At 51.3% G+C, this 136,107-nt stretch overlaps 13 protein-coding genes, 2 long non-coding RNA genes, 1 other non-coding gene and 2 pseudogenes across 22 annotated transcripts in view; 11 read left to right on the top strand and 7 right to left on the bottom strand.

Moving 5' to 3' along the window:
- The window catches only part of c2h16orf89 (chromosome 2 C16orf89 homolog), a 4,873-nt gene extending 3,776 nt beyond the window's left edge, over positions 1 to 1,097 (top strand). The window contains exons 7-8 of the mRNA XM_030340995.1: positions 1 to 20; positions 551 to 1,097. The exon at positions 1 to 20 is cut by the window's left edge and continues 82 nt beyond it. Of these exons, the coding sequence (XP_030196855.1) occupies positions 1 to 20; positions 551 to 666 (136 nt within the window). The 3' untranslated portion in view covers positions 667 to 1,097. The remainder of the gene's footprint in view (positions 21 to 550) is intronic.
- On the bottom strand, positions 1,038 to 12,426 carry ift70 (intraflagellar transport 70). Its single transcript, XM_030341430.1, has 19 exons — positions 12,092 to 12,426; positions 11,129 to 11,194; positions 10,087 to 10,296; positions 9,575 to 9,631; positions 9,125 to 9,260; positions 6,903 to 7,007; positions 6,596 to 6,724; positions 6,339 to 6,395; positions 5,762 to 5,916; positions 4,858 to 4,923; positions 4,731 to 4,784; positions 4,315 to 4,380; positions 4,066 to 4,142; positions 3,596 to 3,806; positions 3,360 to 3,431; positions 2,682 to 2,785; positions 2,495 to 2,573; positions 2,110 to 2,239; positions 1,038 to 1,528 (listed from the first exon to the last, which is right to left on the bottom strand). Exons 1-19 carry the CDS (start codon positions 12,143 to 12,145, stop codon positions 1,374 to 1,376), a joined length of 1,983 nt encoding a protein of 660 aa, XP_030197290.1. The 5' UTR covers positions 12,146 to 12,426; the 3' UTR covers positions 1,038 to 1,373.
- Positions 12,427 to 20,604: 8,178 nt separating this feature from the next.
- hoatz (HOATZ cilia and flagella associated protein) lies at positions 20,605 to 21,511 on the bottom strand. Its single transcript, XM_030341231.1, has one exon. It carries the CDS (start codon positions 21,350 to 21,352, stop codon positions 20,882 to 20,884), a length of 471 nt encoding a protein of 156 aa, XP_030197091.1. The 5' UTR covers positions 21,353 to 21,511; the 3' UTR covers positions 20,605 to 20,881.
- A 1,002-nt stretch (positions 21,512 to 22,513) lies between these two features.
- Positions 22,514 to 42,737, top strand: LOC115532003 (myosin-11-like; annotated as a pseudogene).
- Positions 42,738 to 44,171: 1,434 nt separating this feature from the next.
- On the bottom strand, positions 44,172 to 47,823 carry LOC115531785 (mpv17-like protein). Its single transcript, XM_030341132.1, has 4 exons — positions 47,159 to 47,823; positions 46,696 to 46,766; positions 46,430 to 46,459; positions 44,172 to 45,896 (listed from the first exon to the last, which is right to left on the bottom strand). Exons 1-4 carry the CDS (start codon positions 47,463 to 47,465, stop codon positions 45,612 to 45,614), a joined length of 693 nt encoding a protein of 230 aa, XP_030196992.1. The 5' UTR covers positions 47,466 to 47,823; the 3' UTR covers positions 44,172 to 45,611.
- An 839-nt stretch (positions 47,824 to 48,662) lies between these two features.
- crlf3 (cytokine receptor-like factor 3) lies at positions 48,663 to 54,770 on the top strand. Of its 2 annotated transcripts, XM_030340904.1 has the most exons (10): positions 48,764 to 48,805; positions 49,093 to 49,154; positions 49,846 to 49,977; positions 50,249 to 50,456; positions 50,570 to 50,651; positions 50,957 to 51,134; positions 52,764 to 52,989; positions 53,319 to 53,457; positions 53,776 to 53,888; positions 54,071 to 54,770. In XM_030340904.1, exons 3-10 carry the CDS (start codon positions 49,867 to 49,869, stop codon positions 54,340 to 54,342), a joined length of 1,329 nt encoding a protein of 442 aa, XP_030196764.1. In that variant the 5' UTR covers positions 48,764 to 48,805; positions 49,093 to 49,154; positions 49,846 to 49,866; the 3' UTR covers positions 54,343 to 54,770. The 2 variants fall into 2 exon arrangements, with proteins under 2 accessions (XP_030196757.1, XP_030196764.1); XM_030340897.1 differs by lacking the exon at positions 49,093 to 49,154 and having other exon boundaries at positions 48,663 to 48,805.
- A 54-nt stretch (positions 54,771 to 54,824) lies between these two features.
- Positions 54,825 to 57,783, bottom strand: LOC115532036 (uncharacterized). Its single transcript, XR_003973977.1, has 2 exons — positions 57,430 to 57,783; positions 54,825 to 56,061 (listed from the first exon to the last, which is right to left on the bottom strand). It is a non-coding gene; the product is annotated as an uncharacterized LOC115532036 (long non-coding RNA).
- Positions 57,784 to 57,974: 191 nt separating this feature from the next.
- trnat-cgu (transfer RNA threonine (anticodon CGU)) lies at positions 57,975 to 58,046 on the top strand. Its single transcript has one exon. It is a non-coding gene; the product is annotated as a tRNA-Thr (tRNA).
- Positions 58,047 to 58,734: 688 nt separating this feature from the next.
- Positions 58,735 to 66,904, top strand: amdhd2 (amidohydrolase domain containing 2). 2 transcript variants are annotated; one of them, XM_030340963.1, is made up of 12 exons: positions 58,735 to 59,203; positions 59,870 to 60,006; positions 61,983 to 62,122; positions 62,392 to 62,446; positions 62,555 to 62,770; positions 63,008 to 63,096; positions 63,615 to 63,759; positions 64,292 to 64,399; positions 64,717 to 64,785; positions 65,521 to 65,622; positions 66,104 to 66,218; positions 66,615 to 66,904. In XM_030340963.1, exons 1-11 carry the CDS (start codon positions 59,121 to 59,123, stop codon positions 66,175 to 66,177), a joined length of 1,218 nt encoding a protein of 405 aa, XP_030196823.1. In that variant the 5' UTR covers positions 58,735 to 59,120; the 3' UTR covers positions 66,178 to 66,218; positions 66,615 to 66,904. The 2 variants fall into 2 exon arrangements, with proteins under 2 accessions (XP_030196823.1, XP_030196815.1); XM_030340955.1 differs by having other exon boundaries at positions 58,736 to 59,203; positions 66,104 to 66,206.
- Position 66,905: 1 nt separating this feature from the next.
- On the bottom strand, positions 66,906 to 73,003 carry jmjd8 (jumonji domain containing 8). Of its 2 annotated transcripts, none has more exons than XM_030341005.1 (9): positions 72,789 to 73,003; positions 72,059 to 72,154; positions 71,885 to 71,933; positions 71,173 to 71,269; positions 70,259 to 70,327; positions 69,940 to 70,059; positions 68,490 to 68,557; positions 67,896 to 68,113; positions 66,906 to 67,542 (listed from the first exon to the last, which is right to left on the bottom strand). In XM_030341005.1, the coding sequence occupies exons 1-9, from the start codon at positions 72,878 to 72,880 to the stop codon at positions 67,266 to 67,268; spliced, it is 1,086 nt and encodes a 361-aa protein (XP_030196865.1). In that variant the 5' UTR covers positions 72,881 to 73,003; the 3' UTR covers positions 66,906 to 67,265. The 2 variants fall into 2 exon arrangements, with proteins under 2 accessions (XP_030196865.1, XP_030196874.1); XM_030341014.1 differs by having other exon boundaries at positions 67,979 to 68,113.
- A 119-nt stretch (positions 73,004 to 73,122) lies between these two features.
- LOC115531711 (serine protease 27) lies at positions 73,123 to 81,197 on the bottom strand. 2 transcript variants are annotated; one of them, XM_030341114.1, is made up of 7 exons: positions 81,074 to 81,197; positions 78,219 to 78,306; positions 77,232 to 77,252; positions 76,456 to 76,618; positions 75,016 to 75,290; positions 74,504 to 74,643; positions 73,123 to 74,125 (listed from the first exon to the last, which is right to left on the bottom strand). In XM_030341114.1, the coding sequence occupies exons 2-7, from the start codon at positions 78,271 to 78,273 to the stop codon at positions 73,823 to 73,825; spliced, it is 957 nt and encodes a 318-aa protein (XP_030196974.1). In that variant the 5' UTR covers positions 78,274 to 78,306; positions 81,074 to 81,197; the 3' UTR covers positions 73,123 to 73,822. The 2 variants fall into 2 exon arrangements, with proteins under 2 accessions (XP_030196974.1, XP_030196980.1); XM_030341120.1 differs by lacking the exon at positions 81,074 to 81,197 and having other exon boundaries at positions 78,219 to 78,312.
- A 1,477-nt stretch (positions 81,198 to 82,674) lies between these two features.
- On the top strand, positions 82,675 to 99,180 carry taok2a (TAO kinase 2a). Of its 2 annotated transcripts, none has more exons than XM_030340659.1 (21): positions 82,675 to 83,091; positions 85,817 to 85,957; positions 86,090 to 86,161; positions 86,302 to 86,403; positions 86,547 to 86,592; positions 87,834 to 87,930; positions 88,112 to 88,225; positions 88,314 to 88,405; positions 88,686 to 88,779; positions 89,636 to 89,717; positions 90,065 to 90,235; positions 91,257 to 91,463; positions 91,544 to 91,672; positions 92,352 to 92,410; positions 92,492 to 92,669; positions 93,351 to 93,479; positions 93,602 to 93,805; positions 94,280 to 94,519; positions 94,652 to 94,873; positions 96,932 to 97,114; positions 98,172 to 99,180. In XM_030340659.1, exons 2-21 carry the CDS (start codon positions 85,826 to 85,828, stop codon positions 99,153 to 99,155), a joined length of 3,537 nt encoding a protein of 1,178 aa, XP_030196519.1. In that variant the 5' UTR covers positions 82,675 to 83,091; positions 85,817 to 85,825; the 3' UTR covers positions 99,156 to 99,180. The 2 variants fall into 2 exon arrangements, with proteins under 2 accessions (XP_030196519.1, XP_030196528.1); XM_030340668.1 differs by having other exon boundaries at positions 94,652 to 94,864; positions 98,172 to 99,155.
- A 3,076-nt stretch (positions 99,181 to 102,256) lies between these two features.
- Positions 102,257 to 106,458, top strand: cdipt (CDP-diacylglycerol--inositol 3-phosphatidyltransferase (phosphatidylinositol synthase)). Its single transcript, XM_030341145.1, has 6 exons — positions 102,257 to 102,474; positions 102,782 to 102,916; positions 103,219 to 103,372; positions 104,700 to 104,781; positions 105,288 to 105,369; positions 105,539 to 106,458. The coding sequence occupies exons 1-6, from the start codon at positions 102,432 to 102,434 to the stop codon at positions 105,676 to 105,678; spliced, it is 636 nt and encodes a 211-aa protein (XP_030197005.1). The 5' UTR covers positions 102,257 to 102,431; the 3' UTR covers positions 105,679 to 106,458.
- Positions 106,459 to 106,505: 47 nt separating this feature from the next.
- Positions 106,506 to 111,586, top strand: LOC115531540 (myc-associated zinc finger protein-like; annotated as a pseudogene).
- A 756-nt stretch (positions 111,587 to 112,342) lies between these two features.
- On the top strand, positions 112,343 to 120,485 carry nlk1 (nemo-like kinase, type 1). Its single transcript, XM_030340881.1, has 11 exons — positions 112,343 to 113,552; positions 113,707 to 113,836; positions 114,575 to 114,630; positions 114,964 to 115,070; positions 115,986 to 116,071; positions 116,259 to 116,468; positions 116,808 to 116,909; positions 117,076 to 117,162; positions 117,691 to 117,889; positions 118,471 to 118,564; positions 118,749 to 120,485. The coding sequence occupies exons 1-11, from the start codon at positions 113,245 to 113,247 to the stop codon at positions 118,795 to 118,797; spliced, it is 1,428 nt and encodes a 475-aa protein (XP_030196741.1). The 5' UTR covers positions 112,343 to 113,244; the 3' UTR covers positions 118,798 to 120,485.
- A 312-nt stretch (positions 120,486 to 120,797) lies between these two features.
- LOC115531743 (ceramide synthase-like) lies at positions 120,798 to 125,766 on the top strand. The gene is made up of 6 exons (XM_030341128.1): positions 120,798 to 121,421; positions 121,772 to 121,855; positions 122,140 to 122,341; positions 122,765 to 122,860; positions 123,609 to 123,718; positions 124,319 to 125,766. The coding sequence occupies exons 1-6, from the start codon at positions 121,288 to 121,290 to the stop codon at positions 124,467 to 124,469; spliced, it is 777 nt and encodes a 258-aa protein (XP_030196988.1). The 5' UTR covers positions 120,798 to 121,287; the 3' UTR covers positions 124,470 to 125,766.
- Positions 125,767 to 125,912: 146 nt separating this feature from the next.
- Positions 125,913 to 136,107, top strand: part of mvp (major vault protein) — a 12,064-nt gene continuing 1,869 nt past the window's right edge. Inside the window, exons 1-13 of the mRNA XM_030340797.1 lie at positions 125,913 to 126,125; positions 128,606 to 128,766; positions 130,042 to 130,237; positions 130,340 to 130,466; positions 130,651 to 130,782; positions 130,990 to 131,084; positions 131,397 to 131,633; positions 131,888 to 132,013; positions 132,900 to 133,091; positions 133,224 to 133,459; positions 134,139 to 134,336; positions 134,813 to 134,957; positions 135,191 to 135,402. Coding sequence (XP_030196657.1) covers positions 128,606 to 128,766; positions 130,042 to 130,237; positions 130,340 to 130,466; positions 130,651 to 130,782; positions 130,990 to 131,084; positions 131,397 to 131,633; positions 131,888 to 132,013; positions 132,900 to 133,091; positions 133,224 to 133,459; positions 134,139 to 134,336; positions 134,813 to 134,957; positions 135,191 to 135,402 — 2,057 coding nt within the window. The 5' untranslated portion in view covers positions 125,913 to 126,125. The remainder of the gene's footprint in view (positions 126,126 to 128,605; positions 128,767 to 130,041; positions 130,238 to 130,339; positions 130,467 to 130,650; positions 130,783 to 130,989; positions 131,085 to 131,396; positions 131,634 to 131,887; positions 132,014 to 132,899; positions 133,092 to 133,223; positions 133,460 to 134,138; positions 134,337 to 134,812; positions 134,958 to 135,190; positions 135,403 to 136,107) is intronic.
- LOC115532046 (uncharacterized) overlaps positions 135,834 to 136,107 on the bottom strand; it is a 427-nt gene continuing 153 nt past the window's right edge. The window contains exons 2-3 of one of the 2 annotated variants that reach the window (XR_003973981.1): positions 135,972 to 136,103; positions 135,834 to 135,917 (exon numbers count right to left, since the gene is read on the bottom strand). This is a non-coding gene — a long non-coding RNA (uncharacterized LOC115532046). Of the gene's footprint in view, positions 135,945 to 135,971; positions 136,104 to 136,107 lie in introns of both variants that reach the window. The other variant, XR_003973982.1, reaches the window with a different exon arrangement.

Here is a 136,107-nt window from a genome sequence, read left to right as displayed (position 1 = left end):
GAGGGAGAAGACCCTGAGAGGTGAGGCCAATAGGATCACAGAGTTCAGGCTGAGAGGTAGGTCCCAGCGGCTCTGAACCAATAGGATCACAGAGTTCAGGCTGAGAGGTGACGCTCTGAACCAATAGGACCACAGAGTTCAGACTGAGAGGTGACGCTCTGAACCAATAGGATCACAGAGTTCAGGCTGAGAGGTGGGTCCCGGAGGCTCTGAACCAATAGGGTCACAGGCTTCAGGCTGAGAGGTGGGTCCCGGAGGCTCTGAACCAATAGGATCACAGAGTTCAGGCTGAGAGGTGGGTCCCGGAGGCTCTGAACCAATAGGACCACTGATTCATCAGGGGCATCGAGAACATTGACATAATGGAGATGTACGAGTTGTTGAGGGCGCTAGGAAGCACTGGTACTACCCACTGTAACCAATCAGAACAGTGTTCTCCTCAGCCTCTTGTGTAAACCAATCAGAACAGAGTGTTCCCCTCAGCCTCTCTTTGAGGCCCGTCCTACTCCATGTGATCAGGGTGTCTGACCATATGTCATGTGACCTGCAGACGGGTGCTCCAGTCATGTGACCGGGGTGGCGGTGAGTGCGCTGGGCGGCTACCTCAACTACCAGCTGACGGAGCAGGACATCACCAAGAGACCGCTGGCCCCGCCCTCCTCATAATGGCCCCGCCCTCCTCATAATGGCCCCGCCCCCCTCCTGACGGACCCGCCCCCTCCTGATGGCCCCGCCCACCTCCTGATGGAACCCCCCTCCTGATGGCCCGCCCACCTCCTGATTAGCCAGCCCCGCCCACCTCCTGATGGACCCCCCCTCCTGATGGCCCGCCCAGCTCCTGATTAGCCAGCCCCGCCCACCTCCTGATGGCCCCGCCCCCTCCTGATGGCCCGCCCCCTCCTGATGGCCCCGACCCCCTCCTGGTGGCCCCGCCCCCTCCTGATGCCCCGCCCCCCCCCTTACCGTTAGTCTACAGAGGATCTATCTAGAGGATGAAGAGGGCAGGATGTGAGAAACGGGAGCAGACTGGACGGACGTATCACAGACCACGATTTATTATCTACACAGCTGTTCAATAAAAATGATGTTACCATGGAGACGTGGTCTTGTCCTAAATGAACCACTAGCAGGACGAACTGGTCTATACATATAAATATAAAGATATAAATATAAAGATGTAAAGATATACAGGGCTGTGGGGTTCAGCAGTCTGATGACATCACATCCCTGAACAACCAGCAGGGTTCCTGGTCCCTGTGATGACATCACGGTCTCGGTGAGGTGAAGTCATCACGGTCCAGCTATGGTTGATGACATCACGGCAGGGTGATGACCTCACGGCAGGGCGACGACATCACGGCAGGGCGGTGACCTCACTCGTTCCAGCCGATGACCTGGTAGAAGAGGGCCTTGAGGAGGCGCGCCTCGTAGGTGACGCTGTTCCTCCCCAGGGAGGAGGAGGAGGAGGAGGAGGAGCGCTCGTCCTGCAGGGGGGCCTGGATCACCGCCGGCTCCTCCCGGCCGTACACTGGGGGGGGGGGGGAGGGGGTTATAGATATACATAGACATAAGACATCAATATAGTAATTTAGATATAAAGATCTATAGTGCAAAGTGTGTGTAGTATTTAGTACACAGTGTAGTGCAGTGTGTCCAACACAGTGAATAGAGTAGTGTATAGTGTGTGTAGTGCAGTGTGTGTATACTGTATCATTTGTAGTGTACAGTGTGTGTGTGTGTCGGCACAGTGTGTAGTGCACAGTGTGTGTGTGTCAGTAGTGTGTAGTGTACAGTGTGTACAGTGTGAAGTGCACAGTGTGTACAGTGTATTACACAGTGCGGAATGTAAAGTGTGTACAGTGTGTGTGTATGTGTGTGTATGTGTGTGTGTGTGTGTGTGTGTGTGTGTGTGTGTGTACAGTGTGTGTGTGTGTGTGTGTGTGTACAGTGTGTAGTGCATAGTGTGTACAGTGTGTGTTTGTGTGTGTGTGTGTGTGTGTGTGTGTGTGTGTGTGTGTGTGTGTGTGTGTGTGTGTGTGTGTGTGTGTGTGTGTGTGTGTGTGTGTGTGTGTGTGCAGTGTGTAGTGCACAGTGTGTAGAGTGTGGTACCTTCGCAGCGCTCCAGGAACAGCAGGCAGTCCTGCACCACGGCGTCCCTCAGCAGGATCATGTGTTTGGACATGTTCTCCAGCAGGGAGAGGACGCAGCGCTTAGCGTAGAACCAGGTGTCTGTCCCCAGCTACACACACACACACACACACACACACACACACACACACACACACACACACACACACACACACACACACACACACACACACACACACACACACACACACACACACAAATTAGTACACACACACAAACACACATTAGTACACAGCCCACCGCCCTACATCATGTCTGGGGGAGCCCAGTAACGGTCACCAAGGGGGGGGGGACCAGTGTCCATATGCTATATGTTTGTGTGTCTTGAGGCGTGTGATGTTCATACCTTCTTGTTGTAGGGCTCTAGACTCTTGATGACTCTAGATATGCCGAAGTCGTAGTTCCCTTTAGCGCAGTACAGCGTGCTGCAGAAACACATACTCAGTACTCACTATACACATTATTACACAGTATCTGTCTGTACTGCAGGACAGCCGCTGGTCATTGTCTCGAGTCTCTCTGGGCTCTCTCACCCGATTACCAGGTTGACGATGCAGAGGTGGAACACCTTCTTGTCCGGGGCGTCGTAGGAGATCTGCTCTTCCTCCTTCTCTATCTTCCTCATCAGCTCCTCCGCCTGCAGACAGGAAGCAGGAAACACAAACCCTCATATGTAAACAGGAAGAAATATGTCTAGGAGATAAACCCTGAAATAATTCAATCCATTGATAAATATATAGGGGTCGGTGAGGTAGTGAGGTGGTGGTGGTGGTGGTGGTGGTGGAGGTGGTGGTGGTGGTGGTGGAGGTGGTGGGGGTGGGGGTGGTGGAGGTGGAGGTGGTGGTGGTGGGGGTGGTGGTGGTGGAGGTGGTGGTGGTGGTGGTGGTGGTGGAGGTGGTGGTGGTGGTGGTGGGGGTGGTGGAGGTGGTGGTGGTGGTGGGGGTGGTGGTGGGGTGGGGGTGGGGGTGGTGGTGGGGGTGGTGGAGGTGGTGGTGGGGGTGGTGGAGGTGGGGGTGGTGGGGGTGGTGGTGGTGGTGGTGGTGGTGGGGGTGGTGGAGGTGGGGGTGGTGGTGGTGGAGGTGGTGGTGGTGGTGGAGGTGGTGCTGGTGGTGGTGGTGGTGATAGTGGTGGTGGTGGTGGAGGTAGGTGGTGGAGGTGGGGGTGGTGGAGGTGGTGGTGGTGGGGGTTGTGGAGGTGGTGAGGGGGCTGACCTCCTCGTTCTGGCTGGTCATGATGTAGGAGACACACAGGTTGGCCAGAACCACCGCACTGACGTTCAGGATCTAGAACACACAAAGAGTACTCCATTATATAATAGAGTATTAAATGGTACCATAACACCAGAGTATTATAATATATAATAGAGTATTAAATACTATCATAACACCAGAGCTTCAGGCCCTACTGGCTGTGTGTGGTGTGTGTTCAGGCTCCGGTGTGGACCCACGTTGTCGTAGTGCTTCTTGACGATGGGCTCGTAGAACCCGATGGCCTCCTTGTACTTGTTCTCCTGCATGAAGAGGACGTGCGCCACGTTCAGCTTCCAGGTGTCGTGCTCGTTGCAGATCTCCACCGACTTGCGGAAGATCTTCTCCACCATCTGGAAGTTGTCCCGGCTCCAGTAGATCTTGGCCTGGGCCATCAGCACCGGGATGTACCTTTCAGAACCAATCAGACACCAGACGGACCTGTCAGAACCAATCAGAGACCAGACGGACCTGCACCAACCAATCAGAGATCAGACGGACCTGCACCAACCAATCAGAGATCAGACGGACCTGCACCAACCAATCAGAGATCAGACGGACCTGCACCAACCAATCAGAGATCAGATGGACCTGCACCAACCAATCAGAGGTCAGATGGACCTCAACATCACCAATCAGAGATCAGGTGGAGATCAGAGAGGAGTCCTACCTCTCCAGCAGCTGGTCGTACTCCTGCACCCCCTTCTTCAGCCCCTGGTCGTCCCGGGCCAGCCTGAAGTCCTGCACCTTAGACACACAGAGCCTCCTTAAGACCTTTGTGTGTGTGTGTGTGTGTGTGTGTGTGTGTGTGTGTGTGTGTGTGTGTGTGTGTGTGTGTGTGTGTGTGTGTGTGTGTGTGTGTGTGTGTGTGAGTGTGTGTGTGTGTGTGTGTGTATTTGTGTGTGTGGGGGTGGATGACCTGTTTGGCCAGCTTGCGGAGTTGTTCCGTCAGTTTGCCGTTCATGTCGTCAAACTTCCTGAAGGCCTGTAGAGAAACACACAGCAGAACCGGATCAGACCGGAACCAGAACCGGATCAGACCGGAACCGGAACCGGATCATACATGAACCTGAACCAGAACCGGATCAGACCGGAACCAGATCAGAAAGGAGCCAGAACCAAAACCTGATCAGACCGGAACCAGATCAGACAGGAACCAGAACCAGAACCAGATCAGACAGGAACCAGAACCAGAACCAGATCAGACAGGAACCAGAACCAGAACCAGATCAGATAGGAACCAGAACCAGATCAGACCGGAACCAGACCAGAGCCGGTGCCTGCCGCCCTAGAGCGCCAGGCGGTGGGTGGGGCTCAGTGGGCTGTAAGGCCTACCTCCTCGGGGGCGGTCTGGCAGGTCAGCATGGCGTCCAGGAACTCGTACAGGTACTGAGGACAGAGAGGCTGCAGTCAGGACTCTGAGCCACGGTGAGGTACCAACCGTCAGGAGACAGGAACTCACCGGGGACAGGAAGCGGTAGGTGAGGTGGGCGTTCTCCGCAAGGACGTCTGCAGCCAGGTCAAAGTACTGGGACAGGGGAGAGAGAGGACCAGGTGAGGATACCAGGTGAGAGGGAGAGGGAGGGAGGGAACGAGAGAGAGAGAGAGAGAGAGAGAGAGAGAGGACCGGGTAAGGAGAGGGGAGAGAGAGAACCAGGTGAGGATACCAGGTGAGAGGGAGGGAGGGAGGGAGAGAGAGAGAGAGAGGGAGGACCGGGTGAGGATACCAGGTGAGGCCAGGTGAGAGGGAGAGGGAGGGAGGGAAGGAGAGAGAGAGAGAGAGAGAGAGAGAGAGAGAACCAAGTGAGGAGAGGGGAGAGAGAGAACCAGGTGAGGATACCAGGTGGGTGGGAGAGAGAGAGAGAGAGAGTCAGAGAGAGAGTCAGAGAGAGAGAGAGAGAGAGAGAGAGAGGAGAGAGAGAGTCAGAGAGAGAGAGAGAGAGAGAGAGAGAGAGAGAGAGAGAGAGAGAGAGAGAGAGAGAGAGACCAGGTGAGGGGGGGGGGGGGAGAGGGAGAACCAAGTGAGGGGGGGGGGGGGGGGGGGGGGGAGAGAGAGAGGACCAGGTGAGGGGACAGTCTACCAGGTGGTGTATCAGGAGGTGTACCGATTGGTGTACCGGGTGGTGTACCAGGTGAGTCTACCAGGTGAGAATACCAGGTGGTGTACCGGGTGGTGTATCAGGTGGTGTACCAGGTGGTGTACCAGGTGAGTCTACCAGGTGGTGTACCAGGTGGTGTACCAGGTGGTGTACTGTAGGTGGGGTACTAGGTGGTGTACCAGGTGGTGTACCAGGTGGTGTACCAGGTAGTGTACCAGGTGGTGTACCAGGTGGTGTACCAGGTGGTGTACCAGGTGAGAGCAGTACCTCATACTTGCAGTAGAGCAGCAGCAGGTTCCCGAAGGTGACCGGGGGGAAGGGGTCCTGCTGCAGGAGGAAGGCCAGCTTCTCGAAGCCCTCCGAGGGACGGCGCTCCATGTTCAGCAGGGCCTGGTTGTGGAGGGTCACGGGGTCCAGCTCCTACACACACACACACACACACACACACACACACACACAGGGGGGGAAGGGGTGCGATGGGGGTTATGCTATGTAGGTCAGTGGGTCAGTGGGTTAGTGGGTGGTGGTAGGTCAGTGTGCTCGGGTCGTATCAACAGTGGGTTCAAACAGTGGACGGTGGTATGTGTTGATGTGTGTACGACACGTTGGAGAGAGTGTGAAGGCGTGTCCTTCACACTCTTAACTGTGTAGCAACTGCAGTTTCATCTATCATGGCTGTAACACGGGAATTGGTTAGCCTAGCGATTGTGGTACTTGCACTTGGTTCTATGAACATCCTTTCTGTACCGACAGCGATATATTGATGCACTTCTTATGACAAATGTACATATTGTAAGTCGCTTTGGATAAAAGCGTCTGCTAAATGCCCTAAATGTAAATGTGTCCTCACCTCGTCTGTCCGGGGGGGGCATGTCTGTCAGCGCGTCCTGAGCCCCCTCCACTGTGGGATCACATGAGAGGAGGACCACATGACCTACTGTACCTCTACTGCAGCACAACTTGGATATGCAAACGAGATCTCTAGATCTATATGTAGATGGATATGGCTATAGATCTATAGATCTATATGTAGATGGATATGGCTATACTGTAGATCTATAGATCTATGTGTAGATGGATACTGATCTGTGTGCGTCTCACGGTTCCTGAGCTGGAACTGGACGGCGGCCTTGAGGTTGAAGGCCTCGATCAGCGCCGTCTGCTGGAGGGTCAGGGTGTTGCCCACGCTGCGCACCTCCACGCCCTCCGTCGTCATGCCGACGCTCAGCTCTGCAGGGGGAGGCGACCCAGGGGTCAGGGTTAGGGGTGTGTGTGTGTGTGTGTGTGTGTGTGTGTGTGTGTGTGTGTGTGTGTGTGTGTGTGTGTGTGTGTGTGTGTGTGTGTGTGTGTGTGTGTGTGTGTGTGTGTGTGTGTGTGTGTGTGCGTGCGTGCGTGCGTGCGTGTGTACCAGGGTGCTCCCGGATCCCTCTCTCGATGATCTCTGCGATGTGCTTCAGAGCCGCGCTGTAGTTCTTCATGCTGTAGTAACACAGAGCCATGTTGTAGGACAGGTCTGAGGGAGGGAGGAGAGGGGGAGAGGGGAAGAGGGGGAGAAGAGGGGAGAGGAGGAGAGGGGGGGAGAGGAGAGAGAGGGAGAGGAGGGGAGAGGAGAGAGAGGGAGAGGGGGAGAGAGTTAATGTCAGACCTGAATGTATGAATATAGAATGTATACAGTGCTCAGTATAAATGTATGCAGGGTGAAGTATAAATGTATACATTGTGCAGTATAAATCCAGTGCATTTTGCAGTATAAATGTACACAGAGTGCAGTATAATGTACACATTGTGCAGTATAACGTACTCAGTGTGCAGTATAATGTACTCAGCGCTCAGTATAATGTACTCGGTGTGCAGTATAATGCAGTGTGCAGTCTAATGTACTCGGTGTGCAGTATAATGCAGTGTGCAGTCTAATGTACTCGGTGTGCAGTATAATGCAGTGTGCAGTCTAATGTACTCGGTGTGCAGTATAATGCAGTGTGCAGTCTAATGTACTCGGTGTGCAGTATAATGTACTCGGTGTGCAGTGTAATGCAGTGTGCAGTCTAATGTACTCGGTGTGCAGTATAATGCAGTGTGCAGTCTAATGTACTCGGTGTGCAGTATAATGCAGTGTGCAGTCTAATGTACTCGGTGTGCAGTCTAATGTACTCGGTGTGCAGTATAATGCAGTGTGCAGTCTAATGTACTCGGTGTGCAGTATAATGTACTCGGTGTGCAGTGTAATGCAGTGTGCAGTATAATGTACTTGGTGTGCAGTGTAATGCAGTGTGCAGTATAATGTACTCGGTGTGCAGTGTAATGCAGTGTGCAGTCTAATGTACTCGGTGTGCAGTATAATGTACTCGGTGTGCAGTCTAATGTACTCGGTGTGCAGTGTAATGCAGTGTGCAGTATAATGTACTCGGTGTGCAGTGTAATGCAGTGTGCAGTATAATGTACTCGGTGTGCAGTGTAATGCAGTGTGCAGTCTAATGTACTCGGTGTGCAGTATAATGTACTCGGTGTGCAGTGTAATGCAGTGTGCAGTCTAATGTACTCGGTGTGCAGTGTAATGCAGTGTGCAGTCTAATGTACTCGGTGTGCAGTATAATGCAGTGTGCAGTCTAATGTACTCGGTGTGCAGTATAATGTACTCGGTGTGCAGTGTAATGCAGTGTGCAGTCTAATGTACTCGGTGTGCAGTATAATGCAGTGTGCAGTCTAATGTACTCGGTGTGCAGTATAATGCAGTGTGCAGTCTAATGTACTCGGTGTGCAGTCTAATGTACTCGGTGTGCAGTATAATGTACTCGGTGTGCAGTGTAATGCAGTGTGCAGTATAATGTACTTGGTGTGCAGTGTAATGCAGTGTGCAGTATAATGTACTCGGTGTGCAGTGTAATGCAGTGTGCAGTCTAATGTACTCGGTGTGCAGTATAATGTACTCGGTGTGCAGTCTAATGTACTCGGTGTGCAGTGTAATGCAGTGTGCAGTATAATGTACTCGGTGTGCAGTGTAATGCAGTGTGCAGTATAATGTACTCGGTGTGCAGTGTAATGCAGTGTGCAGTCTAATGTACTCGGTGTGCAGTATAATGTACTCGGTGTGCAGTGTAATGCAGTGTGCAGTCTAATGTACTCGGTGTGCAGTGTAATGCAGTGTGCAGTCTAATGTACTCGGTGTGCAGTGTAATGCAGTGTGCAGTATAATGTACTCGGTGTGCAGTGTAATGCAGTGTGCAGTCTAATGTACTCGGTGTGCAGTCTAATGTACTCGGTGTGCAGTGTAATGCAGTGTGCAGTCTAATGTACTCGGTGTGCAGTATAATGCAGTGTGCAGTCTAATGTACTCGGTGTGCAGTATAATGCAGTGTGCAGTCTAATGTACTCGGTGTGCAGTGTAATGCAGTGTGCAGTCTAATGTACTCGGTGTACAGTGTAATGCAGTGTGCAGTCTAATGTACTCGGTGTGCAGTGTAATGCAGTGTGCAGTCTAATGTACTCGGTGTGCAGTATAATGTACTCGGTGTGCAGTGTAATGCAGTGTGCAGTATAATGTACTTGGTGTGCAGTGTAATGCAGTGTGCAGTCTAATGTACTCGGTGTGCAGTATAATGCAGTGTGCAGTCTAATGTACTCGGTGTGTACCTGGCTGGTAGCCCAGGGCCTGCTGGGCCGAGGTGAACCTCCTGCGGGCCTCCTCGTACTGCTCCTCGCGGTAGAGGAGGCAGGCCATCTTCACCTCGTAGTCCGGCTCCTCCTGGGGCAGCTGCTCCACCAGGGCCTGTCCTCACAGCACACATTACACACACATTAGATACACACATTACATAGACATAACACATACATTAGATATACACATTACATATACATATGACAGATACAATACACATACATTAAATACACATTCACTATACATTAAACACAAATTAAATACACATTCTGGGGCGGCTGAGGCTGACCATTGAGGGATCAGACACTCAGGAGGTCTCCATGGAGCCCCAGACCATGAATCATTAGATACTAAACCTACAATAAACCGGCTCCAGCATCACCGCCTAGTGTTGACGATGACGAAGAGGAGGAAGAGGACGTTACCTTAGCAGCGGAATACTCTTCCTCTCCGTATTTGATAGCAGCCTGTAGCTTGATCATCTAATACAAAGAGAGGAGAGGATTGATCATCTGACACAGAGTGGTTGTTACTGTATGTGTAGTGTAGTGTAGTGTAGTGTGTGTAGTGTAGTGTAGTGTAGTGTAGTGTAGTGTAGTGTGTGTAGTGTAGTTTGTGTGTGTGTGTATCTGTATGTGTATGTGTATATGTGCATATGTGTGTGTGTGTGTGTGTGTGTGTGTCCGTGTGATTCCGTGTGTGTGTGTATCTGTGTGCGTGTGCATGTGTGTTTCCGTGTGTCTGTGTGCGTCCGTGTGCGTGTGTTTATGTGTGCTTGTGTGTGCGTGTGTCTGTGTGCGTCCGTGTGCATGTGTGTGTCCATGTGTCCGTGTGCATGTGTCCGTGTGTGTGTCCGTGTGCGTGTGCGTGTGTGCGTGTCCGTGTCCGTGTGTCTGTGTGCGTGCGTGAGCGTGTGTCCGTGTCCATGTGCGTGTACCCTGGTATAGGTGCTGGGGTTGTCCAGCAGGAAGCTGGCCTTCATGGCCTCCGGGTAGCAGCAGGCGCGGGCCAGGGCCTGGGCGTGGTACAGCCGGTACTCCTCCACCTCGGGGTGCAGCAGGCTGAGCTGCTCGTAGCAGTCGGCCGCCGTGCTGAAGTCCTGCGTGTGGAAGCAGCAGTAGCCCAGCAGGGACAGGGCCGCCCGGGACTACAGGGGGACAACACGCTGAGTCAGGACAGCATCATACAGCAGCCTGTAGACTCAGGGCCGTCCACAGAGTGTTACACAGGAGGTAATACTCTGAGAGGACAACCACTACAAGTTAAAAGACTGAGAATACCAGAGGAAGGCAACGCATCTCACAGCTGGTATTACTAGAAGGGCCAAGCTGCCAAGACCCTCCCCCTAGTCACGCTATGCTAGATATCATCGCTCTGTAAACAGGAAGGGGCTGGCTCTGTAAACAGGAAGGGGCTGGCTCTGTAAACAGGAAGGGGTTGGCTCTGTAAACAGGAAGGGGTTGGCTCTGTCAACAGGAAGGAGATGGCTCTGTAAAACGAAAGAGCTGGCTCTGTAAACAGGAAGGGGTTGGCTCTGTAAACAGGAAGGGGTTGGCTCTGTAAACAGGAAGGGGTTGGCTCTGTAAACAGAGCCAACAGAGCCAACCAATGCATACCCCACTTTTTATGCATTGGTTGTGCCTCTACAAAATTTAAGATGCTTTCTGAATCCCTGCCAAAGGAGTTTAGTGTGAAAGAAGTCAGAGCTTTTATTTGTATTTACATTATTTTCAATAGGTTACAAGGCAAGCTACCTTATATTGTTCTGTTGGGGGCAGATAAAACATGTTTGTGAAGTTAAATGTTTATATTTATGTGATACGGTAATAAACAAAAGTGTATGGTTTAACTAATGAACACTCTGGTTTCTTCAGGCTGTAGCAGTACCAAATGATATATCGTGATTAATATCGAAAAAATAATCCTGATAATAATTTTTGCAGTATCGCCCGGGCCTAGCGTGCAGCTGTGGGTCCGACCTTCATGTGTTTCTCCAGCTGGTGGTTGAGGATCACGATAGCGTCTCCATAGCGACACTCTTTGATCTGGAGTAAAGGAGAAAAGGAGCTTGATGAGATGGATATCTATCTACATAGCTATAGATGTATCAATAGATATCTATCTATATAGCTCTAGATGTATCAATAGATATCTATCTATATAGCTATAGATGTATCAATAGATATCTATCTATATAGCTATAGATGTATCAATAGATATCTATCTATATAGCTCTAGATGTATCAATAGATATCGATCTATATAGCTATAGATGTATCAATAGATATCTATCTAGATAGCTATAGATGCATCAATAGATATCTATCTAGATAGTTATAGATGTATCAATATATGAATATAAATAGCTATAGAAGTATACAATAAAGTTATAGATTATTTTTTTCATCTTAATGGCTAAATAGCTAAAGACAATATATGCACACACATATAGCTATCGATGTGCACAATATATACTAACACAAATAGCTTTAGATGTATACAATATAAACACACACATATATAGCTATAGAAATACAGTATACACACACATAGCTTCAGATGTATACAATATATAAACACATAAGAGCTATAGATATACAGTATACACACACATAGCTTCAGATGTATACAATATATAAACACATAAGAGCTATAGATATACAGTATACACACACATAGCTTCAGATGTATACAATATATAAACACATAAGAGCTATAGATATACAGTATACACAATACACACACATATAACTATCGATATATACACTATAGATGTATACAGTATACACACATAACGCTATAGATATATACAACATACATATTCATAGATAAGGGAAGATAAGTAGTTGGTCGTTCCTTAGCAGACCGAACAGATGTTGTTATATCCCAGCTCCTCCGAGGCTAACGGGCTAACATGCTAACAGGCTAATAGGTAGCCCTACCAGGCGGTAGATGGTCGCAGTGTATTCTCCGTCCTTGATGACCGTGGGGGTCATGATGTCTACGGAGGGTCGGCGGTCGGTGGGACACCGGGTTGTGGGTCAGAACGGGAACCGATCCCTCAGCTCGGAGCTACCGATGGCTACGAGTCGAACGCCTGTGAACGGTTACTAGGCAACAGCAGCAAACCCGGAAACGGACATCCCGACGGAACGTACAAGGGCCAATCAACTCTCCGGAGAAAGATTCTCTCCATTAAACAGCCAATCAACTCTCCGGATACAAATGCAACTCCTAACCAACGTTCTTTTCATGGAAGTTTGTTGTTCATTCATTTTAGTTATTAAGCGCATTACTATTGTTTCATTATTAAACGTTTTGCGTTGTAGTGACTCATACTATGGACTCGACAAATACTCATACAATTCTATCTTTCTTTCTTTCTTTCTTTCTTTCTTTCTTTCTTTCTTTCTTTCTTTCTTTCTTTCTTTCTTTCTTTCTTTCTTTCTTTCTTTCTTTCTTTCTTTCTTTCTTTCTTTCTTTCTTTCTTTCTTTCTTTCTTTCTTTCTCGATCAACTTACCATATAAAAAATAACTAGTTTGAGGCTGGTAAACCAATGATGAGCTCATTCTTTAACTCTGTCCCAAGCGCGCATGTTGGCACGCCGCAAGCGCGAAAACACGTCTTAACACACACACACACACACACACACACACACACACACACACACACACACACACACACACACACACACACACACACACACACACACACACACACACACACACACACACACACACACACACATAAAATAAACATAAAAGGACAGTGTGGAGAGACAGGACGGAGAGACTGTCGGGGCGCATGCGCTCCCTCATTATTAGATAAGAAATTGACAACAAGAGGGAAAAAAGGTAATTCCCAAACTAGGCACCTCATCACAAGTAACATATTAAAAACATCACCAACACATGTGGGAGGGGGGAAGGGTTTTCGGGGAGGGGAGGTGTCCCAGCTCAGACACCGGGGGGAGGACGCAGCCAGCGGGCGCGTCGCATCACTGGTGGCGTACTGTACTGTGACGAGGGACGGAGAGGGGGAGGGAGTCCAGAAGGCGTTGAGTCCAGGGGGTGTGTGTGTGTTATGTGTCTTGTGTGTGTGTGTGTGTGTGTGTGTGTGTGTGTGTGTGTGTGTGTGTGGTGTGTGTGTGTGTGTGTGTGTGTGTGTGTGTGTGTGTGTGTGTGTGTGTGTGTGTGTGTGTGTGTGTGTGTGTGTGAGCCCAAGGACTCCATCGCCACCCAGACTCAACAGTGTCTCTCCCGTCTGATGCTGGTGACGAGGACACGACCATTGCCGTGGAGCGACCACAAAGAGTTCTGATCCAGAGATAAAGTTCACGGGAGGAGGAGGGTTGGGGCAGGATGGGGGGGGGGGAGATATCAGCCTTCCAAGGCCGATGTGGGGGAGCCGAATAAAGATAACGATTGCTTTGGGTCAGGCCGACTCTGCAATTTTTGCCCGTCTTAAGTCTCTCTGGTACTCTCTGCAATGTTCCAAATTACAGATTCCAAATAGCCGAATTAGCCAAATTCTGGAATCCTGTTATCATAATCCCAAGTATGTAGACGTCTTCAACATCCTCGACGGAAAGTATGGCGAGACATAAAGGCCTCCACTCTGTCCAGGAGTCCATCACGTATCCCACTGAAAGCGTTCCGTCAGGGCAGGCGGGCTCTCCTTTGTCCAGTTTTCTCGTCGAGAAAATCTGATCAATAGCGTTGAGAGACCAGCCAATCAGATCCATGATTTAGGTTTCGGATAGAAATGCAGAGAGAGGCTCTGACAGATTTAGAAAGAGACGGCACAGGACAGAGACAAAGAGCAGAGGCAGGGGCGGTAAGGGCCGGGAGGGGGCAGAGGGAGCAGAGAGCAGAGGGAGGAGAGACCGCCTTCGTTGGAGAGCAGCAGAGAAGGTTAGGGTGGTGGAGGTTAGGGTGGAGGTTAGTGTAGGTTAGGGTGGAGGTTAGGGTGGTGGAGGTTAGGGTAGAGGTTAGGGTGGTGGAGGTAAGGGGGGAGGTGAGGGTGGAGGTTAAGGGGGAGGTTCGGTGGGCAGCCTGGGGTGGAGGAGGTTGGGCTGGGCAGGCGGGGAGAGGGGAGTGTGTTCCAGGCTGCCTCCATCCTCCCTTCACTCTCCTTCAGGACCTCCAGGCTGCCCTCGTCTCTGCAGGTCAGTCCAGTCGGTCCGTGATTAGCTGCTTGGTTAGAAGGCTCAGAAGAAACTGGCTTTAAGTATGTTCCACGGTTATGAAACTGGCTGTTAAAGTGTCTTTCAAGGTTAAGAAACTGTCTTTTTAAGTCTGTTTCAAGGTTAAAACTGGCTTTTCAAGTGTCTTTCAGGGTTAAGAAACTGGCTGTTTAAGTGTGTTTCAAGGTTAAGAAACTGGCTGTTTAAGTGTCTTTCAAGGTTAAGAAATTGGCTGTTTAAGGGTGTTTCAAGGTTAAAAAACTGGCTGTTCAAGTGTCTTTCAGGGTTAAGTAACTGAATATTTAAGTGGGTTTGGTCATTAAGAAACCGTCTGTTTAAGTGTTTTTTTTCGTAATTAAGAAACTGTCAATTTAAGTGTTTTAGTCATTAAGAAACTGGCTGTTAAAGTGTCTTTCAAGGTTAAGAAACTCTCTGTTTAAGTGTATTTGGTCATGAATGAACAGTCTGTCTTTGTAAGTGTTGACTTTGTATGGTCTCTCTACACAAACGTTTCATTCCATCTGTTTGTCCTCTTGAACACCTCACTTCTCCACAGGAGCTGGCATCGTCATGGCGATCAAACTGACCATGCTGCTGTTATTGGCCATTGCCATGGTTACGGTGTTGGCTCAGAAACGACGGCCGAAGGCCAAAGCGGCCGACGAGTGGAACTACAGGGATGGCTGTGAGCTCCAGAACCCCTTAATGCCCGACCCTTAACCTCTGACCCTAACTCTGACCCTTAACCCCTGATCCTAACCTTGACCCTTAACCTCTGATCCTAACCCTGACCCCTAATCCCTGACCTTTAGCCCCTATTGCCTATTCCCAATCTGTCAGAAAGATACCCTCTGTGTCTGTTTGTCTGTCTGTCTGATCACCTGTCGGTCTATCTGATTCCCTACCTGTCTGTCCCCCAGCTCAGAATGTGAACACGCGAGGCGTGTCCAACCTGACAGAGGTTCTGGACAACTGGAGGTATGACATCATCACCCAGATCAAAGGAGCGCTGCGGAACGACCACCAGTCCCTCCTCCCCGACTACCACAGGTGAGTGGGCGGAGACTGTATGACTACCACAGGTGAGTGGGCGGAGACTGTATGACTAACACAGGTGAGGGGGTTGAGACTGTATGACTACCACAGGTGAGGGGGTGGAGACTGTATGACTAACACAGGTGAGGGGGTGGAGTCTTTCTGACCACCACAGGTGAGGGGGCGGAGACTGTATGACTAACACAGGTGAGGGGGTTGAGACTGTATGACTACCACAGGTGAGGGGGTGGAGACTGTATGACAACCACAGGTGAGTGGGCGGAGACTGTATGACTAACACAGGTGAGGGGTGGAGACTGTATGACTACCACAGGTGAGTGGGCGGAGACTGTATGACTAACACAGGTGAGGGGGTGGAGTCTTTCTGACCACCACAGGTGAGGGGGTGGAGTCTGTATGACTACCACAGGTGAGGGGGTGGAGTCTTTATGACAACCACAGCTGAGTGGGCGGAGTCTTTATGACCACCAAAGTTGAGGGGCAGGGTATGTAAGACTACCACAAGTGAGTGGGCGGAGTCTTTATGACTAACACAGGTGAGGGGGCAGAGACTTTATGACCACCACAGGTGAGGGGCGGAGTCTTTATGACGAAGGGGCGGAGTCATAAAAATCTCTTAAATACTCCGCCCCCTCATCTGTGGTAGACAACCATCAAAATGTGACTCCATCCGTACCTCGAGTCAGGCGTCCTACCCGCACGTCACTTAAACAACAACTCTGAGCTCATCTCTACAGTGTCTGTTGACCTCACTGTTCGAGGCAGGTGTGGTCAGACCAGGTCCGGTCTCCAATCCTCTGCAGATGTACTTAACAGTGGAGCGTGGCAGGGCCTGGTCGACACATTACAGCGTTTCATTATCCTGCGTTAGTGAGTACGGACGGCCGGTGAGGCTGAAGCCCTGTCTGCTGTGCTGACTGTGTGATGGGGCTGGCTGGTGCAGTCTGATTGTTCAGTCTGGGTTCTCCAGTCCTGGGAAGGTTCCCACTTCCCACAGCAATGCAGTGTTTGCTGCCCACTGTGGTGGACGAGGTTATAAAGACTCTGTTGGACCACACCCTGCCATTATGGCTGTGAGGGCCAGGGCCGGGGTGTGGGGAGGAAACGGAACAGCTCCTGACCGAACTGAGGTCTGGACTCGTCCGGGCTGGATATAGATCTCTTACATTGAAGTCCTCTGTTAACACTTCTACTCAAGTGACTTCATATAGTATAGGCCAATATCAAAGTCATATCATCAGTATCATAAGTATCTTAAATGATTCATTGGGGGTAACTCTCTTCCTTGCTGGAATATATGTAGTCTTACTCTTGTTGGTGTTGGGCATCCGTGGCTTACTGGTAAAGGAGTTGCACTGGTAACCGGAGGGTAACCTGTTCGAGTCTCAACCATTATACAAAAAATATGGACGGGGGGAGTATTTGTGCAGCACTCTCCTACGTACTCATCCACAGATGAGGTGTCCTCAAGCAAAGGCAGGCGAAACCCCCAACTGCTGCACTGGGGCCGCCCACCGCGAGCGCTGGACCATATGTTCAGACACGAGCACCCCAAGGCCGCTAGTGTGCCAAGAGGGAAAAAGTGATGATGATGATGATGATGATGATGATGATGTATGCCTGGTAGTCTGGATTTATTTGTTCTATTTGACATTGTTTTTTTACTTTCTTATTTGATCCCATAATAGTCTGTTGTCCTGGCAACATAATAATATTATTCCACTGTTCCCCGTCGTGGCTTCATCCTCCTCTTCATCTTGCTCTGGTTCAGAGCGTCAACACTGCCTCTGTTTCTCTGAGCTCTCATTGTGTTACGCTTGCCTCTGCCCCCCCTTGCTGCCCCCTGGTGGTCGGTTTTGTGGTGGTTTCTGTGGTCTGTTGGGGTTCACCCTCCGCAGCACTAACCAGGTCATGTGACCTCTCCCGCTCCAGGATCCAGCCCCTCTCCGAAGCCCTGGATGACCTCTACAAAGAGTTCAACGCCCTCAAGTCCCACCTCGGCGAACTCACCGAAAAGTTCACCGCCATAGAAACGTTCATCGATGAGGTCAAAGCAGGACGCTCCAGTAGCCCCGCCCCCGGCCCCGCCCCTGCCCCTGCCCCCGCCCCCATTCCGGGTCCGACCAGAAGGAAGGTGATCAGGAAGAAAGTCATAAGCCCCTGAGCAGCCAATTCCATCGCTTCTTTTATCGTTGTAATCCCACCCATATAATCCCATCCCACCAGCAGCTCCTCCCTCCGTTACCTCCTGAATATCCTTAAGGCAGTTAGGCTAATGATAATGTAGCTAATGCTTTTTCGGCATCGTTACCCTCTAGTTACTGCTCCTGAACATCCAATAGTCATGACTAAATACACAAGGACACCCTCAAACTATAGCCAGGTGTATGAAGCTAAGCAAAGTTTATAACTAGAACCCACTCTAGCTAAGTTCATAACTATAGCTTACTTTAGCTAGGTTTAAGCCTAGAACCAACTCTATCTAGGTTTATAACAAAAAAAACCTCTAGCTGAGTTTAGAACTAGAACTAAATAAAAAGCAACTTTCTCCTCCTTTCTATTGGATATGCACAATGTTTTTACTGCTACCTTTAATAAATACAATTTATTGCAATAAAATGTTGTTGCTGTTTGACTAAAGCACACAATCATTTTTAGGAGTTGATCCCCGCCCCTCTCCTCTCCACTCCACCCCTCTCCTCCCCTCTCCTCCTCTTGTCTCGTCTCGTCTCGTCTCCTCCTCCTCCATCCTCTCCTCTCCTGTCCTCTCCTCCTCCTGTCCTCTCCTCCCCCTTTCCTGTCCTCTCCTCTCCCCTCCTCTCCTCCACTCCTCTCCCCTCCTCTCCTCCCCCTCTCCTCCTTTATTTTCCTCCCCTCTCCTCCCCCTCTCCTATCCTCTCCTCCTGTCCTCTCCTCTCCCTCTCCTCTCCTCTCCTCTCCTCTCCTCTCCTCTCCTCTCCTCTCCTCTCCTCCTCTCCTCTCCTCTCCTCTCCTCTCCTCCTCTCCCCTCCTCTCCTCTCCCCTCCTCTCCCCTCCTCTCCTCTCCTCTCCTCTCCTCTCCTCTCCTCTCCTCCTGAAGTGATGGTCTGAGTTGCAGTAGCACATCGGATCCTCTAAAAGGCAGCATTGCTGCATCAGAACCAGGTCTGTTTCACGAAGGAAAGAGAAAAAAAGAAATAGAGAAACCATATTTGGGTGGGTTCTGATAGCCTCTGTGTTAAAATGAGCATTTCACAGATAATATATAGTTTTTGGCTGGAGATCAACTATACCTTCTAAATGATACAGGAGGTGTTTCTACAACCGTGAAAACATGCCTTGTTTGGTATAGAGATGTGAGCAAGTCAAACAACATTAACAACAGTCTCTCTCCCTCTCCCTCTCTCTTTCTCTCTCCCTCTCTCTCTGACCTAGAAAGATAGAGAGACAACCGATTAGAGAGACAGAGAGAGAGAGATGAACTGACCGCCGTGGAATTGTATCTGAATGTTAGCAAGACCTTAGCAGAACATTGACGGAACATTCAAATGTTGCCAAAACCTTAGCAGAAAGTTAGCAAAACATTATCATAATGTTATCAGAAAATGTGCATTTTCTCAGAATGCTACTAAAACGTTAAGGGAGAGTGAGCAACACTGTCCTGGATCAATAAAGCATTATTGTATCTCATCGGCATAATGCTATAAAAACCTTACGTTAGCAGAACATTAGAATGATGTTACTAACTTTCGGATTTTAAGTAACAAACAGGGGTAAACTGTGCAATAAGAACCTCTTAACGACACAGAGCTGAGTTAATGAACTAAATAAACAACTCAACCAACATGTTAACGCGTTGAATTAACAAGGGGACAAACATGTTAACGAGGTCAAACAAGGGAACCAACCAGCATGCCCTCAGATCTTCATACAACCTGTCTCACACACAGGGCTCCCGTCTGTCACAACCTGTCTCACACACAGGGTTCCCGTCTGTCACAACCTGTCTCACACACAGGGTTCCCGTGTGTCACAACCTGTCTCACACACAGGGCTCCCGTCTGTCACAACCTGTCTCACACACAGGGTTCCCGTCTGTCACAACCTGTCTCACACACAGGGTTCCCGTCCGTCACAACCTGTCTCACACACAGGGCTCCCGTCTGTCTGCTCAATGAGCAGCCGGCGTCGGGAGGACAGTGAGGAACGACTCATTCATATGAAATCCTTCTGGTTCAGAGTTGACTGCTTGAAGTTCTTATAGTGTTTTCCGAATGCTTCCACACTTAAAGCGAAAGCTTAGACAGAAACATCAGAACCTTAACTTGTGTAACCATGCGTAAACACGCGTGAACACTTGGGTTTTTATCCTGTAATCCAATTGTAAAACATTAGACATTGTTTCTTACATTAGACACTTCACCATGCTTTCTCTTAGTGTGTAATAGTCTTTTCTCTTTAGGAAGGTTCCTCTCTCTCTCTCTCTCTCTCTCTCTCTCTCTCTCTCTCTCTCTCTCTCTCTCTCTCTCTCTCGCTCCCTGTGTGTTGGTGGAGCCTGTAGTGGGAGTGCTGATGGTCTTATATGTAGATATGAGGACATTATGGTGCAGATACTCACTCATCCACATCACCTCCAGCTGAACCCTGTGCTCTCATACCAGGAAACAGGGGGACACTAGCATGCTAACTGACGATCCTTTATCTTCCAAACTATGAGGTCAAATCTAAACTGAGGTTTACTAATCGATGATTACATTTAAGTAGTGCAACACATCTCAGATGAGTTTTAAAGTTTAGATAAACTCATTTTTAAACTTTCCTTTTGCCATCTACCAAACTCTGAGGATCCCTGATCCATCTTAGCAGTATAGTGAAGTATACTGAGGTGTCTTTGGAAAACACACAGTCATGATGTCTTGGGGATGTCTGAACGTTGCTTCCTCCACAATGTTACAAACTTAATTTCATTAGCCTATACTTCCACCTGGCGGTACAGCAGGAAACTGAAAACCAAGCGGAAGGCTCTTTCCCCGGGACCGTTCTTTATGTATCATTATCGTTATATAATATACATTGTATATAATGTGTATCTGTATTATATATATATAGTATTAATATATACACATAGAAATTACGTATAATATCAAAACATCCCCTGCCTACACCATCAACAGGAAAGCCAATCACATCCAAAAAAAACAATTATTGCTCACAGAACTCACGAAGAACACGGATCATGTTGAAGATTAGTTGTTTATTAGCTCCGGCTGACAAGCATAGCTTGTTAGGGACGGTGCTCTAAAGGCTTGTTAAAGACAGTGCTCATCATTTCCATACAGCCGCTGATAACCTGAACGATACAGAGCTGTAAATACAGGCTTCTGTATTATAAAGTCTGAAGGGTCTGAATGCAGGCCGACCCTGACAGTAAACACAGGCTACATTAGGCCGAACAAATACGATGCAATGAACCCAAGCTGTGCAGTGTGTGTTTGTGTGTGTCTGGAGCGGTCACTCGAGGAGCTGAACCGCCTCTCTGTCCGCCGCCGCCCCGCGGGTCCCGGGAGGGGTCAGGGCCTCCTGGTTCCTGAGCCCGGGCCTCCCCACCTCCTCTCTCCTCAGCCTCCGCTCCCTCTGGCTCCACAGCAGTCCCAGGATCTCCTCTTTCCGCACGGCCATGGCCTCGGACCTTCTCCTCCGCTCCTCCACCTCCTCCTCGTCCTCCCCCCGCCCTCCTCCTCCTCTCATCTGCGACCCGGGACCGGTCGAACCGGCACCGGCGGAGGTTTTGCTCCCGCAGCTCCGGGCCACCGGGAGCCGCTGGCTGATGTCTGCGGAGATGAGGCGCGACTCGAGCGGCGGGAGGAGCGCCACGGAGCCCCACAGCTGGCAGGCGTGGGACACGTCGGCGGGCGAGGAGCCGTGGAACACGGTGAGGTGCACCTCGTAGCCCCGCGGCTCCTCCGACCCCCGCTGGGACATCGGTTTGAGGAGGCGCTTTGTAAATATGTGTAAAGATATTGAAAAAATAAGTACAATTACGAATAAACAAATCAAACGACTCCGAACAAAAACATTATACTCTACGAATAAACTCTGACACGGAGTTAACTGGCGCACATCCTCCTATGTTGTCTGATCTGGTTACCATGGAGACGTGGCTCCGCCCCCTGCCGCGCGGGGCCGTTTAAATAGAGAGGAGCCGAGCTGTCAGCATCCTTCCTGCCTCTACCTGCTCAACTCAGACCACTCATACTAGCACCACTGCTACTACTAATACTGCTACTTTTACCACTACTACTACTAATCCCACTGCTACTAATACTGCTGCTGACCAGGTGAGTGGGGAGTTTTTTTTGTCCAATAGGAATAAAGAATCTTACTGATGTTTTCTAGAACTGATGTTTGATGAGACATCGTATCGGATTGATGTCGTATTGGACATCGTATGTTAGATTGATCTGGGATTCTGACAGCTAGCTCAAATATGTCTGGGGTCAACCCAGTAGCGTCGTCATACTGAAGACCGAGGTGTAGTTGGGTGTAGTTGGGTGTAGTTGAGTCTAGTTGGGTGTAGTTGGGTGTAGTTGGGGGGTGTCGGCGTGTGACTGGAGGGTTTTGGTGTAAACGTAAAGGTTGACTGCCCTGCTGCCCTTATAAGGCAGGGCCGGTGGTTAGCATGCTATCAGGCGCGGGGCAGCCTAACATGGGCATGGCACTGGGCCTTCTGCTGGCCGCCGCTCTTATCAACGTCTTGCTTTACATGTTTAATGTCCTCCGCCGCCAGAAGAACCAACATCTGAGCAGCATCCATCAGTGAGTCGACATGCAAAACACACACACCTGGGGTGAGGGAGGGAGGGAGGAAGGGAGGGGGGGGAGGGGGGAGAGAGGGAGAGAGGGAGAGAGGGAGAGAGGGAGAGAGGGAGAGAGAGTGGGAGATGGGAGATGGACTGAGATATAGAGAGAGAGAGAGAGAGAGAGAGAGAGAGAGAGAGAGAGAGAGAGAGAGAGAGAGAGAGAGAGAGAGCGAGGGAGAGAGAGAGAGAGAGGGAGAGGGAGAGGGAGAGGGAGAGAGAGAGGGAGAGGGAGAGGGAGAGGGAGAGGGAGAGAGAGAGTGTGATGGATGGACAGAGGGAGAGAATGAGCTGGTAGAAAATTGTAGAAATTTTAAGTGTATATTACATATGATTATGACCTTAAAAGGTGTGGTGTGTGTGTGTGTGTGTGTGTGTGTGTGTGTGTGTGTGTGTGTGTGTGTGTGTGCGTGTGTTTGTTACAGGTCCGAGGTCACAGTGAGCGGTGAAGCCGGCCTCTCTAACCCAGCAGTGCTGTACGTAGAGAAGGGCTCCTCTGATGTCATCACGACCCCACTAGACCACGCCCACTCAGACCACGCCCACTCAGACCACACCCACCCGGATCAAGCCCATCCCGGCCACGCCCACTCTGCTGACATGGCAGACCCCAGCGTTGACGACGCCAAGTTCCTCTTCCTGGAGAACGACTTCAGCAGCAGCGTTGCGCAAGCTGATTGGTCGGCCAAGAAGATGGTGTGGATCCCTTCGGAGAGGGAGGGCTTTGAGGCTGCGAGCGTTACCAAGGAGACGGGAGATGAGGTACCACTTCCTGTCTGGACCGCATGCTAATAAACAAGCGGACAATGCTATCAAAAGTGCTATCTTGATGGCGCTATATTAGGGATACCTGGACGGGGCTGACATAATTGCTACTTTGGTTACACTAGCTTTAGTGTTACCCGGAAAATGATAGCATCAGTTGTTCCCAGATGACGCTAAAATGAGTTTACCCCCAAGAGGTCGAGCGCTGTGGGACTACTGGATCCTCTGTGAGGCGAGAGAGGGTCAGAGGGATGGGGGGTGGGGTCTGATGCTGCCCTCCTCCTGCAGGTGCTGGTCGAGCTGTCCAACGGGCAGAAGCTGGAGGTGAACAAGGAGGACGTCCAGAAGATGAACCCGCCCAAGTTCAACAAGGTGGAGGACATGGCGGCGCTCACCTTCCTGAACGAAGCCTCGGTGCTGCACAACCTGAAGGAGCGCTACTACTCCAGCCTGATCTACGTCAGTCCCACTCACACCCCCCTAAACCACCCTACACCACCCTACACCACCTTACACCGTCCTTAACCATCCTACACCACCCTACACAGTACACAACCTTACAGAATCCTACACCACCCTACGTTACCCTACACCCCCATACACCCCCCTACATCACCCTACACCACCCTACACCAGCATACACCACCCTGCGACCCCATACACCACCCATACACATCCAATCCCCACCCTACACCCCCACCCTGATAGTATTGAGTAGTATCACTTGGTTCTGCATACAGGGGTATAATATGGTAGTACAGTACTACTAACCAGTGGCACTAACTAGTAGCACTTACTAGTAGCACTAACAAGTACTGTGCGTGCAGACGTACTCGGGGCTGTTCTGTGTGGTGGTGAACCCCTACAAGATGCTGCCCATCTACTCAGAGAAGGTTGTGGAGATGTACAAGGGGAAGAAACGCCATGAAGTCCCACCACACATCTACTCCATCACAGACAACGCCTACAGGAACATGATGCAAGGTCTGTCTGTCTGTCTGTCTGTCTGTCTGTCTGGTCTGTCTGTCTGTCTGTCTGTCTGTCTGTCTGTCTGTCTGTTTGTTTGTTTGTTAATATATTTGGGCAGGTTATCTATTTACATCTCTGTAAGATCTCCAAAAAAGGATTCCTGGAGAGCTGCCTAGCATAGTTTGACGTAGCCTAGCATAGCCTAGCATCCATATACGCTATAGCCAGCCATTATTAGGAGGGACATACCTAGCTGCTTCATTCTTCAGTAGGAGAATGTTTTTACCTGATAGCAGATTGGTCCTCACCTTCAGTTACTGGTAACTGGCTAATATCACTTAATATAGTCTCTCTCTCTCTCTCTCTCTCTCTCTCTCTCTCTCTCTCTCTCTCTCTCATCGCTCTCTCTCTCTCTCTCTCTCTCTCTCTACTCTCTCTCCTCCTCTCTCTCTCTCTCTCTCTCCCCCATCTTGTGTTTCTCGGCAGACCGTGAGGATCAGTCCATTCTTTGCACGTGAGTACACACATCCTGCTACAACTCACATCGTTTTAAGCCCACCAACAACATCTGTTTTAATATTGAGTTAAATGAATAGCAGACACCGAGCCCCAACCCCCGATCATAGTGTGTGTGTGTGGTGTGTGTGTGTGTGTGTGTGTGTGTGTGTGTGTGTGTGGGTGTGTGTGTGTGTGTGTGTGTGTGTGTGTGTGTGTGTGTGTGTGTGTGTTGTTTGTGTGTGTGTGTGTGTGTGTGTGTGGGCCCAGAGGGGAGTCAGGAGCTGGGAAGACGGAGAACACTAAGAAGGTGATCCAGTACCTGGCCGTGGTCGCCTCCTCCCACAAGGTCAAGAAGGACAGCAGCCCTGTGAGTACTAGGCCACAAAACCCTTACCTGTCCTAGGCCACGCCCACAACTCTCACCTGTCCTAGACCACGCCCACAACCCTTACCTGTACTAGGCCACGCCCTACAACTCATACCTGTCCTAGACCACGCCCACAAACCATTACCTTGTACAAGGCCACGCCACAACCATACCTGTACTGGGCCCCGTCCACAATACCTACAGCTGCAGTGGGCCACGCCCATACATATGCAAGTTAAAGGTGTAACTTGTAGTTGATAATGTTGTGCTACGATGAGGTCATCTTTGTGTTCATAAAGAACCTGTAATCTCTCCTCTGCAGCAGCAGCCGGCCGGATCCCTGGCATACGTGAGTCCTGGTTGAGTTAACCCTCATAACAAGTCTGTTTTTAACCAGTTGAACCAGTCTGTGGTTAACCAGCATACCCAGTGTTCACCCTTCCCTGTGTGTCCACCAGGGGGAGCTGGAGAAGCAGCTGCTGCAGGCCAACCCCATCCTGGAGGCCTTCGGGAACGCCAAGACCAGCAAGAACGACAACTCCTCCCGCTTCGTGAGTGATGTCGGATGTTGGTGTTGTGGGCGTGGCCTACCAGAGCGTGATGTCAGCATGTGATGTAACAGTATGGTGTCACGTTGTGATGTCAGACAGTGATGTCACAGTGTGATTTCAGTGTGGTGAACTTTGACCTGCCTAAGGCCGATTTCTCTCCGTCTCGCAGGGCAAGTTCATCAAGCTGAACTTCGACGTGACGGGTTACATCGTGGGAGCCAATATCGACACCTGTATCCTTCAGGCTCTGGTCTGGAGCCCCGGGCGGGTGCTCTAGTCCTCTTTACCGCGGCCAGGAGCTGCTTCAGCATCACTCACTATTATTCGCTTAGGATAAAAAGTCATTGAGGTAATGTCTGCGAATACACGTCACCATGGTGACATTGCGGCGCTGCCTGAGGACCAGGACACGGCTAATGGGCTTAACCGGTTTATGCAATTTGGTTTGAAATGATTCACAGAGCAGCTTTCCATAGCCTCCATGTCCGAGACCCTCCGAGTTTGTGTGGTTATGGCGGGTCAACCTGTCCAAATTGATGAACAACAGGTGTGCCGCCTCCCCCAGTCCCAGACTCCCATCAGTCTGGTCCGGCCCGCTGAGGCTGCTGAAACCAGCCATCATCCATATCACCATGCGTCATTGAAATCACCATACTCATACATAATGATTATGATGCAACTTTCTATGATTTAGACTGTGGCAGTGTAGTTGGTTGGTTGGTTATGTTTAGAGACTGGTGGTGTAGTTGGTTATGTTTAGAGGCGGGCGGCCTGGTTAGTGCGGGTTAGAGACTGGTGGTCAGGTTAGTTAGAGTTAGAGACTGGTGGTCAGGTTAGTTAGAGTTAGAGACTGGTGGTCAGGTTAGTTAGAGTTAGAGACTGGTGGTCAGGTTAGTTAGAGTTAGAGACTGGTGGTCAGGTTAGTTAGAGTTAGAGACTGGTGGTCAGGTTAGTTAGGGTTAGAGACTGGTCTAGTTAGGGTTGTACCAGAGGTTGCTCTCCCTGACTGCGGCCCAGACCTGCTGGAGAAGTCCCGCTGTATCCGGCAGGCGGCGGTGGAGAGAGCCTTCCACATCTTTTACTACATGGTGGCCGGCGCCAAGGACAGCCTGCGAGGTTCAGCACTGCACAGATAACAGCTAGAACCATCTAGAACCATCTAGAACCATCTAGAACCACCTAGATACAGATAACATCTAGAACCATCTAGAACCATCTAGAACCACCTAGATACAGATAACATCTAGAACCATCTAGAACCACCTAGATACAGATAATATCTAGAACCATCTAGAACCATCTAGATACAGATAACATCTAGAACCATCTAGAACCACCTAGATACAGATAACATCTAGAACCATCTAGAACCATCTAGATACAGATAACATCTAGAACCATCTAGAACCATCTAGATACAGATAACATCTAGAACCATCTAACAGATCATACCATATAGAACCATCTAGATACAGCTTACATCTATGTGTGTGTGTGTGTGTGTGTGTGTGTGTGTGTGTGTGTGTGTGTGTGTGTGTGTGTGTGTGTGTGTGTGTGTGTGTGTGTGTGTGTGTGTGTGTGTGTGTGTGTGTGTGTGTGTGTGTGTGTGTGTAGAGGAGCTCCTGCTGGAGGACTTCAGCTGCTACCGGTTCCTGATGTCCGGTCACGTGGAGATCCCGGGGCAGGAGGACGACCAGATGTTTGAGGAGACGCTGGAGGCCATGGAGATCATGGGCTTCACCCAGGAGGAGAGGACAGGTACCCTTAACACACCCTCTCAGCCCTTACCTCATCCTTAAACACTTAATGGACACAAAGAGACACATCAGATGGGATGAAGACATGTCCGAATGTGTCTTCTGTGCCTCTGCAGGAATGCTGAAGGTGGTGTCGACTGTTCTCCAGCTGGGGAACGTCAAGTTTGAGAAGGAGAGGAACAGCGAGCAGGCTTCCATGCCGGATGACACGGGTAACTCCTCATCCCCACTCAGCTAACTAGGGTCCTACAACACAAGCTAGCCAGACTTCTATACAAACAAGATGTCCTACAAAACAACGTTGCTAACCTCCTTCAGTACAACCTGGCTGAAGCCAAACCCCTGGGGAAGAGAGGGAGAGCTGGCCAGACATCTGTTACAGCCGTTCCACTCCGATCAGACAGCAGAATGGTTCCCTCAGAACCCTGACCCCCCCACCTCTCCCCCCCCCCCCCCCCCAGCTGCCCAGAAGCTGTGCCACCTGCAGGGCATCAACGTGACAGACTTCAGCCGCGCCGTCCTCACCCCCCGCATCAAGGTGGGCCGCGAGGTGGTGCAGAAGGCCCAGACCAAGCAGCAGGTGGGTTCTCTTCTGGGGTCGGGACCCAGTGTCAGGTGGGCTGTGGGGGGTAGACCTCTAGACCGAGTACCAGGTCGATTCTGGTGTCTGGACCCAGGTTCATGTGCTGGTTACTGGGTGTAGACCCAGTATTATGTCCTAGATACTGGGACCCAGTAACAGGGGAATCCAATACCAGGTCAGGGAGGAAAATGCATTAGCCAATTCCTCTCCCCCCTCATCAATGCATTGTAACATAAGGTACCCCCTGTTTACCCCTCCCCCCCCCCCCCCAGGCTGACTTTGCCATCGAGGCGCTGGCCAAGGCGATGTACGAGCGTCTGTTCCGGTGGATCCTGGCTCGGGTCAACAAGACGCTGGATAAGAGCAAGAGGCAGTCCTCTTCCTTCCTGGGCATCCTGGACATCGCCGGCTTCGAGATCTTTGAGGTGAGGACCAGAGGCGCTCCACCGTTAGGTCTGTGGTCCCACAGCTTCAACTCCCCCTGGTTAACAGGGGACATAGCTTTGGTCCAGTCCTGCCATATTAACCACTGAGTATGTTCAGGAGTGAGCGGTCAGCTGGCCGGTCTTCATCATGACATTGATGTTTGCGAGCGGAACACGTCTGATGATAAGAGTGGAAAATGGAAACCGCTCTCCAAGCTAACAACACCAGAACATGAGAGAGAGAAGAGCACTTCACCAGTCTGGTCTCCTGGTTAGGACAGCTAGTCTGGTCTCCTGGTTAGGACGGCTGGTCTGGTCTTCCTGGTCTCTTGCTGGTCTCCTGAGTATCTTCTCCCTGGTGTCTCCCTGCTCTCCTCAGGACAACTCCTTTGAGCAGCTGTGCATCAACTACACCAACGAGCGGCTGCAGCAGCTGTTCAACCACACCATGTTCACCCTGGAGCAGGAGGAGTACCAGCGCGAGGGCATCGAGTGGACCTTCATCGACTTCGGCCTGGACCTTCAGCCCTGCATCGAGCTCATCGAGAGGCCGGTGGGACGAACGGACACACACACACACATACACACACACACACACACACACACACACACACACACACACACACACACACACACACACACACACACACACACACACACACACACGCGCAATGCTGTGGTTCTAGTGGGTTCTGTGTGTGTAGAACAACCCTCCAGGCATCCTGGCCCTTCTGGACGAGGAGTGCTTGTTCCCCAAGGCCACGGACGTGTCCTTCGTGGAGAAGCTGCTCAGCACCCACACCACCCACGTCAAGTTCTCCAAACCAAAGCACCAGGACAAGCTGATCTTCACCGTGCTACACTACGCCGGCAAGGTCAGGGCCCGGGAGTCCCCTCGGCAGCTCAGTGCAGGCCTGGGGACGGAGCCCTCACCCTCTCTCCTCTGGCCTCCAGGTGGACTACAATTCTGACAGCTGGCTGACCAAGAACATGGACCCCCTGAACGACAACGTGACCGGCCTGCTGAGCAACTCCTCCAGCCCCTTCATCCAGGACCTCTGGAGAGAACGCAAGAGCCCTCCTCCTCTAACACACGCCAGGACTTAATGCCACGGTTGGTTTCTTGTGTCCGCCGCTAATCCTGCTGACGCTGTTTCTGTCTGGTGTGGGTAGTGGGCCGCGTGGTCGGCCTGGAGACCATCAACAAGTCCAAGAAGGGGATGTTCCGGACGGTGGGGCAGCTGCACAAGGAGTCCCTGGGGAGGCTGATGACCACGCTGAACAACACGCAGCCCAACTTTATCCGCTGCATCATCCCCAACCACGAGAAACGGGTACCAGCCCTTCACTCAGAGTGTCTGTGATCGGTTGAAGCAGCAGCTTACATGAATCATGACCTGGGAGCCCTGCCTCCCATGGGTCTTGCTGTTGTTGACTGGCTACTTCCTGTAGTTGACCGGATACTTCCTGTTGTTGACTGGGTACTTCCTGCTGTTGACTGGGTACTTCCTGGTTTACTGGGTACTTCCTGCTGTTGACTGGGTAGTTCCTGATGTTGACCGGGTACTTCCTGTGGTAGACTTGGTACTTCCTGTTGTTAACTGGGTACTTCCTGTGGGGTGCAGCCGGGGAAGATGGAACGCCCAGCTGGTGCTGGAGCAGCTGCGGTGCACGGAGTCCTGGAGGGCATCAGGATCTGCAGGCAGGGCTTCCCCAACCGCATCCTCTTCCAGGAGTTCAGACAGAGGTGTGTGTGTGTGTTGTGTGTGTGTGTGTGTTTCCTGTGTTTCTGTGTGTCTCTTCTGTGAGTCTATCTCTAGGTGAGGTCTCTTCTGTGTGTCTATCTCTAGGTGAGATCTCTTCTGTGAGTCTATCTCTAGGTGAGGTCTCTTCTGTGAGTCTATCTCTAGGTGAGGTCTCTTCTGTGAGTCTATCTCTAGGTGAGGTCTCTTCTGTGAGTCTATCTCGAGGTGAGGTCTCTTCTGTGAGTCTATCTCTAGGTGAGGTCTCTTCTGTGAGTCTATCTCGAGGTGAGGTCTCTTCTGTGTGTCTATCTCTAGGTATGAGCTGCTGGCTGCTAAGGCGATCCCCAAAGGCTTCATGGATGGGAAGCAGGCCTGTGCTCTGATGGTGAGCTAGTGCTGCCTCCATCTAGGAAGCTGTTTATCAATCCAACCGCATGTTCAAATTATGTGAAATATATTTTATTCTTCTGCAATCTGAAAGTCCCTTTTCCCCCCTTCCAATAACCCTCTTCTGGACTCATATTTATTTTCCCCCTCCGCCTCACTCCTCCTCCCCCCTCCTCACCCCCCCCCCCCCCCCCCTCCCCTCAGGTGACCCACCTGGACCTGGACCCTAACCTGTTCCGGATCGGTCAGAGTAAGATGTTCTTCCGGACAGGGGTCCTGGCTCAGCTAGAGGAGGAGAGGGACCTCAAGATCACCGTGGTAACCATCGCCTTCCAGGCCCACAGCCGTGGCCACCTGGCACGCAGGTGAGGCCACACCTGTACACACACCTGTACACAACTGTACACACAACTCTACACACCTGTACACACACCCCTACACACAAACACACCTGTACACACACCTCTACACACCCGTACACACACCTCTACTCTACTGTACACACATCTCTACACAACTGTACACTGTGTGTATTCCAGGGCGTTCGCTAAGAAGCAGCAGCAGTTAGGAGCCATGAAGATTCTGCAGAGGAACTGTTCCTGTTACCTGAAGCTGAGAACCTGGCAGTGGTGGAGACTGTTCACCAAGGTGACACACACACACACACCACACACAACACACCACACACACACACACACACACACACACACACACACACACACACACACACACACACACACACACACACACAACCACACACACACACACACACACACACACACACACACACAACCACACACACACACACACACACACACACCACACACACACACACACACACACACACACACACACACACACACACATACACACACACACACACACATATCAGTGTGTCATCTCCTGCTTTCTGATTGGCTGTCTCTTCCAGGTGAAGCCGCTGCTACAGGTGACCCGACAGGATGAGGAAATGGGTCAGCGGGAGGAGGAGCTTAAAGCAGCCAATGACATTGCAGTCAAGAGCCAGGAAGAGCTGAGGGAGGTGTCACTCAAACACACAAAGGTACACACACACACACACACACACACACACACACACACCACACACACACACACACACACACACACAGGAAGTTGAGGAAGCCCGTACAGTGTGTGTGTGTGCGTGTGTGTGTGTGTAGCTCCTGGAGGACCGGGCCCAGCTGGAGGCGCGCCTCCTTGCGGAGACGGAGCTCTGCGCGGAGGCGGAGGAGGAGCGGAGCCGCCTGGAGGCCAAGAGGCAGGAGCTGGAGGAGGTGCTGCACGAGATGGAGGCGCGGCTCGAGGAGGAGGAGGAGCACAGCAACGCAGTGCAGCAGGAGAAGAGGAGCATGGAGGAGCAGCTGCAGGTGAGGAGGGGCAGGAGGAGGGGCATGTGAGGGGGTGTGGGAGGAGGGGCAGGAGGAGGGGCATGTGAGGGGGTGTGGGAGGAGGGGCAGGAGGAGGGGCATGTGAGGGGGTGTGGGAGGAAGGGCAGGAAGAGGGGCAGGAGGAGGGGCAGGAGGAGGGGCAGGAGGAGGGGCAGGAGGAGGGGCATGTGAGGGGGTGTGGGAGGAGGGGCAGGAGGAGGGGCATGTGAGGGGGTGTGGGAGGAGGGGCAGGAGGAGGGGCAGGAGGAGGGGGTGTGGGAGGAGGGGCAGGAGGAGGGGCAGGAGGAGGGGAAGGAGGAGGGGCATGTGAGGGGGTGTGGGAGGAGGGGCAGGAGGAGGGGCAGGAGGAGGAGCAGGAGGCTTGATGAGGTGAACGAGGATGAGGAGGAAGGTGCTCCTGATGATGATGATGATGATAGAGATGAGAGAAGTGCTCCTGATGATATTGAGGATGATCAAGATGAGGGAGGTGCTCCTTATGAGGATGATGATGAAGATGAGGGAGGTGCTCCTGATGATGAGGATGATGAAGATGAGGGAGGTGCTCCTGATGAGGATGAAGATGAGGGAGGTGCTCCTGATGAGGATGATGATAAAGAAGAGGGATGTGTTTCCAGGCCCTGGAGGCTCAGCTGTCCGAGGAGGAGGCCGGACGGCAGCTCCTCCTGCAGGAGAAGGAGGCGGTGGAGGGGCGGGCGAGGAGGCTGGAGGAGGAGGTGCACCTGATGGAGGACAGCACACCAAGCTGCACAAGGTTGTGTGTGTGTTGGTGTGTGTGTGTTTGTGTGTGTGTGTGTGTGCTGTGTGTGTGTGTGTTTGTGGTGTGTGTGTGTGTGTGTGTGTGTTGTGTGTGTGTGTGTGTGTGTGTGTGGTAATGTTGTGTGTGCTTGGTTTGATTGTTATGGTTAGTGCGTGTGTCTGACTGATGGGTGTGTGTGTGTGTGTGTGTGTCTGACTGATGGGTGTGCATGTGTGATGGTTGTGTGTGTGCGTGTGTGTGTCTGACTGATGGGTGTGTATGTGTCTGACTGATGGGTGTGTGTGTGTGTGTGTGTGTGTGTGTGTGTGTGTGTGTGTGTGTGTGTGTGTGTGTGTCCGACTGATTGGTGTGTGTGTGTGTGTGTGTGTGTCTGACTGATGGGTGTGTGTGTGTGTGTGCGTCAGTCCCTAGAGGAGCGTCTCTCTGACCTGACCTCCAGCCTGGCGGAGGAGGAGGAGAAGTCCCTGAACCTCAGCAAGCTGAAGAGCAAACAGGAGAGCATGATCTCCCAGCTGGAGGGTGAGGCTCCTCCCCTCCTCCTCCTCCTCTCTCTCCTCCCTCCTCTCCTCCCCCCTCCTCCTCCCCTCTCCTCTCCTCTCCTCTACTCTCCTCTCCTCCCCTCTCCTCTCCTCCTCCTCCTCCTCTCCTCCCTCCTCTCCTCTTCTCCTCTCCTCCTCTCCTCCTACTCCCTCTCCTCTCCTCCACTCATACCGTGTGTGTGTGTGTGTGTGTGTGTGTGTGTGTGTGTGTGGTGTGTGTCGTGTGTGTGTGTGTGTGTGTGTGTGTGTGTGTGTGTGTGTGTGTGCAGTTGGCGTCTGAACAAGGAGGAGAAAAGCCCGTCAGGATGGAGATAAGTGTCGGAGGGAAGCTGGAGGCGGAGCTTGCGGAGCTGCAGGAGCGATTGGTCGATCTGCAGACCCAGCTAGACGACCTCCGAGCTCAGCTCACGCTCAAGGAGAACGAGCTGCTGGCCAGCCAGACGCAGTGAGCTTACCCTAACTAACCCTCAACTAACTCTGACTAACCCTAACTAACCCTCAACTAACCCTGATTAACCCTAACTAACCCTCAACTAACTCTGACTAACCCTAACTAACCCTAAACTAACCCTAACTAACCCTAACTTACCCTCACCTAACCCTGATTAACGCTAACTACCCCTAAATAACCCTTATCTAACCCCAACTAACCCTCAACTAACCCTGACTTACCTTAACTAACCCTGAATAAACCCTCAACTAACCCTGACTTAACCCTCAACTAACCCTCAACTAAACCTAACTTTCCCCTTAACTGATCCTAACTAACTTTCAAATAACCCTAACCAACCCTCAACTAATCCCAACACTAGGACGGTGAACTAAACCTAAACCTAATTCCACCGTTTTACACCCTCTCCCCTCCTCCCCCTCCTTCCTCCCTTCCCCCTCCCACCTCCTCCTCCCCCTCCCCCCCCCCCTCCCCTCTCCCTCCTCCTCCTCCTCCCCCCTCCTCCCCCCTCCTCCCCCTCCCCTCCTCCCCCTCCCCTCCTCCCCCTCCTCCTCCCCCTCCCCTCCCCCTCCCTCCTCCCCCCTCCTCCCCCTCCCCCCCTCCTCCCCCTCTCCACCCTCCCTCACCCCCCCCCCCCCCACCCTCCTCCTCTCCCCCCCCTCCAGGCTGGAGCAGGAGAGCAGAGGGCGGCAGGCGGCGGTGAGGCGTCTGGCGGAGCTGGAGGAGGTGCTGGCGGAGCAGCAGGAGGACTGGAGGGGGGAGAAGGAGGTGCTGCGGGCGGGTGGAGAAGGCCAACAGGGAGCTGGGGGAGGAGCTGAACTCCCTGCGCAGCGAGCTGGAGGACAGCCTGGACTCCACCGCCGCCCAGCAGGAGCTACGGTAGCTAGTTAGCGTGCTACATGTTGAACGTTTTTTGTGTGTTTTGCTTTTAATATGTTAGTGTTCTTTTTTAACAAGTGGAGAGAGCTTAAGTTATGGTTTTAAGACATGTATGTATGTGTCTTAGCTGCTGCTAGCGTGTATCTTAGGGTGCTACTTGTGTGTATCTTAACGTGCTGCTAGCGTGTATCTTAGCGTGCTGCTAGCGTGTATCTTAGCGTGCTGCTAGCATGTATCCTAGTGTGCTGCTAGCATGTGTCCAAGCCTGCTGCTAGCATGTATCTTAGCGTGCTGCTAGCGTGTATCTTAGCGTGCTACTGGTATGTATCTCAACGTGCTGCTAGGGTGTATCCTAGCGTGCTGCTAGCATGTATCCTAGCGTGCTCCTGGTGTCCCGCAGGGCGCGGCGGGAGCAGGAGGTGGCGGCCCTGAAGCGCTCCCTGGAGCAGGAGGTGCAGGCCTCCCAGGCGCGGCTCCAGGAGCTCCGCAGCAAACACAGCCAGACGCTGGAGGAGGTCAAGGAGCAGCTGGAGCAGACCAAGAGGGTCAGAGGGTTCACCTGTCTGTATACCTCTCTGTCTACCTGTTTCTCTACCTTTCTGTTTACCTCTCTAACTAACTGTCTGTCTGCCTGTCTCTCTTCCTGTCTGTCTATCTGTCTGTTAACCTCTCTGTCTACCTGTCTGTCTACCTGTCTGTCTACCTGTCTGTTAACCTCTCTGTCTACCTGTCGGTCTACCTGTCCGTCTACCTGTCTGTCTTCCTGTCTGTCTACCTGTCTGTCTTCCTGTCTGTCTCCAGGTGAAGGCGGGGCTCGAGAAGTCTAAGCAGGTTCTGGAGAAGGAAGTGATGTCGCTCGAAGCCCAGGTGAGCTCTCTGTCCGCCGCCAAACAGGAAGTGGACCACAGGAAGAAGAAGGTGGAAGGTCAGCTGGCCGACGCCCAGAGGCACCTGGAGGCCAGCGAGACTCAGAGGGCGGAGCTAGGGGATCAGCTGGCCCGGATGAGCGTGAGTACACCTGTCTGTCTGCCCGCCTGTCTATCACTACACCTGTCTGTCTGCACACCTGTCTGTCTGCACACCTGTCTATCAGTACACCTGTCTGTCTGCAAACCTGTCTGTCTGCATACCCGTCTATCAGTACACCTGTCTGTCTGCACACCTGTCTCTGCACACCTTTCTGTCTGCACAGCTTATTGACTGTAAACCTGTCTGTCTGTCTGTCTGTCTGTCTGTCTGTCTGTCTGTCTGTCTGTCTGTCTGTCACTGGTCTGACTGTACACCTGTCTGTCAGTACAGCTGTCAGTACACCTGTCTGTCTGTCACTGGTCTGTCTATACACCTGGCTGGCTGCACACTTGTCTGTCTGGACACCTGTCTCTCTGCACACCTGTCTGTCTCTCTTAGTGTTCCCCTCTGACCCTGCCCTCTGTCTGTCCTGCCGTCCTCCAGGCTGAGCTGGACGGGGTGTCGTCGCTCCTCAGCGAGGCCGAGGGGAAGAGCCTCAAACTGGGGAGAGAGGTCTCCAGCCTTGGCACCCAGCTCCACGACACCCAGGTGGGCATCCAGGTTCACACCCACACTAACCCTGTTCACCACTAGATTAACCCGGTTCATCACTAGATTAACCCGGTTCACCACTAGATTAACCCAGTTCACAACTAGATTAACCCGGTTCACCACTAGATTAACCCGGTTCACAACTAGATTAACCCTGTTTACACACCTGGATTAACCCTGTTTAAATCCGGATTAACCCTGTTTACATCCGGATTAACCCGGTTTAGACCTGGATTAACCCTGTTTATACACAGATTAACCTGTTTACACCTGGATTAACCCTGTTTACACCTGGATTAACCCTGTTTACACCTGGATTAACCTTGTTTACACCTGGATCAACCCAGTGTACATCCAGATGAACCCAGATTAAGCTGTGGTGCTCCTCCTGCAGGAGGTGCTGGCGGAGGAGGCGCGGCAGAAGCAGAGCTTGGCGGCCCGGCTCCGTCAGACGGAGGAGGACCGGAACCACCTGGCGGAGAACCTGGAGGAGGAGAGCGAGGCCAAGCGGGCGGTCGAGAGGCAGGCCTCCAGCCTCAACATGCAGGTAGGGCCGTAGGACCCCTTAAAGCTAGAGTAGGACCTCCTACACCTAGAGTAGGACCCCCTACACCTAGAGTAGGACTAGGACCCCCTACACCTAGAGTACGACCCCTTAAACCTAGGGTAGGAACCCCTACACCTAGAGTAGGACCCCCTACCCCTAGAGTAGGACCCACTGCACCTAGAGTAGGACCCCCTACACCTAGAGTAGGACCCCCTAGACCTAGAGTAGGACTAGGACCCCCTACACCTAGAGTAGGACCCCCTACACCTAGAGTAGGACCAAAACCCCCTACACCTAGAGTAGGACTAGGACCCCTTACACCTAGAGTAGGACCCCCTACACCTAGAGTAGAACTAGGACCCCCTGAACCTAGAGTAGGACCCCCTACACCTAGAGTAGGACCAGGACCCCCTAAACCTAGAGTAGGACTAGGACCCCCTACACCTAGAGTAGGACCCCCTACACCTAGAGTAGGACCAGAACCCCCTACACCTAGAGTAGGACCCCCTACACCTAGAGTAGGACCCCCTACACCTAGAGTAGGACCAGGACCCCCTACACCTAGAGTAGGACCCCCTACACCTAGAGTAGGACCCCCTACACCTAGAGTAGGACCAGAACCCCCTACACCTAGAGTAGGACCCCCTACACCTAGAGTAGGACCCCCTACACCTAGAGTAGGACCAGGACCCCCTACACCCAGAGTAGGACCCTCTACTGACCCCCAGCTGACCCCTCCCCCAGCTGGTGGAGGTGAGGAAGAGGCTGGAGGAGGCGTCGGAGGCGGGGGAGGCGCTGGAGGAGGGGAGGCGCCGGCTGCAGCGGGACCTGGAGGAGGCGCGGGGGGAGTACGAGGAGAAGGCGTCTGCGTGTGAGAAGCTGGAGAGGAGCAGGAGCCGGCTGCAGCAGGAGCACGAGGACCTCCTGGGGGAGCTGGACGGACGCCGCCAGCTGCTCGCCACCCTGGAGAAGAAGCAGAAGAAGTTTGACCAGGTGGGGGGGGGGGGGGGTGTGTGTGTGTGTGTGTGTGTGTGTGTGTGTGTGTGTGTGTGTGTGTGTGTGTGTGTGTGTGTGTGTTGGTCGGGATGACATAATAAAAACAGATATTTTTTTATTTATATATTTATACAAAACATTGTAGAAATTAAATTTAATGCAATATCAAAAAAAATACTGTGAAAAAGTTCTGACCGTGTGTCTGTTTGTCTGTGTGACTGTCTCCTGGGGGGGTTCCGGGTGGTTCTGGGTGGTTCTGGGTGGTGCTGGGTGGTTCTGGGTGGTTCTGGGTGGTGCTGGGTGGGTGGGGTTAGATGCTGGGGGAGGAGCGATTGGCGTCCAGCCGGCAGGTGGAGCAGCGGGAGCGGGCGGAGGCGGAGCTGAGGGAGAAGGAGACGAAGATGCTGGCATTGGGGAGGACCCTGAAGGAGAAGGAGGAGGTGCTGGAGGAGATGGAGAAGAGCATGAAGAGCATGAGGACCGAGATGGAGGAGCTGCTCAGCTCCCAGGACGATGTGGGCAGGAACGTAAGACCTCCCTGAAGCTAACCCAGACCTCCTCCCTGACGCTAACCCAGACCTCCTCCCTGACACTAACCTAGACCTCCTCCCTGACACTAACCCAGACCTCCTCCCTGAAGCTAACCCAGACCTCCTCCCTGAAGCTAACCCAGACCTCCTCCCTGAAGCTAACCCAGACCTCCTCCTTGACGCTAACCAAGACCTCCTCCCTGAAGCTAACCTAGACCTCCTCCCTGAAGCTAACCAAGACCTCCTCCCTGACGCTAACCTAGACCTCCTCCCTGACGCTAACCCAAACCTCCTCCCTGACACTAACCTAGACCTCCTCCCTGAAGCTAACCCAGACCTCCTCCCTGAAGCTAACCCAGACCTCCTCCCTGACGCTAACCCAGACCTCCTCCCTGAAGCTAACCTAGACCTCCTCCCTGAAGCTAACCCAGACCTCCTCCCTGAAGCTAACCCAGACCTCCTCCCTGACGCTAACCCAGACCTCCTCCCTGACGCTTACCCAGACCTCCTCCCTGAAGCTAACCTAGACCTCCTCCCTGAAGCTAACCTAGACCTCCTCCCTGAAGCTAACCCAGACCTCCTCCCTGAAGTTAACCCAGACCTCCTCCCTGAAGCTAACCTAGACCTCCTCCCTGACACTAACCTAGACCTCCTCCCTGAAGCTAACCTAGACCTCCTCCCTGACACTAACCTAGACCTCCTCCCTGAAGCTAACCCAGACCTCCTCCCTGAAGCTAACCTAGACCTCCTCCCTGACACTAACCCAGACCTCCTCCCTGAAGCTAACCTAGACCTCCTCCCTGAAGCTAACGCAGACCTCCTCCCTGACTCTAACCCAGACCTCCTCCTTGACGCTAACCCAGACCTCCTCCCTGAAGCTAACCTAGACCTCCTCCCTGAAGCTAACCCAGACCTCCTCCCTGAAGCTAACCCAGACCTCCTCCCTGACTCAAACCCAGACCTCCTCCCTGAAGCTAACCCAGACCTCCTCCCTGAAGCTAACCTAGACCTCCTCCCAGAAGCTAACCTAGACCTCCTCCCTGACACTAACCTAGACCTCCTCCCTGAAGCTAACCTAGACCTCCTCCCAGACGCTAACCTAGACCTCCTCCCTGAAGCTAACCTAGACCTCCTCCCAGACGCTAACCTAGACCTCCTCCCTGAAGCTAACCTAGACCTCCTCCCTGAAGCTAACTGACATAGCCCTCGCCCTCCCACCTGAGGACATGTAGCTAGTCTAAGAGTTCTGAGGGTATTTGTGAGCAGAAGCTCAGCCTCCTGTTGGCCTCTGGTCCCTCTCAGGTGCACCACCTGGAGAAGGAGCGGCGTGCGCAGGAGGCCATGCTGGAGGAGGCGCGGCTGCAGATGGACGAGCTGGAGGACGAGCTGCAGGCGGCGGAGGACGGGCGGCTGCGCCTGGAGGTCGGGGGTCAGGCGCTCCGGGCCCAACACGAGAGGGAGCTCCAGGCCGCCGAGCAGGCCGCCGAGGAGCAGCGCCGACAGATGCTCAGACAGGTGGCCACCACGGGGCAGAGGCCGCATTAGAGCTGGATTAAGGACCAGATTAAGAACTAGACTGTAGACCAGATAAAGAACTAGATTATGGACCGGATTCAGAAATAGATTATGGACCAGATTAGGAACTAGATTATGGACCGGATTGAGAACTAGATTATGGACCGGATTCAGAACTAGATTATGGACCAGATTAAGAACTAGATTATGGACCAGATTAGGAACTAGATTATGGACCAGATTAAGAACTAGATTATGGACCAGATTAGGAACTAGATTTTGGACCACATTAAGAACTAGATTAAGGACCACATTAAGAACTAGATTAAGGACCACATGAAGAACTACATTAATAACTAGATTATCAACCAGATTAAAAACTAGATTATGGACCCGTTAATGAACCAGTTCATAAACCAGATTATGAACCTGATTTTGAGAACGGGTGACCATAGCGATGGTAAATGCTCGCCTTGGGTGAAAGCGTTTATTAGAATTAGTGTTTAATGTCCCCCTCCTGCTCCTCCTACGCCAGGTGACCGAGCTGGAGTCGGTCCTGGAGGAGGAGAAGAGGCAGAGGAGCCAGGCGCTGGCTGCCCGCAGGAGGCTGGAAGGAGAGCTGAAGGAGCAGGAGGACCTGACGGAGGCCACCAGCCGAGGCCGCGAGGAGGCCCTCAAACAGCTCCGCAAGGCCCAGGTCAGCCTGGTTATTCCCCACAGACACACGGTTTATAGAAAAACTACACATATAAATACTATATATATATATATACTATACATATTAAATGCATACTATACATATCTAAATCGTAGACTATATCTTCTACTATACTGTATACTATATATTTGCTATATATATATATACTATATATCTGTACTCCTTCAGGCCCAGCAGAAGGAGCTCCAGAGGGAGGTGGAGGAGTCTCGCCTGGCCCAGAGGGAGGTGCTGTCCTCCGCCCGGGAGGCTGAGAGGAGGCTGAGGGCAACGGAGGCCCAGACGCTGCAGCTGCAGGAGGTACGGCCCCCCTGACCTCCTCCTGGGGACCCCCGCTCCTCCTCCGGCTGGTATGAGCCTCCCTGACTCCTGGTCTGTCTTCTGTCTGCAGGAGGTGTCGTCGGCGGAGCGCGGACGGAGGCAGGCGGAGGCGGAGCGGGACGAGCTGACGGAGGAGCTGGCCAGCTCCTCCTCAGGGAGGTACGGTCCAGCGCCCTGCTCCGTCCCCTACAGGACTCTCATCTGCTCCCTCTGCTCCTCTCCTCTCCTTTCCCCTTCTCCTTCCCACCTCCTCCTCCTCCTCTGATATGTCCTGCCTCTTAACTGCCCCTTCTCACCTCCGTCTCCTCCTCCTCCTCCTCCTCCTCCTCCTCCCCCTCCTCCAGGTCTTTGGGTTCTGAGGAGAAGCGTAATCTGGATGCAAAGATCTATCAGCTGGAGGCAGAGCTGGAGGAGGAGCAATCCAACGTGGAGAGCCTCTCTGATAGGCTGAGGCAGAGCCAGCAGCAGGTAGGAGGCGGAGCTAGTAGTCTTGTAGTAGTACTGTGTTAGTACTGTAGTAGTACTGTAAGTCCTGTGGTAGTCCTGTAGTAGTACTGTGATGGTTCAGTAGTTGTACTGTAGTAGTACTGTGTTGTGTTTCTCTGGGTCTTTAGTAGTATTCACTATTGTGTAGTGCAGTACTGTAGTACTCTGGGTCCATAACACTACTATAATGGTAGTACTATAGTAGTATTTAGTACTGTGTAATGCAGTACCACGCTGTTTCCACCAGGGGGAGCTGCAAGCTGGGGAGCTGGCCTCCGAGCGCTACTCCTCCCAGACCAGAGAGGCGTCCCTCCAGTTGCTGGAGCGGCAGGTCCACCAGCTCACTGCCAAGATGGCCGACATGGAGGCCCAGGGCAGGGCCAAGCTCCGCTCCGCCGTCGTCGCCCTGGAAACCAAACTCAGAGAGGCTGAGGAGCAGCTGGAGGCAGAGAACAGGTACAGGTGCATGCTGGGAGGTTTAACAGGTGCATGTTAGGAGGTAGAACAGGTACAGGTGCATGCTGGGAGATGATGAGATGATGATGATGATCGTGTGGTAATGATGATGATTATGTGATGATGATGATGATGATGATGATGATGATGATGATGATGATGATGATGATGATGATGATGAAGTGATGATGTGTTGATGATGATGATGATGATTATGTGATGATGATGGTGTGATGATGACGATGTGATGATGATGATGATGATGATGATGATGATGATGATGGTGAGATGATGATGATGTGATGATGATGATGGTGTGATGAAGATGTGATGAAGATGTGATGATGGTGTGGTGGGTGGTGCAGGGAGCGACAGGCCGGTGCCCGGGTGGTGCGGCAGAAGGATAAGAAGGTGAAGGATCTCACGGTGCAGATGGAGGAGGAGAGGAAGCAGAGCCAGCAGCACAAGGAACAGGTGAGACCGACTGGTGTACAAGGACCAGGGAGGACTGGTTTTCTTCCACCTACTGAGCCTTATAGACCAGGACTTACTGGTTTCGAAGGACATACTGGTCGGTAGAGGTGTGTGGGAGTGTAGGAGGGTAGGTGTGGGGTGTATGTTGGAGTGGAGGTCAACTCTGAGGGACCCTGCAGGTGCAGAAGGCCGGCGTCCGCGTGAAGCAGCTGAAGAGGCAGCTGGAGGAGGCGCTGGAGGAGGCGCAGCGCTCCACCGCCGCCCGCAGGAGGCTGCAGAGAGAGGTGGAGGAGGCCCAGGAGAACAACGAGGCCCTCAACCAGGAGGTGTCCTCCCTCAGGAGCAAGATCAGGTAACACACACACACACACACACACACACACACACACACACACACACACACACACACACACACACACACACACACACACACACACACACACACACACACTTCAGCTGACCGATGTGATGACCAGGTTTTTGTCTCTTCCTCCTCCTTTGCAGAAATTTTGATCAGCCTTCCTCTACTCTATTCTAGCTCTATCATAGATATACCTGTGCAACTTCTCTACTCTATTCTGGCTCTATACTATATATTCCTGCTGTGAACCTTCTCCACTCTATTCTGGCTCTATCCTAGATATGCCTTACTTGATCTAGTATACTAATATCTATACTAGACGATCTAGTATAGAAACAGATACACTAGATCCTAGGATCTGGTTCCTTCCTCCGTCTGCTAGAACCAGAACATCTCACCCTGCATTCCTCTGCTCCCCCCTCTCTCTCTCTCTCTCTCTCTCTCTCTCTCTCTCTCTCTCTCTCTCTCCCTCTCCCTCTCCCTCTCCCTCCCTCTCTCTCTCTCTCTCTCTCTCTCTCTCTCCTCTCTCTCTCCCCTCTCTCCTCCCTCTGCTCCTCTCTCTCCTCCCTCTGCTCCTCTCTCTCCTCCCCTCTGCTCCTCCCTCTCTCTCCTCCCTCTCGTCTCCCAGGAGAGGGGGGGAGGGGGTGTGGTGTGGAGGGTCCGGTCCTCGGGGTGATGGAGCGACGGAGGGGCCAGACCCCCAGCTGAGGGCCAGGGACCCCCAGCTGAGGGCCGGCGCCCGGGGGTCCTCCGCCGTGCGCCGGGCCTCACAGACCTCTGAGGAGGAGCTGATGGAGGGGTCCTCTCACTCCTCCTACGGCTCCCCCTCCCCCCCGCTCTGCTCCTCCCCAGCACTGCAGGGTCCTGACCAGTAGAGCACACACACACACACACACACACACACACACACACACACACACACACACACACACACACACACACACACACACACACACAGCTACACCTACACACACACACACAAACACACACACACAGAGCTACACTTACACCTTCACACACACACACACACACACACACACACACACACACACACACACACACACACACACACACACACACACACACACACACACAGAGCTACACCTACACTTACACTTACACTTACACACACACACACACACACAGAGCTACACCTACAAACACACACACAAACACACAGAGCTACACCTACAACTACACACACACACACACACGCAGATACACACTTACACACAAACACACACACACACACACACACACACACACACACACACATACACACACACACACACACATACACACACACCTCCACCTACAACTACACAAACCTACACCTACACACCCACACTATCACACACACAAACACTCATACACACATTGAGTTTTGATTGATAAGTTTAAATGTTTTCCTCACTTTTTTGGAGTTCTTTTTTCTCATTGTTTGGCGAATATATTCTTTATTGCAAATGCGAGGGAAGTTGGTCGGAGGTCATCAGAGGAGTCTGGAGCGTCATCCTCCACCCACCAGGGGGGACCTCCATCACATGACCTAAGTCACATGACCTCCATCACATGACCTTGGGCACATGACCTCCGTCACATGACCTCCATCATCCTCTTTATTTATCAATTCATATCGATCACCTGCCTGGTAACTAGACCGGCAAATTGTGGACCTCAGTCTATAATCAACACTATTTATTCAATCAATTTTCCAATAATCTATGAAATAATCCTAAACATAATTATTTCCTAATTTAAAATATTTAAATCGGATTGGAATCATCCAGAGATCATGTTGTTTGTGGTGTGATGTAATAGATGATATTTATAACATAAATGTTATTCACTGCTGTTCTGTGTGCCTCTGAAGTTCTATAATAATAATAATAAACATATTCAATTCTAAAGAGTCGGAGCTCACTTTATTGAGTTGAGGAACATGTTTCTGACAGCACACAGCAAGACGTGAAACAACGTCAGCAGTTTTCAGTAACGACATTCAAACATTAAACCCAATACATTGTATAGATATGTATATTATATAATAAATAATACAGAAAAAGAGTGAAACCCGTCGTAGAAGAGTAAACTGCAGTGCTTTCAATGGTCACAAAACGCTGAATGGACCAATCAGAGGACAGGGTAATCTACCGCTGGGGCAACACTGGGAGACATCCATTCTGAGGTAAGGATTCAGGAGGACATTTCAAGTAAGAGAACTGACCCGTCTACACATGAGCTGGGGCATCCAGCATCCATTTATCCAGCATCCATTCATCTGTTATCATCCATTCCCTCATTCATCCGTCCATGATTCCAGTGAGGTTCATCTTTAGCCTCTATGTTCAGGCTAGTTAGCACAAAAGCTAGTTAGCAGTTTATCAAGCAGAGAGGCTAGCATGTTAGCATGTTAGCCAGTGAAAGGCACCACCAGTGAGCTAGTTGCCACCGCTGCGTCTTACCGCGCCCCACAGTCCACTGGGTTGACCGGCCCCCGTGGGTTCTTCACCGCCGCGTGAACCCAGACGCCTGGATCAGTTACCAGGGTACCGCCCCTCGGTAACCTAGGCAACCCCATCCTCATCCTGGGAGTGCTGTCACGTAAACCCTCCAACAGGGGAATCCGTTTGAAGCCTTCTCCGAACGGCAGCCGCCATGCTGGGTGCTCTCCCTTAGGTCCTCTGAACCAGAGCATGCTGGGTGCTCTCTCTCAGGTCCTCTGAACCAGAGCATGCTGGGTGCTCTCTCTCAGGTCCTCTGAACCAGAGCATGCTGGTTGCTCTCCCTCAGGTCCTCCTCGGTCCTCCCCCGAGGAGGACGGGGCCTCCTGCTGGCCCGGAGGTCTCAGGACACCGGCGGGGAGGTGAGGGAGGAACATCTGGACGAGCTGCGCCTGTAACCCAAACTGATCCCTGATCTAAAAGGTTCTGTCTGGATTTAGCACTCTGTCCGCCGTTCAGCTGAGTTAAGCCGGTTACCGCAGAGCAGACTGCAACCAGCCTAACCAGCGTAGGTAATCCCCCGCTGGTTAACCACCGGAACCTGGTTACCCGGACGCAGGCTCACAACCAAACAGCAACATCATAAATAAATGTTATATAAATGTAATAATATAAATATATGTGTCATATAATAAATAGATGTAATAAATATGTCATATTGAATTACATACAATCTCCTGTTTCAGAAGGTTTGCCATAACCTTGGTGAATATTTTTAACCCTTCAACACCCTCATTCACTCTCTCTTCTCCTCTCTCCTCTCTCCTCCTCTCCTCTCCCCTCTCTCCTCTCTCCTCTCTCCTCTCTCCTCTCTCCTATCCTCTCCCCTCCTCTTCACTCCTCCTCTCGGTCGGTGTGTTGCGTGTCTGCTGGTGGTGTTGTAGGTTGGTGCGGCTGTATGGCTGGTGGTGTTGTGGCTGGTGTTTCGGGTGTGGGTGGGGGTGTTATGGGTGGGGGTGTGGCGGTGGTGAGGCGCGGGTGCAGCAGGAAGGCGAGGGCCAGCCCGGCGGTGCCGTCTCCGTCCTGGCGGGAGAAGCAGAGAAAGCAGGCCCACAGGAAGGCACATCCACCCATGAAGACGGTCCGCAGGTGGAGCGGCACCAGCAGGAAGTTCAGGAACTGGAGGAGGAAGGGCACCATCACACCCTGGTTACTACGGTAACCAGCCTGCCTCACCATCACACCCTGGTTACTATGGTAACCAGCCTGCCTCACCATCACACCCTGGTTACTACGCTAACTGGCCTACGGTAACTAGCCTAATGGTAACACTGAAACTAGTAGCATGATGGTAACACTGAAACTAGTCTACCTCACAGTAGCATGTTGGTTACTATGGTAACTAGCCTACCTCACCATCGCACTCTGGTTACTACGGTAACTAGCCTACCTCACCGTAGCATGTTGGCTAACACTGTGACTAGCCTACCTAACCGTACCTACTGGGCTACAAAGAGGTCTGGTAGATGTGTATATGTATTTGCAGAACGTTGGAGAAAGTTATAAATTAGTTTTTTACACACACAAACAGACACACACACAAACACACACACGCACACACACAAATACACACGCACACAGACACACACACACACACACACACACACACACACACACACACACACACACACACACACACACACGTGTCCTACCTGCATGAAGGGCCAGTACAGGAGTCCTGTCTGGGGGGGAGGGGTCAGGAGGGATATTATATTATTACACATTATGATATTATAATATTATAGATTATAGTGTGTGTGAAGGATATGATCCTATATATAGCATGTGTGTGTGTGTGTGTGTGTGTGTGTGTGTGTGTGTGTGTGTGTGTGTGTGTGTGTGTGTGTGTGTGTGTGTGTGTGTGTGTGTGTGTGTGTTATAACGTGTGTGTTTGATATATACACAGATGTATAATTACCTTCCACGTGTTGAAGAACTTATCCCTCCAGTCCTCAAACACGTCCTCTTTGCCCTCCAGAAAGCTCACCCCTAAAGGGGGCGGGGGGGGGGGGGGGGTCACAGGTCAGGAGTCAGAGGTCAGACAGACAGGTGCTGCTCTGTCAAACACTCGGGTTACAGTCTAAATCTGGCCCAGGACCAAAGTCCAACAGAAGATGGCAAAAGGCTTGATAAATATATATATATATACAGTATATTATAATGTCCTTCCAGTGACGATGATATGAGGCCTATCTATTTTCATTCTCATTCGTCCAGTGGGCTCACAGTAAAGTTACAGCAGGCTTACAGTAGGGTTACAGTAGGGTTTTGTGTAACAGAATGACAGTCTCGGGGTCCCCCTCACCGCGGCTCCGTGAAACGGTCCGGAGCCCCCCTCACCACGTCATTTAAACGTGTAACGTGTAACGGTCTTTCCTTACCGGTGTAGAAGACACTGGTTGCCAACGGCGACGCGAAGCTCTGGTCCAGCAGCAGTTTGCGCACGAGCATACCGGTGGACCTCCCGGGGAAGCGTCGCTCCAGCGCGCGCAGCCAGCAGTAGTTAAAGTTCCCGTGGAAAGTGAGCGCGACGATTGCCACGTTGCGCGTGTGCTTCCAGTCCATATGCTCCTTCTGCGCGATAAACTGGTGCGCGAGGTCCCCGCCCGCGAACAGCGCTCCGTAGAGAGTGACGTTGGCCAGCCAAGGGAACCGCTTGGCCGCCTCCTTCAGCAGCGCGCGCCTCATGGTAACCGGCTCACCTCTCCTCTCCTCTCCTCTCCTTCCGCTTGAGGACTCTCGGTAGTGACCTTGATCAACACCTCGGCATGACGTCACAGAAACCACCGGGGGAAACTCGCGCTCATCACCGGCCCTGGGGCGCGGATCCCGGAGAGATTATAGGAGCGCGAGGCCTCAATTCTCCGTTAATCGAGAATAATCCAGACGTTGATCATGACCTCTGACCCCTGGAACCGGCTCGCGCTCTGAGTTCCTCCAGGCGTCCCGCGGAGTCCTCCTCTTCAAGCGCTCTGAGGAGGCGTTATGAGAGGAAGGTGACACCGGCAAGTCCACCGAGGCGTCGGAGTCACGTGACACCGAGCGCTAATCTGCGCCCCTGTCTCGCGCGGGCCAGATTGGCACCGTGTCCCGAGCTGCTCTACTAATCTCAGCAGTTGATTGGCTCCCAGGCCGCCCCGCGTGCCATGTTGTCCATTCCGTGACGCTCTAGCCAAGGGTGAAACTATGAGGACTCATCCGTTCATTTATTTTTCATTCGTTTATGAATTCACAAGTTAGATCACGCGCCTGAAAACTCCCCGAACTCCAAGTAGAAGAAGTCGATATAACCTCACAGTTTAAAATCAAATTAAAAATAACCCTTAATTAATCCTAGACGTGGACCGGACGGCAGGCAGAATGTTCACGACAGTTGTATAAATAAATAGTTATTTAGCTATATATATATAGTTATATATATATTGTTATATATTTATAGATATAGTTATATATCTATAGTTGTATATATAGTTATATAATGTGTAGTAGTGTGTTCTTGGTGTTGTTAATGTTAGTTTATAGGAGGCCTAATCCAAAGTCACCTTCGCGCCACTAAAGAGAGTCGGGCAGTTCGGCTAGCGGCCACAGGGGGGCGCCACATCCCAACGGATGAGCTCAGCTCTGTGGCGGTGGCATTACGCATGCGCTTGAGGGCGGAAGTTATTGTTTGTGGACCATATATTATTTCTGGACTATCTTTCTATCCTATTTCCATTTTATCGTATTTTTTTTATCCTAATGTGTGTCTACCTACCTATTATGGTTCAACTCTATAATAACTAACTGTAACTGAATATTTTGGATGACTAAACCGGGGATTGAGGGCGGGTTCCTAAGGCACATCCCTTAATGCCATTGGCTGGTGAAGCATTCGATCAAACATGGTGCTCATCTCGCATGCCTGATTGGTCACTTTTCACTGAACGTCTCTGAAATGTAATTTTTGGAATTGTGCAAAAAAGAAAAGTCTAGCTGCAGGTCTGGGTGGTGGCCGTGTTGGTATGGTCCTCAGCGAGCCGTCCTAGAAGGTATGGACTATTACACATATATTAACTATTATCTAATCCCTGCCCGTCAGAGTGAACAGTGTTTAGTGTGTATGTTATTGTGTGTGTATGTGTGTGTCTTGTGTGTGTGACTGTGTGTGCCTCGTTTTAAGCCCAGATGGCGGAGTTTCGAAACCGAGATAATAAATAAACAGTAGACGATACAGTATAGATTATAGACTGTAATATACATGTATAGTGACCCTTTCGATCCCACATGAGTTGTCCTAGATGGTATAATAGAGTTTGTATAACTGTATTTTATTCAGTAGCTGTTGAGTGGATGTGGGGACAATTCATGAACTATTCCAAAACACGGAAGTTAGTTTCCGTGAGTATCAACATGTCTGTCTGTCTGTCTGTCTGTCTGTCTGTGGCTTTGTGCTATTGTGTTGCAGAATAATGGTGTAATGACAGCTCTGTTTAGTGGATACCTTTCATGATTTTGTCTCCTTGCATCAGTGCCCAGCCCAGTTCTGAAACACAGCCCCCCCCCCCCAAAAAAAAATCCTTAAAAAAAAAACAGTTGCAGCAGATGTCCTGTTAGGGTTGAAATTAAAGGCTTCAGCACAACAGCACATGTGGACGGTCCTGTTAACTATGCTTCCAGGGCCGTAGTTATGTTAACTAAGGTCTGAACACTAGCCTCTAACAGTAACTCACCAGCCACTAACCTCTAACAGTAACTCACCCACCGCTAACCTCTAACAGTAACTCACCCACCACTAACCTCTAACAGTAACTCACCCACCACTAACCTCTAACAGTAACTCACCCACCACTAACCTCTAACAGTAACTCACCCACCACTAACCTCTAACAGTAACTCACCCACCACTAACCTACAGTTAGAAAAACCTCTTCATTTATTTTGGCACATCCTGACCTGATGGTTACGTTAAATTACTCCTTGCATGATGATGATATCATGCAGATGGTCTAGTGGAGGCTAAGTGTGTGTGTGTGTGTGTGTGTGTGTGTGTGTGTGTGTGTGTGTGTGTGTGTGTGTGTGTGTGTGTTAGTGTGCGTCTGTGTGAGTCAGGATGGAGGGCGATGCGATGCGCCAGGAGGCGAAGGAGAGCATCGAGGCGGCTCAGAACTACCGCAGAGAACTGCAGCTGAGACTCACCGGCCTCAAACAGGCCTGCACACAGGTGACCTCTGACCCTCGCCCTGACCTCTGACCCTAGCCCTGCACACAGGTGACCTTTGACCCTGACCTCTGACCCTCAACCTGACCTCTGACCCTAACCCTGCACACAGGTGACCTCCGACCCTAACCCTGCACATATGTGACGGATAGATACTAACCTGATGATAATGATGATAACTCACCGTATGATAAGGACAACTCAAAGTATGATAATGATGATAACTCATGTATGGTAATGATAACTCACCGTATGATAATGACGTTGCCAACAGGTGCGCGGCAGCTCCAGCCAGGCGCGCGACGCCCTCCGCAGGCACTTCTCTGAGCTGCAGGCGGCGGCGGCGCGCCTCCTAGCCGCCCGATTGGCCCAGCTGGTGGCCCAGGTCGACGCCCTAGAGGAGCAGAGTCTCCGCCCCCTCACCGCCTGTCAGACACTCATCCTTCAGGGGGTGGGGCAGGCCGACCAGTTGCTCCGAGAGGGTGGGGCCAATAGCCTCTCAAACAAACAAACAACAATCACAACAAACAAGCACTGTCTCATACCATCAAACAACAAATCAAACAGCACCCCCCCCCCCCCTCCCTGTGTTTAGGGGAGGCTGCTCTACGATGTGATGTAGAGGAAGATGGACTGGGGAGCTTCAACCAGAAGGCTCTGAACATACACCTGGACAGGTAACATAGTGCTGTACACCTGGACAGGTAACATAGTGCTGTACACCTGGACAGGTAACATAGTGCTGTACACCTGGACAGGTAACATAGTGCTGTACACCTGGACAGGTAACATAGTAATTATTGCATAGTAACATCTGTCTGTCTGTGTATCAGGTACAGTGTATATAATGTACAGTGTCTCTAAGGTGTTCTCCTGTGTCTCTTCTGTGTCTCTAACGCGGTCTCCTGTCTCTCTAACGCGGTCTCCTGTCTCTCTAACGCGGTCTCCTGTCTCTCTAACGCGGTCTCCTGTCTCCCTGAAGCCTCCTGGAGGTCCCGGCCCTGGTGGACGTGGCCTGTGTCTCGGCCCAGCTGGACGACTCGGTCCTGGAGGTCCTGAAGGAGATGGTGGTCCGCCACGGGTCGGTCTCCTCCCATCCCCCCGTCCAGATCATGGAGCTCCAGGAGAGACCGGGGGCCATGCTGGTCCGCTGGGCCAAGGTGGGGCTAGACATAGGAGAGACCAGAGGTCTCTGGGCCAAGGTGGGGCTAGACATAGGAGAGACCAGAGGTCTCTGGGCCAAGGTGGAGCTAGACATAGGGGAGAGACCAGAGGTCTCTGGGCCAAGGTGGAGCTAGACATAGGGGAGAGACCAGAGGTCTCTGGGCCAAGGTGGAGCTAGACATAGGAGAGACCAGAGGTCTCTGGGCCAAGGTGGAGCTAGACTTAGGAGAGACCAGAGGAGAGACCAGGGGAGAGACCAGGGGAGGGACCAGGGACTAACACTGACACTAACAAGACTCAGGACATGTAGTTCCACCCTGACCCGGTTTACCGGGAGCAGGGTGGATTAAGAGGAGCAGGGTGGATTAAGGGGAGCAGGGTGGATTAAGAGGAGCAGGGTGGATTAAGGGGAGCAGGGTGGTTTAAGAGGAGCAGGGTGGATTAAGGGGAGCAGGGTGGATTAAGAGGAGCAGGGTGGATTAAGAGGAGCAGGGTGGATTAAGGGGAGCAGGCTTTAAGGGGAGCAGGCTTTAAGGGGAGCTGGTTTAAGGGGAGCAGGGTGGATTAAGGGGAGCAGGCTTTAAGGGGAGCAGGCTTTAAGGGGAGCAGGCTTTAAGGGGAGCAGGCTTTAAGGGGAGCAGGTTTAAGGGGAACAGGCTTTAAGGGGAGCTGGTTTAAGGGGAGCTGGTTTAAGGGGAGCTGGTTTTAAGGGGAGCTGGTGTGAGGGGAGCTGGTTTAAGGGGAGCTGGTGTGAGGGGAGCTGGTTTAAGGGGAGCTGGTGTGAGGGGAGCTGGTTTAAGGGGAGCTGGTTTAAGGGGAGCTGGTTTAAGGGGAGCTGGTTTTAAGGGGAGCTGGTGTGAGGGGAGCTGGTTTAAGGGGAGCTGGTGTGAGGGGAGCTGGTTTAAGGGGAGCTGGTGTGAGGGGAGCTGGTTTAAGGGGAGCTGCTTTGAGGGGAGCTGGTGTGAGGGGAGCTGGTTTAAGGGGAGCTGGTTTAAGGGGAGCTGCTTTGAGGGGAGCTGGTGTGAGGGGAGCTGGTTTAAGGGGAGCTGGTTTAAGGGGAGCTGGTGTGAGGGGAGCTGGTTTAAGGGGAGCTGGTTTAAGGGGAGCTGGTTTAAGGGGAGCTGGTTTAAGGGGAGCTGGTTTAAGGGGAGCTGGTGTGAGGGGAGCTGGTTTAAGGGGAGCTGGTTTAAGGGGAGCTGGTGTGAGGGGAGCTGGTGTGAGGGGAGCTGGTTTAAGGGGAGCTGGTGTGAGGGGAGCTGGTGTGAGGGGAGCTGGTTTAAGGGGAGCTGGTGTGAGGGGAGCTGGTGTGAGGGGAGCTGGTTTAAGGGGAGCTGGTTTAAGGGGAGCTGGTGTGAGGGGAGCTGGTGTGAGGGGAGCTGGTTTAAGGGGAGCTGGTGTGAGGGGAGCTGGTTTAAGGGGAGCTGGTGTGAGGGGAGCTGGTGTGAGGGGAGCTGGTGTGAGGGGAGCTGGTGTGAGGGGAGGTGGTGTGAGGGGAGCTGGTGTGAGGGGAGGTGGTGTGAGGGGAGGTGGTGTGAGGGGAGGTGGTGTGAGGGGAGCTGCTTTGAGGGGAGCTGGTGTGAGGGGAGCTGGTCTAACAGCAGGGGGGCGTCTGTCCGTGTGTCCAGGTGGACGAGGACTTCTCGGCGGTGGACTACCGTCTGCAGTACCGGCGGGCCGCGGGGGGCGGAGCTTACGAGGACGCGTACGTGGGCGGGGACTGTGAGGTGGTGGTGGTGCACCTGGACCCCCAGACGGAGCACCTGTTCCGGGTCAGCGCCCGCGGGGACGGGGGGTCCTCCTGGAGCCCCTGGAGCGTCCCCGTGGCCGGCTCCACCTCCCTGGCCCCCCACGGTGCGGAAAACCAGCGCACCTCAGCACAGCTGGAGCACATTAGACACATGTTCACTAATTGACATACACATTCACCTGCCCTCATTTACATACATGTTGACCTGCACTCATTTACATGTGGTTATTCACATACATGATTTCATACACGTCACATTAGCATGTACGTTGATAACATGTCTGTTCATTGCATTAACATGTAGCCAATAACATGTATTCGTTAACATGTATTTGCATCATAGTAACATTGATGTTCATACCATGTATGTCTGTCTCATTAACATGCGTGTTCATTAGCGTGTATGTTGATGTTAACATGTGGCTCCATGCAGAGTGGAGTCCCGGGACGGACGGCTTCATCCTGAGCAGCCGGAGGAACATCGCCATGCGCTGTGACTCCGCCCCCTCAGGCTCCCCTGTGCTCTACTCCAACGGCGCCACCTACTGCCCCGGGCAGACCCTCACCTTCAAGTGAGCACACACGCACATACACACATACGCACACAAACACACACGCACGCACGCGAACACACACGCACGCACGCAAACACACACGCACGCACGCACGCCACACGCAGACGCATAAACACGCACACATACACACACACGCACACACTCGCACATGTATACACGCACGCACACAAACACACACGCACGCACACCACACGCAGACGTACACGCACCCACGCACGCATGCCCGCGCACTTACAAATGCACGCACAAACACACTTTATTTGTGTGTGTTTTGCGACATTAATTGTGTGTGTGTGTGTGTGTGTGTATGTGTAGGGTTTCTGCAGTTGGTCAGGCTGACAACAGGGACGGTCTAGGAGTGTGTGTGGAGAGAGAGAGCGGGCAAGAGACTCTCCAGAGAGACCAGGCAGTCTGCATCTCCACCAAAGGTACAAAACTACCAGTTAACCATACCTGTAAAACTACCAGTCAAACTACCAGTAAAACTACCAGTTAACCATACCAGTAATACTACCAGTCAAAGACCCGTGAAGATCCCAGTGCCCTCCTCCTCCTCCTCCTCCCCCTCCTCCCCCTCATCCTCCTCCTCCTCCCCCTCCTCCTCCTCCAGGAGCTGTGTTCGTCAACGGGAAGGAGATGACCAATCGGCTGCCAGCGTTGGCCCTGGGTTCAGCCGTGACCTTCGACATGGAAGTGGTCGCTCTGTTTTCTGTCGGCAGCAGCAACAACCCGAGCGAGGGCGGGGCCAACGTCAAACTCAGGGTGACGATTGGCTGCGGCAGCCGGGAGGTGGTGTTTGATTGGCTGCTGGAGACGGCGGTGGATGGCCTGCTGTTCGGCTGCTGCTTCGCTCACACAGGCTGGAAGGTCCTGGTGTTCTGACCCCTGGCTGTTACGATGCTCTGGTTTCTGTTACTCTCCCCGGCTCCATCGTTTTAGGGGCTCCTTGTTTACATCCGGTTCTCTCTGGCCAAACTCCCCCCGCTCACTGTGAAAGACCCCCCAGTATTAGCCCCTCCCCTCCCCTCTTAGTGTCATCCTGTCAGTATTCACTTACTGTAGTCGTCTCGGTGTTCAGAAGTCGGTTTTACACTTTTATATCGTAACTGTCGTTTGGTTGAAACATACGAACCGTTTTGACTATTCATGTCTCCCACAGTAGGGTGACAGGAAGTGAGTGACCACAAACAGGAAGTACGTACTAACGGTGGTTTAGCTTCCTATGTGTTATGTGTTGCTGGTTGGTATGTGTATGTAGATGGTACTACAGTCTGAACCAGCATCACCTCCAATAAAACTCACCAACCTTTGCTTTTTTCCTTTTTTATTTATTAACAGTTCATCATTAAGCAACATTCATTTCAATGAATTGTATTTTAGTTTGAAGATAAAAAGCCAGTCATTTGAATGCAGTTTTCACACTATTGAAGCTCCATCACTGAGCTGATCACGCCATAATAATAATCACTGTTTGTTAAACCATCATATCTCCCTCAAGGACCTCCTCCATACATGTACACACGCTGACAGAACGGCAATAAAGTAATGAGTTCTAAAGACTAGCCAACATAAAAGTCCCTTTATCCCCAGAACCCTCTAGAGACCCAGCAGGAACAAAGAAATACAAAAATACAATCAAATCAGGAGACCAGGGTTCAACAAAGACAGGTGTTGATGAATGAGGATGAGGAGGGTACCACAGGGTTAGGTGTTGATAGTTGATGATAATCGAGGATGAGGAGGGTACCACAGGGTTAGGTGTTGATAGTTGATGATAATCGAGGATGAGGAGGGTACCACAGGGTTAGGTGTTGATAGTTGATGATAATCGAGGATGAGGAGGGTACCACAGGGTTCAGCTTCAGCTACGACCTCAGCTACGACAGGTTAGCATGATTTCCAACCATCCCTGGTTGGTCCATTCAGACCATGTGACTAGGCATGATTTGGCAGTTTGGAGGTCTCAGGTTCCCCCACCACAGCCGGTGACGTCATCGTCTTCTCCTGTTCCACGGAGGTCCTCCCAGGTCACCGAGAGGAGACGTCTCCTGTAATGTCACAGCTGGTCCCCATCTGTCCTAATCCCACAAGTCTCCTTGATCCCACTGTTGCTGGAAGCCCTCCTACACCTCTGGAGCCGCACTGAGCCCGAGGACCCATCTGGAGGTGGAGCAGGACCCCCTGAGGGGGACCTCCGGGCCGCGGGTCAGAGGTTCCCGACCAGGACCAGCGCTCCTGGTCCCTGGGGGTCAGCGTTTCCTGAGCAGCACGTAGCCCAGCAGCAGCACCAGGCCGGTGGACAGCCCGGCGATGAGCAGCTGGTGGAGCGAGAGGAGGTCCTCCAGCGCGTGGATCCTCTCCTCCATGGCGCTGGTCTTGAAGTAGTCGTACACGCCGGCGGTGATGCTCCACACGGCCCACACCGCGTCCACCACCAGGGGCATGGCGCAGCTGGAGAGACCAGGAGAGACCAGACTAAGACCACCAGGGGCCTGGCGCTGCTGGAGAGACCGGGAGGGACCAGGAGTAGACCAGCAGGAGCCTGGCGCTGCTGGAGAGACCGGGAGAGACCAGACTCAGACCAGCAGGGGCCTGGCACTGCTGGAGAGACCGGGAGAGACCAGACCAGACTTAGACCCCCAGGATCAGAAGATAAGGCGACACACAAAGACGTTGGGTGTGTTTTGGTGCAGTAATACAGGAAACCACAATCCTAAGAACCAGTGCAGTGACATTGGGTGCAGTCTGCTTCCTTCAGTGAATATAGCCTCCAGGTATTAAGTAACTTCTCCAAAATGGATTCTCTGTTGGTCCTCAGCCCAACTGCTTTTGTATGTAGGTGACTAGGTGTGTGCTTCTAAATTAAGAATGTAACGTCAGGTTATTATTCTAAAGGAGCAGCGACTAGTGGTAGGACGTTTAACCGGACTAGACAAACCGGTCTGACCCGGGCCAATATAAATCAGAATACACCTCCCTGATTTAATTATGTGGTTGTCCTCTTCAAACTTAAAAATTATGACAAAACCATCTGCTTGGAAAAAAATACATTGTTGCATTACTTACTGTGGGTCAATAGGGCGCCGCCCCTCCGTGAAATATTTACCTGAATATATCTGCCAACTATTAATCAACTATTATCAATACGAAATAAATCAACAATTATCCTCGTTTATTTTTGTGATATACTTGTCACTGCCAGCAACCATTTAAATTAGTCAATGATTTGGGCTAGGCTAGTTATTGGTCATTCGAAATTTGTTGACACCAGATGATGGACAATTCAGCGAATCAATCAAATAGGCTGCCTCCCTCAGCAGCATTTGCGCAACACAACTACATGTAGAGAGAGAGATAGATCGCTAACTAGCAGAGATTTGTAAGTACTTTCCACCCATTACAGTAGCGGAACTGAACTCCCCAAGTAATGTTATCCTTAAAATTATCAAGTAAGTTACATATTAATTTAGTCTTTCGGCCTATAGCATAAAAACAAAATTAAGCAACTGTCCCATATTTCTAACTGAATTTGAAGTAGACATTGAGACTCACAAAAAATGGACGCTATAGGACAGTGATCACGATTTGTCTCAATATCAGAATAACAACAATGGGTCAAATAGCAATAGCTGGTGGAATGGCCATAATGTAGGTCTGTATATGCAGTGTAAACTTGTCCAGGTCCTGCAAGTCAGGTTGTAGGCTATGAATCTGAATGAAGAGTAGGTAATAGGTCGTGGCCATCCCCAAAATGCACCAGAATGCAGGAAATCAAATATATTATATTATTTTTAAATTTTAGTAATTTAATTAATCATATATATATATATAAATCCGGTGGTGCTGATACATTCACTATAAGCAGCAGGCTCACGTTTTGGCTCAGATTTAGGAGGAAAACGGGATAAAATCGGTATTGAATTCTCTTAATACTGTGTTGGTCCTTCGCCGACGCTTCCGCAGACTTACCAGTTACCACATAGAAAACCTGGGTCCCGTCAGAACTCAGACCTCCACCACATCAGACCCCAACACCAGTAGGCCTACTAGATCTCCCTACATGGGGGGAGGACTGGGAGAGACGGACGGCAGCAGCAGGATGTCGTGGGGAGGAGGAGAGAGACTCTTCTTCCGGGTTACAGTCCGTATCAGTGGGACGTTTTCTGCTCCTCAGAGCCCCACTGTTAATCCTCTCCTCCCTGTCACTGGACACATGACGTCACTTTAAATCTCATGTCACTGGATACATGACGTCACTATAAATCCCCTCCTCCGTGTCACTCGATTACATGATGTCACTTTAAATCCTTTCCTCCCTGGCACTGGATACATGACCTCACTTGAAATCCCCTACCTCCTTTCCCTGGATTACCTGACGTCACTTTAAATCCTCTGCCCGTTGTCATTGGATAAATTACATCAACACGAAGAACACTTTACGTTGTTTCCCCCGATATAACCGACATGAAGGTCCCATGGTTGACTACAGGTCTGTTCGACATTTTTCGGAGCCTGGCGCGGTGGCCAAGTGGTAAGGCGTCGGTCTCGTAAACCGAAGATCGCGGGTTCGAACCCCGTCCGTGCCTTGCTGTGGAAAAAATGGTTTAATTTTTACACACACAGTGGATGAAGAGGACGATCACCAGTGTGGATGATCTTAACCTCTCAGATTACAGGTCTGCAGTCAAACGGTCGCTGCGGCGGATGGTCGTGTCCCTGTCTGGGTTCGTTCTGAATTGAGCCACCTCGCCTATCTGGACCATCCAGGAACTATGTTTCAGATTAACCTCAGTATGTACATGTTGTCGAATATATTGTACACACATACTTTACAATCTGAAGTGGACACAACGATTAGTAGGGTTGAATTATTGGTTTGCAAGCACTGAGATTTTTTTTAATCTCAGTGTTTCACTACATCTGAACGGTGGAGTCACTGGCTCTTTAAGTGTAGAATCGTGTGTGTGTGTGTGTGTGTGTGTGTGTGTGTGTGTGTGTGTGTGTGTGTGTGTGTGTGTGTGTGTGTGTGTGTGTGTGTGTGTGTGTGTGTGCGTGTGCGTGTGCGTGTGTTTGTTGGACTAATGGTTTTGAACTTTCTTGACTTGCTTTTTTCTTTTTTGATTTCCTGAGAGATTGCGTAGGCAGGCCGGGCCCGGGAGAGTAGGAGGTGGTTTAATTATGGTTTATTATGGTTTTATTATGGTTTCCTTATGGTTTTATTATGTTTGTATTGGCTGCGTGAGTGGGGGCGTGTCCGGATCAGCTGACTCACGTCACATGATCCTCGCTTCCTCCGGTTCTGGAGCGGCTGACACACTGCAGGGCAAGTATCACCACGACATAACTTTAACTACTTCATCCACTACAAGTACATAATAAGACCACCAACCACCGTGCAGCGGTTCAACGTGCGTTCGTCAGGGTTCTGCTGTAGTCTGACAGGAGTTCTTCGGTTGCTGGTCCAAAACCTCAGAAGGCTGCTCTTGTATTGCTCTACTTATTAATCCAGTCCGATCAAGACGTCAGACAGCGGGTCAAAGTCACCCAGCTGCGCCCCGCGGAGATAAGAGATGCACTTCGGATATGAATAGTGTTTGAGACGACCCGAGGCTGTCGTTTGAAGTGCTATTCCGCTGTGTTCTGTAAGTCCGAAGGAGAAGATGCCTTCTAACGGGAGCGTGTCCGACGCCCCGATCACCCAGTTCATCAATTGCCGAATACTCAAAGAGCACACGCTGCAAAGGTAGGAGAAAGTCGGTCTGAAGGTACGGTACGCTTGCTGAAGTTTGTAAAGTTAGCATGGCGAGTAGCTTCAAGGGTTGGGATCCACTGCCGTTATAAACTGTGTTGGGATCAACTGCCGTTATAAACTGTGTTGGGATCAACAGCCGTTATAAAGAGTGTCGGGATCCAATGCCGTTATAAACAGTGTTGGGATCCATTGCCGTTATAAACAGTGTTGGGATCCACTGCCTCTGTAAACCTCTGTGGCCTCTGTAAACTGTGTTGGGATCCACCGCCGTTATAAACTGTTGGGATCCACTGCCGTTATGAACAGTGTCGGGAAGTCTGTACTAATTGTAGTTTTGGATATGTTTAGTTCGAGGTTGTGTTCTGTGCATCAGTTAACCAGGGCCCCCATCAGGTTACCCAGGTGGTCTCCCCCTGTAGAGCGACCTCATTGGCTGCTCCTGTAGAGCGACCTCATTGGCTGCTCCTGTAGAGCGACCTCATTGGCTGCACCTGTGGAGCGACCTCATTGGCTGCACCTGTGGAGCGATCTCATTGGCTGCACCTGTAGAGCGACCTCATTGGCTGCCCTTATGGAGCGACCTCATTGGCTGCCCTTATGGAGCGACCTCATTGGCTGCCCTTATGGAGCGACCTCATTGGCTGCCCCTGTCTCCAGGGAGGACCTGTGGGTTCGGGACGGCCGCATCCTGGACCCGGAGAAGCTGTTCTTTGACGAGCAGGGCTACGCCGACCGCCAGCTGGACTGCGGGGGCGCCATCCTGGCCCCCGGCTTCATCGATGTGCAGCTCAACGGTAGGACCCGGAGCGCCACAACCTACCCTGGATCTCCTCTCTGAAGGATCCAAGGCGACTTACGGTTAATACACACATTGACGACGGCAGAGTCGACCATGTAAGGCGGCAGCCAGCTCGTCAGGAGCAGTTAGGGGTGAAGTGTCTTGCTCAGGGACACATCAACACTCAGCTAGGAGGAGCTGGGGATCGAACAAGACAACTGCTCTACCTCCTGAGCTAAGCCCGACCCCTATTTGATTTGATGAAGGCATTTACCTGTGCAAGCACGTTTGATAACCCTGATATCAACCTCAACTCCATCAGAGCAGCGTGGACTCGCCTGTGATGAGCAGACATTCAAATAGAAGTGTGTTTGACCTGTTTTCTGATTAGGTGTATGAATATTCAATAAAATGGAAAGAGTAAAAATGTACAGATTTGTGTTTAGTCTAAAGACCCCGCTCTTGGGGGATCGCCTAGCCTTCCTCCACCCGTCAGCGGGTGGTGGGGGTGGAGGAGGAGGTCAGGTGATGAGGTGGTGGAGGAGGTCAGGTGATGAGGTGGTGGAGGAGGTCAGGTGATGAGGTGGTGGAGGAGGTCAGGTGATGAGGTGGTGGAGGAGGTCAGGTGATGAGGTGGTGGTGGAGGAGGTCAGGTGATGAGGTGGAGGAGGAGGAGGTCAGGTGATGAGGTGGAGGAGGAGGTCAGGTGATGAGGTGGTGGAGGAGGTCGGGTGATGAGGTGGTGGTGGAGGTCAGGTGATGAGGTGGTGGAGGAGGAGGTCAGGTGATGAGGTGGTGGAGGAGGTCAGGTGATGAGGTGGTGGTGGAGGTCAGGTGATGAGGTGGTGGAGGAGGAGGTCAGGTGATGAGGTGGTGGAGGAGGAGGTCAGGTGATGAGGTGGTGGAGGAGGTCAGGTGATGAGGTGGTGGAGGAGGAGGTCAGGTGATGAGGTGGTGGAGGAGGAGGTCGGGTGATGAGGTGGTGGAGGAGGTCAGGTGATGAGGTGGTGGAGGAGGAGGTCAGGTGATGAGGTGGTGGAGGAGGTCAGGTGATGAGGTGGAGGAGGAGGTCAGGTGATGAGGTGGTGGAGGAGGAGGTCAGGTGATGAGGTGGTGGAGGAGGTCAGGTGATGAGGTGGTGGTGGAGGTCAGGTGATGAGGTGGTGGAGGAGGAGGTCAGGTGATGAGGTGGTGGAGGAGGTCAGGTGATGAGGTGGTGGTGGAGGTCAGGTGATGAGGTGGTGGAGGAGGAGGTCAGGTGATGAGGTGGTGGAGGAGGTCAGGTGATGAGGTGGTGGAGGAGGAGGTCAGGTGATGAGGTGGTGGAGGAGGTCAGGTGATGAGGTGGTGGAGGAGGTCAGGTGATGAGGTGGTGGAGGAGGAGGTCAGGTGATGAGGTGGTGGAGGAGGAGGTCAGGTGATGAGGTGGTGGAGGAGGTCAGGTGATGAGGTGGTGGAGGAGGTCAGGTGATGAGGTGGTGGAGGAGGAGGTCAGGTGATGAGGTGGTGGAGGAGGAGGTCAGGTGATGAGGTGGTGGAGGAGGTCAGGTGATGAGGTGGTGGAGGAGGTCAGGTGATGAGGTGGTGGAGGAGGAGGTCAGGTGATGAGGTGGTGGAGGAGGTCAGGTGATGAGGTGGTGGAGGAGGAGGTCAGGTGATGAGGTGGTGGAGGAGGAGGTCAGGTGATGAGGTGGTGGAGGAGGTCAGGTGATGAGGTGGTGGTGGAGGTCAGGTGATGAGGTGGTGGAGGTGGAGGTCAGGTGATGAGGTGGTGGAGGAGGTCAGGTGATGAGGTGGTGGAGGAGGAGGTCAGGTGATGAGGTGGTGGAGGAGGAGGTCAGGTGATGAGGTGGTGGAGGAGGTCAGGTGATGAGGTGGTGGAGGTGGAGGTCAGGTGATGAGGTGGTGGAGGTGGAGGTCAGGTGATGAGGTGGTGGAGGAGGTCAGGTGATGTGGAGGTGGAGGTCAGGTGATGAGGTGCTGGTGTTTCAGGGGGCTACGGCGTCGACTTCTCCACGCCGTCGGAGGACCCCGGCGCCGGTGTGGCCTTCGTGGCCAAGAAGATCCTGGAGCACGGAGTCACGTCCTTCTGCCCGACGCTAGTTACGTCGCCCCCTAGCGTCTACCACAAGGTACTGCAACGGTTCTCATTCTTTACCGGTTGGAGTAGAGAGTCTAGAGACTAGCCTGTAGTTCCTCTGACGACCTCTAGGGGGTGCACTAGAGACTAGCATGTAGTTCCTCTAGCGGCCTCTAGGGGGTTCACTGTGTGGATGCAATAGCTGATTAAAGGTGACATATAATACCACCAGCCAGGTGTGAGTGTGATTAGCCCCACCTGGTGGTATAATATGTCACCTTTAAGGACTTGTGATCAATTATAATCCGTTTGGTGTTTCAGGTCCTCCCTGAGGTCAAAGTTCAGAGTGGAGGGGTGCATGGTGCCGGCGTTCTGGGTAACATGATCAAATATACAACTTTATAGTTTGTTTTATCATAATGATATAGCTGGATTATTATTGATTATAGATTGATGTGTCTTCTGATTGTCTCGTGGTCCCCAGGGGTCCACCTGGAGGGGCCGTTCATCAGCCTGGAGAAGAAGGGCGCCCACCCCGAGCAGTTCCTTCGGACCTTCGGGGGGTCTGGGGGGGTGAACCCCCTGCTGGAGGTCTACGGTGGCCTGGACAACGTTTCCATGGTGACGCTGGCGCCAGAGCTGGCCGGCAGCCAATCAGTGGTGGAGGAGCTGAGTCAGAGAGGCGTCACTGTGTCCCTAGGTGGGTCAGGGGCGGGGTCAACCGGAACAAGGGTCAGGGGTCAACCTGACCGGGGGTCAGGGGCGCACAGCCTAGAATAAAACACTAGTTCCCTCTCTTTAAAATACTTCATTTAGTCTCTAGTGGTCTGCGCTAGGCTAGGCGTTAGCCTCTCTTTTGGGTTATTACGAAGCAAGCGATGGGTTTCTTATATTTACACATGACAGGAAGTGAGTGAGGAGTACTTCCTGTCTGCAGGGCACTCGGTGGCTAACCTGTCTCAGGCGGAGGAGGCGGTTCAGCAGGGAGCGTCCTTCATCACACACCTCTTCAACGCCATGCTACCAGTGAGTCCACAAGTACAGCTCAACCCTACAAGTGCAGCTCACCCCCACAAGTACAACTCACCCCTACAAGTAGAACTCATCCCTACATCTATAACTCACCCCTACAAGTAGAAGTACAACTCACCTCTACAAGTAGAGGTACAACTCACCCATACAAGTACAGCTCTGCGTGCGTGCGTGCGTGTGTGCGTGCGTGCGTGCGTGTGTAGCCGTTATCCGATAGCCTGGTAATGTGTATAGGCCTACGTACGGTAGGAATATTCATACTGGTTTAAATAATAAATGTTATAGTATTTCCCATCTTTGCTGAGCAAGAGTTTTGTTCGAAAGTTCAAGGGATATTTAGATAGAAAAAAATGTGTGATTAATCGCGAGTTAACTATGGCATTAATGCGATTAATCGCAATTAAATATTTGAATCGCTTGACAGCACTAGTTGATAAATTTTACGTTTTGTGGCGTTACAGTGGGTTGATAGGTTGTGTAATGTCGTCGTGTTGTGTTAATCCGTTGTGTAGTTCCACCACCGGGACCCGGGCATCGTGGGGTTATTGACGAGCAACCGGATCCCCGCCGGCCGCTCGGTGTTCTACGGGATGATCGCCGACGGGATCCACACCAACCCGGCGGCGCTGCGCATCGCCCACCGGGCGCACCCCGCAGGTGGGCTACCGGACCCCCCCCCCCGGGCAGGGGGGTTAGGGGGTGACCCTGCAGGGAGGGTTAGGGGGTCACCCTGCAGGGAGGGTTAGGGGGTCACCCTACAGGGAGGGTTAGGGGGTCACCCTACAGGGAGGGTTAGGGGGTCACCCTGCAGGGGGGTTAGGGGGTCACCCTGGGCCTGCGACCCCAGGGTAACCCCCGGGTGGGCCGGGACCCAGGGCAGGGCTGGTAGTGACGACGGTGACTAGCTGGGCAGGGTGTTGATCAGCTGATGAATTAGGATGTTGACTAGTTGGTTGGTGTGAGGCAGGGTCAATTGAGGTAAGGGTGTTCCCATCTGGTTAGTTAGGATGGTGACTAGCTTGTTAGGGTGTTGACTAGTTTGGATGTTAGTTAGGGTTAGTTAACGTTAGGGTGTTATCACTTTCGTCTTGGTCCAGTTCCGATAAACCTTCTGGTTAGATTAGTTAGTTAGGGTAGTTAAGGTTAGTTGGGGTTGTTAGTGTTGGTTGTAACTGCGGTCCTGCTGCAGGTCTGGTCCTGGTGACCGATGCCATCATGGCCATGGGCCTCCCCCCCGGGCGCCACACCCTGGGCCAGCAGGTCATCGAGATCCAGGGGCTCCACGCCTACGTAGCAGGTAACACCTTAACCAGCTCACCTGTCCCTAACCAGCTCACCTGTCCTTAACCTAGTTCACCTGTCCCTAACCTAGCTCACCGTTCACCCTTAACCTAGTTCACCTGTCCCTAACCTAGTTCACCTTTCAACCTTAACCTAGTTCACCTGTCCCTAACCTAGTTCACCTGGACTTTTTACTGTACTATTGTAGTATAATGCAGTGTACTATGTAGTATTCTAGTTTATATTTAGTCATAGCTATAGTTTTCTAAGCGTAGAATGTAGTTATACTGTTTCTAGTTGATAGTCGTATTCTAAACGTGTTTTGGGGTCTAGGAACCACGACTCTGAGCGGCAGCATCGCCACCATGGACATGTGTGTCCGCCACTTCCAACAAGCCTCAGGTCAGTGCTGTTTGGTTTTCCAGGCTGCAGTGTACTGAGTGCTCCAGGTCGCAGTGTACTTAGTGTTCCAGGTCGCAGTGTACTGAGTGCTCCAGGTCGCAGTGTACTGAGTGCTCCAGGTCGCAGTGTACTGAGTGCTCCAGGTCGCAGTGTACTGAGTGCTCCAGGTCGCAGTGTACTTAGTGTTCCAGGTCGCAGTGTACTGAGTGTGACTGTGTTCCAGGTTGCAGTGTACTGAGTGTGACTGTGTTCCAGGTTGCAGTGTACTGAGTGTGACTGTGTTCCAGGTTGCAGTGTACTGAGTGTGGCAGTGTTCCAGGTTGCAGTGTACTGAGTGTGACAGTGTTCCAGGTTGCAGTGTACTGAGTGTGGCAGTGTTCCAGGTTGCAGTGTACTGAGTGTGACAGTGTTCCAGGTTGCAGTGTACTGAGTGTGGCAGTGTTCCAGGTTGCAGTGTACTGAGTGTGACAGTGTTCCAGGTTGCAGTGTACTGAGTGTGGCAGTGTTCCAGGTTGCAGTGTACTGAGTGTGGCAGTGTTCCAGGTTGCAGTGTACTGAGTGTGACAGTGTTCCAGGTTGCAGTGTACTGAGTGTGACAGTGTTCCAGGTTGCAGTGTACTGAGTGTGGCAGTGTTCCAGGTTGCAGTGTACTGAGTGTGACAGTGTTCCAGGTTGCAGTGTACTGAGTGTGGCAGTGTTCCAGGTTGCAGTGTACTGAGTGTGACAGTGTTCCAGGTTGCAGCGTTCCTGAGGCTCTGGAAGCAGCTTCCCTCCATCCCGCTCAGCTCCTTGGGATCAGCCACCAGAAAGGAAGCCTGGAGTACGGCTGTGATGCGGGTAAAATAGAATATAGACATCAAATCATATAATATACTGACATATCATAATCAGAACCTCACACATCCTGCAGGCGGGCTGCAGTCAGGTCAATGCTGAATCACCATCAGAACCCCAATGATGTTGGTTTCACTCTTTAAAGAGGACTTGTAGCAACTGACCCACATACTGATGTCATGGTGACATGACGGAGCCGATGTCACGGTAACGGAGATGATGTCATGGTAACGGAGGTGATGTCATGGTGACATAACGGAGCTGATGTCATGGTAACGGAGGTGATGTCATGGGGACATAACGGAGCTGATGTCATGGTAACGGAGGTGATGTCATTGTCACGGTGGTGATGTCATGGTAACGGAGGTGATGTCATTGTCACGGTGGTGATGTCATGGTAACGGAGGTGATGTCATGGTAACGGAGGTGATGAAATGGTAACGGAGGTGAGGTCATGGTAACGGAGGTGATGTCATGGGTCCAGACCTGGTGCTGATGGATGACCAGATGGTCCTGGAGGCCACCTATATCTCGGGGGTGGAGGTGTGGAGGAAGTGACATCAGCCATGGAAGACCTCAACATGCAGGTACTAGAGATGGTTAGTTTAGTTACCAGGATAGAGATGGTTTAATGTAGTTAACCAGGTTAGAGATGGTTAGTTTAGTTACCAGGTTAGAGTTGGCTTAATGTAGTTAACCAGGTTAGAGATGGTTAGTTTAGTTACCAGGTTAGAGATGGTAAAAGTAAGTTACAAGGTAAGAGATGGTCAGGTCTAGCTACTAAGTCAGAGGGAGTAAGGGGAAGTACTGGTTGCTGGGTTGCCTAGTTTTAGCGTTAGTGGCTAGGTTACGTAGCGTTAGTTGCTAGGTAACGTAGGGTTCAGGTTGGTTGCTAGGTAACGTAGGATTCAGGTTAGTTGCTATGTAATGTAGGGTCCAGGTTAGTTGCTAGGTTACGTTGGGTTAGTGGTGGCCAACGGTGTCTTCTCCTCCAGTCCACCAGAGGGCGCCAGTGTCCCGGTGACGACCCTTCCTGTGATGAGGGGGAGGGTGCAGCCCCCCAGGTGACGACAGAGAGACCGCTACAGGACGTGATGCAGACCGCTGGTGCCTTCAGGATGCAGTCATAGTGGTGGTGATGAGGGTGAACATGTACTCTTTATATACATTACAGATGACAGTTTTGTCTGAGATATTATATGGCTTCCGATTTCATGTCACATTCAACACAACGAGAGAAAACTACTTTTGTAATTTGAAATAAATATTTACACAATGCCCGAGACTTAATGTATCAGTGGTGTTTTTATGAATTATTGTTAGGGTTAGGTCATGTTGGGGTTAAGTCATGTTTGTTTGGGTTAGGTCATGCTTGGGTTAAGTCTTCCTGGGGTTCAGTCTTAGTTCTGGGATTTCTTCCTTCCCAGTGAGCAGGAAAGCCAAATGTGGAAGGATGGATTTAATTGATTTGAACCCTTCACAGACATAGTACCCGTGTATCATCACATTACAACATCAGCCGTACTTCTGCTAGAACCATGAACCCTGAATCACCAGTATGAGTCAGTGCCTCCTGGGAGATGAACCCAGCTGCACTCACTGAGTCTCCTCACAGTTCAGGAGCATGGAACAGTTGGTTCATTAGATCATTTGGTCACAAGAGGTTTGTCTTTATTGGTCCAGAAAAGCAGCAGAACCACAGACGGGATGGTTCTGCTCTGGTGGTATGTCTTTAAGGTTCCAGTCGGTGTGTTGTCTTTGGTCGGTCCCAGAAAACAACTCGTGGGAAGACGTCTTGTTCTCCTGAGCAGCGGGTTCACACTGGTTCTGCAGCGCTGGAAGTCACCCCAGGAACGTGGACATGAAGACACTGGTGTCCAGGTTGAGGGTGGCGTGCCACCAGCGGTCGGGGAAGAACAGAACCTGGGAACGGAGCCAAGCATCACATTTTAAATATCACGATAAACAAGTTCTTAATGACCGACCACCCGGAGGTGAAGGTTGAGGCCCTGGTTCAAAAACTAGACGAGGCTCAGGAAGAAGAGCGGTGGACTCTTATGTGGAACAGTGGACACATTTCACACTGACACTGTTGGCCTGAGATCCAGAGCCTGACCGATACAAGGGAGTAAAAGATTACCCATACCGACATATATCGGCCGATACTCCAAATATATATCTATATCTATACATGTTTATCTATAGATATATATCTATATCAATCTATATCTATACATGTATATCTATATCTATATATCTATATATATCATGGTAACCTGGGGGTCGAGCAGCAGAGGAGGGGGTGATGGTGGGGGTGAGGGGGTGATGGTGGGGGGGGGGGGGGGGGGTCCGCCCTCACCTCTCCGGGGCGGATGGTGCACTCCAGGGGCGCCTCCTCCGGGGGCAGGACGGGGTAGGTCTCCTGCAGCCAGGAGAGGGTGGTCCGGTTGGGGTGGAAGTGGGGCTCCTGGTCCGGGGGGTACAGGAACCAGCGCTGGAGGAACAGAGACACGGTGACCCCCAGAGCTAAAGGGACCCCCACGGTGACCCCCAGACAGCGCCCCCCCCCCCCCCCCCCTCCCAGGTAGCAGGACACTGGATGCTGGTGTGAGGGTCGCCCCGCGTGGAGAGGGTCTGGAGATGCTCACTCTACCCCCCCCTCGAGGTGGGGCATTAGTGACCTTGTGATGAGGCTGTGCCTAAGAGGCTCAACTCTACTTCATAGTCTCCAAAGAGGTATTTATTGTTCAAGGTATTTTCTACAGACATGTCATTGATTTAGCTCGGTACTCGTTAGCTGGGGAGGAGGACCGGCCACTTCCTGGTTGGAAGGAACCATCTCAGAGATCAGGGGTCAGAACCGGACTGACCTTTCTCCCGTAGAGGACCTCTGAGAAGCCAGGCCCGTGCCAGTGGAATGGAACGCCGGAACCAGGTCCTGGAACAGAGAGAGACCGGCTTTAGACCACAACTACACCCTCAGAGAGAGAGACCGTCTAGACCACAACTACACCCTCACAGAGAGACCGGCTCTAGACCATAACTACACCCTCACAGAGAGACCGGCTCTAGACCATAACTACACCCTCAGAGAGAGAGACCGGCTCTAGACCACACCCTCACAGAGAGAGAGACCGGCTCTAGACCTCACCCTCACAGAGAGACCGGCTCTAGACCACAACTACACCCTCAGAGAGAGAGACCGGCTCTAGACCACACCCTCACAGAGAGAGAGACCGGCTCTAGACCTCACCCTCACAGAGAGACCGGCTCTAGACCACAACTACACCCTCAGAGAGAGAGACCGGCTCTAGACCTCACCCTCACAGAGAGACCGGCTCTAGACCACAACTACACCCTCAGAGAGAGAGACCGGCTCTAGACCTCACCCTCACAGAGAGACCGGCTCTAGACCACAACTACACCCTCAGAGAGAGAGACCGGCTCTAGACCACACCCTCACAGAGAGACCGGCTCTAGACCTCACCCTCACAGAGAGACCGGCTCTAGACCACAACTACACCCTCACAGAGAGACCGGAGGTGCGTTCAGAATCGCAAACATAGGCGAACGTTCGAACGATTTTAAACATTTTCCGTTAAACGAACATAAGCAAGCAAACATTTACGAACATAGGCAAACTGTCTGAAGAGGTAGTTCTCCACAAACACTTCGGCTACGTGACATTCGTTGCCATGGCAGTAAACTAAACTATATTGAAATCATTTACTCCTTTCCTACACAGAAAGCAATAGGCTAGATAAAACGTTTCATATAGCCTATCTACACCCTTACTTCAACTGTTGTCTTTTGTATCCTAAAATGCGATTTGAACGTTATATCGCAATAAGTGGGTACAACTTCGGTGACGTAGCCCTCTATTCTTGAATTTTCCGTACTGGTTGTCTGCAGTAGGCTTTCAACGAGGTCGACCACTTGCAAACCCTCTTCTGTAAACTCTTCCATTAACATGGAGGCTGCCGCTAATACCATGGCCTTCGTATCCATTTTTTTCGTTGACAGTTTGTTTAGAACGGTGTTCAAAAATCGTTCAAAATTAATTGTTTAATGTCAACGCGTTCGTTGCGAACGTTCGCCTATGTTCGCTGAACTTGAACGCACCTCGGCTCTAGACTACACCCTCACAGAAAGACCGGCTCTAGACCACAACTACACCCTCACACCCCCACCCTCCCTACTACTACACCCTCCTGTCCCCATTCCTAACTCAAGTCAACAATAGAATCCAAGTGCCCTCTGAACTCTAACGTCCTCCGGGGTCTCTTCCCCTCTAGTGCGGCTCATCGTGGGCCGACCGACCTGCGACCCCGAAGCTGTAGGCGGCCGTGGTCCCGGGGAGCCCGTAGGGGGGGGGCTGGTACTGGTCAAACAGGGGACTCCACTCCGTGAAGTTGTTGTCTCCGAAGAAATACAGAGTGTCTGTAGGAGAACCAGGAAGTCAGGAGAGGAACAGGTACACAAACATCCTGCCTCGGGTTTTACTTTGCGCTTGTACAGTGTGCGTTTAAGTGTGCGTGCGTTTCAGAGTGTTTTAATGTGTGTTGGCGTGTGTTTTAGCATGTGTGTTAGCATGTGTTGGCGTGTGTTGTAGCATGTGTGCTAGCATGTGTTAGCTCACCGCTGCCCAGGGCGTCGGCGGACTGAGGCTTCAGCAGGACGTCAACGTACTCCCGGAACGGCACGTCCACTGCAACAATAGATCCGTCAGTATGAGTATTATAGTAATACTACTGCTACACTCTTGGTAGTACAACTACACTATTGGAAGTACTAGTCTACTCTTAGAACTATAGTGTGTCGTTCAAATGGTTTAGACCAAATGTAGTCTGTGGTATAGTGCAGGGATTCACATCTGGGGGTACAACCTCAAAAAAGCTAGTCCAAAGTACCTTGTCTACTCCGTGATGACCTGTCTCTGTACTGTCTAACCCCTGCCTGCTCCTTAATGACCTGTCTCTCTACAGTCTAACCCCTACCTGCTCCTTAATGACCTGTCTCTGTACTGTCTAACCCCTACCTGCTCCTTAATGACCTGTCTCCACTGTCTAACCCCTACCTGCTCCTTAATGACCTGTCTCTGTACTGTCTAACCCCTACCTGTTCCTTAATGACCTGTCTCTGTACTGTCTAACCCCTACCTGCTCCTTAATGACCTGTCTCTGTACTGTCTAACCCCTACCTGTTCATTAATGACCCGTCTCTGTACTGTCTAACCCCTACCTGCTCCTTAATGACCTGTCTCTGTACTGTCTAACCCCTACCTGTTCCTTAATGATCTGTCTCTGTACTGTCTAACCCCTACCTGCTCCTTAATGACCTGTCTCTGTACTGTCTAACCCCTACCTGTTCCTTAATGACCTGTCTCTACTGTCTAACCCCTACCTGATCCTTAATGACCAGTGTCTGTACTGTCTAACTCCTCCATGTTTCTTAATGACGTGTCTTACTGTATAACCCCTACCCTCTAATGGCCTGTCTCTGTATCTAGTGTAAGCTTTGTGTAGCATCGTTGTAGTAAGTTGGCCTTCATACCTTTCTTGTAAGAGTGTGTGTTGGCCGTACTCAGCCTTATGCTCCGATCTCCAAACGACCCCAGGAGATTGGTCTTGGAACACAATAACCTGAACTTCTACAAAATAAGTTAACAAAATCTGTTATATTCAATAAAACTACCTATTGTACCACTAACGTCAGTAACATTCAATAATACTACCTATAGTACTACTAACATCAATTACATTCAGTAATACGACCGATAGTACAAGTAACATCAGTTAGATTCAATAATACTACCTTGTACTAGTAACATCAGTTACATTCAATAATACAACTTGTAGTTCTAGTTACATCAGTTACATTCAATAATACTACTTGTAGTACCACTAACATCTGTTATATTCAATAATACTAACTATAGTACTAATAACATCATTTATATTCAATAATAATACCTATAAAGCTACTAACATCAGTTACATTTCAATAATACTACCTATAGTACAACTAACATAAATTATATTGATAATACTACCTATAGTACCACTAACATCAGTTATATTCAATAATAATACCTATAGTACCACTAACACCAGTTACATTCAATAATACTATCTATAGTACCGCTAACATCAGTTGTATTCAATAATACTACCTATAGTACTAGTAAGACCACTGACTGGTTCTGGTGATGTTTAGACCCCATTGGGTCTGGTTTTAGTGATGAAGATGATGATGAAGGGCTCACCGTGTTGTCCGTGATCCCGGTGAGGATGACCGGCCGTGTGTAGGCGTAACTGGGAGGACGGAACACAGAGGATCAACACACACACACACACACACACACACACACACACACACACACACACACACACACACACACACACACACACACACACACACACACACACACGGGTCTCACCGCTCGATGAACTGGCGGTGCGTCAGGGAAGCGGCGTCGAGCACGTCGATGGAGCACGGCCCCTCGTCCTGCAGCCCGACCTCTGACCCCGATGCCCTGGGGTTAGGAGGTCAGATCCAGGGGTCACACGTGGTGCGCCACTAGGGCCACATTGTGCGCATTGTTAAATTGTAATTGTTATCAAGTATTTGGACCACTATTAAGACCAGGTGCAGAGGTGAATGTGAGGGTTATAATATAGTACATCTCATGTTTAATTAATCTGAAAACGTCCGGTTTCAGGAAACCATCTGCTTTAACCTCCGTTGATATCGGTCAATCTCTCCGTTATTAGAATGACGTGTATAACCGGACAGCTGTTAGGACGCCGTCATGCGTGTTACATGTGAACTGCAGATGATTGTACTGTCACAGTGTACGGAGTGATGAAGAGTCAGTAACATGATTGTACTGTTACAGTGTACAGAGTGATGAAGAGTCAGTAACATGATTGTACTGTTACAGTGGACAGAGTGATGAAGAGTCAGTAACATGATTGTACTGTTACAGTGGACAGAGTGATGAAGAGTCAGTAACATGATTGTACTGTTACAGTGGACAGAGTGATGAAGAGTCAGTAACACGAATGTACTGTTAGTGTTCAGATAGATGATAGTCAGTAAATTGAATGCACTGTTAGTGTACAGAGTGACGATAGAGTCAGTAACATGACGACGCGCTGTGAGCTCACCAGCCCCCTCCGTCCCGCTCCGGGGTCCCGCCGCAGGGGGGCAGCCACACCGCCGCTAAGAGGAGGAGAGACAGCACCTGCTTATGGTCCATTCCCACCCTCCACACAAGAACCTCACGAAGGAAACTATCACGCTTCAACACATTCTGGGTTCATGGTTCATCTGCGATATGAACCATCCTACGGTGTGCTGAGGTGTTTCCGGTAAACTGTCCAATCAGAAAGGTACACAATGATTCCCCCCGCCCTCTTGCGATGACGTCACCGCCCAAACCCTTCAGCCCTACAATCCAGTCCCCTGGCGGCTGGATTGTTTATAGCAGGTGCTAATACAATTGATCAAATATATTTAATTAAAAATAACCTTTTGACACATTTTCAAAGTTCAACCAGGCATATAAAGTAGATTTAGGTCATATATCAAGCATACGTGCAAAATTTTTAAAATCGGTTAACATTTTTGTGGAAAGATGATTTCCTTTGAAACATATACAACTTTGCTATTTGATAAGATTTTGGCTTTCTTATTTTGTGATATTTCAATATTTTGTGTATTTCATCCATATTAAATATAAAGGAAAAGAGTGGACAGACTTAGAATGAATCAGTGATCTATACATAGGCAGCATTTTGGGTAGAATTTATGATCTTTTCACAAACTTTAAACACCATAACTTGTTCCTTCACTTTATTTATTTTTTGCAAGTATAATAATAATCTGTTGCAAATATAATTAAAAGATAAATACAAATTTCATTTTTATCAAGGAAAATATCAAGCACATTATTCATTCATTCACTGAGCCGGAGTTTTTACAGTCTAAATCATACTTTGAATGTCCTTCATTAAACCACAGCCACACAGATCTTGTCTAAAGCATCAATAGTGTTGGATCTTCACAGCTTCCGCCCACCACCCTTTGTCCGTCCTGAGAAAACAAACTGATTCACGCTGGTTTACCAAATTAATCAACGTGTCTTAGTTTGAAGTAAGAGTCTTCAAACTAAGACGGAGTTTGTGTGTAGAGTCTGTGTCTACGAGAAGAGGAAGAGAGAGAACAGCACAGGCAGGAGGAGGAAGAGGAGCGGGATGGAGCAGGAGACGGAGCAGGAGAAGACGCTGGACCCCCCAATGGACGCAGCGGTGGGGTTCACTGTGGCCATGATGAAGCCGGGCGGGCTGGTGGAGATCTGCCTGCTGATCCAGTCCTGGTACTCGGACACACGGGCGTACACCCCCGGCGTGTCGGCCAACGCGCAGCCTATGCCGAAGCTCACCACCCCGGCCTCCACCCAGCGGGAGCCGTTCTTGTAAACCATGGGGCCACCAGAGTCCCCCTGCAGGAGGACAGAGGGCCTCTGTTAGCCTAGCGCACGCTGCTAAGGTACACACAGGTCTGACCTCTGACCCTGAGTGGCACGGCAGGTGAGGCCAAGGTATTCTGAGCTTATCATAAATAGCATAGCACTACTAATATGGTATAAATAGCAAAGCAAACTTAGCATAGCATAACCACCCTATCAAAGATAGCATAGAATGCTGCTAAGGATAACATGACTAGCATAGCATTATTAGCATCGGACACTAACCATGGCATAGATGGTGTGGTACACTTTTATGAATTGTATGCCCTCAAGTTATTCTTGCACTTTCTGGGCGGTATCTCCATGGTTGAATGCACTCATTGTGATGTAAGGTAAAGCCGGAGGACGGACCTGACAGGAGTCCTTCCCTCCGTCGGTGAGGCCGGCACAGATCATGTTGCTCGTGAGAATGCTGTAGGTGGTTCTGCAGTCCTGGTTGGAGACCACTGGAACCATCACCTCCTGAAGCCTCTGTGGCGCCGGCAGAGGCTCTAAACAAACAGTTACCAGTAAGGACACGTCCAGGCTAAACCAGTAAGAACACTACCAGTAAGAACACTACCTTTACCAGTAAGCACACTACCAGTAAGAACACTTCCAGTAAGAACACTACCAGTAAGAACACTTCCAGTAAGAACACTACCTTAACGAGTCAAACACTAACTTTGCCAGTAGAACACAAAATGCACCAGTAGAACTCTAACAGCAGAAGTCCACCAGTCGAGGTCTACCAGTAGAGCTCTACTGGCTCCACCACTAGAACTCGACCAGTAGAACTCGACCAGTAGAACTCTTTGAGTGCAGCTCCAACAGTAGACCTTCACCACCAGTAGTGGTCTCCCACCCCCAATAGAGCGTCTCACCCCCCGAGCCGATGGTCCCCCAGCCCGTCACCCAGGTCCCCGTCCCCGCGGGGAAGCTGGAGGCCGCCGCGGCCAGGCAGACGGGCCGGATGTAGTCGGTGAAGGTCACGGCGGCGGACAGCTGCAGCAGGCACACGTCGTTGTTGTTGGGAGTGTCGTCGTAGTCGGGGTGGTTGACGATGCGGGCCACGTTGCGGACCTCCTCGTTGGGGTTGAGGCTCTGCTGGGTGTCCCGGCCCAGGTACACCACCAGGCCTATAGTGGAGTCTCCAGCCCTGGAGGAGAGGGTGGCGTTAGAGGCGGTGGGGGGGGTTAGAGGTCAGAAGGCCTTCCCTCAGCTATGAGTGTTCTGGTTGACTGCGCCCGCCTCGATAGGAGACACTAGGAGACACTAACGAGACCCAAACAATGATAAACAACCACCAACAAACAATAATACACAAAACAATAAGGGGGAGATGATGCCTACGGCCACAAGATAGACGAGAGGAGGGGGAGAATAATGCACAATATACGTTTTATTACTTATAATAATGTATAACCATTGAATGACTTGCTTGTTGGTGGTTGGGGACATGGTGGATGTTGTTTACACCAGTCAGCTGGCTACTGTTTATACCAGTTAGTCTACTAGCCACCTGAAATCTGGTAATGCCAGTCAGGCAGCCAGCCCTGCCCGCTGTATATACATGCTGGGGAATGTGGGCATGGCCACGTGGACAAGCCCTTAATGTAAGGTGAGGCCTTTATCAAGCATGAAGGTCTTTACTCCAGAACTAACCCTAACCCTCTAGGGCAGGGGTCTTCAACGTTTTCCAGGCCAAGGACCCCCAAACTGATGGGGAGATGGAGCGGGGACCCCCTACTTATATATTGTATAAAATTGTGTTTTATATTAAACTGTCCTTCTTCTTAATTGAAGGAGCAGGCAGAGAAAAGCTCTCTCCTGCTGGGCTTTCATTAAAATCAAATACATAAAATTGTCGCGGCCGGTCCAGGTGTGTCAGGTGTACGCCCTCCTTTTTTCTTATATTCAATACTATTGTCTAGCACCTGTGGTTTACCTTTGGATGTGCGCACCACCCCTCTTTTTAGGTGTGCGCGAGAGACATACGAACGTACGCCATATATATATTACATTCTGATCGCAATATAGGAATAGATCTATTCCGATTAGAAATCAGATCAAAAGTGTCCATGTAAACGCGGCAAGTGTGTTGTATTCATGTTAATGTGTATTTAAAGACATTTCAATTCATTGAGACAATTGCGGGGGGAATAGAAAAAAATGTCTAAACAACCAAAACTTTCGTGACCCCCCTGCAGTACCTCCGCGGACCCCCTAGGGGTCGCGGACCCCCTGCTGAACACCTCTGCTCTAGGGGGTCTCCCGAGGCTGACGTCAGTCGCAGGTGTCGGTGCAGTTCTCTGCAGACTCACCCCTGGAAGCAGTGGGCCGCGGTGAGGACCCACTCCCTGTTGATCAGAGACCCTCCACAGAAATGTCTCCCCCCGCGATGAAGGCTGACCTGCCACGGCCATGTCCCGGCCGCGGCGTCCTCTCCCCCCACGATCCTGTTGTTGAGGGGGGCCATCCCACATACTAGGGAGCCAATAGAGTTAGTTACACGTCCACTCTCTAACCCCTCCCTGATGATAACTCACCTTCTGTCTAACCCCTACCTGCTCCTTAATGACCTGTCTCTGTACTGTCTAACCCCTACCTGCTCCTTAATGACCTGTCTCTGTACTGTCTAACCCCTACCTGCTCCTTAATGACCTGTCTCTGTACTGTCTAACCCCTACCTGCTCCTTAATGACCTGTCTCTGTACTGTCTAACCCCTACCTGCTCCTTAATGACCTGTCTCTGTACTGTCTAACCCCTACCTGCTCCTTAATGACCTGTCTCTGTACTGTCTAACCCCTTCCTGCTCCTTAATGACCTGTCTCTGTACTGTCTAACCCCTACCTGATCCTAAATGACCTGTCTTCCTACTGTCTAACCCTTACCTGCTCCTTAATGACCTGTCTCTGTACTGTCTAACCCCTTCCTGCTCCTTAATGACCTGTCTCTGTACTGTCTAACCCCTTCCTGCTCCTTAATGACCTGTCTCTGTACTGTCTAACCCCTTCCTGCTCAGGGTTAGGGGGTGTGGCCCTATCCATCTACATTGTGGTCACATGTTCTTCAGTCTGTGTGGGATTGTTGACGTACCGTCCAGCTGGGCGCGGGTTCCTGCAGACACAGAATGGCATTCAGATGACCAATCACAAGACGCCTCCCCCTATGAAGGAATGCCCCATGTCCTCCTGTCAGATGGTCCTTCCACCCTAACCTGACCAACCTGAACCTCTGCCCTTTGTTTTTTTGTGATCGACTTTAAGACGTATAACGAACACACTTTAGGTTTCTACCGGCGCTGCATTGGCCGTTGGGACTTGGTGGGACACTTGTTTGGAAAGGTTTTACAGGCGTGGCACTTGAAGTTCACACTCAGACTTTGGGTTTCAAGGCGCTGCGTAGAAAACGAAGGTGTTTCTAAGACGGGATCAGTGCGGAGAAGAAGGGTTCTCTCAACGAGCCCTGGAGAACTCTGGTAGAACATGCTTCTCTCTGACTTCTACGTTTGGCTTTGTCTTTCTTAAAATTATTTTCTTCATTTCTTCTGCTATGGTCCATTTAATTTACACTGGATGGATTTTATTTTTAATAATTGTTAGATAAGATCATTCTTCTTATCCTACAAATATTTGTTTGGGAAAAGGTTTCCTCTCCGCTATTGCCCTGCTATACTGTATTAGATATTTAAAGTTATATGTTTCTAATGTTTTTACTATTTAAAGACATATCTGCAGAGGATTACCTGTTTAAAGACATTTCTCTAATGTATCAGATATTTAAGATATATTTCCAATGTATTTACTATTTAAAGAGATATCCGTAGAGTATTACCTATTTAAATACATTCCTCTTCTGTTTCAGATATTTCAAGCTAATTTCAAACGTATGAACTATTTAAAGACATATCTGTAGAGTATTACCGATTTAAATACCTGTCTCATATTTTTCAGATATTTAAAGCTGTATTTCTAAAATATTAACTACCTAAAGACCTATAGAGTATTACCTACATTTCTCTGCTGATTCATATATTTAAAGACATATCTTTACTGTATGGTTATTTCAAGGAGTCTCTCTTACCTTTGAGCGTCAGGGCCAAGAGCACCAAGGCAGTGCTGATCACTCGGTTGGCCATCTTGTGTCTGTGGTGTCCACAGGAGCCTGCTCTCTGTATAGGAACGAAACTATCACCTGTCTCTAGCGCGCAGACACACCCACATACCCACACCCACCCACACACCCACATACACCCCCCCCCCCCCCCCCCCACACACACACACACACACACACACACACACACACACACACACACACGATAGTTGTCCTCCCTATTTATAGAGCAAAGTGACATGCTAATTTGTCGAATTTAACGTGTAATTTATAACATGTAACATTAATCAGGATTAGAACAATACAATACCTGTCATATATATCACACTTTTGCTTTGTTTAGTTTTATTTTGTTTGCACGCTAAGGCAATTTGTATAATACAAAAACACTATTTTACATTTACAGAAGTAAGTTCAGCTTCAAGGTAGATTGACTGCCCTTTCTCCTCCCTTGATCTCCTGATAACAGCCCTCTCTCGCCGTGGCGGGTATAGCAAATCGGGGGACCAAGGCGAAGATATGTATGGGTCCATCTCATCCGAACTTTAAATGAGAACAGAGGATTTTTTTCAAGACTGAATGGTGGATAGGCATGTAAAGCTAATCTACTTAGTACAGTGTCCTCAGAATTCTCAGAGTAAGGGTAAGCAGGTTTGTACTGTTGTGTGATTCTCTAATAGACAGGGTTATTTTCTTCCTTCATTTCTCGTCAATAGGTCATCTTGTTGGGTTGGATTCCTCGTGTATTTCTTCCATCTTATCTTGTAACACCCTTCACACGCAGGTATTTAGATTAAAACGATATAAGGGGTGGGTTTTAGAAACACGCAGTAGTCAGACAAAAGGATACAATTTAACAGTAAATATAAAGGCTGTTGCAATGATACAAGTAAAATGATACAAACAATACATAACAGTACAAATATCATCATTTAAATAGGGAATTTGGTAAACTGAATTCTTAATTGTTGTTGTAATTGAGTTTTATACACAACAGCATACTGTGTTGGCTTGTTGACTTGGATTCTTCGTTTTTTCCTTCTTATCTTGTTAAACCCTTTACAGGCAGCTATTCAGAAAGGAGCCAAGGCAAGGTGTCACACACATACATGCACACACACACACACACGCACGCACGCATGCACACACACACACACACACACACACACACACACACACACACACACACACACACACACACACACACACACACACACACACACACACACACACACACACACACACACCTGCTGCACGTGTGCTGACTTCTTGGTAACTGTAATGTCTTGCGTGCTGGTCTCCTATGTGCTCCAGTCCCATCTTGTGCTCCCGTCTTGTGCTCCTGTCTTGTGTTGTGCATGCTAGTGTCTACATTAATGCGTTGGTGCTGCATGCTTGTGCTTTATGCTGCTGTAAATGTTTATGCTGCATGTTTGTGCTTTATGCTGATGTATATCTGCTTTTATTGAATGTGTTCTGCTCTAATCTACTGCAGTTTGCACTTTTTATGATGTTTTATGTACGCAGTGTTTTATTGTCTGCATATTTTATTGTCTGTTTTCAATTGTCTGTCGATTCGTTCTTACTATGTGTTACTATATCTTCTGAGTCGACTATGTTTTTTTTTTAATCTATGTTTATACATGCATTTTATTTCTCACACACACACACACACATTATATATGCAATGTCAGAGACATTAATTTTAAAGCCTACAAATGTACCATGACTCTTGTGATGGGATTTAAAAATAATCATTTCGTTTTAAAATCCTTGTTTCATTTTGTGCTGAAAATGAACGAGCAGTCTAAGTGAACAGGACTACACATCTAGGCCTACATCAGTATTTTGTTTGATACTTGTTTTCTGTATTGTTTCCTGTTTCTTATTATTGTTCTGATGAATCTGACCTCAACGGAACATTTTTTCAGCATGACTTGAAATAATAAACACTGTCTTACTTCCTCACCTGCCTGTAAAGGGTGCAGTGGCTGCACCCTTTACAGGCAGGTATTCACAGTGGCGGATTCAGGATTTAGACTGAATGGTTGATAGGCAAATTATGGGGAAGTTTGCGGATGAGAAAAAAACATTCCCCTTTAAACCCTGCATACACTTCTTTGCTCCAAAAAAAAAGCAGAGAACACACAAAGTGTAGCACTACACAAATAGTCACGATGGCACCCAAAGGGGAATAAGGTTTCAGATAACACCTGTCTTTACCACAATGCCAGGAAAACCAACACTGTTTATATATTGATATGATATTTTTTAAGATCATAACAATATAACCAGGAAGACAAGTAGTTAGGGTAAACCCCCACAAACAGTCATATACTTAGCAAAACATCAAAAACAGCAATTTACTTAGCAAATATTGCCAAGATGAATAATTGACTTAGTATGAGTGAGGATGCAATTGGCATTGCACTTAAGATTGACATTTCAATCATTTAACAAACGAACCCATGAAGAAGATACAGGATATTGTAAGTGAATCGACATTACAGTTTAGATTGAACATTTCAAACATTCTACAAACAAACCTATGTACGAGAGAGCGAGAACGCGCGCATGCGCGCGCGAGAGAGAGTCTATGAGAGTGAAAAGATAAGATTGTTCTCCACATCACACACTTCTAGCATAGAGTCCTACTTATTGACGTCTTCTCACAGGTCTTCACCTAGTGCCACTTCACAGCTAGCTGGTTGCTGCTGCTGCTGTAGTGGCATGTTCAACGCTCTGGACGTTGTTGTTCCTGTCTGTAATCCCAACAGTAGCCGTGACAAAGTGTGTAATCTTTGGCAGCGTTGCCAAATACTTACCGGCGTCTTTTCGCCTTTTTCTTTTATTTGAGCTGCTTTGGTAAGTTTATTTCCTGACCGTTCACTTTATTTTCTCGCCTAGACTTGTCTTGCGTCGTCTCTGTTTGTGCACAGTTTTTTTGGGGCTGGTTGGGGCCCCCCTACTATGCCTCTATGTTGAAACTGCCACTGCTCTCACACACTTATTGTATGTTGTACGTCATTGCACTTTGAAATAGTACTGAAAATGTCAAACTGGTGAGACTGGTTTTGGATGATAAACAATATGGAATTTTTTCTTTCTCGTTCTTCATTGATGAAGTTGATCATATTATTCTGCTCAATAAGTTACGTGCCATGGGTCTTTTAACTGGTTTAATTAATATCTTGCTGGTAGAACTCAAACTGTTATCACTTTTTTTGGTTTTTAATGCACTCCTCGAAACAAATACAAAGGAGTACCACAGTGCTGTTCACCATCTACATAAAAAGTCAACTAACAACATTGTAATATTCATCTTTGCACAGATAATGCCATCTGGTGTTTTAATCTATAATGTTCCATCCTACAAATATGATACCAATGTATGGACATCAGGCTGACTTATCAAAGCCATGTTCTTATAAATTAAAACTCATATTGGCATGTTTCCTTGAAACCTTTGGATGCTGCCTTCCTGACAAGCATCACATATTACACAACACTGATACCCCACTACCCTCTGATACCCAAGAACTCTGATACCCCAGACTGATACCCCGCTACCCTCTGATACCCCAGAACTCTGATACCCCAGACTGATACCCCACTACCCTCTGATACCCCAGAACTCTGATACCCCAGACTGATACCCCACTACCCTCCAATACCCCAGACTGATACCCCACTACCCTCTGATACCCCAGAACTCTGATACCCCAGACTGATACCCCACTACCCTCTGATACCCCAGAACTCTGATACCCCAGACTGATACCCCACTACCCTCTGATACCCCAGAACTCTGATACCCCAGACTGATACCCCACTACCCTCCAATACCCCAGACTGATACCCCACTACCCTCTGATACCCCACTACCCTCTGATACCCCAGAATGATTCTCCACCCCCCCCTCTGATACCCCTCCCCCCTCTGATACCCCCCTCTGATACCCCACCCCCCTCTGATACCCCATTATCCTCCGATACCCCACCCCCTCTGATACCCCAGACTGATACCCCAACGCCCTCTGATACCCCACCCCGTCTGATACCCCACTCCCCTCTGATACCCCACCCCCCTCTGATACCCCCCCCCCTTGATACCCCCCCCTCTGATACCCCTCCCCCCTATGATAACCCCCCCCCTCTGATACCCCCCCCCCCTCTGATACCCCTCCCCCCTCTGATGCCCCTCCACTGATACCCCACCCCAATGATATCCCAAGTTACAAGATAAAACAGAAACATTGTTGTTATCCGAGTCTTTTTCCAAATAAATACAGCTTCATAACGAATGTGGAATAATCACACATCTACTATTATAATTGTTATTACTTTGACGTCCATTTTTTTTTTGTTATGATTATTTTTTATTATTATGATGCGACGGCTCACAGAAACCTCCATCCGGTCTCTTTCCGCCCATGCGCGTAGCCCCGCCCTGCCGCTACGTTCCATTTTGTGTCCAGCAGGACGAGCCGGGAATCGTACTGGGAACTCTATGGACCCAGGGCGTGCGGGTGATGCCTAAAACGTAAAGCGCACCACATTGATAATAAGAATAATGCACAGAAGAGTGGAGCTGCAGAACCCAGCCGCCAACAGCCTCCCCACCCCGCAGAGAGACAGCTAATGCTACCTAGCGAGCTAAGCTAGCCACCGGAGCTCCGCTGCTAGCCTTTCAGCCAGTGACCAGCCTCGGTGGAGCTAGAGGAGAAAGTCCGGGACAGAGGGCCACGACGCCGGTGTTGAGCAGCGGGCTATGAGGAGGACAGCGGACTGCTGAGTGCTAACGGCTCTTTTTACCTACCGGAGCGCAGGCACAAAACGCCGCGGTAAGGCTAGCTGCTGACAGGCTAGTTGCTATCACGCTAGCTGCTAACATGCTAGCTTTTGACAGGATGGCTGCTAACAGGCTAGTTGAACTAGCTGACAGTAGATACTGGTTCTCTTTGGATGTTGTGTCGCCCACCCTACAATAACAATAGTGAATGAAGAACATGTATAGCCCTATACATAGATACATGCATGCAAACATACACACACATAAGTATATATACATACACTGTGTCTGTATATGTATAAGTATGAATACTGCTGTTTAGTGGCCGCAGTAATTACTGAATGTATTACTATTGTAGGAATAGAATGACAGAATATTAAAGTATAGTATATTTCACTAAATGGTACAATAAAATGTAACTAAATGCAAGAGTATAGGATATGCTGAACGCTACCATAGGAGGATGATAAATACTATGGTGGTATTAACATGACTGAATACTGCAGTACAGTTGTAGGATATGACTGAGTGGTACAGTTGGTAGTAATATTTTAATATCTGAAGTCTGATAGCAGCAGGCTCAGGGTAAAGGGGGTGTTCCCCTTGTTTTAGACTAATCATGTTGCTGGAGATGGATCTGTAAGCAGGTCATTGGTGGATATACACGCGGCCAGCACTAGTTCACTAAGATGGTGTCTGTAGAGGTTTGGCTCCATGTAGACCGCTGAAGAACACACTCATCAACTCCTCCTGACAGTTTCTCCCACTAAGCGTGAACAGGTTTTCTTCACTACAAAACAGGAAACAAGGCATAGCTCCGCCCCTTGGAGTCCTGGCTCCGCCCAGAAGTTCTGCTAGAACAAGATGTGCTGAATCCTAGATTAGAAATACCATGACTGAGTACTACAGTACCTTTAGGAGGTAATACTACAGGCCAGTAGTAGTAGTAGTAGTATGAAATGATACTGCAGCAGTATGGCTGAGTGATACCGTTGTCGTAGTAGTACAAGAAGCAGCAGTATGAATAATGCAGGAGAAGTAGTAGTACTAGTAACAGCAATATTGACTGGATACAGTCCAGTAGTAAACGATGCTGCCGTTGTATTATTATGCTCCATCTCCAACGGGGACATCCTCTAGATTCTGAATATCTTTTTTAACCTTGACCTTATTTTAAAATCTTTTTCTAGCGTGCCAGTCAACTAGGCCGCGGTCCTGTGCCCAACACCCTCCATCAATATAGAACCAACACCCTCCATCAATATAGAACCAACACCCTCCATCAATATAGAACCAACACCCTCCATCAATATAGAACCAACACCCTCCATCAATATAGAACCAACACCCTCCATCAATATAGAACCAACACCCTCCATCAATATAGAACCAACACCCTCCATCAATATAGAACCAACACCCTCCATCAATATAGAACCAACACCCTCCATCAATATAGAACCAACACCCTCATCAATATAGAACCAAAACCCTCCATCAATATAGAACCAACACCCTCCATCAATATAGAACCAACACCCTCTTTATCAATGTAGAACCAACACCCTCCATCAATATAGAACCAACACCCTCCATCAATATAGAACCAACACCCTCCATCAATATAGAACCAACACCCTCCATCAATATAGAACCAACACCCTCCATCAATATAGAACCAACACCCTCCATCAATATAGAACCAACACCCTCCATCAATATAGAACCAACACCCTCCATCAATATAGAACCAACACCCTCCATCAATATAGAACCAACACCCTCCATCAATATAGAACCAACACCCTCCATCAATATAGAACCAACACCCTCCATCAATATAGAACCAACACCCTCCATCAATATAGAACCAACACCCTCCATCAATATAGAACCAACACCCTCCATCAATATAGAACCAACACCCTCCATCAATATAGAACCAACACCCTCCATCAATATAGAACCAACACCCTCTTTATCAATGTAGAACCAAAACCCTCCATCAATATAGAACCAAAACCCTCCATCAATATAGAACCAACACCCTCCATCAATATAGAACCAACACCCTCCATCAATATAGAACCAACACCCTCCATCAATATAGAACCAACACCCTCCATCAATATAGAACCAACACCCTCCATCAATATAGAACCAACACCCTCCATCAATATAGAACCAACACCCTCCATCAATATAGAACCAACACCCTCCATCAATATAGAACCAACACCCTCCATCAATATAGAACCAACACCCTCCATCAATATAGAACCAACACCCTCTTTATCAATGTAGAACCAACACCCTCCATCAATATAGAACCAACACCCTCCATCAATATAGAACCAACACCCTCCATCAATATAGAACCAACACCCTCCATCAATATAGAACCAACACCCTCCATCAATATAGAACCAACACCCTCTTTATCAATGTAGAACCAACACCCTCCATCAATATAGAACCAACACCCTCCATCAATATAGAACCAACACCCTCCATCAATATAGAACCAACACCCTCCATCAATATAGAACCAACACCCTCTCTATAAATATAGAACCAACACCCTATTTTTAAACATAGAACCAATACCCTCTATCAACATATATAAACTAACACTCTGGTCCCTGTGTCTCTCTCTCCCTCCCTCCCTGTCACCTCCTATGTCTCTCGTCCCTGTGTCTCTCTCCCTCTCTCCGTCTCTCGCCCCCGTGTGGTCTCTCTCCCCGACCCTGTGGCTCTCCCTTTTGTCTCTCGCCCAGGCCCTGGCCATGCCCTCGAGTGTCCGGGCCGGCAGTCTGAAGGACCCTGATGTGGCGGAGCTCTTCTACCGAGAGGACCCTGAGAAGCTGTTCGCCGACCTGCGGGAGATCGGCCATGGCAGCTTCGGAGCCGTCTACTTTGTGAGTTCATCTTATACCACAGGACTGACGGTGCAGACGCCCAGTGATAGGCCGAGGGCCCTGGAGGGGGTCTGGTCCGGAGGGGTTCTGGTCCTAACGTTCTGTGGGTCTCACGTCGTCTTGTCTCCTCAGGCCCGCGACATCCGCAACAATGAGGTGGTGGCCATCAAGAAGATGTCCTACAGCGGCAAGCAGACCAACGAGGTACCGCCTGGGGGGACAAGGGGTGGAGGTGGAGAGGGTGGGGGTGGTCAGGATGGGGGGGGACAGGGTAGAGGGGATGGTGTGAGGGTTGGGGTGGAGTTGGGAAGGGTGGAGGTGTGACTGTGTTGCTGTGCCTCCAGAAATGGCAGGACATCATCAAGGAGGTCAAGTTCCTTCAGAAGCTGAGACACCCCAACACCATCGAGTACCGAGGATGTTACCTCCGGGAGCACACCGCATGGGTGAGTCCGTCCGTCTGTCGGTCGGTCCGTTTGTCCGTCCGTCCGTCCGTCTGTCCGTCTGTCTGTCGGTCGGTCTGTGGGTTGACTAGAAAGGAGGCAGGGTTGAGGAACTATTCACTCATCAACGTTTCTTCCGTCTCCAGCTGGTGATGGAGTATTGCTTAGGATCGGCCTCGGACCTCCTGGAAGGTACGGACTCCATTATCACTCTTCTGTCTCAATACTGTCTCTAGTGTTGGCTTCTACTGTCTCCATACTGCCTCTAGTGTCTCTAGGGTCGGTCTCTAGTAGAGCCCGACCGATATAGGATTTTTAAGGCCGATACCGATATGAATATTTTGTGATTTAAAAATCCGATATGCCGATATATCGGCCAATATATATATATAAAAAAAAAAAAACAGAAACACGCGACAAAACAAACAGATTTCCCTAACATTGGTTATTTGTAGTTATCCTTTAAATCCTTTTCACTCTCATCTAACACCTAACAACAGCAAAACTGGACATGGTATTCATGAATTAAGTCATGCTTATCGACTTTAGAGCATTGATGGGGATGTTCTTTTAATTGCTATCAAGCAATGTATGTCTCGTGACAGTTGCCAACTTACCATGAACACACTTGCATACATGAACAACACCGATGATCTCTGTCGATCTCCGTCGTTCACTCTTCCTAACTCTGGCTGAATCAGCGGGTTTGGGGCGTTAGAGCGCCCTCTGATGGACAAACATTTTTTTTTTATTATTCATTTATTGGCCATTATAAATGCCGATACCGAATAGTTTGAAAAATGCCTAATATTGGCAGATAATATCAGCCTGCCGATATATCGGTCGGTCTCTAGTGTCTCTAGTGTCGGTCTCTAGTGTCTCTAGTGTCGGTCTCTAGTGTCGGTCTCTAGTGTCGGTCTCTAGTGTCGGTCTCTAGTGTCGGTCTCTAGTGTCGGTCTCTAGTTTCGGTCTCTAGTGTTGGTCTCTAGTGTTGGTCTCTAGTTTTGGTCTCTAGTGTCGGTCTCTAGTGTCTCTAGTGTCGGTCTCTAGTGTCGGTCTCTAGTGTCGGTCTCTAGTTTCGGTCTCTAGTGTCTCCAGTGTCGGTCTCTAGTGTCTCTAGTGTCGGTCTCTAGTGTCGGTCTCTAGTGTCGTCTCTAGTGTTGGTCTCTAGTGTCGGTCTCTAGTGTCGGTCTCTAGTTTCGGTCTCTAGTGTCTCTAGTGTCGGTCTCTAGTGTTGGTCTCTAGTGTCTCTAGTGTCGGTCTCTAGTGTCGGTCTCTAGTGTCGGTCTCTAGTTTCGGTCTCTAGTTTCGGTCTGTAGTGTCTCTAGTGTCGGTCTCTAGTGTCTCTAGTGTCGGTCTCTAGTTTCGGTCTCTAGTGTTGGTAAAGTGTTCGCCGGGTCTGGTGTTTCTATTAACGCGTTGTTTTCTCTCAGTCCACAAGAAGCCTCTGCAGGAGATGGAGATAGCAGCCATTACCCATGGTGCACTGCAGGGGCTGGCATACCTCCACTCACACAACATGATCCACAGGTGAGACTTCGAACATTAGAATAATGTTTAATCAATCGATGAGGCTGGTTTAACCCTTTAAACCGGCTGGTTTAACCCTTTACACCGCCTGGTTTAAACCGGCTGGTTTAACCCTGCTGACCCAGCAAGGTGGGGCGTATATTTCCTGATCCGTGGTGGTTGTGGGTTCCTTTCCCTGCAGGGACGTTAAGGCGGGAAACATTCTGCTGACGGAGCCGGGGCTGGTGAAGCTGGGAGACTTTGGCTCCGCCTCCATCGTGGCTCCAGCCAACTCCTTCGTTGGCACCCCCTACTGGTGAGACCTCGAACTACACAGGAGACGTTATTAATGAGGACGCTGTGATACATAGTTCTCACTGTGTGTGTGTGTGTGTGTGTGTCAGGATGGCTCCCGAGGTGATTCTGGCGATGGACGAAGGGCAGTACGACGGGAAGGTGGACGTGTGGTCGCTGGGCATCACCTGCATAGAGCTAGGTAAGCTAATGCTAGCTACTTAGAGCTGGGAAAGCTAATGCTAGCTACATAGAGCTGGGTAAGCTAATGCTAGCTGCATGGAGCTGGGTACGCTAATGCTAGCTGCAGAGAGCTGGGTAAGCTAATGCTAGCTGTGGGTAAGCTAACGCTAGCTACTTAGAGCTGGGAAAGCTAATGCTAGCTACATAGAGTTAGGTAAGCTAATGCTAGCTGCATAACGCTAGGTGTGCTAAGACTAATGGTATAGATCTCAGTAAGCTGATGCTATGTGTGTGTGTAGCGGAGAGGAAGCCTCCGCTGTTCAACATGAACGCCATGAGCGCGTTGTACCACATCGCCCAGAACGAGAGCCCGGTCCTGAGCTCCAACCACTGGTGAGGAGACCTGTCTCTCTGTCTTTCTGTCCCTCTCAGTTTTGTCAGTTTCTCTTTTGGTATGTCTGTCTGTTTCTCTCTGTCTGTCTCTTTTGTTATCTGTCTGTCTGTCTGTCTCTCGGTCCGTCTATAATGTATGACAACATGTTGTAACCGTAGACCCTAAAGTCCTAAAGACAGAGCATCTGTGACATAAGTTTACTAGGGCTGGGTAAAAATATCCATTAATCAATGCACTGCAATTTATTTGTTCTCGATTCAATTTCGATTTTTTGAAATAGATTATTTCCATAGAAAAATAAAAAAGAAGCATATTCAGTCATTGTAATCTAGAAAAAAGTATGCCTAAATGTACATGCCCTTTACATTTGTCCATGCTATGATTATTGCTTTCATGCTGCAAGTTTAGCTCAGGAACAATACTATGCAATGGTGTATTCCCTTTTTGCTAGTTAAAGCACAATGTAATCGTTAATTCATTTTGAAATGGTTAATTCCAAATAATATTTAGGTATTTTTGTCATCTGCACGTATTATTGAATCGATATCGAAGCAATTGGATCAATATCGAATCGATATCGAATCAAGACATAAAGAATCAAATTTAATTGATTGTGAGGTACCTGGCAATACCCAGCCCTAAAGTTTACACGCTGCTTACAGGTTGTAGATTTCCATTTGTGCAACAATTTCTTTAACCAGCAGTGGACGCGACCATATTTCACCCATTCTGGGCGGGACTTGAATGTTGGCCTGGCAGCAGTCTCACCCAGAGCCTCACGAACAGACGCCATAGTCTGGGTAGAATGTAGTAGAAGTATTTGTATAATGAGTGGTAATGTGTTTATTTTGACAGGTCTGATTATTTGCGTAACTTTGTCGACTCCTGCCTGCAGAAGATTCCCCAGGACAGACCAACCTCTGATATCCTGCTGAATGTAAAACACACACCCTGACACACACACAGAGACACACACACACAGAGACACACACACACACACACACAGAGACACACACAAAGACACACACACACAGAGACACACACACACACAGAGACACACACAGAGACACACACAAAGATACACGCACACAAACACACAGACACACATACACATACACAGACACACATACACACACGCACAGACACACACACACAGAGACAAACACACAGAGACAAACACACACAGAGACACACACACAAAGACACACGCACACAAACACACACAGAGACACACACACACACAGAGAGCAGTGGATAAAGACACCCCCTCCTCTGTCCTTCCAGCACCGCTTCCTGTGCAGGGAGCGCCCGGTTACCGTGGTGATGGACCTGATCGCGCGGACAAAGGAGGCAGTGCGGGAGCTGGACAACCTACAGTACCGCAAGATGAAGAAGATCCTCTTCCAGGAGACGCACAACAACGGGCCGACGCCGGAGGGGGCGGAGGACGAGGAGGTGAGGAGGAGGGGGAGGAGATGAGGAGGGAGGAGGGAGGACGAGGAGATGAGGAGGGGGGAGGAGGAGGACGAGGAGGTAGGGAGGAGGAGGACGAGGAGGTGAGGAGGAGGTGAGGAGGGAGGAGGAGGACGAGGAGGTGAGGAGGAGGGAGGAGGTAGGAAGGAGGTGGGGGAGGGGGAGGAGGGGGGGAGGAGGACGACGAGGAGGTGAGGAGGTAGGGGGGAGGGGGAGGAGGTGAGGAGGAGGAGGGAGGAGGTAGGAAGGAGGACGAGGAGGTGGAAGAGATGAGGACGGAGAGGAGGAGATGAGGAAGGAGGAGGAGGAGGATTCTCTGAAATGTGACCTAACCTAGAGGCCAGAGCTTTAGAGAACAGAAGGAGTCGCCTCGCGGCTCATAACAATATAATTATTACAGTACACATTATGGCTGCGTTCACATCTAGCGTTTTTTTAAATCTGCCAGCGCTTGTTTTACATTATATTCCTATGGAGCAGAGCGTTTCTGGAAAAAGTCACGGCCGCTTTTTTAAACGCCTCTCCCAGCGTTTTTTTCTGCCATACGGAGCGTTGAAAAAAGTTCAACTTTCAGGAAGAAAGCGGCCGACGTCAGGCGTCTTTTGGGCAACTGACCAATCACAAGCGGAACATTGACACTTCGTCACGAAGGAAACTCTCAACTGTCAAAACAAGAAACAATGGCAGACAAATCACTCGGGAAAGTGCCGGTGGAGCGATTAATAGTTTTAATTACAGAACATGTCGAGATCTACAACATGTCTAATGGGCTCTAGCCTGGATAGGTAGTAGGCGAGTAACGTCGGGTCTAGAATGGATTCGTTGCTAGGCGATAGTAAAAAACGCTCTCGGCGCTTTTAGGGCCAAAAACGCTGCCAGCTTTTCTTTTTGTTGAAAAAGCGGTAGGCTCAACTTTTCCCTATTACAAAAAACGCTAGATGTGAACGTGGCCTATGAAGGGAAGTAATGTGTGTACTAATGTGTCGTGTATATTAATGTTCAGGAGGCCGAGCAGTACTTGTTGCGGACTGGGACGGTGAACAGTCTGGAGAGCTCCCAGTCCGTTCCCAGCATGTCCATCAGCGCCAGCTCCCAGAGCAGCTCCGTCACCAGTCTGGCCGACGCCTCCGACCACAGCGACGAGATGGCCATGATGGGGGAGGGGGAGCACACCGTCACCTCCAACAGCTCCGTCATCCACCGTCCCTCTGTACGTAGTACACACCATACACACTATGAACAACATCAGTCATGATGACCTGTCTCTCTGATAACCCGTCTCTCTCTCAGGGTCATGATAACATCTATGACGACCCCTACCAGCCTGAGATGGACCAGCCGCTGGCTCCGTCGGCCGGGCGGCGCCGGGCGTACTACCGCAACAGAGACCACTTCGCCACCATCCGCACCGCCTCCCTGGTGAGACGCTGACCGCCACTATGACCTCATCGTGAGAGGACGAGGAGCTATGACCTCATCGTGAGAGAACGAGGAGCTGTGACCTCATCGTGAGAGGACGAGGAGCTATGACATCGTTATAGAACGAGGAGCTATGATGGAACGAGGAACTATGATGTCATCATGTTGGAATGAGGAGCTATGATGTCATCTTGATAGAATGAGCAGTATGACATCATTGTGATAGAACAAAGAGCTATGACATCGTGATAGAAAAAAGAGCTATGACATCGTTATAGGACAAAGAGCTATGACGTCATCGTGAGAGAACAAAGAGCTATGACGTCATCGTGATAGAACAAAGAGCTATGACGTCATCGTGATAGAACGTAGAGCTATGACGTCATCGTGAGAGAACAAAGAGCTATGACGCCATCGTGGTAGAACGAAGAGCTATGATATCATCGTGAGGGAACAAAGCTATGACGTCATCGTGATAGAACGAAGAGCTATGATGTCATCGTTAGAGAACGAAGAGCTATGATGTCATCGTTAGAGAATGAAGAGCTATGACGTCATCGTGGGAGAACGAGGAACTATGATGTCATCGTGATGGAATGAGGAACTCGTTCTAATCATGTTGGATGCATATAAAAACCAATGACATCATGGTTCTGACTGTCCTCTCTCTGGTCCTCAGGTGACTCGTCAGATCCAGGAGCACGAGCAGGGCTCTGCACTGAGGGAGCAGATGTCAGGGTAGGACACACACACACACACACACACACCCCTGTGTTCCGATGTGCATGAGTCTGACCCCTGACCTTCTGACCCCTGCAGGTACAAGCGCATGCGGCGGCAGCACCAGAAGCAGCTGATGGGTCTGGAGAACAAGCTGAGGTCTGAGATGGACGAGCACCAGCTGAGGCTGGACAAGGAGCTGGAGGGGCAGAGGGGCAGCTTCTCTGGGGAGGGGGACAAGCTGACCAAGAAGCACCACGCCATCCTGGACAAGGAGGTGAGAGGGGGAGGAGGAGGGGGAGGAGGGGGAGGGGGAGGAGGGGGGAGACAACCCGACCAAGAAGCACCACACCATCCTGGACAAGGAGGTGAGGGGGGGGGGGGGGGGGGGGGGACATGAGACGAAGCACCCCCCAGGTGACGGCAGCGGGAGGGAAAGAGGCTTAGACGAAGCAACCTTACGAATCGTAACAGCTCCGAGTGAAAGGCCTATAGCTGAGCCGTAGAAGGGGTCCCCGACTCAACACAGAGTGAGCCCCTGGACATGGCTAACATGTAGAAACTGTTAAGAGGTCAGCTCTACCAGGACAGGTAGAGCTGACCTGGTGTAGAGCTGACCCGGTGTAGAGGTGACCCGGTGTAGAGCTGACCCGGTGTAGAGCTGACCCGGTGTAGGGCTGACCCGGTGTAGGGCTGACCCGGTGTAGGGCTGACCCGGTGTAGGGCTGACCCGGTGTAGAGCTGACCCGGTGTAGGGCTGACCCGGTGTAGGGCTGACCCGGTGTAGGGCTGACCCGGTGTAGGGCTGACCCGGTGTAGAGCTGACCTGGTGTCGAGCTGACCCGGTGTAGAGCTGACCTGGTGTAGAGGTGACCCGGTGTAGAGGTGACCCGGTGTAGAGCTGACCCGGTGTAGAGCTGACCTGGTGTATCATGTATGCGTGTGGTGTCATCTCCAGATGAAGGCGGCGCTGGCGGAGGAGAAGAAGTTCCAGCAGCACATCCTGACCCAGCAGAAGAAGGAGCTCACCAGCCTCCTGGAGTCCCAGAAGAGGCAGTACCGCCAACGCAAGGACCAGCTCAAAGAGGTACTAACCTTAACCTTAACTAGCACACACTAACTAACCAGGACCAGATCAAGAGCTCTGCTAACCAGACCCCCCCAGGAGCCGACCTCTGTATTGTGTCTAACGTGGCTCCTTCTCCCCAGGAGCTGAACGAGAACCAGTCCACGCCGAAGCGGGAGAAGCAGGAGTGGCTGGTGCGGCAGAAGGAGTGCATGCAGCAGATGCAGGCGGAGGAGGAGGCGGGGCTACTGCGGCGGCAGCGGCAGTACTACGAGCTGCAGTGCCGCCAGTACAAGAGGAAGATGCTGCTGGCGCGGCACAACCTGGAGCAGGACCTGCTCAGAGAGGTACCGCACGCTACTGCCTGGAGAACCTCGTAGAGGTACCGCACGTTACTGCCTGGAGAACCTAGTAGAGGTACCGCACGCTACTGCCTAGAGAACCTCGTAGAGGTACCTCATGTTACTGCCTGGAGAACCTGTGGGATCTAGGTGTACAGAGGCGAGGTTCTAGGTATGAGTAGAGGTTCTAAGTGTGTAGAGGTTCTAGGTGTATAGAGTAGAGGTTCTGGGTTGTTGAGGTTCTAGGTGTGTATAGAGTAGAGGTTCCAGGTGTGCATAGAGTAGAGGTTCTAGGTGTAGAGGTTCTAGGTGTATAGCGTAGAGGTTCTAGTAGAGGTTCTAGGTGTGCATAGAGTAGAGGTTCTTGGTTGTAGAGGTTCTAGGTGTATAGCGTAGAGGTTCTAGGTGTGCATAGAGTAGAGGTTCTTGGTTGTAGAGGTTCTAGGTGTCTAAAGGTCCATGATGCCCCCCCTCCCCCAGGACCTGAACAAGAAGCAGACGCTGAAGGACCTGGAGTGCGCCATGCTGCTGCGGCACCACGAGTCCACCCAGGAGCTGGAGTTCAGGCAGCTGGGCCTGGTGCAGCGCACGCGGGCGGAGCTGATCCGCACCCAGCACCAGACGGAGCTCACCAACCAGATGGAGTACAACAAGAGGAGGGAGCAGGAGCTGAGGCAGAAGCACGCCGTGGAGGTCCGGCAGCAGCCCAAGAGCCTGAAGGTAGGGGAGGGCGGAGCTCATCACCGTGACCCCATCGTGACCCCATCGTGACCCCATCGTGACCCCATCGTGATGACCCCATCATGACCTCATCATGAACTCCCCATGACCTCCGGTTCCCCTCCCCTCCAGACGAAGGAGCTCCAGATCAAGCGCCAGTTCCAGGACACGTGTAAGATCCAGACGCGGCAGTACAAGGCCCTGAGGAACCACCTGCTGGAGACCACGCCCAAGGCCGACCACAAGGCGGTGCTCAAGAGGCTGAAGGAGGAGCAGACCCGCAAGCTGGCCATCCTGGCCGAGCAGTACGACCACTCCATCAACGACATGCTCTCCACGCAGGCTGTGAGTAAGGCAAGCTACCCCGCGCACCACCACACGGCACTGCCTTTACCACAGCACCACCACCACGCACTGCTCCACCCACCACCACACGGCACTGCCTTTACCACAGCACCACCACCACGCACTGCTCCACCCACCACCACACCGCCACTCCCTGTACCACAGCACCACCACCACGCACTGCTCCACCCACCACCACACGGCACTGCCTGTACCACAGCACCACCACCACGCACTGCTCCACCCACCACCACACCGCCACTCCCTGTACCACAGCACCACCACCACGCACTGCTCCACCCACCACCACACGGCACTGCCTGTACCACAGCACCACCACCACGCACTGCTCCACCCACCACCACACCGCCACTCCCTGTACCACAGCACCACCACCACGCACTGCTCCACCCACCACCACACCGCCACTCCCTGTACCACAGCACCACCACCACGCACTGCTCCACCCACCACCACACGGCACTGCCTGTACCACAGCACCACCACCACGCACTGCTCCACCCACCACCACACCGCCACTCCCTGTACCACAGCACCACCACCACGCACTGCTCCACCCACCACCACACCGCCACTCCCTGTACCACAGCACCACCACCACGCACTGCTCCACCCACCACCACACGGCACTCCCTGTACCACAGCACCACCACCACGCACTGCTCCACCCACCACCACACGGCACTGCCTGTACCACAGCACCACCACCACGCACTGCTCCACCCACCACCACACGGCACTGCCTGTACCACAGCACCACCACCACGCACTGCTCCACCCACCACCACACCGCCACTCCCTGTACCACAGCACCACCACCACGCACTGCTCCACCCACCACCACACCGCCACTCCCTGCACCACAGCACCACCACCACGCACTGCTCCACCCACCACCACACGGCCACTCCCTGTACCACAGCACCACCACCACGCACTGCTCCACCCACCACCACACCGCCACTCCCTGCACCACAGCACCACCACCACGCACTGCTCCACCCACCACCACACGGCCACTCCCTGTACCACAGCACCACCACCACGCACTGCTCCACCCACCACCACACGGCCACTCCCTGTACCACAGCACCACCACCACGCACTGCTCCACCCACCACCACACGGCCACTCCCTGTACCACAGCACCACCACCACGCACTGCTCCACCCACCACCACACCGCCACTCCCTGTACCACAGCACCACCACCACGCACTGCTCCACCCACCACCACACGGCCACTCCCTGTACCACAGCACCACCACCACGCACTGCTCCACCCACCACCACACGGCCACTCCCTGTACCACAGCACCACCACCACGCACTGCTCCACCCACCACCACACCGCCACTCCCTGCACCACAGCACCACCACCACGCACTGCTCCACCCACCACCACACGGCCACTCCCTGTACCACAGCACCACCACCACGCACTGCTCCACCCACCACCACACGGCCACTCCCTGTACCACAGCACCACCACCACGCACTGCTCCACCCACCACCACACGGCCACTCCCTGTACCACAGCACCACCACCACGCACTGCTCCACCCACCACCACACCGCCACTCCCTGTACCACAGCACCACCACCACGCACTGCTCCACCCACCACCACACGGCCACTCCCTGTACCACAGCACCACCACCACGCACTGCTCCACCCACCACCACACGGCCACTCCCTGTACCACAGCACCACCACCACGCACTGCTCCACCCACCACCACACGGCACTGCCTGTACCACAGCACCACCACCACGCACTGCTCCACCCACCACCACACGGCACTGCCTGTACCACAGCACCACCACCACGCACTGCTCCACCCACCACCACACGGCCACTCCCTGCACCACAGCACCACCACCACGCACTGCTGCACCCACCACCACACCGCCACTCCCTGCACCACATCCCCCACTCCCAACCCGCCCACCAGCACATCAACACCACCCTCCACACCTCCAGCCGTGGCTCCATCCTATCGGAGTGCTCAGCTGAAGATACATCGAGTCTGGGTTTGTGTCCACAGCTGCGATTGGACGAGAGCCAGGAGGCGGAGTACCAGGTGCTGCGCATGCAGCTGCAGCAGGAGCTGGAGCTGCTGAACGCCTACCAGAGCAAGATCAAGATGCACAGCGACTCCCAGCACGACCGCGAGGCCAAGGACCTGGAGCAGAGAGTCTCCATCCGCAGGGCGCTGCTGGAGCAGAGGGTGGGTCGCTGGTGGGGTTAGACAGTACAGACACAGGTCGGTAAGGTGGGGTTAGACAGTACAGACACAGGTCGGTAGGGTGGGGTTAGACGGTACAGACACAGGTCGGTAGGGTGGGGTTAGACAGTACAGACACAGGTCGGTAAGGTGGGGTTAGACGGTACAGACACAGGTCGGTAGGGTGGGGTTAGACAGTACAGACACAGGTCGGTAGGGTGGGGTTAGACAGTACAGACACAGGTCGGTAGGGTGGGGTTAGACAGTACAGACACAGGTCGGTAGGGTGGGGTTAGACAGTACAGACACAGGTCGGTAAGGTGGGGTTAGACGGTACAGACACAGGTCGGTAGGGTGGGGTTAGACAGTACAGACACAGGTCGGTAGGGTGGGGTTAGACAGTACAGACACAGGTCGGTAAGGTGGGGTTAGACAGTACAGACACAGGTCGGTAGGGTGGGGTTAGACAGTACAGACACAGGTCGGTAGGGTGGGGTTAGACAGTACAGACACAGGTCGGTAAGGTGGGGTTAGACAGTACAGACACAGGTCGGTAAGGTGGGGTTAGACGGTACAGACACAGGTCGGTAAGGTGGGGTTAGACAGTAGACACAGATCAGTGAGGTAGGGGTTAGACAGTAGAGACAGATAAGTGAGGTAGGGGTTAGAGAGTAGAGACACAGGTCAGTGAGGTGGGGGTTAGAAAGGAGAGACGGGTCAGTGAGGTGGGGGTTAGGCAGTAGACACAGGTCAGTGAGGTGGGGGTTAGACAGTAGAGACAGGTCAGTGAGGTGGGGGTTAGGCAGTAGAGACAGGTCAGTGAGGTGGGGGTTAGGCAGTAGAGACAGGTCGGTGAGGTGGGGGTTAGGCAGTAGAGACAGGTCGGTGAGGTGGGGGTTAGGCAGTAGAGACAGGTCGGTGAGGTGGGGGTTAGGCAGTAGAGACAGGTCGGTGAGGTGGGGGTTAGGCAGTAGAGACAGGTCGGTGAGGTGGGGGTTAGGCAGTAGAGACAGGTCAGTGAGGTGGGGGTTAGGCAGTGTCTGACGCTGTGTGTCCCCAGATCGAGGAGGAGATGCTGTCCCTGCAGAACGAGCGCTCGGAGCGGATCCGCACGCTGCTGGAGCGGCAGGCCCACGAGATGGAGGCCTTCGACTCGGAGAGCATGCGCCTGGGCTTCAGCGGCATGGCGCTGTCGGGCGCGCCGGGCGAGGCCTTCAGCCAGGGCTACCCCGCGCCCGCCGCCGCCGCGCCGCCCCCCCCCGGGGGCTCCTCCGCCTGGCCCTCCCGCCCCGTCCCTCGCTCCGGGAGCCACTGGAGCCACGGGGCCCACGGTCCCGGCGGCCCCGGCGGGCCCGTCCCCCCCTGGCGGAGCGGCGGGGGGGGGTTCAGCCGGGCGGAGTCCGTCAACTCCTCCCACGGGCTGGGCCGCGACGGCGAGCTCAGCCTGGGCAGCAGAGCTCACCCTTCGTCGTCCTCTTCCTCACACCACCACCAACACCACCACCACCACCACCAGCAGCCGCAGCAGCAGCAGCACCATCAGCACTACCTCCCCCAACACTACCAGCACCACCAGAGCACCCCCCAGCTGTACCGCGACCTCGACCGCGACCCCCACCCTCACCGAGACCCCAGGGAGCACCGCGACCCCCACCTCCACCCCCACCGCGACCCCCACCCCCACCGGGACCCCAGAGACCACCGCGAGGCCCGGGAGAGGGAGCGGAGCCGGGCCCACTACTCCCACCTCCTCTCCACCCACGCCTCCGCCCAATCACTGGCTCTCCTCCCCCCTCCTCCCCCTCCCCCGCCCATCTCCCTCTCCTCCTCCTCCCCGCCCTCCTCCGCCTCCTCGTCCTCCTCCTCCCAGGGGGGCTACGGGGGCCTGGGGCTCCGGGGCCTCAGGAACAGCCCCCAGCCTCTGAGGAGGACCGCCTCGGGGGGGCCCGCCGGGGGGGGGGGTGGGGGGAGCGACGGGGGGCTCAGCAGGAGCACCTCCGTCACCTCCCACATCTCCAACGGCTCCCACCTCTCCTACTCCTAACCCCACCCCCCCCCACCTCCTAACCCCACCCCCCACCCCCTAACCCTACCCCCCTCCTCCTCCTAACCCCACCCCCTAACCCTACCCCCCTCCTCCTCCTAACCCCACCCCCCACCTCCTAACCCCACCCCCTAACCCTACCCCCCTCCTCCTCCTAACCCCACCTCCTAACCCCACCCCCCACCTCCTAACCCCACCCCCCACCTCCTAACCCCACCCCCCACCTCCTAACCCCACCCCCTAACCCTACCCCCCTCCTCCTCCTAACCCCACCCCCTAACCCCCCCCCCACCCCCTAACCCCACCCCCCACCTCCTAACCCCACCCCCTAACCCCACCCCCCACCTCCTAACCCCACCCCCCACCTCCTAACCCCCCCCCCCCCCTCCGAACCCCCCCCCCCCCCCTAACCCCACCCCCCACCTCCTAACCCCACCCCCACCTCCTAACCCCCCCCCCTCTCCCTCCTCCTCCTCCTCTGGGGGGACATTTTAACCACTGTTATCTGAGAGCGTTCCAGAGCTATAGACTAGAGCTGCAGTAGAACCCGTGTTAGTAGGACTGTTTTAGATCCAGTCGAGCTCCATCCTCTATAGAATGTCCTTAGGGCCCCTGAGGCCTCCTCCAGGTCCTCCTCTCCCAGGGAACGCTCTGCAGCGAGGAGAGAGGAGGTGGTGAGAGGAGGCAAGGGCTGTTTAGACCGTGTAACTATGTAAATAAGGGAGGAGACGTCTCTACTGCTCAATGCAGCCGTGAGGTCACTGATGACATCACGGAGGTGTCCGGCCGTGAGGTCACTGATGACATCACGGAGTCGTCCGGCCGTGAGGTCACTGATGACATCACGGAGGTGTCCGGCCGTGAGGTCACTGATGACATCACGGAGTCGTCCGGCCGTGAGGTCACTGATGACATCACGGAGGTGTTGCACAATGGGTGGGCGCGTCCAGGAGTTTCCAGAGAGGCGACTCCTGGACCAGCGAGGCACTCACGTTAAATAGCATTAAATAGTAATACTTTACTAGTGCTACCCTAGTACTAGTAATCCGCATTACTAGTAAGAATCATTATTAAGTACCAGTAGTACTACTCCGCAGCAGCAGTACTACCGGAATGAATCGTTTATTCGTAGTATTTTTTACTAGAGGGCGTTGAAGCAATGTTACTGTGAGGCACAAACAGGTTTTACCTTCTGACTAATGTTGCTTTATTTTTTAAGGAATACTAAAAGGGGGGGCTTGACCCCTGAGTGGGTGTGGCCATGGGGTGGGTGTGGCCACGGGGTGGGTGTGGCCTTGTGAAGAACAGTATTAGCATTTGGACTGGAACTGTCCTCTGTTGGGTGCCATCTTTGTTTTTATTCTTTTAATTTTGTAATTTTTTTTATTGTTGTGAACGATCTCCGCCACCGATAGCGTTTGAGAAGCGGTTGCTATGGAGATGACGTTGGGGAGCATCCCATGGCAGTTACTACGGAACTTCAGGAACATACTGTGGCTGTTGCTACGGAAACGTTCAGGAGCGTCCCGTGGCCGCGGCGATGGACGGATTGGGGAGCGTCAAGTCGGTATTTCAATTTTGCACAGTGGCGCCCCCAGTCCTCTAGCCGTTGCCACGGGAGACAGATTCAAGTTTGGCGTTGTCATGACTACCTCATCTGCACGGATGGAGGAGAATGAGTTGACACCTGGACCCTTCCCCCCCCCCCCCCCCCCCCTGTCTTCAGCCATGATCCACTCTCACTGCCAACTCCTCCCTCCCGCTCCCATTGGTTGGCCCGGTCAGCTGTTGTCCGGCCCGGGCGTCATGGCGACGGGGGACGTCCTTAGATGTACAGAAACGTGAAAAAAAAATACTTTTGGAGAAAATAAAAGAGGAAGTGCATCGATTTGTCCTGACTGTTGATTCTGCTTTAAAGAGCTGTGATGTCACCGCTGTGCTGTAAATATTAAAAATTAGACCTTAAATTAGAGAACACCGATCTACCCCCGACAGATCTAGAGTTGGGGAGAATAGATCCGCGCTCTACAGATCTAGAAGATAACATAACTTAAAGCTATTTCTGAACATCATTCACATTAAGGTGATCAGAATAAGTGATCATCTTGATCAAGGAGGAGTCCTCTCGGTGTGTGATAGGACAGCGTGCAGGCCAACTGTGGTTAAGGTACCTTTACACCAGATAAGATACGATTGTTGTACTGTATAACTGTTCATTGTGGGGGACAGAGTTTAGCAGGGCCATGTAGCCTTGTTGGCTCTGAAGTAGAGCGCCTGGAAGGTGCAGCTCAGTCATAAACGAGGTGAGCTTCACACACCCGTCATACTGTTCCGTAACAGGATGGTAGTATTGCGTCAAACGTGTAACATAAGGACAAATACATTCCGCGTTGCAAATATATATAAAATACCTTAATCTAATAATTGCATGCTTATTTAGTTATAATTAAAAATGTCATTAAACTAGAGGTACCCAGATATGGAGCAAAGAGATCTCATTTGGTAAGAACTATAAGGAGTTAAAGAGTTGGACCCGAAGCCCCCGAGAGCCGAAGACTTTAATGTCCTCGATAATTAGAGGAAGTATTAATAAGCTGCCGTCCAAGGTCGAGTCTTCATCTCCTCAAGAAGAGGAGCGGATATTATTAATGATATCCAGATGGATTTAGATATACTATTAATACTAAGGTACCAAAAGATACCGAGAATGATTTGCTTTGCAACCACTGCCTGTTTCACGGACAGTATCACCAACGGTTTTCCACTGACTTCGCTTTTCTGTTTCAAATATGTTTTTAGGATGTGTTTTAGTACAATTTCGTTATGTTGAACCTAAACCGATAAGTCCTCCTGTCGATCCATGATATAATATTAACACTCTATTGTCTGCAACAAAAGAGAATTACTAATGACTGAAAGCTTTAGAGAAAATATATCATCTAAAACCAACGCGTAAATCCTATAAAAAATAATGATTTTTGAATACATATATTAATATCTCTCTATATATATTTTTTGCAATTCATATTTCTTCCGTCAGAAGCTCGTTGGTGTTTGTGGGCGGGTCTTCCTGTCATCACAAACGTCTTGTCCAACCGGATTCGACCGGAAGCCTGTCGTCACTCGTCGGATACTGACATTTCCTGTGTGAGAGACGCAAAAAGCGGCGACAAAACCAACAACCAGTTTAATCCGTTTACTAGTTTAAATTATTGTTCGCTTGTTTGCAGTTTATTATTCGTCTTATTATTCGTTTTATTGCTGCGTTGAGACAGGATGGCGGAAGACAATATCTTCCTCTTCGTTCCGAATCTGATCGGTAAGTAATCTACTGTATGAGGAGCTGAGTTGGTTCTGAAACAACTAAGTTAACCTCCTCTCCTCCTTCTCCCTCCTGCTCCTCTTTCCTCCTCCATCCCGCTTTCCTCCTGTTCTCCTCTCTCCCCCTGTTCTTCTGTTCAACTGTTCTCTCTCCCCCTCTCCTCTCCTCATATCCTCTCTCCTTTCCTCTCTCTCCCCCTCTCCTCTCCTCCTCTCCTCTCTCCTTTCCTCCCCTCCCCTCTACTCTCTCTACCCCTATCCTCTCCCCCTCTTCTCTCCTTCTCTCCTCTCCTCCTTTCCTCCAGGGTATGCCCGTATCGCGCTGGCCTTCCTCTCCTTCGCTCTGATGCCGTGCTGTCCGCTCCCCGCGGCGTTCTGCTACCTCCTCAGTGGCCTCCTGGACGCCTTCGATGGCCACGCCGCACGCGCCCTCAACCAAAGTGAGCTCTGTACCCCCCCCCCGACAACCAGTGTAGGGCGAGGGCTGGGGCTCCAGGTAGGGCAAGGGGGCGAGGGGGCTCCAGGTAGGACTAGCGGAGTCTAGGGGTCTCCAGGTTGACTGTGAACGTTGGGGATTGAACCCGGAAACTCAGCCGGTAATCTTCCTGACCACTGCTTTAATTTCCTATCTGTGTTATAGGTGTTGTTCCAAATGAATATTCCTGACTGTATTTGAGTCATATTTTCATTTTGTCACCCATGTTTATGCTGATTCTCATTGTCCTTCCTGTAACCTTGACAGGCACTAAGTTCGGTGCGATGCTGGACATGCTGACCGACCGCTGCGCCACCATGTGTCTCCTGGTCAACCTGGCGCTGCTCTACCCCTCCTACACCTTCCTCTTCCAGATCAGCATGTGCCTCGACATCTCCAGCCACTGGCTGCACCTGCACAGGTAACACACACCTGCACAGGTAGCACACACCTGCACAGGTAGCACACACCTGCACAGGTAACACACACCTGCACAGGTAACACACACCTGCACAGGTAACACACACCTGCACAGGTAACACACCTGCACAGTTAACACATTGCTGCACAGGTAGCACACACCTGCACAGGTAGCACACACCTGCACAGGTAGCACACACCTGCACAGGTAGCACACACCTGCACAGGTAGCACACACCTGCACAGGTAGCACACACCTGCACAGGTAGCACACCGCTGAACAGGTAACACACCTGCACAGGTGTGTTCGGAACGCAGTGCCGCGCGACACTGTTTCAGACGGGACCCTTTTCAATGTTGCGCTAAACACGGATGGTACGACTACGGCTTTCTTTATAGGTCCATGCGAGGCGTGGTATTTCAGGCCAACTGGTAAAAGTGTGTGTCACGGCTTTCAAACATATAAACCATAAAACCTGTGGCGCCTCGAGACTCGGGACGGACTTGTCAACGCGCTGCGGCATCACTTACTTGATGTTGTTTTGATTGAAGATCGGCAGGTTGTAGTGGGTGAACGTGAATGAACGTGTGTGTGTGTGTGTGCGTGTTGCTAGCGAATGTCATTTTAAAGTAACAAACAAACAAACTCAAAGCTGATGCATGCATCCAAACTTTCTGTTCAAAACCAAATAAACAAATCAAAAAAAGAGTCGTTATTCGCTTCAAATACTTTTTCTTTTCAAAAATTGGGAATTAATACAGCGCGGTACCGAGCGGTTGAAAAAAATGTTGGCGTCTCCTGTGGCTGCCTTGCGCAACCGCGTTATATTATTTAATATGACTTTGGCAGTAATGTTGCGCCATGATGAATGCCTGCCTGCTTTCAGCGAGTAATTAATATTATTTGTAATTCTTTTTTTAAAAGATATTTATCAGTCACAGCACACACAGCAGACTCTTCGGGTAAGTCGAGTTATTTAATGCCAACCTTAAATCTTGCATATCAAGTAGGCTAGCAAACACCGTTGCCATTCAACTCTGTCCGCTGACTTTCTGCTTAATGTAAAACTCATAACAAGTCGGGCATGTATGCAAATGTGTGCAGTTTCATTTTTTTAAGGACCGGTTCGAGAACCGTTTTAGCACAGGAACCGTTTGAAAAGTACAGAGTAGGCACCGGTATCGGATAGAACCCAAACGATACCCAACCCTAGGTGAGACTCACCTGTGTAAGTGAGACATGCCTGTATAGGTGGGTCGGCCCGGTTGGAGGTTGTGTTCATAAGACGAGAGGATTGTTGAGATGTTGAGATGTTGTGTTTCATCAGCTCCATGATGAAGGGTTCCACAAGCCACAAGATCATTGACCTGTCTGGGAACCCGGCCCTCAGACTCTACTACACCTCCAAGGTCCGTATACACACAGTACTCACTCAGTTCGCACTGACCTCAGACTTTACAAGTCTCTATGCTTCTCTAAAGCAAGGCTAATAGTCTGCTCCTCTCTCCAGAGCAGTGAGTCTGCTCCTCTCTCTAGAGCAGTGAGTCTGCTCCTCTCTCTAGAGCAGTGAGTCTGCACCTCTCTCTAGAGCAGTGAGTCTGCACCTCTCTCTAGAGCAGTGAGTCTGCTCCTCTCTCTAGAGCAGTGAGTCTGCTCCTCTCTCTAGAGCAGTGAGTCTGCTCCTCTCTCTAGAGCAGTGAGTCTGCTCCTCTCTCTAGAGCAGTGAGTCTGCACCTCTCTCTAGAGCAGTGAGTCTGCTCCTCTCTCTAGAGCAGTGAGTCTGCTCCTCTCTCTAGAGCAGTGAGTCTGCTCCTCTCTCTAGAGCAGTGAGTCTGCACCTCTCTCTAGAGCAGTGAGTCTGCTCCTCTCTCTAGAGCAGTGAGTCTAGCTTCGCTTAACCCCTGTCTCCCTCCAGCCGGTGCTGTTCGTCATGTGTATGGGCAACGAGATGTTCTTCTGCCTGCTCTACCTCCTCTACCACACCCCAGAACCAGCAGGTAGGATCTACTGGCTGACTTGAGTCCACTAGTGTCTCTATTATACTGCTAGGTCTACTGTTGTACTAGAGTGTGTGTGTGTGTGTGAATATATATGATGTGTTGTCTGCAGTGTGGAGGCAGGTCCTGGAAGGTGTGTGTATATCTCTGTGTGATGTGTTCCCCTCAGTGTGGATGCTGGTCCTAGAAGGTGTGTGCGGGATCATCTGCCTCCTGAAGTCAGGGATCAGTGTTCTGCATCTGATCACCGCCGCCCAGAACATGGCCGCCCTGGACGCTGCTGAGAGACAGGCCGTCAAGGACCAATGAGAGACGAGGAGGAGGCGTGGCTAGATGGGGGCTGGGGTCATAGAAGTGTGTGTGTGTGTGTGTGTGTGTGTGTGTGTGTGTGTGTGTGTGTGTGTGTGTGTGTGTGTGTGTGTGTGTGTGTGTGTGTGTGTGTGTGTGTGTGTGGAAAATAAAGTATCCATTCAGATGTATAGATGTACTGCCTGTGCTCCTTCTGGTCCTCAGCTTGAAGACACAGCGTTAATATTGTAGCGCCAGGGTTATGTTTGTTGTGTTGTTATACGACTGCTATTGGTTGATGTGTTCCCATCATGCTTTGTGGTGCGGAAGTTAGGGTTAAAAAGACGGTTGAGCTTTGTTGTGGTTACGGGGTGCTCGTTGAGCTTTGTTGTGGTTAAGGGGGTACTCTGGGATTCAATGAAGTCACTGAAAGAATATAGCACACCTCTGCTTTTGCCATATTCGCCACAATATTATTATGTTATGTTATTGTTATGTTATAAAGAGTGATGTGCTGTTAGGATCAGCTTGAAGAGTAGAGAGAACCATACTTGTTATATTATATATAGTAATGTGCTGTACTTCCACTTTCAAATGTTTCCTTTCCATGCCAAACTGAAGGTGTTTGAGTGACAGAGTGTCATCATTAAAGATAACAGACCGTAACCATAACAACAGTTCAATTAGACTGTTCTGTAAAGTGCTTTGGAAATGTTTTAGGATAGAAGGTTATGTTGTTATTTTAATGTGTTCACATGCATAATAAAGCCTCAACGCGTGACGGCTCCGTGTTGACATCAACACATGTGTCGTCACTGATCCAGCTGTTGCTCTGGCGCGCGTCCTCAGCTTTAATACGCGGGCGGACGCGGTATGTCAAAGCTGCGCCGCACCGACGAGCGGTCTGCGTGATAAGGGGAGCGGGTCGTTAGCGGTGCGGCAGAACGGGTCGCGGCGGGGAAACGGCGCCCGGTTTGATTTGGTTTCGAGCTCCTCGGGAATGTGAATATCTGTCGGCCAACGAGGAGGAGGAGGCGGGGGCGGCGCGGCGGCGACGCGGCAGGGACGCGGTGCGGCACAAGAGGAGGAGGAGGCGCACCAAATACTTTCCCTTTAAACGAGGGGGACCGCGGCGGGGGAACCGGAGGGGGAGAGAGGAGAAGAGATAAAAAAAGAAAAGGAAGAAAGACAGTGAGGGTGGGAGGGAGAGCGAGAATTAAAAAAAAATAGAAAGATGTCACCCTTTCGATTGAAACGGCGAGGCGGAGCCACGGATCACGCCCGACGAGGAGGTCTCTAGTTGGGGGACAAGGTTTACGCAATACCGAGGCTTTGGATCCATCGTCTCGGCCTTTTGGAGCTATCGCAATAAAAGACTGGTTTCCCCAACGCTGCTGATGAGCATGATTACATTTTAATTGCATCATTTAATCATTTTTCCATTGTCATCTTATTTTGCATGCATCACGTGATCTTTGTTCAGAATAGGTTTATATTAAGACACCGATATAACCGACTGTAGACATCACATTAAGAACAGAAAGTAGAAGACATTCCAATCAGATTCATCTGGTTTTACTAACACGTCCCCCTAGAACCACATAGGACCGGGGTACTAAGGTCCTGCGGTCCTTAGCCTCTACCTCCATGTTCTCTCATCCGTCTGCGCTCCCTCACCGACACTGATTGGTTTATCGACCCGCCCGGACACACCTGCCATGGATACCTCCTGGAGTAACTTCCTGTTCCAGGTAAGCCCCGATGTCCGGTCTGTGATCCGGGAGGGAGGGGGGTCTGACGGGAGGGAGGGAGGGAGGGAGGGAGGGAGGGAGGGAGGGAGGAGATCAGGATGGAGGGGAGCCCAACTCCCTTCCCCAACGCTGTAGGAGACAGGATTTTATAACATAACATTTGGGATTAATAAAGTTAAATAATACACTAACATTAGTCAAAAGGTGGGATTAACTATATTATTCTACGCACTCATCATCAGTGAAGGATTAACTAGGTTTCATAAAAGTCATAATATATAGTTATATACTATACAACAAGTTTAGTATCTAAAATGTAATTATAATATAATGTGATGTTCCTCTCCTGTTTTACTCAGACGCCTGCTGCTCAGAGCCAATCAGAAGCAGACATGCTGCCCGAGCTCAGTGGCTCCAACCCCAGTCCCCATGACGACCACCTGGCCCCGCCCCCCTCCACGGTGGACACGGCGGCCCTCAGCGAGGACCCCCCCGCAGGTAGGCCAGGGAGACAGACAGGTCATGTAGGGCTAGACAGGTCATTCAAGCTGGGGTAAGATCTAGACATCCACACTAACATCCATGACCGCACCACGTCCACTAGTGAACCGTGTAGACCGTGTGGTTTAGCCTCCCTGGACCTCTAGGTAGGGGGGCAGCGTCATAGGAGACTGGGCTTTGAGTCAACCTGACTACAGAGCACTTCTGGAAAACAACAAACTCCCCAAATACCAGAAATGTTGAGTCCTGTTGAGACTGAGGCTGGAGGGAGGAGTCAGGTATCACAAGGGAGGAGTCAGGTATCATGGGGGAGGAGTCAGGTATCATGGGGGAGGAGTCACGTCTCATAGGGGAGGAGTCAGGTCTCTTTAGGGAGGACTCACATCTCATCAGACAGGAGACACGTCTCATAGGGGAGGAGTCAGGTTTCATAGGGGAGGAGTCAGGTCTCATCTGGGAGGAGTCACGTCTCATAGGCATAGGGGAGTAGTCACGTCTCATCTGGGAGGAGTCACGTCTCATAGGGGAGGAGTCGTGTCCACCATTGATTCATGCCGGTTTCATTCCAAGTGTTCCAGGGCTCCGTGGCTGCAGAGAGGAGGTCACTAAAGTCTCCCACATACCAAATAAGGATTCTGCTGCTGGTTCAGACTATCTCCCCGGAGGTGTGACTCGTAACATGATGTTGACAGACTAAATAGTTCTGAGTTACTAAGAAGAGATTTGCTGTATACGTCCGTCAGCCAGAAACACTCTAATAGCACACATTTCTTTCTCTCTCTTCCCCCCCTCCCCCTCCCTCTCTCTGTCTCTCTCTCTCCCTCCCCCCCCCCCTCTCTCTCTCCCTCCCCCCCCCTCTCTCTTTCTCTCTCCCTCGCCCCCCCCCCTCTCTGTCTCTCTCTCTCTCTCTCCCTCCCCCCCTCCCCCTCTCCCTCTGTCCCCCCCCCCCCCCCCCCCCCCCCCCACTTCTCTCTCTCTCCAGTCAAGCCTCTCTCCAAGGTCGGCCGCCCGGCCCACATCTGTGCGACCTGCAGCAAGCAGTTCAAGAACAGCTACAACCTGCGGCGACACCAGTCCGTCCACACGGGCGTCCGCATGAAGGACCGCGCCGCCCGGGAGAAGGGGGCGGTGCCGCTGTCCCTGCTCCACCTCACCCTGCCCCCCCCCGCCGCCCCAGAGCCCCTCCCGTCGCGCTCCAACCAGCAGGCGCAACCCCTCGCCGTGTCCGTCGCCCCGGCAACCGTAACCATGGCAGCACCGCCTCAACCCATCCAGGCCGCCCTGGTGGTGGTGGGAGCCTTGGAACAGGTGTGTGCAGCGTTCAGATCAGATCCATGGCCTGAAGGCGCAGCTAGGGGTCAGGACATCGGGCTCCAGCAGGCCTACTGGTAGACTGTACACAGTGGGGTTGGAGCCAAGTGCTTTTGTGCTGGGTGTGTGTCTTACTCTAGACTGCACCTTAACATGGATCCATCCAATGTCTGGTGTGATTGTTGTCCTGATCCTCTCTTTGGATGGAGGCTGTTTTTCGGCCATACACTTGAGTTATTTTTGTTTGTGTTTCTCAGATTTCCCCGGGTCCCCCTCGCAGCGTGACCGCGGTGGCCAGCCAGGTGAGGAAGAACCACGCGTGCGAGGCGTGCGGGAAGGCCTTCCGGGACGTGTACCACCTGAACCGCCACCGCCTCTCCCACTCGGACGAGAAGCCGTACTCCTGCCCCGTGTGCCAGCAGCGCTTCAAGAGGAAGGACCGCATGTCCTACCACGTCCGCTCACACCAGGGGGGCGTGGAGAAGCCTTACATCTGCCCCCACTGCGCCAAGGCCTTCTCCAGGTAGAGCCCACAGCACCCCCTGCTTGCCTGGAGGACACGCCCTTATGTACGACAAGACAAGAAAGTAACAGCTCTCAGCCAAGTTAATTTACAGTTATTAGAATATACTTCCTCAAAGCTAACTGCACGGTTCACTTTGCACCCTAAGCTGCTAGCTTAAACCACACCACAGCCAACTCTAAATGTAACTCTCGGAGCATTCAAATCCTTTGGGATGTTCTGTTTCCTGCAGACCCGACCACCTCAACAGCCACGTCAGACAAGTTCACTCCACGGAGAGACCCTTCAAGTGCACAGTAAACGTCTGTGCATCCGCCTCACTTTCTGTCTGTCTGTCTGTCTGTCTGTCTGTCTGTCTGTCTGTCTGTCTGTCTGTCTGTCTGTCTGTCTGTATTGTTGTAGTAGTGTAGCATTGTTGCAGTAGTATTGTAGTAGTGTTGTAGTAGTGTTTTAGTGTTATTGTAGTAGTGTTGTAGTAGTAGTGTAGCAGTGTTGTAGTAGTGTTGTAGTAGTACTGCAGGGCTCCTCTGAACCCGTGTGTCTGTGCAGACGTGCTCCTCTGTTGTAGTGTTGCAGTAGTGTTGTAGTAGTAGTGTCGTAGTAGTGTAGTAGTAGTATTAGTGTTGTAGTAGTACTGCCGGGCTCCTCTGAACCCGTGTGTCTGTGCAGACGTGCTCCTCTGTTGTAGTGGTCGTGTAGTGTTGCAGTAGTGTTGTAGTAGTAGTGTAGTAGTAGTATTAGTGTTGTAGTAGTACTGCAGGGCTCCTCTGAACCCGTGTGTCTGTGCAGACGTGCTCCTCTGCGTTCGCGACCCGCGACCGGCTGCGCGCTCACCTGATCCGCCACGAGGAGAAGGTCCCCTGCCACATCTGTGGGAAGCTGCTGTCCGCCGCCTACATCACCGACCACATGAGGGTCCACAACCAATCGCAGCACCACGCCTGCCACCTCTGCAACCGCAGTACGTCCAACTGTAACCATGGCAACCACACAGGAGAGAGAGCGTGAGAGGAGAGAGACCAGGCAGTGTCATGGTCTCTCTCTCTCTCTCTCTCTCTCTCTCTCTCTCTCTCTCTCTCTCTCTCTCTCTCTCTCTCTCTCTCTCTCTCTCTCTCTCTCTCTCTCTCTCTCTCTCTCTCCATTCATGTGAGGAGAGCTCCCTGAGCCTCACCTAGGCCAGGTGAGGGTAGGCCAGGTGGAAGGTGTGCCCAGGTGAAGGTTCTCTGTGTGTCCCCAGGCTTCACCACCCTCACCTACCTGCGGGTCCACGCCCAGAAGCACCACGGCCAGGAGTGGAAGGAGAGCGGGGGGGTCCGGGGGGGGGGGCGTCCTGCTCTGCCAGCTGTGCGGGGTCCAGTGCAAGACGGCCACGCAGCTCCAGGGTCACATGGGCACCCACGCCGCCCCGCCCCCCACCACCTCCTCCCCCTCCTCCAGCACCGGAGGCGGGGCCATGGGGGGCGGGGCCAGCATGTCGGTCGCGGTAACCAGCGGCAACAGCGTGGCCCTGCTGGTCAGCGACTGCTCCTCCATCAACACCTCCTCCATCAACACCTCCACCATCAACACCTCCAGCATCAACACCTCCAGCATCAACACCTCCTCCACCCACAGCTAGCGGCGCCGAAGGAGCAGGAGAAGCAGGGGGAGCAGTCGGAGGAGGCGGAGGAGGAGCAGGGCGCGGCTGTCGTCCACCCCTCTGGGCTGGGATTACTTTTGTTTGTTTGTCCTGCCGGCACGGCCACGTGGGCGTGTCCCGTTTCCATGGAGACAACAGTATTGACACACACACTGTTACCATCCACACATGTTCCATGATGAACTCATGAATCTTTTGTTTGTTTCAGGGCTGGTCACGCCTTCTTTTTTTTATTATCTTTTGGCCTGATATTTCTGTTAAAATATGTAATAAACAGGGAGGTACTAAATGTTAATTTCTTTGTTACTCTGCTACCAATGTGGCAACAAACCAGTTCCGAACCTTCTTCCTCTGCATCTTCCCCCAACATGAAGGACCAGTCTACTCCAGTATCTACCACATGGGTTATCGTGTCAATAAACATTTTTATAAGGCTACGATCATGAAGTGTATATTCTCCCGGACATCGAATGTGCTCGGTAGAATCAGACGGTCTTCGTTGTGGACGTTCATGTCGTATGTGAGCTACCTTGTGGATATTTTCTCTATCTGTGCTGCTTATATTGAGTGTATTTGATGCATAGTGCATAGCGCCGTACTACTGTATTAAAAGGCAGTAAAAAATGCATTTATGGGTCTTATTGAGTCTTATTGACAGATAATAAATGAATTAATATTACGTTAGTCAGAGTTGTATATGGAAAGTGAAGGAAATGAGATGCAATGTAAAAAAAAAAAAAAAAATACATGGATTTTAAATTAAGGAGCCTATATGCAATATAGAAATTAAAACATATATTTTTTTTTTTAAATAGATAGATTTTAGATCCAACTTAGTAATTAAAAAGTGATTAGGCCAATGAGGCCAACAAAGTAATAATGCCATATCGATAATCATGATTGATTCCAATTGCTTGTGGCTGTTTACCCCAACCCTCCCCCAACGGGGGGCTCCTCCCCCTCCTGCCGTCCGTCGCTCTCCATGCCCGGCCATCTACTGCTCCATACCCGGCCCATCTTGCTCTCCATACCCGGCCCATCTTGCTCTCCATACCCGGCGCATCTGACACTACATGCCCGCGCTTCTTGTCCACATCAAACCTGGATTAAACGGACCCGTTTTCTTTATACTTGGTTGGAAGGAAAGCCGGACTCGAGTGGTTATGACGACATGGATGCCAGCTAGTGAACTCAGCTAAGCTAACTGGATCAGAGCTGTTAGCAGGAAGCTAACGCTATCTGCAGGATTAACCACCGGCTGGAAACTTTGGCTTTTTGTTCCTGTTTCGCACATCAGAATACTTTTTTTTTGAGCCGCCACCCCAGAAGAAACGAGGCCGGTGGTTCGTGATGTCCGGGGCTGTATGGGTCGAGGCAGGGAGAGAGTTGCAGAGATATAGGTCACGATAGACGGCCGGCGGCGGCTTTATGGGTCACAGCTACAGCTTAGCTCCATGCTAACAGCTGGTTAGCATCATAGCTGGTCAGGACCCCGACCACAACACAGCAGCAAAACAGAAGGCATTTTGGATCTAAGTCAATCAAAGTTGTTATAAGTCCCTAACGGTGGTTCAGCGGGTCCCAGCCGAGCAGCGGCCGGTAATCCAGGCTCCTCATCTGTTTTTAACCTGAGCCAGCATCGACCCACTGGTCCCCGGAGTCCGACCGCCTCCACTTTCTTTATCCCGTTCATTATTTGACGATAAACGATGCTGGACATAACGTCTGACCTTTGCATAAGCAAACAAAACTGATCATCCTCGTCATGCATTTGGAAGCAATCGGTTGCATTAGTCGCCAGTAGCCGGGAATAGGTCGGGGTGGTCTGCGAAGAAGCTGAGTTCGGGGGTCCAGAGGTGAGCATGGCCTTCCACGGGGCAGGTCGACAGGCGGTCTGTGGAAACCTGTTCCCTGGCTCTGAACTGGGCCACAAGTACTTCTGCGTTAACACTTCTACTGGAACCCCGTCTACCGGCCTGAGCGCCACGCCGTGCCTGACGGGACCCACGGCCCCTGCGGGGACGCCTCGTCACCCGACGTCTCTTGGTGGAAGCACGGGTGGTGGGGCGGCGGTACCGCAGCCCTACAGCAACCCGGCCAGCGAGGTGCCAAGCCCGGCGGAAATGGAGCCGGATCGGCCCATCGGCTATGGGGCCTTCGGTGTTGTCTGGTAAACTCGTTTTCTTTTAGTTTTTCGATTTTTTTTGTGTTATATTCCTCATAAACTAAATGTGCCAATATTTAAATCAACATTTCCCCCTCCTTTGATTGGTACAACATCGCCGCGGACCCGACTGTTAACTTGTGTCTGCCCGCCCGACTAGGTCGGTCACGGACCCGCGCGACGGCCGCAAGGTGGCGCTGAAGAAGATGCCGAACGTATTCCAGAACCTGGTGTCATGCAAGAGGGTCTTCAGAGAGCTGCGCATGCTCTGCTTCTTCAAACACGACAACGTAAGGCTCCACAACCCCGACATCACCCACCATCATCTCGAGGCCATGTAATGTTGTAACAATGTAATCACTGCACCCATCTCCAGGCATTAGAGGCCAAATACGTAGATAAACCTGACCTCTAGCCCCCCCACAACGGGCCAGAAGGAACTCCTACTGTGGGTTCCCTCCGACCAGGGAAGGATAGGACTACAATGGGGGCCTGATTTACACATAGTAGTATAAAACAATGTTAAAATAATTTGTAATGAGTCGTTTACAGTGATGGGGGGGTCCTCCTGTTGAGACAGGCCAGGTGGACAGGCAGATCGTAGGATGCCTCTGGTGTAGCAGCTTCTGTTGAGCCGTCGGTAGATTCGAGACGACCCGTCTCTTAATTGCAGTCAGGCCTTCTGGGTCTGGGAGGAGTCATGTGTCCCAGTAGGACGTAGGGGAGGATGTAAGGAAGGAGAAGCAGTGAGAGCAGAGGACCAAAGAGCCACGCTGAGGGGGTCAGATTTAGAATCTGCAGAAAGAACAGCGTGTACTATTTGAGAAATAAGATATAAACCTGACCATAACCCCTACATCACACCTCCATAACCCCTACATCACACCTCCATAACCCTACCATGACCCCATCGTCCCACCGTCATTATTATGACCCAAGTAACCCAAACCTCACCCCGACCAACGAGAGATGGTGACCTGCCCCGGTGCATCATGGGAGCTGTAGTCTGAGTGTCTCTGTCTCCTCAGGTTCTGTCTGCGCTGGACATCCTGCAGCCGCCACAGATCGACTGCTTCGAGGAGATGTATCCTTCACTACCTCGCTCTACCGCGCTCTCTCTCTGTTCGCTGACCTCTCTCTACCGCTCTCTCTCTCTGCACTCTGACCTCTCTACCGCTCTCTCTTTCTGCACTCTGACCTCGCTCTACCGCTCTCTCTCTCTCTCTGCACTCTGACCTCTCTCTACCGCTCTCTCTCTCTCTGCAAGCTGACCTCCAATTGTTGTCCCTGAGTGTGTAGTACAGTGTGTACCTTGACAGTGTGTTGTGTGTCTAGCAATGTGTAGTACAGTGTGTACCTTGACTGTGTGTTGTGTGTAGCGGTGTGTAGTACAGTGTGTACCTTGACGGGCTGGTAGATACGTCATCACAGAGCTGATGCAGAGCGACCTCCACAAGGTCATCGTGTCTCCTCAGCCGCTCACCACCGACCACATCAAGGTCTTCCTCTACCAGATCCTCAGAGGTAGGCCTCCTCCTCCTGCTCCTCCTCCTCCTCGCTCCCCTAGCTCCTCCTCCTCCTCGCTCCCCTAGCTCCTCCTCCTCCTCCTCCTCGCTCCCCTAGCTCCGCCTCCTCCTCCTCACTCCCCTAGCTCCTCCTCGCTCCTCCTCCTCCTCCTCGCTCCCCTAGCTCCTCCTCCTCCTCGCTCCCCTAACTCCTCCTCCTTCTCCTCCTCCTCGTTCCCCTAGCTCCTCCTCCTCCTCCTCCTCGCTCCCCTAGCTCCGCCTCCTCCTCCTCACTCCCCTAGCTCCTCCTCGCTCCTCCTCGCTCCCCTAGCTCCTCCTCCTCCTCGCTCCCCTAACTCCTCCTCCTTCTCCTCCTCCTCGTTCCCCTAGCCTCTCCACCTCCTACCGACTCCCCCGCCTCCTCCTCGCTCCTATCAACACCTTGAGTATTTTAGCACAAATGAATCTCATACTGAGTAACTTAACATTAATGATCTCATGATCTCAATGATCTCATCTCATGAGTATTGTGTCAATAACAACACTCATTAAACTGAGTATTGTGTCAATATCAATACTCATCATACTGAGTCTTCTGTCAATAACAATACTCATCATTCTGAGTATTGTGTAAATAACAATACTCATCTCGTACTGTGTACTGTGTCTATAACAATACTCATCATACTGAGTATTGTGTCAATAACAATACTCATCATACTGAGTATTGTGTCAATAACAATACTCATCTCATACTGAGTATTGTGTCAATAACAATACTCATCATACTGAGTATTGTGTCAATAACAATACTCATCATACTGAGTATTGTGTCAATAACAACACTCATCATACTGAGTATTGTGTTAGTAACAACACTCATCATACTGAGTATTGTGTGAATAGCTCCTCACATACCCTCCTCACCCCCCAGGGCTGAAGTACCTCCACTCTGCTGGGATCCTCCACAGAGACATCAAACCTGGCAACTTGCTGGTCAACTCCAACTGTCTGCTCAAGGTAGCCCAACCTGGCAACCCGCCCTGTGTTTTATGATAGGTTGACCAAACCTGGGTTCACGTCACCGCCCGCCCTTAAACATTAAACAATACAAAATCATGGATCAGTTCACATCGTACCTTGTTGTTGTTGTCATGTTGACTGACGGCTCCGGCTCCGCCCCCCCCCCCCCCCCCCTCCCCTCCAGATCTGTGACTTTGGCCTGGCCCGCGTGGAGGAGCCCGACCCCTCGCGTCACATGACCCAGGAGGTGGTGACCCAGTACTACCGCGCCCCCGAGGTGCTGATGGGTAGCCGCCACTACGGCTCGGCCATCGACGTCTGGTCCGTGGGCTGCATCTTCGCCGAGCTGCTGGGCCGACGCATCCTATTCCAGGCCCAGAGCCCCATCCAGCAGGTGTGTGTGTGTGTGTGTGTGTGTGTGTGTGTGTGTGTGTGTGTGTGTGTGTGTGTGTGTGTGTGTGTGTGTGTGTGTGTGTGTGTGTGTGTGTGTGTGTGTGTGTGTGTGTGTGTGTTAAATAAAACGGTATAGGTCCTAGTGCTCCTCCTCCTTTACTGCGCTGTGCTTCCTGTTGACTGTGCTTCCTGTTGACCGCGCTGTGCTTCCTGTTGACTTTGCTTCCTGTTGACCATGCTGTGCTTCCTGTTGACCATGCTGTGCTTCCTGTTGAGGTCCCTGTTCTTCCTGTTGACCGCGCTGTGCCTCCTGTTGACCGCGCTGTGCTTCCTGTTCCAGCTGGACCTGATCACAGACCTGCTGGGGACCCCGCCCCTCTCCGCCATGGCCTCGGCCTGCGAGGGCGCCCGCGCCCACATCCTGAGAGGCCCCCACAAACCGGTAAGCCCCCCCCCCCCGTGACCCTCATAAACCAGTACGACCTGTGACCCCGCCCTCCTGATAGTAACCAGGCCAGCGGTGACACGGAGTCACGGCTGGTCTGCTGGGGGGCGAGGGAACACGGGAGAGAGCACCTTCTGACCCCCGACCTCTGCCCTGACCGCAGCCCTCCCTGTCGGTGCTCTACATGCTGTCGGACGCGGCCACGCACGAGGCCGTGCACCTGCTCTGCCGCATGCTGGTGTTCGACCCGGTGAGGCTCCACATCACCTCACTGCTCCATCACCTCACTGCTCCATCACCTCACTGCTCCATCACCTCACTGCTCCATCACCTCACTGCTCCATCACCTCACTGCTCCATCACCTCACTGCTCCATCACCTCACTGCTCCATCACCTCACTGCTCCATCACCTCACTCCTCCATCACCTCACTCCTCCATCACCTCACTCCATCACCTCACTCCTCCATCACCTCACTCCTCCATCACCTCACTCCTCCGTCACCTCACTCCTCCGTCACCTCACTCCTCCATCACCTCACTCCTCCATCACCTCACTCCTCCATCACCTCACTCCATCACCTCACTCCTCCATCACCTCACTCCTCCATCACCTCACTCCTCCATCACCTGTACCTCACTCCTCCATCACCTCACTCCTCCATCCCCTCACTCCATCCCCTCACTCCTCCATCACCTCACTCCTCCATCACCTCACTCCTCCACCCCCTGTACCCTCCATGTCTCACCCGTTCTCTGTCTCTCCCTCCACCCTGCAGGCCAAGCGTATCTCCGGCAGCGACGCACTGTCCCACCCCTACCTGGACGAGGGCCGGCTGCGCTACCACACCTGCATGTGCCAGTGCTGCTACTCGGTGCCCAGCGGCCGCGTCTACACCCGCGACTTCGAGCCGCCCGCCGAGCGACCCTTCAGCCACAGCTACGAGAACAGCCTGCTGTCCGTCTGGCAGGGCAAAGGTACCCGCGGCGGCCTAGCGCCTAGCTAGGGCAGCTCAGACTTTAGCATGGCGGTTAGCAAGGTTAGCTCAGGTTTTAGCATGGTGGTTAGCTAGGTTAACTCAGGTTTTGGCATGGTGGTCAGGTAGGTTAGCTCAGACTTTAGCATGGCGGTTAGCAAGGTTAGCTGAGACTTAAGCCTGGCGGTTAGCAAGGTTAGCCGAAGACTTTAGCCTGGCGGTTAGCAAGGTTAGCTGAGGCTTTAACATGGCGGTTATCAAGGTTAGCTGAGGCTTTAGCACGGTGGTTAGATGAGACCTCAGCCTAGCGGTAAGCAAGGTTAGCTGAGACGTTAGCATGGCGGTTAGCAAGGTTTGCTGAGACGTTAGCATGGTGGTTAGCAAGGTTAGCTGAGACTTTAGCATGGCGGTTAGCAAGGTTAGCTGAGACTTTAGCCTGGCGGTTAGCAAGGTTAGCTGAGGCGTTAGCATGGCGGTTAGTAAGGTTAGCTGAGACTTTAGCGCGGCGGTTAGCTGAGCCATGCGGGTAAGGTTATTAGCTGGTAGCCTAGCGGTGGCTAACGGCGCTGCTCTATCCCGTAGAGCTGATCCACCGCTTCATCACGGAGCACCAGCAGGGGAAGAGAGTCCCGCTCTGCATCAACCCACAGAGCGCCGCCTTCAAGACCTTCATCAGGTGAGGAAGACCTCAACTCCTCCTCCTCCTCACCTCGCTCCACCTCAACTCTACCTCCTCCTCCCCCCGCCGCCTGGAAGAGGGCCGACCTGCCAACATTCAGTTCAATATTTAACGTGCGTGTGTGTGTGTGTGTGTGTGTGTGTGTGTGTGTGTGTGTGTGTGTGTGTGCGTGTGTGTGCAGGTCGACGGCGTGGCACTCCTCCAAGGTGTCAAGGAAGGAGGAGAGATGAGGAGGGGCCGATACCGCCGGGGCTTCTGGGAAACCTCCATCAAACCGACACTGGAAAGAAGATGCAGACACACACACACACACACACACACACACACAGACACAGTCACACACACACACACACACACACACACAGACAGTCCCCCACACACACACACACACCTGTAAGAAGGAGGTGCCCTGCTCCTCCTCCTACTCCTCATGTTTAAACTGTAGTGTTTGTGGTGTTGAAGTCATTCCAGGGAGGAGCACTAGGACCCAGGAGGCGCTGCTCCTCCTCCTGCTCCCCCAGGAGGCGCACGAGGCATGCCCCGCCCCCACGCAGCACTGTGTTAGCCGCCCCATGTAGCAGAACGCCGCGCTCCTCCTCCACGCTCCTCCTCAACTCCCATCAGGGACCTCCAACCCCCCCCCCCCCCCCCCCCCCCCCCGCCCGCTGACGGATGCTACAGAGAGACCTGCTGGTGCATTGTGGGTAACGGTCTGTGGTCTGAACATTGTCTTTGAGACGTTGGCGCTAATGCCAGTGCTAAGCTAGGCTAGGCTAACAGAGGTCCTCCAGGTGTCCCTGCTGAACAGAGACCACCCCCTCGACTTCAGCCATGCCAAACGGGCTTTGTGATTGGCTGGGAGCGGCCAGGCAGGGCGTGGCTTAAGGTGTAGAGGGAAGGGTCTCAATAGACCATGCTTTTATTTAATTTATTGAGTGTGTGTGTGTGTGTGTGTGTGTCTGAAGAAGCAGGTAGAAGAGTTTAAACTATAGCCCCCCCACCCCGGACCACCACAGACCCACTAGACCCCCCCGGACCAGGACCCAGTGGACCAGTCCGTCTAAGGGAGGTTCTTGGCCCCGCTGTGTATTTCTAGCCTTTTGTATTTTCCCCGAGGCCCACCTCATCGTCCTCTGAGCCCTGACCTCCCTGGCTCATGAAGCCGAGCGTGACCGGGGCTACGGTTCGCCTTCCCACCACTAGGAGCGCTGTAGGGCCTGAGCTCTGTATAGCTGCATGTGTACCCCCCCCCACCCCCGGAGCAGCGCTGTCCACATGGACGATACCATTCATGTTGTGGTCCTTTTTTATTTAATTATTCATCTTTTAGGAAATGATATTACTCTGGACCCGTTTTGTAAGTTTGATGTTTGATCCGTTTTGATTTTGAATTGGTAGTTGTGTTTTCAGAGGGTAAGCCCCGCCCCCCCCCCACCTCTGCATTAGCTGTATTAGGATTAAGACATGACATCCCCGTGTGACATGATGCATCACTCCTGCTTGCTAGCTTCACCCCACAGCTCACAGCCAACAGCCCAACGTCACCACAGCCATCACACTGCGATCATCACGCCTCAACACCTCTTCTAAACTACCAATACTTAGACGTCCACATCTAACATCTAACCTACTGGTGATCTGGAAGTTACGTCTTCTAAACTATTGGTTATCTGGAAGTTGCATCATATCCTACAAACTAAACTATTGCTTATTTCAGCCTCAAATTTCTTTCCTCTTCTCGGGTATAAAAAGAATCCTCTTGATATTTTGTTTTATGATATGAAACCGATGTTGTTTTAACGTTTTAGCAGCAGGATGTTTGACTTGTTCCCAACAAATACTTGAATTTCTTAAAAAACGATGTTTAGAATTTAAAGTAGTGGACCATGAATAAAACTAGACACTGGAATCTTTAATACCCACTTGTATGTCTTGATTTTCAAGTTTTCAGATTATAAAATGCTATCGGTCGTCAGCTAATTTGTGAAGCTAACTACACGTAGTCCAATAGTTAAACAAATCTGGCTAATGCTAGTTGTCTAGGTAATGAAGCTAGTTAACAATAGATGGCTAGTTAAATAAGCAAGCTTATGGTAGTTAATGTTGGTCGCGTGACTGACACACACACACATACAACCCCCTCTAAATCCTAATCGCTTTTAAAGTTCTCAGCAGGGGTGTCTGCTCCACCTGTCTGTCTCCTGTATTTTCTTGTCTCTCTCTCTGCCTGTCTTTCTGTAGATAAATCTGACAGGTAGACCAGCTGGCAGGTATTTACATTAAAGCCCAGCCAGCCGGCCTCCAGCCACCAAGCAGCCAATCAGAACACACAAGACCTGAAAGCTTAAGGGTGCCATTCGAGGAGATGGCCACACCCCCTCTAAGCTGCTCACAAAAGAGAGACAGCAGCAGAGAGACAGACATAGAAGCAGAGAGACACACATAGAAACAGAGAGACACACATAGAAACAAAGACAGACATATAGAGACGGACATATAGAAGAGTAGAGACAGACCGAGAGAGAGAGAGACATATAGAAGCTGAGTGAGACAGACATAGAGACAGGGACCAATAGAAGCAGGGTGAGAGACTGACAGAAGAGGAGAGAGACAGAGAGAGAGACAGACGTATATAGCAGCTGAGAGGCAGACAGCACTTTGGATGGAGAGATGAAGAGCCTGAAGTAGAGAGACAGACTGCGGTAGAGCCGGAGACAGGCATGGACGGACAGACAGACAGCTGGTCTCTCCTTGTGGGAGGGTGTCTCTTCTTTCCCGGACTTTTCTTCTTCTTCAAGCGAACGCTCACACAGCTGGGCTGTAACCATGGAGACGCTACCACTGCATCGGCCCGGTAAAACACACACACACACACACACGCACATACAGGCCATCAAACAAAGTCACATTTTAGACAATTAATATTTATGTATTTAGATGCATACATGTGTATATATATATAGTATATGTTTATATTATATGTATCAGGGCAGTGTGTATATATATTATAGATAAAGTATATATACATGTTTATATTATGTGTATCAGGGCCGTGTGTATTTCTATATATCATATATATAGTATATATACATATATGTATAGTATTGTTTATATTATGTGTATCAGGGCCGTGTGTATTTCTATATATCATATATATAGTATATATACATATATGTATAGTATTGTTTATATTATGTGTATCAGGGCCGTGTCGGCGGTCCAGGCCATCATGGCGTCTTCGGCTGGCGTCATCATCGTCACTTCCTGTGAGGACGTGATGAGGGACAGGTGAGTTCCTGTTGGAGCAGGTTGGATCATCTTATATCATTTAATCTGCAGGGTCTCTTAAGACCAGCAGAGATGGGAGGAATGACCCAGGGTTCATAGCTGCAAGAAGGTGGCCATTTGTTTTGCTAGTCAAATGAAGTCTGAGCTTTCCCCATTTGCCAGGGAAATGACCAACTCTCCCCCCCCCCCCTCTCCCCTACTCCCTCTTTCCCCTACTCCCTCTTTCCCCCCCTCTCTCTCCCCCACTTCTTCTCTCCCCCCCCACCCCCCACATGTCTCTCTAGGCACTGGCTCTCAGAGTCCTACGTTGTCTTTGCGACGCCCTACTTTGTCTTCGACATCTACACCATGTTCCTCTGCTACAGACACAGGCTACAGGTCAAAGGTCACGAGGGAGGGGTCGGGGTGGGGGGCTACCTGCGCCGCGAGCTCCTTCTGGTCCTCCACCACCTCTTCATGGTGCTGGCCTGCTGCCCCGCCTCTCTGGTAACCACGGAAACTACTATTTACATTTTACTTAGAACAACCCGGGACCTATAAGTAGTCAATGCTAATCGATAGGGGAGTCAATGATGTAATCAACTAGCTGAGCCTATCCTGAGGGGTGGAGCCTATCCTGGTGGGTGTGGCCTAACCAGGGGGGTGGAGCCTAACGCAGAGGGTGGAGCCTAGCCTGGGGGGGTGGAGTCTAGCCTCAGGGGGTGGAGCCTTCCATGGTTTCAATGCTGTGGCATGGTGTGGGAAAGGCTTAGGAGAGGCAGCCATGATGGCTCTGCTTCTCATCGTTCCTAAACGCTAAATCTCCTGCTGTATGTGTTATAGCGTCTAGGACAGATCCGACCTGTGTAATGTCTGTAGACAGCGGTCTCCTCCCGCAGAGTGAGCCTGACCCGTCTCTGTCTCCCCCAGTTCTGCAGGCAGGGGAGGGGGGACTTCTTCCAGGGTCTCCTCTTCCTTGCTGAGCTCAGCACGCCCTTCGTGTGTCTGGGGAAGGTTCTGATCCAGGTATCTTCTCTCACATCACATATGAATAACATGTTGGCCCATTTGAATAACATCTCTCACCCCTTCATAAGACCCATCCCAACTTAATAAGAGCATCTATTGCATCATTTCAAGTAGAAATGTTATTATCTCAGGGTTATTTATATTTTTATTGATTTTATTTGTGTTATACGGGAAAGTATTAAAGATAACAACGTCACAATTTAAAACGGGCCTGAGTCAGTATAAAGCTGATTTCCAGCAGGTTACTCTTCTGCAGCACATACTGTAACACAAACAGGGACAAGGCAAACCACACGTTGCATTTACATACTGCACAAACAGGAAGTGATATGTAGAACAACCAACCACCAGCTTATGTGGTTCATTGTACTGTCTGTGTGTCTACTATTTTTTATTTATTTTTTTCAACGTTGTAGTCCATGTGGTGTGTGTTTGTCCTCCATGTTTTAGTCCATGCGTTTTTTCTCTCTTTCCATCTAAAGGACCACAATGGAAACAAGCCTTTGGGCTTTATTGTGCTTTTTGATCCTTTTGAACACTTCTGTTAATTGCTGTTCAATAAAGTTTTCAATCAATCAATAAAAAAACGATGGATAAACCCCCCAGTGGCGGAGAACAGCGCCGCCTTTATACACGAGCTGGGGCTCCTATTGGTTCATTAAGGGAACCCGAAGTAACACAAAATATCAAAGCAACGTAGAACATACAGTGGAACGCACAGAGAACCTCTTCCTCTGCTCCTCAGTTCCAACAGCAGAAGACTCTCCTCCACAAGCTCAACGGAGCGCTGATGATCCTTGTCTTCTTCTGCTGTCGCGTGCTGCTCTTCCCCTACATGTACCTCACCTACAGCAGGTAGGCCCCGCCCCTACCTCTCCTACACCTACAGCAGGTAGGCCCGCCCCCTACCTGTACTACACCTACAGCAGGTAGGCCCCGCCCCCTACCTGTACTGCACCTACAGCAGGTAGGCCCCGCCCCCTACCTGTACGACACTTACAGCAGGTAGGCCCCGCCCCCTACCTGTACGACACTTACAGCAGGTAGGCCCCGCCCCCTACCTGTACGACACTTACAGAAGGTGGGCCCCGCCCCCTACCTGTGATATCCCTACAGCAGGTAGGCCCCGCCCGTACCTGTACGACACCTACAGCAGGTAGGCCCCGCCCCCTACTTGTGCTACCCCTACAGCAGGTAGGCCCCGCCCCCTACCTGTGCTACCCCTACAGCAGGTAGGACCCGCCCCCTACCTGTGCTACCCCTACAGCAGGTAGGCCCCACCCCCTACCTGTGCTACCGCTACAGCAGGTAGGCCCCGCCCCTACTTGTGCTACCCCTACAGCAGGTAGGCCCCGCCCCTACCTTTTTTTAAGACAGTCACTGTGAATGAGGAAGCCTTTAGGTGTGTTTGCGGGGGCTCCATGCTGACCACAGCGCCCCCTCCCGTGGCTGCAGGTACCTGCGGGTCCCGCTGCTCCGGGTGCCTCTGGAGGTGCCCTGGCCCTGCAACCTGGGGGCCGGCCTCCTGATGGCCCTGCAGGTCCACTGGTTCCTCCTCATCTGCAGGGGAGCCCTCCGCCTTCTGCTCCGCCCAGCGACACCCTGACAGCACAGCCTCCACCCAAACACCACCCGCTACACCCTGACAGCACAGCCTCCACCCAAACACCACCCGCTACACCCTGACAGCACAGCCTCCACCCAAACACCACCCGCTACACCCTGACAGCACAGCCTCCACCCAAACACCACCCGCTACACCCTGACAGCACAGCCTCCACCCAAACACCACCCGCTACACCCTGACAGCACAGCCTCCACCCAAACACCACCCGCTACACCCTGACAGCACAGCCTCCACCCAAACACCACCCGCTACACCCTGACAGCACAGCCTCCACCCAAACACCACCCGCTACACCCTGACAGCACAGCCTCCACCCAAACACCACCCGCTACACCCTGACAGCACAGCCTCCACCCAAACACCACCCGCTACACCCTGACAGCACAGCCTCCACCCAAACACCACCAGCTACACACTTGCACCACCACCACCTGCATCCAAAACCCCCCACATACACCTAACACCTGGATGTGACCTTAACCTGGGACCCTGACCTTGAACCCTTGACCCTGACCTTCACCCCTGACCCTAACCTGGAACCATGGTCATGTCAGGGTGTCTCTGGCCCCCGATGGTCAGACACTGAGGTGGACTTGGACCTTTGACCTCAAGGGATAGAGCTGGGGTTCAAAAAGATTAATTATTATAAGATGTTATTTTATAAGAGGGAATTCATGCAGATGTCTTCTTGTTTACCTACTGGGCCCACTGTTCTGTTCCAGAGGGGAAGTGGTTTATTGTTTAGTATAAAACCAAACATTATACCACAGCATCGTTTAGTAGTAGCATTCTTGCTAACTGCTGTACAGCCGGAATAAACCAAAGGAAATGTGACAATGTGACTTTATTCTTCTGTCATGTCTTGTTCTTCTCGCTCCAGCGACCGGAGGGACTGGCTAATGGTCTACAGCTCTTACGGACTGGGACTGGGACTGTAAACTGGTCTTCAGCTTGTAAACAGTTGGTTCATCAATGATTGATCCCACAACCTGATTATTGTTTCAACACATTGTAGAGGCCACGCCTACCAAACACTATAGTATATAGTCTACACAGGCCTAGTGTTTATACGAGGTAATTAATATAGTAGTTAATTATAATATATGGTAGTTAATATGAGGTAGCCTACTGTTGTATGTAGTGTCGGCCTGCTTTGCGATGCACATCGATGGATATGATATCAATATCAGATTGTGTCAAACTTTAAATGATTGCTTTACAAAGATCTGCTGCTTGTTAAGACCAACCGATAACAAGTAGGCCTATTCAATAATCAATATCAACGATCGGTATTAATCATCGGTATTATAGAGGTGGTTGATAAGATCACGACTTTAACATTCTCCTCATGCCTAGCGAATATTGATTTATGAATACCCTGGAGCTCGAACCACTAAAGGTCCAGCTGAAAGAGACTCAAACGATGCATTGATTATGTGATCATTTTCAACCGGAGCTCCGGTGGCCGAACTTTGGGTTCCCGTCATTCGGTCAGACCTACGTCACGGGCTTCGCTACCGGGATATATAACAACGCCCTCACGGAACAACGAGTCCTGTGATTAAAGTCCCGACAGCGCTCTGCAGACTTCTTCTTTCTTCCTGGATCATTTTGGCTCTACCCCGACAGATCGAGGTAAGAAGGGGCTCTTCATCCGCATCAAGGGGGCGATCTATCGGTGCTTCCCGAAAGTTAGATCTTACAGGAGTAGTTAAGTAAGTCAAGATGTCTATGTTCGCATGGCCCGTTTGGTGCTAGGGCGTCATTCGGAGTAGAAATATCGTATCTGAGGACATGGACACCAGCTCTGTTTGTGAAAGTATCCACTGTCACAAACAGCGGGGGGCGGCGCCCTGGCCTGCGGTCTTTGAAGCGACTCCACCAGCCGCGACGCCATGAGTGACGCGGCGTGTTTCACTTCCTCCATGAAGTGATTTCGAGTCGTCTGAAAACTGCACATGGTTCTCCAAAGCCTATTTACTAAATAAATAAAATATCTCTAAATATGTCCGACCGACTGTGTTCACTACAGAACATATTGGTATTTAATTTATTATAATTAAATTGTCGAAATAAATTGAAGACCGGAAATGTTCAAACCTTTTCATAATGCGTCACTTTAGATTAATTGATTTAACTATTGTATGCAGTGCTTGTTATTAGGGTATTTGAAGCATTGTTGTTAATATAATGCAGGACGTTTGAACATTAATCCTGTCCGACAGGCCCTTCAGGCTAGGATAGTCTATAATATGAGATAGGCCTGGTGTTTAGATTGGGTATGCCTAGTGTATATGATGTAGGTCAGGGGTGCCCAACCAGTCGATCGCGGTCTACCAGTAGATCGCCGACAGATCCCAAGTCGATCGCGAGGGGTGAAGAATTTTTTTTATTTTTTTAAAGGCACCCAGTGCAACTTTCGAGGCTTAAAAATAAACATTCAATTTCTAGTCTTTTTTACACGTAGTAAGTTTCAATAACTCCATACCATTACATACCGACATTTAAGCAGCAAAGATGAGACGTCGGTTGTGTGGTGAGAACTGATACAAAATCGATAACAACAACAATGCCGCCATTTTCTTTATTTTTTGTAACCTACAATAAATAAAGCAGGCTTCCAGTCAATGGAAAAATGGCTTCTCCCCACCGGCGATCGTTGTTGTTTACGATTTTCTATCAGTTCTCACCACACAACGACGTCTCATCTTTGCTCCTTGAATGTCGATATGTAATGGTATGGAGTTATTGAAACTTACTACGTGTAAAAAAGACTAGAAATTGAATGTTTATTTTTCATTGAATGCTTACATAAAGTTGCACTGGGTGCCTTTAAGTAAAATTACATTTGCGCGCGACATATACGCGCGGTAGCGCATGTGCTGTTAACAGCAGTTGAAAGCCGTCAACAGTAGTTACACACTCCTTAACGTTGGCATGGCTGAGGGGAAACGAGCTAAGACCTACCATTTTCACCCTGAGTGGGAGGAAGATTATTGATTATCATTGAGAAGGTGCCGTGCGCAGACGGAATGAAACCCCCACTGAAGTCCCCCCCCCCCAAGGTAGGTTTGCTGGTAGATCTCGGGAGGTTGGCTACTTGAAAAGTAGATCTTGGGTCAAAAAAGGTTGGGCACTGTGTATAGGAGGTAGGCCTGGTGTTTATATTGGGTATGCCATTTTTAATAGGAGATTGGTCTAGTCTACAGTAGGTAAGTCTAGTGCGTATATATATAGGGTAGGTCTAGTGTCTATGTAATAGGTGGACGTGTCGCCGGCCAGGATTCTTGTCAGTTGACAAAGAGTCGTAAAGAGCAGAGCTCGGGTCTCCTTGGTGACCGTTTGTTTTGCATATGGCAGCTAGTTGGGGTGGGGGTGGGAATGTGGTAAGTAAGTAAGCCATGTAGTGAGAACAAAGGGCCAGAGCACACAGCTCAATGAATGAGAGCAGGTAGCGTGTTAAAGGTGAGGAGGCGTGGCCCTCAAGTCTTCAGGGGGCGTGGCCCTCAGGTTTCCAGCAGGTAGGCCCCGCCCCCTACCTGTACTACGCCTACAGCACGAAAAGAATGGGACAGAGTTTTTTCCCTAAATTACACTATTTTAGCCACGGTGACAAAATGGCTACTACGTTGACGATCATTGAAGGAGAAACGTTTTGTCGCTGGCTTGAAGAGCAGATCTTAAAGGTTGTATCAGCGATTCTGATTGAAACATAAAGTATCACATTCATCTGCTTTTTCCTCACGATCCGCTTGCTGCCCGTCCCATAAGCAGGCTGTCAAAAAAACGCGTCTCTCTAGGCAGCCTAGGCTCCGAGATCGCCCACAGAAACAAATGGTTCACCTCAAAATCAAAATAAACAGTGTTCCAACCAATCACAGACAAGGGGTGGGTGTTGTGGTGTTTTGCGCTCGTGCACGCGAAGTGGTAGCTACAAATTCCTGTTGCATTTTCATGCACGTTCAGAAAAATGCGCGTCCATGATCATTTTCAAAACACGGGAGGGAGGGGCTAGCTGGCTCTGTTTTGTTTGGAATCTCGCAACGGAAGTCAGGGCAACCAGAATCGCTGATACAACCTTTAAGAAGCTGTGATTCTAATTCCTCCGTCTTCAGATGCCGAAAGGACCGAGCCGACCGCAGGAGTTTGACGGACAGATGGACGTGTCAATCATCCGGATCCCGCCCCACCACTACATCCATGTGCTGGACCAGAACACCAACATCGCCCGCGTGGAGATCGGCCCGCTCACCTACATACGGCAGGACAACGAGAGGTACGGCTGTTAGCTCTGCTGGCGGCTAACGGGCTGCACACCTCTTGCCCTCACCCATTCATCCACCAATGAACTAATCCCTTCATACACCGACCGCCCTGTCCTGTTCCACCACTCCTCCGGTTAGAACCGGATCAGCTGGATGTGTCGCGAGGGAGTACTCATGGACGCTTCATTAGATTAACCACAGTGCTAGATTAACCGACCCATCGTGCTAGGTTAACCAACCCATTGTGCAAAGTTAACTAACCCATCATGCAAAGTTAACTAACCCATCATTCCAAGCTAATTAACCCATCGAGCCAAGCTAACTAACCCATTGGGCCAAGCTCACTAACCCGTCGTGCTAGGTCAACTAACCCACCACACTAGGCCACAGCCTGTAACGTATTCAAAGTAAGATGACCGAGGCTGGGAAATCTGCGTGATGAACTGGGAGGAGAGTGTTGCTACTGGTCAGGTATAAGTGGGAGGAGGTGGGCCTTAGCACAGGATGTTAGTGGCTGATTGGCTGATGGATTATCCACGTTAAAGGAGCATTTCACCGGTGGAGGCATGAATATGTATTGAAATTGGGTCCTATATGTAGTCGAATAATAAAATAAAATTCTAATTTGGTGACTTTTTGACCGAGAAAAGGCAGAAATTGACTTTTTGGCGCTTGTGGATTGAAGACAACAACTCCCACCATGCACCACGTTGCACAGCTTCGCTGGCCACTCCCGCTGATCTAGATCTCCGCCTATCGGACACCTCGCTGTTCCATCTACCAAGCTGATACCGCAAGACTGCTGGAAAATCATTTCACACAATATTTAAAGTGAAGATCCAGTACCTTCCGCCATTGTACTCAAGTTTTATCAACAGCCTCTGTTAGCTTAGCTTCAGACGCTGTGGATGTTAGTTTCTGCTGGTGAAGTCCCACCGACTGGCCCTGCTCTAATAGGTCTGTAGCGTCAGTGGGTCCCACCCCCTATAGAGGGGTGGGACTAGTGCCTGTAGTCTTACGAGAATCCTCCCCTCTTACACTTCCTATTTACTTCTACGCAAAAATCGTCATATTGTGTCATCTTAAACAGGAAGTGTTGGAGATCGATACGGATCTCTTCAGTCTCTCCAGAAAATAAGGGAATGATGCACGACCAATCAAAAATATGAGTGGGTTTCTAACGATACAAAACTTAATGGAAATGGGTGAAGTTTACCTTTAAGTTAATTGGTGCTCAGCAGCCCGACCGAGACCTCAGGGGCTAAAGGTCAGCCTTGTGTTCCCAGAGTGCTCTTCTCCCCGGTCCGTATGATCATGGTGCCGCCGCGCCACTACTGCGTCATCGCCAACCCCGTCGCCCGCGACGACGAAGGCCTGGCGCTGTTCGACCAATCAGGACAGGCCAAGCTCCGCCACGCGGACCTGGAGATCCGGCTGGCCCAGGACCCCTTCCCCCTGTACCCGGGAGAGGAGACCCAGCTGGTACAGCAGCAGGCACTCACTCAGTCATTCACTCAGTCATTCACTCAGTCATTCAGACATTCATTCACTCCGCTCTCCCCCCCCCCCCCCCCCCCCCCACAGGAAGTGACCCCCCTGGTCATCGTGTACCCCGACACAGCGCTGCGGCTCCAGGCACTGCTGGACTTTGAGGACGTTAGCGGAGGAGAGCAGCGCGTGGCCGGAGACGAGTGGCTGTTTGAGGGGCCGGGTGGGGGACACACACACACACACACACACACACACACACACACACACACACACACACACACACACACACACACACACACACACACACACACACACACACACACACACACACACACACACACACACCAGATGGCCTTGTGTCTGAGGAATATTAAATTACTAGTGTGTGTTTGTGTGGTTGCTAGGGACCTACATCCCCAGGAAGGAGGTAGTTGTCTTGGAGACAGTGAAGGCCACGGTGATCAGAGAGAACCAGGCCATCCGCCTCCGCGCCCGCAAGGAGGGGACAGACCGGGGTGGCGTGCACCGCGTCACAGGTACACACACACGCATGCACGCACGCACACACGCGCACACACACACAAAAATTACACTTTAAATACGACAAATTAGCATGTCACTGTGCTCTATAAATAGGGAGGACAAATATCCTGTGTGTGTGTGTGTGTGTGTGTGTGTGTGTGTGTGTGTGTGTGTGTGTGTGTGTGTGTGTGTGTGTGTGTGTGTGTGTGTCCCATCAATAGGCGAGGAGTGGCTTGTCAGGAAGGTGGGGGCGTATCTCCCGGGAGCCCATGAGGAGGTCCTGGACATCGTGAACGCCTTCATCCTCACCGACAAGGTCGGTCCGCCTCCCGCTGTAGACCCTGGTGTGACCAGGTTACCCCGGTAACAGCCTGGTTACCAAACTGGTAACCAGTTTGGGGCCGCAGGTCCGGTGGCGCGTGTTGCAGCGGGGTCAGCTGACCCCCGACGTTCGCTTTATATCGCCATTTTTATTGTATTTTTTATTTAATGTTTTTATTATAGTTATTATCATAATTGTTGTCAAGCACATTGAGTTGCCCTTGTGTATGAAATGGGCTACATTAATAAACGTCCCGTACCGTACTAAAGCCTTCTGACCTGTGGCGCTGCTCCCTCCACCCACCAGAGGGCGCTGCACGTGCGGGCGCTGCGGCACTTCAAGGACGCGGGCGGCCGGGACCGGCGCACGGGGGAGGAGTGGCTGGTGACGCTGGCGGACCGCGAGGCGCACGTGCCGGCGGTGGCGGAGGAGGTGGTGGGCGTGGTCGAGGTCACCACGCTCAGCAGCCGGCAGTACTGCGTGGTGCTGGACCCGGTGGGCGCCGACGGGAAGCCACAGCTGGGCCAGAAGAGGGTCGTCAAGGTAACGCTCCCCCCACACCAACTCCTCACACATTCATCCCCCCACACCAACTCCTCACACATTCAACCCCCCCCTCCCCCCCATCTCCTCAACCCCCCCTCCTCCTCAGCGCCCTGGGAGAGGATGGAAGGTTCGACCTAACGCTACTGTTCTCCTCCTCTCTCCTCTCCACTCCTCCTCTCCTCCTCCACTCCTCCCTCTCCTCCTCCTCCTCCTCCTCCTCCTCCTCCTCCTCCTCCCACCTCCTCCTGTAGGGGGAGCGCTCCTTCTTCCTGCGTCCGGGGGAGTGTCTGGAGGACGGTATCCAGGACGTCTACATCCTGTCTGAGGACGAGGGGCTGGTGCTCCGCGCCGTGGAGACCTTCCAGGACGACGACCAGGTGAGCCTAGCCTAGCATAACTAACCACTTAGCCTTGCATATCTAAAGCTCTTAGCCTAGCATTGCTAACCACTTAGCCTTGCATATCTAAAGCTCTTAGCCTAGCATTGCTAACCACTTAGCCTAGTATAGCTAACCACTTAGCATAGCTATCAACTTAACCTAGCATAGCTAAGCACTTAGCTTAGCATAGCTAAAACTCTTAAAACACTAACCACTTAGCCTAGCATAGCTAAACGGTATTTCCTTGCATAGCCAACCACTTGGCTAAGCTAAACCACTTAGCCTAGCCTAGCTGATCCAACTAGCATAGCCTAGCTAAAACAGCTAGCCTTGCATTGCCTAGTTAAACCACCTAGCATATCATAGCCCAGTTCAACTGCCTAGCTAAACGGCTTATCCTAGCTAGATCACCTGACCCAGCCTAGCTTGGTCACCTAGTTTAACCGCCTAGCCGCTTGGTGAACCAACCAGCTAGCTAATCCACCAAACTTGGCCGTGTGAGCCGCACATAGACAAGCTAAAACCACTAGCTTAGCCTAACTCAGTCAACCATCCTAGCTAATGCTAGCACAGCTCGTGCTGAAGGCTGAAGTGTTTCAGTGATCTGCTTCAGCTTCTTTCTCACATTTCCCTCCTTTTCCTCCTCACTAATTGGTTCCCTCCCTCCCCTCTTGTCTTACTCCTCCCTCCCCCCTCTCTCCCTCCCCTCTCCTCTCACTCCTTTTGTCGTCCCTTCATCCGTTCTTCTCAGTTGCATCGTCCTATCTCCCCCCCCTCCTCCGCCCCCCTCCCCCCAGCACCTCCCTCCCCCCACCAGAGCATCGCCTCTCTAACCTGTCTCTCCCACCTCCTCTCTCTCCCCCACTCTCTCTGCCTCCCCCAGGAGGATGTGCAGGAGGAGGAGCCCCAGAGGCCGAAGCGCTCCAAGACGGTCCGTCGTCCTGGCGACCGCTGGATGCTGCGGGGGCCCATTGAGTACGTTCCCCCGGTAACGGTGGAGGTGATGGTGCGACGCCAAGCCATCCCATTGGACGAGAATGAGGGCCTGTACGTCCGCGACATCAAGACGGGGAAGGTAGGCTATAGCTGTACTGGTTACTGTACTGGTATACTAGTTACAATAGTTATGCCGGCTATGTTAGTTATACTGGGTCTTAATAATTGGTATACTAGCTACACTGGGTATACTGGTCCTCCTCCTCTCCAGGTGCGAGCGGTCATCGGCCACACCTACATGCTGACCCATGACGAGGAGCTGTGGGAGAAGGAGCTGCCGGCCAACGTGGAGGTGCTGCTGGCCGCGGCCCGCGACCCGCTCACCCACCGCTCGGACCGCTCGGCCGCCGGGGCCGCCGCCCCCCGCGACCGCACCCGCATGGTCTCGTACCGCGTGCCCCACAACGCCGCCGTGCAGGTCTACGACTACCGCGAGAAGAAAGCCAGGTACCGCCCGCCTGCGCTTAGAGCCTGGACTTAGAGCCTGGCCTGGGCTTAGAGCCTGGCCTGGGCTTAGAGCCTGGCCTGGGCTTAGAGCCTGGCCTGGGCTTAGAGCCCGGCCTGGGCTTAGAGCCCGGCCTGGGCTTAGAGCCCGGCCTGGGCTTAGAGCCCGGCCTGGGCTTAGAGCCTGGGCTGGGCTTAACCCTCTGGGCTGGGCTTAACCGTCTGGGCTGGGCTTAACCGTCTGGGCTGGGCTTAACCGTCTGGGCTGGGCTTAACCGTCTGGGCTGGGCTTAACCGTCTGGGTTTACCCTCCTGGCAAACATTTTTTGACGTATGGATTTTTTGGGTCCTTTAATGTGGTGTTAATGGGTGGTGTGTTGTGTTGGTATGGTGGTGTATTTTGCTGGCAGGGTGGTGTAAATGGGATGCGTATTGTGGTTTAATTGGGTGTATTGTGGTGTAAATAGGTGGTGTTTTGGCAGGGCAGGGTTAATGGGTGGTGCGTTGTGTTGTAGGGTGGTGTATTGTGGTGTTAATGGGTGGTGCGTTGTGTTGTAGGGTGGTGTGTTGTGTTGTAGGGTGGTGCGTTGTGCTGTAGGGTGGTATGTTGTGGTGTTAATGGGTGGTGCGTTGTGGTGTTAATGGGTGGTGTAGTGTGGTGTTAATGGATGGTGCGTTGTAGGGTGGTGTTTGGTCCGGAGCTGGTGATGCTGGGGCCTGATGAACAGTTCACGGTGCTCTCGCTGTCCGGAGACAAACCCAAGAGGCCCAACGTCATCAAGGCCGTCTGCCTGCTGCTCGGACCCGACTTCTTCACGGACATCATCACCATAGAGACGGCGGACCACGCCCGCCTGCAGCTGCAGCTCTCCTACAACTGGTACTGGGGGGGGGGGGCGCGTTCACCTTGTCGCTTCATATTAACGACCAATCATTTGGTTGTAGTCAGAGCTTTAAGTGTGTTATAAGCGCATAAACTCGCCCAGAGTGAGTTAACTGTATAAAAGGGTCTGTAAAGGTTTCCAGTCTACACAATAGTGTGTAGACTGCAGTGTGTAGACTGGCAACTATAGCATTTCTTTCTTTGTTGTAAATAAACGGGGTAACAAGGCGTATCTCCGCCCGTTGGGACTGTGGTTTGAGTCATGGTTTCTGGCCCAGCAACTGATCCATCTCCCCTCAGAGTCTGCGGGGTCGGAGAAATGAACTCTGAACAAATGAGGCGGAAAACGAAAAATCAAAAATGTCAAAGATTTGCTGTAAAAAGAAAAATGCCGTTGGTTTATAGGACCACTCCCCCAGGGAGCGACATGGTGAGTTCCAGGGGTGAGCTGCTCACTGCCTCACTCTCCGCAGGCATTTTGAAGTCAAGGCCCCGTTGGACGTGGAGCAGGCCACCGCGCTGTTCTCGGTTCCCGACTTCGTGGGCGACGCCTCCAAAGCCATCGCCTCGCGCATCCGCGGAGCCGTTGCCTCCGTGCAGTTTGATGACTTCCACAAGGTCTGTCTGACTACCTGTCTGTATGTAGGACCTCCTGTCTGTCTGACTACAGGTCTGTGTGTCGTACAGTTGACATAATACTTTCGTACTATAATTTCAATTATCGGTTTCAATATCAAATATAGCGAGATGTGTCCCTCAATTATAACTACAATTAAACTCTGGCTAGATGTAGATCATCATCATCAGCACTACAAGGTCTCTAGTTGTGTCGGTTTTGCTTCCCCCCTCAGAACTCCAACCGGATCATCTTCTCGGCCGTGTTCGGTTTTGATGAGAAGCTGGCGGTGCGCAACGTGCTGCGCTTCTCCCAGAACCTGCTGGTGATCAGCAGTGTGGACATCCAGTCGGTGGAGCCGGTGGACCAGCGCACCCGCGACGCCCTGCAGAAGAGCGTCCAGCTGGCCATCGAGATCACCACCAACTCCCAGGAGGCCGCCGCGCGGTGAGCAGCCTTTAGGGATACCATGAGGAACAGCACCTCTAGTGATAACCTGAGGAACAGCACCTCTAGTGATACCGTGAGGAACAGCACCTCTAGTGATACCGTGAGGAACAGCACCTCTAGTGATAGACTGAGAACAGCACCTCTAGTGATACCGTGAGGAACAGCACCTCTAGTGATACCGTGAGGAACAGCACCTCTAGTGATAGACTGAGAACAGCACCTCTAGTGATACCGTGAGGAACAGCACCTCTAGTGATAGACTGAGAACAGCACCTCTCGTGATACCGTGAGGAACAGCACCTCTAGTGATAGACTGAGAACAGCACCTCTAGTGATACCGTGAGGAACAGCACCTCTAGTGATACCGTGAGGAACAGCACCTCTAGTGATACCGTGAGGAACAGCACCTCTAGTGATAGACTGAGAACAGCACCTCTAGTGATAGACTGAGAACAGCACCTCTAGTGATACCGTGAGGAACAGCACCTCTAGTGATAGACTGAGAACAGCACCTCTAGTGATACCGTGAGGAACAGCACCTCTAGTGATACCGTGAGGAACAGCACCTCTAGTGATAGACTGAGAACAGCACCTCTAGTGATAGACTGAGAACAGCACCTCTAGTGATACCGTGAGGAACAGCACCTCTAGTGATAGACTGAGAACAGCACCTCTAGTGATACCGTGAGGAACAGCACCTCT

Source organism: Gadus morhua, chromosome 2 (genome assembly GCF_902167405.1).
Source record: "Gadus morhua chromosome 2, gadMor3.0, whole genome shotgun sequence".
In the NCBI taxonomy this organism is placed as follows: domain Eukaryota; kingdom Metazoa; phylum Chordata; class Actinopteri; order Gadiformes; family Gadidae; genus Gadus; species Gadus morhua.
This window is presented reverse-complemented; position numbering and strand designations above follow the sequence as displayed.

Excerpts from the sequence above, each read along its gene's own strand:
- ift70 (XM_030341430.1), bottom strand. The coding sequence starts at position 12,145 with ATGACCCCCACGGTCATCAAGGACGGAGAATACACTGCGACCATCTAC. Across the intron at positions 10,297-11,128 it reads AGCTGGAGAAACACATGAAG|TCCCGGGCGGCCCTGTCCCT; the intron begins GTCGGACCCACA and ends GTCCCCCTGTAG. Across the intron at positions 1,529-2,109 it reads GTTCCTGGAGCGCTGCGAAG|TGTACGGCCGGGAGGAGCCG; the intron begins GTACCACACTCT and ends CCCCCCCCCCAG.
- hoatz (XM_030341231.1), bottom strand. The coding sequence starts at position 21,352 with ATGTCCCAGCGGGGGTCGGAGGAGCCGCGGGGCTACGAGGTGCACCTC.
- LOC115531785 (XM_030341132.1), bottom strand. The coding sequence starts at position 47,465 with ATGAGGCGCGCGCTGCTGAAGGAGGCGGCCAAGCGGTTCCCTTGGCTG. Across the intron at positions 46,767-47,158 it reads AACCAGTGTCTTCTACACCG|GGGTGAGCTTTCTGGAGGGC; the intron begins GTAAGGAAAGAC and ends CGCCCCCTTTAG. Across the intron at positions 46,460-46,695 it reads AGTTCTTCAACACGTGGAAG|ACAGGACTCCTGTACTGGCC; the intron begins GTAATTATACAT and ends CCTCCCCCCCAG.
- crlf3 (XM_030340897.1), top strand. The coding sequence starts at position 49,867 with ATGGAGGGCGATGCGATGCGCCAGGAGGCGAAGGAGAGCATCGAGGCG. Across the intron at positions 50,457-50,569 it reads CGACCAGTTGCTCCGAGAGG|GGGAGGCTGCTCTACGATGT; the intron begins GTGGGGCCAATA and ends CCCTGTGTTTAG. Across the intron at positions 52,990-53,318 it reads CACCTCCCTGGCCCCCCACG|AGTGGAGTCCCGGGACGGAC; the intron begins GTGCGGAAAACC and ends GGCTCCATGCAG.
- amdhd2 (XM_030340963.1), top strand. The coding sequence starts at position 59,121 with ATGCCTTCTAACGGGAGCGTGTCCGACGCCCCGATCACCCAGTTCATC. Across the intron at positions 62,771-63,007 it reads AGGCGTCACTGTGTCCCTAG|GGCACTCGGTGGCTAACCTG; the intron begins GTGGGTCAGGGG and ends TCCTGTCTGCAG. Across the intron at positions 63,097-63,614 it reads TCTTCAACGCCATGCTACCA|TTCCACCACCGGGACCCGGG; the intron begins GTGAGTCCACAA and ends TCCGTTGTGTAG.
- jmjd8 (XM_030341005.1), bottom strand. The coding sequence starts at position 72,880 with ATGGACCATAAGCAGGTGCTGTCTCTCCTCCTCTTAGCGGCGGTGTGG. Across the intron at positions 72,155-72,788 it reads GAGCGGGACGGAGGGGGCTG|GGCATCGGGGTCAGAGGTCG; the intron begins GTGAGCTCACAG and ends TCCTAACCCCAG. Across the intron at positions 68,558-69,939 it reads CTACAGCTTCGGGGTCGCAG|GACCTGGTTCCGGCGTTCCA; the intron begins GTCGGTCGGCCC and ends TCTCTGTTCCAG.
- LOC115531711 (XM_030341114.1), bottom strand. The coding sequence starts at position 78,273 with ATGGCCAACCGAGTGATCAGCACTGCCTTGGTGCTCTTGGCCCTGACG. Across the intron at positions 76,619-77,231 it reads AACCCGCGCCCAGCTGGACG|TATGTGGGATGGCCCCCCTC; the intron begins GTACGTCAACAA and ends TTGGCTCCCTAG. Across the intron at positions 75,291-76,455 it reads GCGGCCCACTGCTTCCAGGG|GGCTGGAGACTCCACTATAG; the intron begins GTGAGTCTGCAG and ends CCTCTCCTCCAG.
- taok2a (XM_030340659.1), top strand. The coding sequence starts at position 85,826 with ATGCCCTCGAGTGTCCGGGCCGGCAGTCTGAAGGACCCTGATGTGGCG. Across the intron at positions 86,404-86,546 it reads TCCGGGAGCACACCGCATGG|CTGGTGATGGAGTATTGCTT; the intron begins GTGAGTCCGTCC and ends TTCCGTCTCCAG. Across the intron at positions 93,480-93,601 it reads GCAAGGACCAGCTCAAAGAG|GAGCTGAACGAGAACCAGTC; the intron begins GTACTAACCTTA and ends CCTTCTCCCCAG.
- cdipt (XM_030341145.1), top strand. The coding sequence starts at position 102,432 with ATGGCGGAAGACAATATCTTCCTCTTCGTTCCGAATCTGATCG. Across the intron at positions 102,475-102,781 it reads CTTCGTTCCGAATCTGATCG|GGTATGCCCGTATCGCGCTG; the intron begins GTAAGTAATCTA and ends CCTTTCCTCCAG. Across the intron at positions 104,782-105,287 it reads GACTCTACTACACCTCCAAG|CCGGTGCTGTTCGTCATGTG; the intron begins GTCCGTATACAC and ends GTCTCCCTCCAG.
- nlk1 (XM_030340881.1), top strand. The coding sequence starts at position 113,245 with ATGGCCTTCCACGGGGCAGGTCGACAGGCGGTCTGTGGAAACCTGTTC. Across the intron at positions 113,553-113,706 it reads GGGGCCTTCGGTGTTGTCTG|GTCGGTCACGGACCCGCGCG; the intron begins GTAAACTCGTTT and ends CCGCCCGACTAG. Across the intron at positions 115,071-115,985 it reads CCTCTACCAGATCCTCAGAG|GGCTGAAGTACCTCCACTCT; the intron begins GTAGGCCTCCTC and ends CTCACCCCCCAG.
- LOC115531743 (XM_030341128.1), top strand. The coding sequence starts at position 121,288 with ATGGACGGACAGACAGACAGCTGGTCTCTCCTTGTGGGAGGGTGTCTC. Across the intron at positions 121,856-122,139 it reads GAGGACGTGATGAGGGACAG|GCACTGGCTCTCAGAGTCCT; the intron begins GTGAGTTCCTGT and ends ATGTCTCTCTAG. Across the intron at positions 123,719-124,318 it reads ATGTACCTCACCTACAGCAG|GTACCTGCGGGTCCCGCTGC; the intron begins GTAGGCCCCGCC and ends CCGTGGCTGCAG.